Source organism: Triplophysa dalaica, chromosome 11 (assembly GCF_015846415.1).
Source record: "Triplophysa dalaica isolate WHDGS20190420 chromosome 11, ASM1584641v1, whole genome shotgun sequence".
Taxonomy (NCBI): domain Eukaryota; kingdom Metazoa; phylum Chordata; class Actinopteri; order Cypriniformes; family Nemacheilidae; genus Triplophysa; species Triplophysa dalaica.
This window is the reverse complement of record NC_079552.1, coordinates 16,552,446-16,680,968: the sequence shown is the minus strand read 5'-3', so window position 1 is coordinate 16,680,968 and position 128,523 is coordinate 16,552,446. Positions and strand designations below refer to the sequence as shown.

The 128,523-nt window shown below is 38.2% G+C and overlaps 3 protein-coding genes across 8 annotated transcripts; 2 read left to right on the top strand and 1 right to left on the bottom strand.

Moving 5' to 3' along the window:
* The first annotated feature begins 35,805 nt into the window (after window positions 1–35,805).
* On the top strand, window positions 35,806–41,936 carry LOC130432239 (core histone macro-H2A.2). Of its 4 annotated transcripts, XM_056761536.1 has the most exons (11): window positions 35,806–36,110; window positions 36,427–36,548; window positions 37,842–37,876; window positions 37,992–38,173; window positions 38,260–38,366; window positions 38,857–39,045; window positions 39,140–39,247; window positions 39,461–39,560; window positions 39,693–39,782; window positions 40,964–41,138; window positions 41,284–41,936. In XM_056761536.1, the coding sequence occupies exons 4-11, from the start codon at window positions 38,002–38,004 to the stop codon at window positions 41,447–41,449; spliced, it is 1,107 nt and encodes a 368-aa protein (XP_056617514.1). In that variant the 5' UTR covers window positions 35,806–36,110; window positions 36,427–36,548; window positions 37,842–37,876; window positions 37,992–38,001; the 3' UTR covers window positions 41,450–41,936. The 4 variants fall into 4 exon arrangements, with proteins under 4 accessions (XP_056617514.1, XP_056617516.1, XP_056617513.1 ...); XM_056761538.1 differs by lacking the exon at window positions 36,427–36,548; XM_056761535.1 differs by lacking the exon at window positions 35,806–36,110 and having other exon boundaries at window positions 36,326–36,548.
* Window positions 41,937–42,311: 375 nt separating this feature from the next.
* gbf1 (golgi brefeldin A resistant guanine nucleotide exchange factor 1) lies at window positions 42,312–113,730 on the bottom strand. Its single transcript, XM_056760187.1, is given in 41 exon segments — window positions 42,312–44,330; window positions 44,445–44,609; window positions 45,907–46,084; window positions 46,483–46,596; window positions 46,674–46,775; window positions 46,862–46,992; window positions 47,536–47,686; window positions 50,335–50,525; window positions 51,417–51,666; window positions 52,113–52,261; window positions 52,592–52,645; window positions 52,648–52,816; window positions 53,102–53,255; window positions 53,539–53,633; window positions 53,817–53,888; window positions 53,973–54,090; window positions 54,474–54,538; window positions 54,713–54,889; window positions 54,982–55,075; window positions 56,321–56,557; window positions 56,797–56,879; window positions 58,920–59,045; window positions 59,726–59,849; window positions 60,381–60,583; window positions 60,666–60,754; window positions 60,877–61,017; window positions 61,769–61,958; window positions 62,150–62,344; window positions 62,420–62,518; window positions 62,599–62,810; window positions 62,894–63,062; window positions 63,991–64,202; window positions 64,297–64,441; window positions 66,877–66,931; window positions 68,479–68,539; window positions 68,903–69,011; window positions 69,980–70,098; window positions 76,775–76,906; window positions 107,569–107,635; window positions 107,862–107,964; window positions 113,579–113,730. Coding segments are annotated over 40 exon segments (5,523 nt in total). The 5' UTR covers window positions 107,958–107,964; window positions 113,579–113,730; the 3' UTR covers window positions 42,312–44,100.
* A 282-nt stretch (window positions 113,731–114,012) lies between these two features.
* On the top strand, window positions 114,013–126,879 carry pitx3 (paired-like homeodomain 3). 3 transcript variants are annotated; one of them, XM_056761022.1, is made up of 4 exons: window positions 114,013–114,030; window positions 120,871–120,997; window positions 123,306–123,511; window positions 125,620–126,879. In XM_056761022.1, the coding sequence occupies exons 2-4, from the start codon at window positions 120,889–120,891 to the stop codon at window positions 126,184–126,186; spliced, it is 882 nt and encodes a 293-aa protein (XP_056617000.1). In that variant the 5' UTR covers window positions 114,013–114,030; window positions 120,871–120,888; the 3' UTR covers window positions 126,187–126,879. The 3 variants fall into 3 exon arrangements, with proteins under 3 accessions (XP_056617000.1, XP_056616999.1, XP_056617001.1); XM_056761021.1 differs by lacking the exon at window positions 114,013–114,030 and adding an exon at window positions 115,198–115,331; XM_056761023.1 differs by lacking the exons at window positions 114,013–114,030; window positions 120,871–120,997 and adding an exon at window positions 121,552–121,660.
* Window positions 126,880–128,523: the final 1,644 nt, after the last annotated feature.

The window sequence follows — 128,523 nt, the reverse complement described above, 5'->3', positions numbered from 1 at the left end:
TGGTCTGCTAATCAAATAAATATAAAAATATAATGACACTTCTTCATTTATGGGTGCGGACCAACTGAAGAATGATAGTCTTGTTCATCGCATCATTGCACTAGGGTATTAAGCAATCAGGATCACAGTGCTGTGGTTTGGTTAGTACTCTCCACTTAAATTTGCAGCAGTAGCTGGATCATTGAGCTCAGCATGTCCATTCCACAGGGATGGATGCCGTACCCAACCTGGGTCAACAAGAGGGTCAAGTGTTTTCTAGGCAGTAAACAAAGAATTTACACATTTCTGCAGTGCCTCCAGTGCGGTGCACAACGGGCCCCATTTAACATAGTGGGTGGGATGCGTTTAGGGTTTAGAGGCAAGACATAATGAGATTTTAATGGTACACAAAGACTTAATTTCCCCAAAGCTACGCAGCATCAGTGCTACTGTTGAGCTCTGATTACCCCCTCTTTAATTCAGTTTAACCACAAGGACGGCCGAGCAAGCCTACAACAGAGTTGAGGTCAGAGACGAAACTGGGTGTTTAGAAAATATTACAAATCTGCCCCAAAATCTGTGAATTATTGGACCCCAGAGGGCAAGGGAAAGAGAGAGAGGCACAAAACAACACAGAGAGGAAGTGCAGAAGCTGTATCGTAGGTACACCATCGGGGCAAGAGGAAAAGTGTCAAAACATGGACACAGAGCATTTGTGTGTGCGGCAGGTTCACAAGTTCATTTCAGGATATAGCTAGAAATGTTGAAGATTCTCTAAAGGCGCATATACAACGATAGAACACAAGGTAATGCCAATATTTGCTCAGAGGAGCAGTGCAACAGCCAGACCAAACATTCAGTAACACATTTTTGTAATGTGTAAGTTATTGTAAAGAAATAAAATTCAACAGTAATTTCACTTTGCTGATGATGTTGATCCAAAACCTGAACTCAGCCAAAAGTGATCCCATACCAGTGTTTTATTATTTCTGTACAGAGCTGGCTGGAATGGCCAAAAACATCTGCTTACACTGTAAATAAAAACAAGGAAATAAAATGGAAAAAGAAAAACGTAATGGTCATTTTCTATGGAGATTTCCATAAACCGTTAAAGCGAACGCAATGCAAATTCAAATACACATGAAACAGCTGTTAAAATCAATATACAAAATTTCTTCATATTAATAATATAGTAAAATATTAGTCCCATTTTACGCTTAAATAAATAAACAAATAGGAATGACACATACAATAACTTTTTGTAAACAAGGCTTCTCCATAACTTTCAGTAGCCTCATAAATAAACAACACAGTCTCATGGGAATTCATGACATAGCCACGAAATTTACTCTATTGATTCGTGTTTATCGGCACTCATTTCCCTTTTTTTCATGTCACTCAGCACTACTTTAAATACAATGTACTGCATTTTACTAAGATGTATATCTGTCATATGTATGAATATGAATCAACACAATCTGGTAGTTCGAACTTCGTACCAATTTTACGAGGTGTCTCATTTGTGTGAATTCATGTGATCTAATTGTACGTTTTATCATGAATTACTTTGCCCCTGTGATGTCAGGTTAGTTAAATTAGCGCCTTTGATTTTAGGGTTTGGTGAAGGTAAAGGGGTTGCTTATAGACACTTCCTTAAATATGTTCAGGGGCGGAATAGGAAGCAAAATCGGCAAAGTGACACACGCATACGTGTCCGCATTTAAAATATGTCCGTCTGTCTGGCTCAAGCGTCCAATACGGCCCCATACGTTAGCAGCCTACAGGGAAAAGTTCCGGTACTCCAGATCGCCAGTCTGCCCTTGGTCACGGCTGTAGGCCGTCAGTGGGACGGTCATCCTGGACTTTGACAGAATGTCCTAACGGTCAGTCCGCCCCTGAATATGTACGACTTCCTGTGATATCAGTTTATAAATATATGAATATTTATAAATGCAGACTGTATATTGAAAGTCGTGCTGAGTGACACAATAAAAGTTAGGCTGTCGACTGACTCGAGAAAAGTCTCGAATCTATAGATTTAAACGAATCCAATGAACTGCTGTGAGACTGGGTGGTAATAAAACCAAAAACCAATAAGAAGATCTTCAGTCCAATAAAGAGTTTAACCATTAGAAAATCATTTTTTATAACTCATACCTTTACACAATTTGGAGCATAAACATATGTAATTTTAATGTCATCTAATACTTTTATGAAGTTTTTGTTAAGTCTTTTCAGAGCGACCCCCATCCTATAATAAACTATTTGTATTTTGCCTGACCAACACCCATCCATTCAAAGCGGGTCATATGTCTTGGTGCTGATATCAATCCAGGTTTTTACTAGTTTCATATAAACTCAAATTTGTCTCTGATTACAAAAACCACATCAAAAGAGTTGAAATGTTTTGTTGTATTGTGTAGTTGAACTCCTGTTTTGTTTCAAAATAGATCTTCCATAGACCTCTCCAAGTATCTGGTTGTAATTTCCCCACAGTAAACATTTAAACAAAACTAATGAAGTCTTCTCCTGTGTTCTTGTGCAGGTCAATATAATTTTGGCAGCACCTACTGCTGCGGATCATGATGCTGCTATTTCTGAAGGTCTAAAAACATCAAGTGTCCTCTAGGCCTTCAGCATTTCCATTGTGTGACTGAAAGAGACCAAATCCGACCGCTCCTCGAGAAAAACACAAATACTGAAAAAGGGAGTTGACTGTTCCGATAGATGAACGTCAATGGTGAGTAATTGCAGCCATGGAGCACTTGACTTAACAGAACCTCCAGAACTAAACACGCTCATTACGTCCAGTCACACAAGCTGTTGACACAGGTGCTGGAGTTATCATTAATGACCACTGGACCATTCGGTGGGTGGTAATTTTGTTCAGTTTTGTTCTTTTCGTTTTACTCTTAATGGACTTGACAGTCATCAAGTATCTGGTGGTGGTGATGAGTGAAATGTTACACGAACGTTAGGAATTGCATCGCTGCTAGAAACAGATCTATACAAGCTTGATGCTTTCGTCAACTTTTTGTTGTGACTTAAGAGATCTTGAATGTATTCAGTGGGGAGGTTGAGTTTGGGCGGCAGTAATTCCTTTCACGCTTACGCCTCAGGACAAATAACCTATGGTTCATTTCCAAGTGAGTTCAATGTGATCAGTCTTATTGTGCTGTGTAAAATGCAGACAATCCCTAAGAGGAGGGCACTTAAGAGCCGGCCCACTGATGAACCAGTAAATGACATAAGCAGTAGCCAAAACAGATTTAAACTATTTCCTTAACTTCTACCAGACCTTAGTCCCATACACTGAACTACATGACCCTCTCAAAAATCCTGCCCTTCACAGACATGTCAGCAAACCCAAACCTTCATCATTAACCTGTATAATTTTCTTTCTTCTACAGAACACAAAAGAAGAATTAAAAAAAAAAAGTTGATAACCAAACAACATCGGAACCCATTGACTTCCATTGTATAGGCACAAAATTCCCTGAGACATTTCTCAAAATATCTTCTTTTGTATTCCACAGAAGAAAGAGTCAGGTACAGGTTTTGAACAACATGAGGGTGACTAAACGACAACAGAATGTTTATTTTGGGTTGAATTAACCCAACTCATGCTTAATGGGGGTCAGTGTTGTTTGGTTACCAAACGTTCTTCAAAATATCTTCTTTTGTGTTCTGTAGAGGAAATAAAGAGGATAAGCATACTTTACTATAGATTTGAGTGTATAAAAAAGTACTTTTTAATTCAAACAAAAAAGTAAGTAATGTATAACAGCTTCGAAATCTATTTGAATTAAGGTATGTGAAATATACAGTACATATAGTACATTTTTGCAATTGAATATATTCTGTATTCACACAGCATTACTCATTGACTATTAGTAATGCCATGAAATTAGTAGTTAGAAATACACATTTGGTACAGAGGTTGGATAGCGTGAAACAAGGGGTACTTCCTATTCCACATCACTTTACTACTGAACAGTTGAGCATGGGAGGAAATGAGTCCTTTTTATGAAGTGCTCATACAAATAATGGCAATGCTAAAAAAAGCCATGCTATGAACACAGTATGAGTAATGACATATTATATAACTGATGATAACAGAGGGCTGGTCGACTGTAGAGGCAGCTTTCAAGGACAAAAGGTCAAGAACATATATAAGATACTGGACATGACGCAGGTTAACACAATATAATCTTGAGTTTTGCACAAGCAGTGGACAAACAATGGTGTTTCCGTGGCAGTTTTGTTGATATTAGGGATATCCTGCTGATAGAAACATTACTTTGAGTCTTTGAAGGAAATAAACCAGAACATCTTTAGGATCAAAACTGTCAGGAGAGCCTTGAGATTAAAAAAATTATCATTTGTCATATTGTATTATCGTACTACATGAGTGCTTAACACCATTATGAGGTTCCAAAATGCTTGTTTCCCACCTGCAACCCCACCTCCATCAATAAACAGGGGCGGACTGACCGGTAGAACATTCTGTCAAAGTCCAGAACGGCCGTGACCAGGGTGGACTGGCAATCTGGAGTACCGGAATTTTTCCCAGTGGGCCGATAACGTATGAGGCTGGAATGGACGCTTGGGCCGGACAGAAGGACATATTATAAACGCAAATGCAAGCCATGCGAAGGCATTAGTGAGTAGGACACGTATGCACGTATGCCGTCGACAGAAATGGTGGAGGGCCGATGTGGGACAAACAATCCTGATTTTGCTTCCTAGTCCGCCCCTGTCAATGAACACATACACTTTGGGTTTCATATCTGACAATTTACTCACTAAAAATTACAATTTTGAAAAGCTTTTAGGTTTAAGTTGTTTAGCCCCCCTTTAAGATCCCCATATTTTCATTGGCCTAATTCTGCTTCATTTTGGTGTTTTGAATACAAAATGTGACCTGCTGTATGAGTACAAACCTTTGTAGTTGTATAATCATTTCAGCTGTTTTCATGAATTCTGCTGGATTGCTGAAGTTGAGGATATCTAACAGCCTATACGCCCTAATATTGCCATTTCCTCCACACCCAAAATATGAATTTGGGCAAAAACATTGAACATTTGCTTTTTTTTCAGATTGTAGCACATCTTTTCAGAAGCAGTAATGTTTCACCGTAGATATTCAGCAAATGGTTTTACTGTCTTTCAAGTTTCTCGCCAAATGTTTCGTTTGATGTTTTTCCTCATTTCCAAACTGTAACTTTTACTTTTGGGAAAGTTTCTTCCAACGGTCTTGAGCGACCGCAATAAGTAAATTTGAACAGATGTATTATTCATTCTTTTACCAAACCAGGCCGGTTATTAGTTGTTAATCCAATGGAAGTGAACCATTCTTTGCCACAGTTTGAATGAATTGGGGCGTAGAAGCCCAGACAAGCCATCTTGAAAAAAGATATGCGGTTACCCATTCATGTGAGAATAAATCTCAATGTTTGCACGCCGACTCCAGCATATCAGCGGGAGGCAATATACCTGACATTGCGGCCTTAAGAAAGATAGATTTCCTTAGATATACTGTACTGTAGTAAAAAACAACCAATAAAGCGTTGTCTTGAGTGGTTTTGTAGTGGTCCAACTGGCCATAAATCTGTCATGAAAACTTTAATGCAATAAGATACATTTCATATGGATTAAAGATCGAAACACTAATTATTTTCCATTTATTTAAGGGCTAAAATCCAAAGCACATGTTAAGAACATTAGCTCTAATGTAGTCTTTAATGACTGGCCCTCTTGCTTTAGCGATTCTCTCATTTGTGGAGTCCAACTTTTCCCACCCTCTTGAGAAATCATTGACGTATTGGGTAAGACTTCAAAGCCAGAAACAGACATATTTCTGTGCAGACTGTACCATCTGGCTCCGCAGATACCAGCCACAGACTCTTATTTACATTGTATATATAGAGAGAGTACATTTATATAGTTTACATGTACGTAACCGATTAAATAAAAATTAAGCAACATGAATACAAGTGAATAGAGACACAAACAGCCTCTGAGTCTGCATCTTATCTTTCATTTTTCTGCATCTTTCCTATTCAAATGCTGCACCGAATGGCATGTTGTATCAAAGGACACATTCATCTTGAATTTCTGTCTCCAGTGGGAACCGATAACACAAAGGCAAACAAACACAAACATTTTGACTAATCGATCAAGAGTCTCACGATGGCTTTCACACTTAATAAGGATCATAAAAGAATATATGACCATGTTTCGGAGATGATCAAGAGAAAGCGCTGATCAAACCCTTTTATCGCGGTTTCTAGGCATTATGTTATGATAAAGATAAGTGCTGTGATAATCCCAATCACTAACTATTATTATGACAACACACACCCTTTACAGACACTCTAGCACAAGCGTGATGTTTCCTGGTAAGTATGACAGGTAACTTATGGGGTAAATTCACTTGTCTACAAACATACCTGCATTGTTGGTTAACAGCCCTTGTGTGCTGAGGTTCTGACCGGGTTCTGCAAAGGGATAGTCTGCTCAAAAAAGAAAATTCTGTCATCATTTACACCCTAGTTGTTCCAAAACGGTGTCAATTTTCTTGTTCCACTGAACACAAAAAGCAATATTTAGAACAATGTTTGTCTCCAAAAAGTTCTGGGGCACTGTTGACTTTCATAGCATTTTAAGAGGGATTTTAATACACATTTGGCAACTACCTTTAATGGAAATTCACCCACCCTCATGTTGTTTCAAACCTGTATGACTTTATTAATTCTGTGTGATATTCTGACAGAAGATATTTTGAAGAATGTTGGAAACCAACAACATTGGCCTCCATTGACTTCCATTGTATTGGACACAAATCCACTAAGACATTTATCAAAGTATCTCCTTTTGTATTTTTTGTACATCATACATAAAAAATCATACATATATGATTTTTAACAATATGAAGGTTAACCAATGATGACAGAACATTTAATTTGGGTAAACTATGTTTTTAAGGTCAGTAGCCATATATTAAGATAGACAAAAAGCTGTATTTTTCTCAATAGAGAGTTTTACTCTGATTTTGCCATTCAGTATTTACACAACACAGCACAGTAAATCTCATAGTACAGTATTTGATGGAGCATTTAATAGTCTGGATTTAACTGCAGTCGCTGTTGTTTTCCACATACAAAGCAACACTGGATGAGTGTTGAAATCAGTCCAGTGAGGGCAAGACAGCAGGGAAAATGATTCACTCTTTTATCACCTTGCTGACAGCTATATTCTATCCTGTAAAATACAAGGTTTTACTTCTGTTGTCTAATTACAAACAGGGCAATTTCTTCCAACATCATGACCTTCCTGAAACAGTTATTCAGCGCTGTTTTTGTAATAATTCTACGTTTGTCACATCTACACAATGCAAAAGCGATTTATTGGCTACTGTATAACAATTTGTGTGTCTTCCTCCCGCAGAAACAAAGGTTCAGTAGGAATGTAACATTTCAAGTATAGTAGTAGTTCAACTATAGCTTCAGTGGCATCATGACACATTTTGTGATTTCCGGCGCTGCCTATCTCTATAAATGTGTAGTACACGTGTAGATATAGTCTGGATATTTATAGCATCTTTGTTTTCCTCCACCCAAAGGAAGTTCCATTGCACGAAACGTACAAGCTCTTTACCCCGAGAGAGATCTTCTGTCAGGGTGACCTGTAGTCCAGACTTCCCATCCCTAACTAATTGCTTCCTGGTCATGGTTTCAGATGATCACATGCACATGAGGTATAACTGAGTGATTCTGTGAACATCTAAAATCTCAGTATCTTCTGTGCCCTCAATTTGCAAGAACTGTAAATGTATGTTTATTTTTTTCATTGCACTTTTTGCAATAATTACCTTTTTGGATTTTACCCTTTGCGCAAGGGAACTATTACAACAAAAAAAGAAGAGAATTATCTTCAAATGTATCTCGATTAATTTATACAAATACTCATAGTCAAGATCGAAGAAATAAACCATATACTAATAATATTAAATATTTTGTATTTGTACGTTTAATTTGTGTATATAAATTAAAATAATACATAATAAAATAAACAAATGAAAATATTTTACATATATTACAATAAAAATATATATATAATATAATATATATCAATCTGTTCACCGCAGGAGATAGTATTTTTGTGTGAGATTTGGTAAAAGTGGCTGCAGTTATACATTTTTCAAATTTCAGCCTTTATTGCATTAAATTTAAAAATATAAATAAATATCAATTCTAATTAAAAACACATCTTAATTTATATACTGAAGAAATATACTTGAAATCACAGCAATCGTCTGTTATTTCTCATCTCTTGGTGTCATGAACTTGCCTTCTTACAGGCCGACTAGGTTCTGAAAGAGACATTAGCACTAAATAACATTGGAGGGTTGTCACTGATTGCTAAAATTTGCCATCTCACCTCCGCTCTCTGTATGTCTGGGAGGGTGTGCAGGACCTAATTGCCCCGACAGCTGCAGGAGAGCAGAGATCGATGAACATCATGGTGAGTTATGGGCACACTCAGATCCACCTCTATACAGAGTTCTCACAAAAGTTACCAAATCCATGATTCAGAATTAGTGAAACTAGGATCAGTATATAAAATAAACATTTATAAAGATTAAATAGACTTTTAGTGTGCAGAATCAGAAGTCAGCATAATATATTGGACAAGTGAAAAATTGTTTTGTGACCATTGAATCTTACTGAAATATCAATGAGGAAAAAGAGTGCAGAAGTCAGCAAATGGTATTTTTATGCAATTTCTTTTACTTTAACCTTGAATACTGCTTTCCAGGGAATGGAAAACAACACTGTGCTTTTTTAATGATTCAAAATGTATTGACAAGCACTTTTTAATCATTTTTATAGACAAACGAACATAAATGGTGACAAATAATGATGATTTATAGAAAGAAAAAAAAACATATTACTAAGGTATCTGAAGGACAACATTTTGTGATGGATAGTACAATTTGTAATTGTATTAGTCTTGTGCTAATTGAATAACTATAAATACAAATGTTTATCAGAGTAGTATAGTCAGATTTCAAATGTTTGATTGTTTTAAACTGTAAAATAAGTCAATAAGTCTTGGTTTAAGTATGCGTTTGCATTATTAATCAAAATAATTACAGTGATTTCAGATATTTTGTTAGCTTTCCTGTAGCTTAGTGGTAAGAGCATTGCATTAACAATACAAGTTTGTGGGTTATTCACAATTACTGCCACAGCATATTTCAAACAAATCTTTATTCATGTTTTTAAATGGTTGTGTTAATTTTGGTATTATCCTATTCAGATAAACCCCCCTTACCAGCTTGGTATAGCAAAACTAATCATGGTTGGTCATTTAACATCGGTCAAACTCTCTGCTTTTGTTCAAGTGGGCAGTTCTTCAACAAAACCTTTTTTTAATGTTAACTAAACTATGTAAATTTCCCCAAGGTTTGTTCTAAATCTTAAAAATTCATTTTCTCTCAATCATCTTGTATTAAATGTCTCACACTGTTCTCTGACTACACTTCTTCCACTTTGATGGCTCACAACATCAGCATTTCATTGATTCTTCCCTGATTCTTCGGTTCAGCAGATGCAGGTTCACCAACAGACAAGTGACCTAAACATCTTCCATGTCACAGGAGGAGAAAGCAGGACCTCTCATTCCAGGAACAGATCTATGGACTCCCCACTGTCCCTCTTTCCAGACGAGACCCATCCTGTCCCTCACAGCACAGACACAGAGAGGCCCTCGACCTCATCATCTGGCACTTATCAAAGCAAATTTAAAGAACATATGCTCACAGGCACTGCACTCTGTGTGCAGCCCATGTTCTCACAACAGCCGTACAAAGCCAGGCCGTGACAGAAAGCTGTGGAAGCACTTAAAGGGGGCACAAGGACTCGGGCCCGTGAGAATACCTCTTTACCCCCCGGGGGACGATGAGGCTGTGAAGGGTTGAGATGGAGTTTTCATTCAGAGCTGACATTACTTTACACACCGCTTTGTTGTCTTTGACCCAGGAACGAGCAGGAAAAACACATCCGACCCAGCAGGTTAGAATGAAGGCTTTAGATGAGCTCAGTGTGAATTAAAACCGAGAAACAATTCAGTTCTATATTAAATAAACATATGGCTCTAATGAGTTGTTATTGAGAAGAAAGACACTCTAACTGAAATAAGCAACTCGAAGCTGGATGTTAATCCTGATGGAGTCTCATGATAAACATTCCTCTTAATGGTGGCATGACATCATGTGCCAAAGGGCTTTTGGAATGAACACAGGAGCTTAATTATTTTCAAGTGTTCTGTTAACTAAATAGACAGATGTTTTACAATGTTACTTTCATTTGCCGACAACTGATGCAAGTCATAACATCAGACATGAATCTTTTAATTATAGATCAATGAGAAGAAAGAATGTTCAGAAAAAAAACTAATTATTTTGTCTTAGATAAAGCAATCCCGGCGCATATAGTGAAAAAACAAAGCTTTCTTAGCCGGGGGTTTTGTTTGTTTGTTTTACAATACAATTTTCTGACCATCCTTAAATTTTCCAACATCCTTGTACTAACTTAATAATGATAGATCAATCAAAATTGGTTTAAAAAAAGAAATCTTGCCAATGGGGCGAGAAAAGTTATTTATTTATTTTCGGTTAGTTAGTGAGTTAGTTAGTTAACACCATTCCAGCATCTATAACTATATTCATGGTGGAAAAATATAATTACAAAGGAAAAACTATTTTACTTTGTTCCAACCCCATTTTTCTTGTTTTAAGCATTAACTTCACTAAAATCGAGGGCTGGGCTTTTGAAGTGAAGTCTTCTTTTAAGGATGCTCAGAAAATTGTTTTGGAAAACCATATTATAATATAATACAACACAACAATATATATGATTAAAGTAAAAATATTAAATAAAGTACAAATATGAAAGAATGAATATCATTTTGTTTCAGTAAATGCCTGGTCACATAGTCACTAGATTAGGTCCATGTTAAAACACTATAGTTGTTTTATTAGACAGATCATAAAGTTTCTAAGTAAAAGCCATTTTTAGGAGCACTGACCTTTTCGTTTATAGCTTGAAAAAAGTTCTTAGTTCAGCACAATTTTCATTTGGAGTCTTATTTGATATCCAGTGATTCTCATACATGTCAGTGGTGCATATTCATCATCATCAGCTGGTGTTGGACAGTTTTATGTACTGTGGGATTGGCCTTGCCTCCGGTAAGCAGAGAAGCCTATAAATACCCGCCCACTGGTGACCCAACATCCACATCCTCTCTGATCATATAGACTTTAAACTGACACAGAAATGGGCGAGAGAAACGGTGGGTGTGGGGTGTGACCAATGGGAATTGATTGACAGCTGAAAGATGGTGACGAGTTCAATACAAGTTAAAGGAATGGTTACGTTGTTGTCATTCTAAATGTGTATTTTTGTCTACTTAGAATGCAAAAAGGCTAATTTCCATATTCAGTAATGATTGTGATGACTAGGGATGTCATGACCCAAAAGATCAACAAAATTTCTTATGAAGTTTCCAGTTTTTTGATTGCCTGAACTCATTATTGACCTAAAATCTGTCATTTATCTATACACCATAGCATTCAAATACTCCGTCTGACAAACAGAGTCTGGGCCCAAACTGTCAGGTTGGGATGTTTCAACAAATAAAGCAAATCCTTTGATATACCTACACTATAGATACAGAATCAGCCTAAATTGTGTACATGTAGTGATCCTTGCAGATAAAAGGAACAAAGTATTTCAAGAGTTCATAGAGGTCAAGTGATGGTGCAGGACTGAGGCACAGGAAGTGAGAAATCAGAAGGAGAGGGACATTTAGACATGATACATGGAGCGGGTGTGACGTGCAGGAGACATGAGAGATCGGAAGAGAAAGTGAGAAGGATGCATTACAAAAGGAAGATGCTTTCATTACATCCCCTGTCACATGACCTGATCACTTTCCCATGTCTCACTATCTCCCCTAACGCAACAAACATCTCTTTCTCACTCTCCTGAATCCCAAACCTGCAAAGCCCATCAGGGCAGGAGGGGAGGGAGCATCCCGAATTTCCCCCCCAAACTCCCCATGGCGGAAAAAAGGCTCTACCTCAACCAAAGACAGACAGCTGGTTTTTGGGGAGAAGCTACTCTATACTTGAACTTCCTATAAATATTGAGCGGTAATGATATTATGTGGCTCCCTATTGGTTCTGAGAAAAACGTCCTCTTTTGAATGAATCCCTCAAGTTGACAGCCAATTAATGCAGGGCATTTGATACCTTACCCAAGTATTTCACAAGATAGCTGGACCATAGACTTATTGGAGCCTAAATGGAATAAAAGTACTTCTTCAAGAGGCACATGTCACTTTGTCATCATAAACATAGACAATCTGAACTTTTGTAAGGAATGTTTCAGCTGAAAAAATTCTGGCAGCTGGGGCACTTGGTCTTTTTCTGTAAATTTACCCTTTTTGACCGTATTTCAAGAATATGTAAAAAATGTCATAAAATTACATTTTTTTTACATTATAGGTGAAAAATATGTAAAAAATTACGTCAAATTCTATTGAATTACGTTCTTTTGCAGTGTATATGTAATTGAATACAATTAATATATATCAACATTGTTTTAAGTCGAGGTGAAAGTAAATGCTTCAACCTTCAATAAATTATTGATACAAATCATCAAAGCTATACTTGTGGAACAGAATGTGTTAAATCAGGTTTATCATTCAAATTTAAGTCATATGTAAGGCCAGAAAAAAGAATGCTTGACAAAACAAAATTGTAACAAAGTTCCAAGTAAGGAAAGAAGGAGGCGGGAACCGGCGAACGTTAAGAACTTTTAATAAAACAAACAAAAACGAAAGTAAAATGCCGGCAGCTCCCTCATGGTCGACTGCCGGCCACACAAAAATAATACATATAACATAAAATCCAGGCCTGGTCCTCTCTCGTCGTACATTACTGTTGCTCGTCCTTTTATGCTTTTGATCTCCTACATGAGAGATGCGAGACCGCTGCAGCGGTCAGCTGACAGTCATTATCACTCGCGCCACTTGCCTTGCGTCGTTCCCTCACAGCTCTCGTCCCGCCTTGCTAGTTACAAAAACATTTAACAAAAACATTATGACTTCTTGAAACAAAACATATAAGCGTCCGAAGGGCCTTGGGTCAAATCCCAGCCTCAAAAATGCCATTTTCGATAAACCAAGCAAAAGTGAATTTGACAACTTGACAACCAGTGCTTTCAGTTTTGTTTTCCTCATGTAGCCTTGATTTTTGTTCTATAGTGAATGTTTTAAAAAGGAACATTTTAATACCTACCATAAACTTCCAAATCCATTATAAATAAGATTTTAGACATTTAATTTAAAATCTTCTTGCCTCAAAAATCTTGCAGATGTGTGAAATGAGGGGTTTTTCATCCACATATGTGTGTAAGTGGCCTATATAACCTAAATGCTGATGTAAACCATCATAAACACACTGTGCAAAAGTTATTTTTCTTCTCAAATCTGCTTTTCTACTTTGTTTTGAAAACATCAGAAGAATGCTGCTCCGCCCTAAAGAGGGATACGTGAGAAAAGGAGCCCTCCGTGAGCGCCGGTGGGCTTGAATGGGTTATATCCCCCTCAGTGAGAGCCATGACTGCTGATGCATTTTTCAGACCAGAGCTTGAGAAAGAACTTAACAGAATGCAGCAGATTGTTTTATCTGCGGCGTCTGCTCCATTACTACTCTGTACTAACCCAAGTCACAGGACTGGAATCAGCATTGAAAAATTTACGATTGCATCATTATTTAGAGCCTGTTCAGATCACATAAACCACGCATAGGACGCAACATCTTGGGACTCAAACAGCTTAGAGTAATTCTGTTTGATGACTGAGCGTTTTGGGAATCGAGCAATAAAATTATCAATCATTTACAATCACCCTTGTCGGGCTAAAATTAGATGCAGGTCTGCTTTTCGATCACAAGTTTGCATGGGTCCACAAGATGCTAAAAAATGTCCACTGCTATTATGCTCAAGCACGCCGTTCAGTTTGAAGGTTTGACTTTGTCCTTCGCTGCGCCTCAGGAGAACAGATCAATCATGTGTGATGTTTCAGTGATCAGAGTCAAATGCTCACCGGCTACTGCAAGAGCAAGAGAGAAGGTCAAGTAATGTCAACAGCCTCTGACTCTCCTTAACCTCCTCTTATAATATAGAGTTCTGACTCACAAATCTGACTGAATGAGCCGTGTAAGAAAAATGCCTATGAAAAAGAAAAGATGAGGTTTCTTTAATATCTGAAGTACGTCTCCTCGACCTTGTAAGATTAAAATGAGGACAGATGGAAAGTTTTCCGTTGTTTGGTTCTGCTGAGAAAAAGAGACAAATTTCACCAATACAGTTTCAAATGAGATCTCAACAATGTCCTAAACTGCTGAGAAGTCAATATTATTAAAGATTCATAGATCCTTAAGCCAGGACTATGCCTCGGTTAAATGAAGATATTTATGTCGCTTTTATAAAAGTACTTAGATGAATATATTACTGGTGTGGGTCTTGACACAAAACAATGGCACTGATATATTTTTGGGCAAGTTATATTAAGTTACCACAGGTCACACATTAATTTTGGTCTGCGACTAGTCTTAAGCCTTGTCCTGTGAAACTTGGCCGTAAAGTGATGATCAAATTTACCGAAATTTTACTAAAATTAGCTATATCGTTGTTACGTTTTCGCGTTTATTGTGTTGAACCTTCAGATCTAAAGGTTGACGTGTGAGCAACAAACATTATCACTACGTGCTTTTGAGAATTATAATTCCACTGATGTGTAGGCACAGCTTTGCATTAAAATCAGACAAACATCAGTGGAATTATAATCCTCAAAAGAACATAGTTACTAAATGACAGTACAGTACATTGGAAATACTTAATGTTAGCCGAAATAATTTTTAAAGAGGCATCAGCTACCAAGCCGTTCCAAACTGGAATGACTTTCTTACTTCAGAGAAAACTTAAAGCACACATTTAAACATGCTTTAGACTTATTTCATTTTACATTTACATTCACATTTATGCATTTGGCAGACACTTTTATCCAAAGCGACTTACATTGTAATAACCTATACATTTATACTTATCGAACCCACAGCCTTGCGTTGTTAACGCAATGCTCTTACCACTGAGCTATAGGAAAGCTTTTTTTGGGGATGAACTATTCCGTTTAGGGTCAGACGTGAACCGTATCAGGCATCTGTTTTGGAAATACAGTTAATGAGCATTGCCAGTATCTGACTAATTGTGTCTTTTTGCCCAAAGCTGGAAGTCTCGAGCTGGCTTTTGTTTGAAGCCTCTAACTCCACAGCACCTCTCGTAAGATAAATAGCGATTGCTGAGAGTGTGTGTTGTTGTGATTGACCTCAGCTGTGAGACACACTGTAGCTCTGCCCTGTTTCTAACAGCTCAAAGCCACTAAAGGATGACTTGGATTGGATCCATCAGTTATTTAGGAGATCACAGGAGAGAGCAGTATGCTTAAGCATTAAACAGTCTACTTTTGAGGGAAAGTGAAAACAGCTGGCAGGCCGTGGATGTCAACAGAGGTAATATTGATGACAGATAGAGTAACCTTTTGTGAATATAGAGAATACGTTTACTCATAGAAGCGGACATGACTTTACTTTTACCCAGTGGCTACATTTTTTTTTATAAAATCATTTGCTATTTTATTAAAACTGTTAGTATGGCATTATGATTGACATATGCAGGAAGATTTTTAACTAAGAACTTTGTTTTGAGTCCTGTTTTTCAAAACTAAAATTAAAATGTACGTGATTACACATTTAATTTACATACATTTGATTCTAGATCATTCTAGATCATCTCTCATTAATTTTTAAATTTATTGGATATGTTTATATTAAAGTTTAATACGCTACATACGCATTGATGGAATACCTGAAACAGATGTTTTTATTTCCCAATTCACATTTAACACTAAACCTAAACATTAAAAAAATCTGATTGGTTTTTCACTTCAAATTTGTCTCTTTCAATCCGCTACTTTGACTCCGGTGAAAGCACATGTGTGGTCTGTGTTGTTCCTTTGTCTCTCAAAATATGTCAGTCACGCTAAAGCAGAAAGAGTCATGTTATGACAGACTCTGACAGGGCGGCGGCATTCTGGACCGCGATCATGCTCTGACTGTTAATAATAGTACCGGCTTCTTTAAAACCTTGTGCCTGAGTGTTTGGAGAACAATGTGGATGTGTTTTGATACTCAACAGAAAAAAATACCAGTCTCCCAAATTGACTGGCCTACTAGGTCTATGATAACAACACTGGTTTGTATGCATGGGAATGCAAGTTTAGTTTCTATTCATCCTTTAAAAGGCTGAAGTGTTTTTAAGCCTAATTTATTTTCTGTGTGACCTTGTGGGGAGTCTTGTTGGTTTGACCGGTTTCATGTTCAGATTCCTCTCTAAACCACATAATACAGCTCAGTGGTCCTCAATGGCTTTCAGCGGGTCAAAAGAAAGCTTTATTTTGTAAACACTCTCTGTTAGAAATCTTCCAAGTGTGGAGTTATCATTGTTTTGTGATACATATATACACAAATTGATAGCATATTTTGAAAGTCCACGTTTTAGTTGCGGAAGTAACTGACTGTTTCCCAAGGTGCCAAGAAACATCAGAGATTTAAATTTAAAAGAAAATATTACATTTTAAAGGTTTTTATGTGTTAACTCAATATTTAAAACTATGGTAACTTTAATGTTTTGTAAATATGTGTTAGTTTAGCAATGATATCTGGGTCTACACAACAGGGTGTAACATTAGATATTAAAACATGCATATAATTATTGTTGCAGACAACGTCAACTTGCTTTTAGGACTGTTCCAATATGGCAGACGACCAACATATAGCGACAGAAAGACATTGCCTCCTATGCAGAATCGATTTACTCTACACTGTAAAAAATACAGAATTTTGTATTACAATTGATATAATTACCGTAAATGTACAAGAAAATGGAAAATGTTGTTTTACGGTTTATTTCTAGTGCCCCAGTTGCCGGAAAATATTATTTTTTTAATGGATTATTTTACATTTTTGAAAATATGGTCAAAATTTACAAGAAAAACGGGAATTTTGTACAGTGTATAAACAGGTTGTGGGTTCGATCCCAGGGGATTGCAAATACCTATGTAAAATGTATCGGATAAAGCAATGTAAGTCGCTTTGGATAAAAGCATTTGCTAAACGCCTAAATCTAAATGTAAATGTAAGATATTACTAGTCTGGACCAGCTTTAATGTCAGAATGTTTATGGATGAGCACATCTGCTTTCAAGACCTCTTCTCAGCCTTTCACATGTAGGGCAGATGTGTCCTACAGTGTTTAAGGGGAGAATTTTGGATTAATGCTTTGTGTTTATTAGACACTGTGTTAAATAACTTGTTTTTTCTAAGTAAACCTGTTCTTTGGTCTTTTAGGCACCTGTGGCTGCAGAAGCATGTCAGAATTTAACATGTAACTCGACTTGTAATTTTTTAAAGGCTAAAGTTAGAAGAATTACTTGAAATATTAAAAGCATTCGATTTGCTTGCCAAATCATGCCCTCTTAACACTCCAAGTATAACATACAGTACCTTGTAACTCCCGGTGTGTTTTTGTTATTTACCGCTAAAGTTTTTAGGATGAATAGTGAAGTACTTAGCTTTAAATAGCACTCAGTACAGCCTGCAGATTACATGTTGCCGTCTACTGTAGTGGACACTTGGGCGGTCAGTGGGCAGGTGATTTATGGCAGGTAGCTCAGACCTCCTCCTCCAACCTGCTGACGTCTGTTATTACAAAGTGATTCATTCTTCCTTTAAAAAGCTGACCTGATTATTTTAGCAGTCGGGCTTGTGCGGCCGCCTGATCTGAGCCAGAATGAGAAAGAAGGGTGTAGTATGGGAGAAAGCTTCCAGCACTGCTGTTAGGGCGAGACAGAAATAAGTACACTGCACTGTAAACGACTTATTATTACTCTCCGTAGGCTGATAGATGACAGTGATCTGAATAATGGTGCCTTTTAGAGTTTTGTTCTGTCGTTATGTCTTTTTTATTGCATTACAAAAAGCTATTCAGACCAGATATTCAGAGCAAAGTTTGACAGACGTTACTTATTAGTAGCACTTGCTAAGCCAAAAATGACTCTTACCTTGGCTTATACTGTAGTTAAGAGTTTTAACCACCATCCATAACACCCTAGCAACCACTCACAACACCTCAGCAATCACCCAAAAATGCACTAGCAATCCCCAAGAACACCCTAGCAACCACTTTCAACAACCATGTAACCACTTAACAATTATCAAGTTACCCAGAAGACCCTAGCAACCACCTAACAAAGCACTATCAACCACCTAGAAAACCCTAGCAACACCCTATAACAATTACCAAGCAATGCCCTAGCAACTAACCAGATCACCATAACAACCACCTAACAATGCTCTAGCAACCCCTTGCAACCACCCTAAATGCCCTAGCCACAATGTAATAATCTAACAACGCCCAAGCAACCACGCACAACACCCTAGTTACCACATAGCAATTCTCAAGTGCCCATTCAGAACACCCTAGCAAACACCTAAAAAACCCTCACAACAGCTCTCAACACCATCTAACAACGCCCAGGCAATCACCCAGATCAACATAATAATGACCTAACAGTGCCCAAGCAACTACCCTTGCATCACGTAAAAGTTTGCTAGTAACCATCTAACAGTACCACATAGCAATGGACTAAAGACACTATGAACCTTAGCTACCCAATAGTAAAACCCTGGCAACCATTAACCCCCACTTGGTTCAGAGTTTTTTAATGCCAACAGCATTATGTTCACTTTGGAGATATCCGGTGTCTCTTACTCTCACAGACAGAGGAACTGTAAAAGCATTTTGGTGCTCAATTATATAACTCACATTATCTCTAGGGAATGAGTCATTATGCTTTGCATTCAATAGCAGTACACTCACAGAGATTCTAAGGGAATCACACGTTCATATGAAGGTGGACAGACAACCCAAACATCCTTTCCGAAGAGGTTAGCCATGTTAAAGCTGTGTAACTGATAGTTCCCAGGCATCTGGGAGTATTATGCCTTCAGCTGAACCCCACACTAAAGATAGACACGGGTCCACTTTTATGCCATTCATGTTTACACGCATCTACAGAGGAGTGAAAGACTGCGTCACTGCATTACCAGACAGACTTCTCATGCTGATATATTAGCTTCTACTTTACAGGATGTTTCTTTTTAGCCTCTGTCTCTTTGAAGCTGTTTTACTCTGCTCTCATTTCCCTTACCCTACTTATAACATTTATTATAAGTTCTTAGAATCTTCTTCCTCTATGCACTCAAGAAAGTTGCTAAGGAAAACATTTATTTTTGATGTAGCAAATCAAATCAAAGCAAATCTTATTTTAAGAAAAAGCATAAAGACAAATATTTAAAAACCTATTAGAGGTGTTTGTTTTGCTTGAGAAACTAATACCTGAAGAGAGCTGTGCAATCTTTATCCTTGCATCTTTGCTCATGGAAACCACTGAGATTTTTGTGCCAATCATCTGAGTCATAAATGTCTTGTGATCAAACATGTGATGCTGCAGGAAATTTCGTCATGATAATCCTGATTTGCGATTTATATACCGTTAATATTTGGCAACATACTGTAAAATGTAATAATACACAACATCTTCATTGACGTTGCCCCATGAACACATCTAAACTAAGTCAGGGGTCTCCAACCTTTTTGTAAGCGAGGGCTACCTGAAGATATAAAATCATCTAGGGGGCTACTTGCTTATAAAATACTTTCGAACTTGAAACATGTGATGCATTATTTTTAGGCTCACAAGACCAATTTTTTTTTCTTTCACATATTTTTGCACTTGAAATATAAAAGCTTACAACACTTGGCCGATCCCTATAGGCACAGATTTATCAACTGTCCTGAGCATTAATGTTGATCCCTGTGTTTGGCAGGCACCGTTCAGAGTTCATGCGGGCTACACGTTGGAGACCACTGCTCTAAGTGGTAGACCAATCACAAAGACTGGCTCAGTTTGACCAATCAGAGGGAGAGACTTGATAAGACCAGGAACTCAAGAGTCTGTTTTCTGATAATAGATATGATGGGGTAAAACACAGGTGAAATATGTCATGTATGAAGCATTTTTTAAAGCATGAACTTTATTGTTTAGCACATCATAAACATAATAAATACTAGGCAAAATAGGATCCCTTCAAAAGTCAACACAATACATTTTTAATTAATTTACTAGATAAGATTGATGTTTGAAAACATTTTTGGTAGTGTATTTGAGGACATAAAGATTTTTAAGTTAAGTAATATATTTTACAGTGTTGTATAACTTGCATCTTCTTTAGTGGTGAACACATTTGTGTGTCTCTTCGGACTAGAATCCATTTCTGCACATCTGCCACATTACTTATGATACAGATTTTCCTCTGTTGGTCTTCTATCCCTCACGTTCAAATGAATCAGCCAGGGGTGCGTTTCCCGAACAATGATATAACTCGCTGGTTAACCACCATAGTACGATGTAGTTATGACTGTTTCCCGAAACCAAAGTAACTCTGTCGAAAATCAATTGTTTGATCTAAGTTGGTTCAGCAATCTAGTTGATGACGCAAGACAGCTGGTGGAGTAATGACGTCTACGAATAAATACGTTCAGATCAAATGAATGTCAAATTCTTGCTGTAAGTAACAGACACTGCATTTCAGGACTACTTTTCTTATCCTATTTTTGTTATCTGTTGTTTTATCTCACAATATTGAATTAATTTATAACTGTTCTCCAACGTAATTTCGCCCAGGGATTCTCCAGGGTCCTAGTCACACTCATGTGCACTTTTCAAAAAACAGGGTTTCTATTTTCTTGACAAACTAAAAGATGTAAAATTGAATTTGTATAAATTTAGAACAATGGATGTGGAATGCACTGCATGTTGCTTGCTTAAGGCTAAAATAAACAAACTGACTTTTGCTCAGATTTTGCCCAGATTTTAAGTCTGAAAGTCTGTGCCAGTCTGCAGATTTGATCAGTGTGTTTCTATGTGAAACTCTCAAAATGTCTGGAAGTGTTTTAACAGTCTTGAATTGTATTCCAGCAATTACTTTGATCAAATACTTGATGCATGTAAGTCTACATGTCGTAATAATAAGGAACGATACTTCATACCACAGCTGTACCCTGTAGTTCCAACCACGCAACTTTGCGATGCTGCTTTTGATTGATCGTTGGATGATGGTTTTGGGAAACACTTAAGTCGTTGAACTTTGCTGGATCGACGGAACTTTCGACTATAGTTGGCTTACAATGCTTTTGGGAAACGCACCCCAGATCAACTAATGAAATTCCGTCGCTTTTGAAATAAGAACCAAATAAGAACCAAAAAATTTAAAACTAATTCTAAGTTGACTAATCTGACACAATTAACTGAGTATAGGTGCTATAAATGCATGAACAGTTTTAGATCGAGGATGTGGCATTTGATTCCAGGCTCTAATGTTTCCTCTATATTTACTGCATATAAGCTCTCACAATCTCTGTAGTTTACTGCAAATCAAGTGTAAAGAGCATCTTCAAAAATACTGATTCAAAATCAGTATTTATGATTAGATGAAGGTTAACAGAACAATTAAATAGAGAGTAAAAATGATAATATTTTACATTAAAAATGTTAAAAAGCATTAAAAAAAATAGCTAATACTGGTCTAATGTTTTAGTCATATAACATAAAAAGGAATGATTACTAATTATAAATACTGATAGATTAATTTTTATGTATTTTGGTAAATTGATAAACACAATATATTAAACATTTGCATTGAAAACAAAATTAAGCTTATAAGAAGTTAAGTCAACACATTTTCAAATAGTTTGTTGCATGCAGACATGTTGCGTGTGTGAAATAGAGATGCTGTGCTTGAGGATTGAACATCCGTTTCTCATCTCTTCATCGATACAGTTATTCACACCTTCCGCAAGGACTTGTCTTCAATGTGTGGCATGAGAGATATGAGATCCTTCAAAGCACAGAGGCGGAGCTTAATGTTCTACATATTACCAATAGATAGTTTTCAGCCATGAAAGCTCAGCGTCTCATTGGCCGATTCACTGACATATAACCTTACATATCGGATTCCAATACGACTGTGCCAGATCATTAAATACCAGCATAACTATGCAGCTTTTTCAGTACTTAAATGTTTTGCATAACTTTCTGTTACACATTTTTGGCTTGCAGTTTATCTGTGTCATATGGAAGAATTATGGCCTGAGATGTATTTTGCGTGTTACACCTCAGGCTATTTTGCACAAGCTTGTGAATTCTTTCATATTCTGATAATACTTTTCAATAATTTTTTATTACATTAGAAAATAATGTAAAACATGCACTTATTCGATTTTTGGCATGTTTTTGACACAATCATGTGCAAGGTCCATTGCAATATTGTATCAAAGGACCGCTATCCTAGAAAAAGTACTTTTAAATGTTGTTCTACCAGAAATTGAGTCGCCAGCGTGTGTGCAGAAACACCCTGTAATTATACAAATCCATCTATTCTTCTTTTTGTAATCTCCTTTAAACCACAACAGTCACAAAAACAGGCTGTTGGTGTTCCCCTATCAATGTGATGTCACATTGATTTACGCCTGCCTATGACCGGTCACAGACTCCGCCTTATGAGCGCATAAATCCACCTTCCGCCAGAGACACGTTGTCAGCCATTTTCAGGCAAGAGCAGATGTAGCACTAGCCAGCGACAAAAATGTCTAAGAAACAACAAAGGTGTGCTGTTGTTGGATGTAAAGTGGAACCAAAAAGCCGGGAACGATCGAAACTCCCGGGCCAGTCGATGATGACTTAGTATTCGGGAAGAATTAACTTTTTTCGGATCGACAAAGCAACATTCACCGGTCCGTATCTCCAGTCCGGAGAGACTTAGAGAAATGAAGTGTAGCTTTCCTGTAGCTCAGTGGTAAGAGCATTGCGTTAATCATTCAAGGTTGTGGGTTTGATCCCAGAGGATTGCTCATACCTATGTATAAAAATGTAAAGGATAATGCAATGTAAGTCACTTTGGATAAAAGCGTCTGCCAAATGCATAAATGTAAATGTAAACGAGCCAGGACTCGTTGGAAAGGTCTCCGCGCGTGTCAATGAGACCTCTATGTCGGGAGCTAGAGCTCCCAGTAGCCAGAAATGTTGAAAAATCGAAGCTCCGGGACCCGGTTTCCCAGCGGCTCAATGTGCTGCGACCCCAGCTCGTTGGTCAGGAACGCCCGGAAGACCAGGGTCCGGCAAGTCGCCTTACGCCAAATATATCTCCTGATTCGGCTGTTGTTTACATGTTTGTAAATCCTGAGACTATACATTGGTCCAAAGATAGGTGTTGTGTCGTAACGTTAGTGGTAAAAAGCCTCTCATCCATTGGTTCAGAAGACTTGTGACCAACATCATTTCTGTAAAGCTTTTTCATTTCAACAAAAGAAAGTTTTAGCAGTGTCTGTCTCAGTGAGTTCAGTATTTTCTCGTTTGTCCTAAGTGCGACAATACTTAGAACGGATAAAAACAGAGTTTGCCTTTGTAAGACGATGAGGTTACGCAGAAATTGCTACTCACAACGTAATAACAGCTGGTTGCTGATCTTTACATACCTGTCTGTCATATATAAGTACTCTGAATGCATGTTTAAGCCTATATCCGTCTAAGTAATATGCACGCACATGATTAATCATCAATGGCCAGCATATCATACAGCAAATGGCCAGCATATGTCGTTCTATCTATTTTTTGTGTCTTTTCCATTTAATTAGTGTTTATGAACGAGGCATTAAGGTGATTTTTATTGCAGTTAGTGTATGGTTTTGGTTAGACAGAGCATTACAGATGTAATTGCGCTTTCTGCCATATTGTTTGTCTTGATGTCATCCAAAGCACATGTGTAAGCACTCTACCTCCTATTTTGCATACGGGGAGAGGAGTAGAAGTTAATTCGCTTTTAAAGAGACACACAGAAAAACGGCACGTTTTCCATTGCAGCCACAAATGGCCATCTTCAACATTTTGAAATAAAAGATATGTGGTGTATTTTGAGCTGAAACTTTACAGAGACATTCCGGGCATACCACTGACTATTTTTACATTGCAGAAAACACCTGGATTAGCGGCCCTTTAATAGTTAACGCATGCTACAAAAATGCTAAAGGATCTTTAAATATTAAAGGGATAGTTCACACAATAATAAAAAACTGTCATGATTCTTTCTTCTGTGAAGCACAAAATAATATATTTTGAGAAATGTCTTTGGTTTTGTGTCCATGGAAGTCAACGGGGGTCAAGGCTGTTTGGTAACCATCTTTTTTCAAAATATATTTATTTGTGTTATGCATAAGAAAGAAAGTCATACAGGTTTTAAATGACCTGTGGATAAGTGAATCATGAAAGAATTTTAGATTCTCAGGTGAACTATTACTTTAATTCTTAGGTTTTAGGACTCACTTGCACGATTATTTACACCTAAAATGCTCTTTACAGTTGAAATGGTACATTGTAACCACAAAATATCCATACAGCACCTAAGCAAACATCCTTTACACTAAAGTAAACATCTACACACTCTGATATGCAAGTCAGGATAGATCCAACTAACCCAAACTAGTTTATCCAGTAGTGGCTCTTCTGTGGTCAGAGCTTCTTTCTTGACAGAGTCCCATTCTTGACCGGGACCTTTCATCTCCCTCTTACTTCTGAAGGCCACAGGACAGGCAGTATATCATTTCAAAAAGAACAGAAAAGCTTTCAAGTGAGTATGTCCCTTGAAACGTTAGCCAGACTGTAATTATAGTGCGGTGAGCATTTGAGCTTTGAGCTGTGCTGAAGATAACTGTGGTGACTGCGACGGCTGCTGCACTGCATCTCTCTGGAGAGAGGAAGAACAAGATGGAGAACTCCAGGAGAACATGAGGAAGAGCTAGTCTGAGGTTAAAAGTCTGAAGTATTTTTCACACTTCCACCAAGGACGGATTTTCAAGCTTTCGTTGATGCACACATGACCCTTATTTTTCATAAAGCAATTTTTCATTTTACTAATAAAATGAAACAATGATAAATTAATACAAAATCCAAACATTTTCACTTTAGGTCAGGGAATAAACACATAGACGACCAAAGAAGAAAATATTGTCATGGTCACATGATGGTGACCTTTCTTATTTTCAAGAATCGGATAAACTTAGTCATACGCAAACTCTTTTAAAACCATTTTACCATCTGTCTCAGCAGCAAACTGTTTTTCATTTCCAGAATCTGTGTATGTGCCTTAGACATTACAGTGGAGGAGGAACACACAAACGAATCACATGAACCTGATGTAAACCAGATGTTTGCATTTGGTGATCAGGTCATATCTACATCCTAAAACTATTAATCCAGTGTTTTCCTATCTCTCTCTATGTAGCTTTCCTTTTCTTTGTAAATGTTCAAGGAAGCGCTTCAATGATGAAAAGCTGCACAGCATCATAATGCAGGCACGTCATTACACATCTTTAATACACGTCAATGTCAGCTCAGTAATGAGCATCAATTTGTTATAACTGAAGCAATCATTTTAAAATATGTTGGTAGTGCAGTATTTTGACACTGGACCATAAATAACTGTTATTTTTTGCTGCTGACTCACACATGCTCATAGCCAGCAGCTGTTACCGGATTGTAGACTTTAGTTGTCTTACATAATGAGCTGGACGTGTGGGACATTACAGTAAAATTAGATGTAGAGAATTAGAGGTCTTGAAAGAAAGCTTTAATAAAAGTAAAACAGAGAAAGAGAAAGAAGATTTTTTCTTTTAACATTAACAAATTCAGCTAATATCTCTTACAAATAAAAAGTTTATTCAGGTGTGCTATTATAGGCCTTTACTCTATATATGGGGTATATTCTTTTCAACTTAAAATAAGGAAGTACAGCTTCAGGTTACTAGAAGTGGAAGAATACTTAAAAAAACATTTCAGTATACTTACACTCTTAAAAATAAAGGTTTTTGAAAACAATGCCATGCAATTTTTGGTTCACAAAGAACCATTCAGTCTAATTTTCTTCAGAGAACCATAACTTTCTTACCTTTTAATTATCTGAACCAGAACCGTTCTGTTTCAAAAAAGGCGAAAAAAAATTCTTCAGATGTTAAAGGTTCTTTATGGAGCCAAATTCTTCTTTTATGGCACCTTTTTTAAGAGTATATTCTGACAAAAAAGTATATTTGGCTAATACTTGTGTTCAATCGTTTGACTGATATATACTTAAGAAGTTGAAAGAATATTTCAAGTATGAAACTGCATACCTAAATAGAGTCATAGTATTGATTTTAAAATATAGAGCCTGAACAATAAACTATAAATAGGATGTTCACATCGCTTAAAGCAATCGTAAAATAAAAAAAGGTTTTATTGTAAGATCCTTTAAATCGTACTTTTGTATATATTGTATGAATATGTTCACTTGTTGTAGTTGCAGTACAAACCAAAACATTTAGACTGTTGTTGCAAACTAGTTGTGTAAGTTACAGTTACACTTAAACTAAATTCTACTTAAAAGTGTACTTTAATAAAAAAAAATTGGGCACATTTTTTTCAAGTAGTATTGAAATACAATTTTACTGTTATTTTTTTAACATGTTTTTTATGTATAATGTAATAAAGTGTAATTTTACAGATTTTTTTTAATACGGTTAAAAAACGTTGTAACATAGTTTTTTGTGAAAATATGTTACACACCATGTTGCCAGAATTTTTTTTTGTGTATTTAATGAAAGTCTATTTATTATTGTAAAGAATTAAAAGACACAAGACGTGCTGTTATGAAGTTATTTACTGGAAATAATTATATTACATAGTTCTTTAACATGCCTTGATGCCCGATGACTCCTGAGATAGGCGCAGGCTCCCCGTGACCCGAGGTAGTTCGGATAAGCGGTAGAAAATGGAATGGAAAAAAGTTCTTTAACATAGTGTAAGTGTGGCCATACCATATACCATACATGGCGTATCTTATTACAGAAAATATCAAAAAAATCGCATGTATCAAACTATTAAAACATTGTGTCTGTTTGTTAATAAGCCTAAAAGAAGACAGAGAAAGAGAAAAAAGGCTTTAATTGTACACCGTTGCATTGTCAGCAAACAGAGAGTGCCCCTGACTTCAGGTCAGTGCAAGCAGCTGAAGGTGTCACATCTCCTGAACATTGCATTGCAGTGAAGCTGTTGATCTCATCCAGTACATCTTTAGGCATGTGAAAGCTGCAGAGCTACTTTGGGCCTCCTGCAGGGTCGCTGTGCCGTAACCCTTCCCTCAGCATCCACAAATCATTCTCTTTCTGAAGGACCTGTCATTCATACAGAGGCCTCCATCTTCCCCTACTTAGACTTCAGAATGTGTTTGTTTCCTTTGGCAGCTTTGTCGGTTGTACACTGTGGATATAAAACATGCTCTGTTGTCTACATATGAACGTTAATGTGTGAGAAAATATGTGTGATTGTATGCAGTGTGATTGTATGCAGTGTAAAACCACGGGTAAAGATATTTCAATTGTGAATTTTTCATATATAATATTAACTTTTCATTATGATTAATATCATCATAACATTAGTTTTATTGTGTTTGCTTTAATGAGACCATGAAACAGATGTCACAAATGTTACAAATAGTTCACCTAGAAAAAAATCTTTATGGCATTTCTTCATGCCTAAACTGCCTTAAACACCTAAGCGGTGTTTTATTTCCAACCTGAAATAAAAATAAGTCCCAGATTGTCAATGCGGTCCCAAACTTTTCAACCCATCAGTATATTTTGGGGAATGTGTTACTTGGCCTTTTTGATGTCAGAGGTGAAGGTCAGAGTTCATGTCACTCACACTGTGATAAGACACATACTGTAGGTACACGGTCAGAACAGGACTGATGGAAAGCCGCACTGAAGGGGTCTGTCATTGAAATGTCAACTTTGACCTCCGGGTCAAACAAGGTGAAATTCTTGCTCGGGTTAGCATGCTGTGTCAGATTGCAGGAGGTGATGGAGGAGTGGACAGGTGTGTCCGTTTCACAGCTGTATACATAAATCACAACAGGCAGGACTTTACACTAACAGACATCTTTTTTCACATCACATTTGATGTTTTGGTTATAAAAGTGTCTGATTTGAAGTCTTGGCACAATGTGAGCAACCAGAAACTTTATAGAATCAACCCCATTCTATCTGTGACGATCTGTTTTATAAAGTAATGTTTTTACTTTTACAGATATTTTTAAGGACGTGGAGTCAAAAACCATTGCATTTGTATCTGTCAATATCATCATCTGAATACCTTTACAGTATTTGCATGCTTTGCTTTTGAATCAAGAAAGATAATGGATTAGAGATATCGGTAACACTTTAGTATGGGAAACAATTCTCGGTTTTAACAAGTTGCCTATTAGCTTACACATTGGTGGTTACAACGCACGTAATAATGCCTAATTCGACATGACCATATTCTACATCCCCTAATCCTACCCTGTACCTAAACATTAATGTTACAACAACCACCCTACATATAGTAATAATTAGCAGTCAATTAAGAGTTTATTAATAAATAATGTGTAGTCATAGTAATATGTGTACCCCACTAAGATATCAATACTTTTGGTAACCAGTTCGTAAAGTCATTGCTGTCTGCATTTAAATATTTTTTTATCTGGTGGCTGCATTCAAATCCAGAGCAAGCTCACACTCATTTAAAGCCATTGAAGACAATGTCTGAATGCATACCTGAACTGGTCAATGCTCAAGGCCTTATAAAAACGGTTTCTACGGTCAAGGATTTTTCTTTGTTTGCAGTGCAAGCGGGTCACCACCCCACGATCAGTTCGGTAGAGGTCACTGAACAAATGCTGTGTGGTTGGCCACATCTATTAAAAAGTGGAGACACAATGAATGGAGCTCATAGTCTTTGTGTCTGTATTGAGGACACAGTCTCTAGCTCTAGATGTCATAATGCGCTCTGCTGGGACAAGAAAAATAACCCTTGTGTTCATATTATTTACATTTAATATACATCCAGGTTGTCCACAATGGTATGCATGGGTCAAAAACAGTTGTCATAGAAAAAATGCTTTCCGTGAAAAATGTTTGATCCGCTAATGTTTTGTAATATCCAACATTGTAGAAACCCTTTTTTTAATGTGAGGTTGTTGTTAAGGTTGATCCGCTTTTCCTCGTAATAACTCATGGTACTGCTTCTATATTTATCCGTCATTGCTTAGATGATAGTCGTCATAGACTTCAGAGAGATGCACAAATGAGCAGGCTGCATGTCGGCAAGGCTTTGAAATTCAACACTGTTATGTGATGTTGTTGCGGTAACTGACAAGCCAATAAACAAGAGGCCTAAACAGGACATTTCAGAGTTGTCAAGTGATAGTTAGTACACTTTCACTACCTTTGCTTCAATGTGTTAATTGCATTTCATCAAAGCGAGCATGAGAGCAAGAGACATAAAAATGAATGATCTAAAAGCATGTTTTTTGGTACAGGACTTAAGAATGCATGCATTGCTGGAAATGCAAAAGTATTTATATCTGTTCATCACACAGCATTATAGTATCATCACAGAATTTTGCATTTATTGAGTACCCTAAACTGAAAGTTTCTTGATCAATTTGTCCGGTGAGTTATTGTGAATTAGCGCCAGCTGTGAGCACACCGGCCTCGAATCACGTAGGAGATTGGGAGCATATAAAAGGAACGAGCGACCGGACCGTCGAGGAGAGAGGACCGGGCCCGAACTTGTGTTATGTTTGTATTTATAATATGTAATATATATATATAATATGGGCCGCCGGCTGTTATATTACTTTATTAAATGTTTAAATGTTTGCCGGTTCCCGCCTCCTTCCTTCCTCCCGGGTTTCGGCACCAATGTAACAAACTTCATTAAAAGGAAGGAAGGAGGCGGGAACCGGAAAGAATTTTAAACATTTAATAAATTAATATAACAGCCGGCGGCCCCTCACGGACGACCGCCGGCGAACAAAACATGAACATATTATAAATACAAACATAACACAAGTTCGGGCCCGGTCCTCTCTCCTCGACGGTCCGGTCGCTCGTTCCTTTTATATGCTCCCAATCTCCTACGTGATTCGAGGCCGGTGTGCGCACAGCTGGCGCTAATTCACAATAACTCACCGGACTCGAACCACGGTCTCGCCCCGCCTACTCTACTACAGTATTTAAAACATAACATAACAAAACAAAACAAATTGTCCAAAAGTAAAACGATTAAATAATTTAATAAATTAAAATTAAATTAAACGTAGACCTTGATATTGTATATTAAAATATCAATTGAAATATAATGAATTGAACTCATAACTTAAAATGAATATAATTAATTGAAAATAAATATTATTTATTATTTATAATATTAATAAAGGTTAATTGTTATAATCATATGAGTAATAATATGATTGCTTTCATTTATTATTATTGAAAATAGCACATGACAAAATTGTTAAAAAAACATTTCAAACAGCATAAAAGATAAAAGTGTTAAAAACAACAATTCTGAATAATAAATCTAAAATAACTAACAATTCCTCTTGTTCAGAGTAGTAATCTAGGCAAGGTAAAACCTCTGTTGGGTTATTCTCTTCCCAGCGTTGGGTGAAAAGGAGATAATCTCAGCTGTTTGTTTAAATTAACCCAGAAAATGTTTTTATTTGACCCAACAATGGCTTAAAACAACCCAGAATTTGGGGTTAAAACAACCCACAGATTAAATTATAACATTTACAGGGGTGGCTTTCTATTTTTGACACATTGCTGAGTTAAAAAAACTGCATTTGTGTTGAAAGTGTCAGCAAGTGTAGGGTTTATAAATTCTAAAATAGATTTGGTTGTTGGTCATTTTATGCATCACATTTTTTAGTTTGTGTAATTTCACACTTTTGAAAATAAAACATTATCTCTCATTGGATCAGATAGCTTTAAGGTTGTTATAACATTCTACAGTATTAACAGTTTACACAATCAAAATCAGCACGCAGATATAAATGTTCTGCATAACTTCACCTCTATTTTATTTCACACGACATGCCACTGTTTATCTTGGGTAAGCACTTAGTGTCCAGGGGTACACAGATACACCGCAGAGCGATTCAGCAGATGGGAGCAAGGTTGCTGGGAAAGAAGCTCCTGCACTTCCAGATACATCTGCATTTGTGAGGGCAATTCTACATGTGGCTGTCTTAAATTCTGGCTTTTTTCCTGAAAGACCCCCATTTCTGCAGCGGGTTATGCTGCCAGCCCATGACAACGTATCTTACCGGATCCTCTGATTTATGAGCCGGACTCCTTTTCCAGATGGATGCAGAGCTACAGCAGGAAGTCGAAGGCTTCTCCAGGTTCGACATATGCTGAATGACACACGCTTCTCCACGTATCGAACAAATGTTAGAGAAAGCTCTGTTCCTTTTCATGTCAAGCCACTAAGACATTAAATGGACATTAACAAATACTTGCCGTTTGAACTTTGAACTTAGATGAGCAATACAGTATGCACTGTATTTCAAGTCAAAACAAGAGATTGGACAAATTATATTATAAATACACATAATAAAGTTATTATGCTGCGTACAGAGTGGAAATAAGAGACCCTTTCATTTTTCTTTTTACTTTTTCTAAATTTACTATTTATAGAATGTCTTCAGGTAAAATTATCATTTCGTTTCATTGGGTGAACTACTAACAAGATTTCTCCCAAAATAAAAAAAAAAAATTCTATTTGCATTTATTTGCAAAAAAAAATAGGATAACAGGTTAAAATAACAGAGAAGATGCTCTGTATTTTTACTGACTTCAAATCCTGCAAAGAGAAAAAGTTCATATTCACTTTTAAGTAATACAACAGTGATACTTGTATGTATTTAGGAAAAGTTGGTATAAAAAATGTCTTCTGTGATAACCTTGAATTTTGTGAAGGTTTTCATGTGTCTTTGTCATGCTGTCAGTCTTTCACATTGCATTTGGATGACTTTATGTCACTCCCAGGTTTGATTTTTTTGAATTCAACAGATACTGGACTGGAATGACCGCAATACATCTAGAAATGATAATTAAATGGAAAATTTGAATGGTCTCTTATTTCTGTGGCTGTTGATAATATTGTAGTCTATTGTATATGAATATAATAAAAATAGAATATCAACTCTTTAACATTAAATGAAAACTACGGTGATCTTATTATGCATAATTTATCAGTGCAAAGTATTTTAAATTATTTGCCATCATTATTGTTCTGCCTCTGAACCAGGTTTCATTTTGGCGGATGTTTCTCTGATGAGCCCTCAGATCTTTGTTTTCAACCACCTGGTTTCATTCTGGATTAAATCTGGCTCTTGTAGTTAAAATGGTACAGCATGGCGCTAACAACACCAAGGTCAAAGGTTTGATTCCCATATGAACTGATAAAAATGCATTCCCCAAATGACAGTGCATTGCTTAGAATTTGCTTTAAATAAAAGCATCTGTCGATTTCATAAATGTGCCAACTTTTCCAACCTAATCCATTCCTGATGAATAAATTCAAATCCTGCTCCAAACATTCTTCTCATTAAATATTACACTAATTCTGAAAGACATAAGCTTATGAAAATTAAACACACAAAAGTCACAGTCTTGGTAGTGAGGTCATCATTACATCATTATAAAAGATTATTACAAGGCAATAAAATAATTTAACCACGGATTGAAATCATTTTATTATGGAGAGGGAATTCAAATGAACCCAGATCCACACAAGCAAGTTCCATTGCGCTTTTCATCAGCAATTAGAATTTCAACACCGCAATTGTGAATCTCACCTTGTGTAGCGACACAAAAACAGACAGTATTCAGCCATCTGCGACATCAGGGCTGAATTCACTATTACTGATCATGTTAACAGAGAAGCTGTCTGTTTATTTCACACTCTTCTAGCGATCTACATCTCCCCGTGGGCAGAGGTATTCTTTTAATGAAGAGTATAAAGAGCGAGTGACAACCTGCTCTCATAGGCAGTTGATGTGAAGATGGATTGAATCTAAATGTCTCTGAGGGAATATAGTGGAACTCATTCTGGATGCAGATGATCAGAAAAATCCCAGTCAACAGTGTGTTAGTGGCTCAGTGGTTGGTAACCTGTTGTGCTCATGCGGACAGTGCAGGTTTGAATATGGCTCCCAACATATTTTTATTCAATCACAAAATAAAATAAGTCCAAATGTATTTTGCTATATAACAGAACAGAAGTATTTATCATTATCTTTGTCCATTACGATTCATAAAGTTCAGAGGTGAAACTTTAAATTACAGATTTTACTTTGTCAGCACTTGAAATCTCTGACTCATGACCCGCATGGCACTCGCTTAATATAAACTGATATTTCAACTTTCAAACTGGGCTAGTGACAGCGGTCTAATCTGTATCACGCCAAAGAGATGATCACATTCTTGTTTCAAAATCTACGCGTGAATGTATGATCAGCTCGATGTGAATGCTACAGTGGGTTGGACAGATAAAAGGTTGTGTGTGCTCTGTGTTCTGGCAGTGTCCACATAAACACAGATCAAAGCAACTGCTCTGCTTTTTCACAATGATGTGTGTTAATGTAGTTTGGAGCAGGGCCACAATTACTTCCGGGTCAGAACATGGGGTCGGATCATGGTTTGTAGACAAAACTGTACTATGCAGATCGAGAATTAAAAAAAAGAACAAAGTGGTTGACAAAGTCGCTATTTTCAGACGGGTCCTGTCTGGGTGGGCATTTGTGTCCCAGAACTGCCGTTTTAACAGGAACAGGAAACACTGCAGATCGCCTGGGAGTTGATACTCTGCCAGCTTTAAATGCCACCTCTAAAAATATCCAGCGGGAATGTTCGGCTTGGCAAAGGGATAAGGTCTGTGGCCCTCAGTTTGTCGCCACTCTGAATGCCTATTTTGACACGAAAGGTCCTTTTGAGTGCAATCTGAAACTCTTTCTCTCTCTATCTCTCTATCTAAAGCTCTATTTGACTATAGTGACTGACTGTCTAACGGCACAATGGCCATCAGTGGGCGGTTTAAACAGAAGGGGTCTATTCCGAGCATCCCAAGGGTGATCACTTTTTGAGCATTTTGGTGTGGGAGAAGGAGACGCTCCATCGCCTGCTTGTCTGAGGTTTATAAATACCTGGCAGAGGTAGTCATGCCGAAGCCGTGTGTGATATGGTGGGGTTATTTTGTTTTGAGTCATGATTCAGGAAGGACAGCTTGTCCCTGATGTGGACTCCTCCTAAAACACATATGCATTTGTCTTGATGTCAAAACACTTGATGCTTTTATAAAAAAACAGGGGTCTTCTGTCTGTTCTTGTATCAGCATACACACTATTCTGGCATTTTTTTAAATACTAGTGATACTATTGGCATAGCAAGATTACTTTTAGAGTATAGTTTTTAGTTTACAACATTTACCTTGTAAAAACCAAAGATACCCACTTTGCAATGTAAAAGCAGGTAAATATGGTTAAAGACATTTTCAGCAAAGCAAGACCTTGCACAAATCCATTAAGTGATTCATGCTAAATAAAGTGCAGTACCTTTGTTTCTGTTTAAGAAATGATAATAAAGAGCTGCTTGTTACACATTTTAGTAACAGAATTGTGTCAAAGACATAAGAATGTAAAGTAAACTGTTCTTAAACGATGTGTGGTGGATGTCAGTCAACATAATAGTGAGCATCTCATCCCTTTGCTAAATGATCCTGAGGTAGAAAAGACAGGGAGGGAACCAGCATCCTGAGGAAAAGAGGTTAAATGCCCTTAAACTAAAGAAAGGAAAGAGAATAAGCACAAATAAACACGCCCGAGCGAACATGGTGTACAAAGCAAAGGATGTTGATTTAGTATTGTGCACGTTCACATATTAAAACATAAATTATACTAAAAATGTCTTCATATTCACACATAAGCATACAAACAACTTCAGGCAAGAAGCAAATAAACTTACATTCATGCAAAACCATGATCCCAGAATTTTGGACATTCCCAAGAAAAGTAAAATATTCATGCATTTTATTCAAAGCAACAGTGCATAATCTATAATGACATAAAACTTTGCTCCAAACAATGTCTTGGTCAGAATAAAGACAAGTATGTAGGGCTTACAGCTATGTGGAACATTCATTCACAGTGCACTTGCCTGGAGATGCTAAGGATGTAATTTTTAAACAACTGACGAATACATTGGATTACGCAAATTGTTCAGATGAGTTTCTGTACACATTTGTCATTGTCATAGGTCAACATGTGCTTAGTATCATAAAGATGTTGGAAACACCTAGACCAGGTCTAGTCAACACCAGTTTCTATTTAAATATCTTAAAGCAGGTGTATAGAGAATTCCGTCTATGGCTACTGACTATTCTCATACTTTGTCTAACATCTCCCAATGCATGTTGTAAAGATACACAATCCTTCATAAATGTTCCTGAAAGACCGTGCTGTACTAGGGAAATCCTTTTATTTCATTGTACGTCATTGTCTAACAGCGCCCCCTATCAGAAAACGATTGAATAAATAAATAAAGGACAAAACCCGTCCCATTCCTGGTCTTTTGCTGCCCTCTACAGCAGCAGAGTCTTGCACTGAGGAGACACAAAACGCTATTGACAGCTAGGCCACATTATTCGACCCCGTCAGTGAGCGCTTGTGCGATTTTGCACAACCCAGAGATTCACACAGAGGCCTACGCTTGAAAATATTTTTGAATCCTAATTCATGACGAGTTTTTCTGGTCCCCAGATGCGGGTTTACTTTAGTCAGTGTGCATGAGCTAAAGTGCATTTCAAATAATTGCATAATTGGCGCAAGAAGAAGGTCCATCCCGGCGAGAATGAATAGAGATCAACGCTTCCTGATATAGAGATCGACTGAAGTGACATCTGGCAGTGAGTATCTATATTTAGACACAATCAGCTGTAAATGACAGATTGCTTTTTGCATGCATCTCTGATCAGACAATGCAATGCATCTCATCCGCATCCACAATATCTAATATCGGTCACGTGACTATCAATGCATTACAATTCTGTTGTTATTGATGTTCGGTGTCTTTTATTTTGTGCGTTCGATTTAATGTATGTTTGATATAATGGGGCAGCAGCAGCGGGTTTAAAGCCTGCCTCCATCGACTGTACAGCGGTACTGGATGCTGTAGTTTTTTCTTGCCCTTCTATTTTTTTCTTTTTTTTTTCTTTTTTTAAGGAACAGCAGAGGCTCAGCATACAAGGACAGGGAATAGGAATAACACCAGGAACTCCCCAATATTTGCGCCTGTTTGAGGACACATATATGTCGTACATGACGCATTTGTAGAGAACAAACAGGTAAATATTAACGGGCGTCGTTGCCGTAATTTGCGCTCGCGATGCATGCGAATACTTCCTGATGATTAGCGCGAGACCCGTCTACACGCGACGTGCGCGACACAACGAGATCGCGCTAGTTACAAAAGCGAAGCAAAACAGCTTTATTGATTATAACGGGAACGTTGTTTTTGTGTCGCGTCGCGTCTCATTCCACACTTGCGATGTAGATCGACTGTTAACACTGTATGTACATGCAGCGGGCTGAAAACAAAATGGGGGTGAGTTGATGTGGGAGGAGCGCTGTAAAAATGATTTAATAATATGACATTTGTGCTCAACCGCATGTTTTTAAACGATCCCATCCGGGTTCAATATGCATATGAAAGTAAAAGCATTCAAACTGAGGCGAGTGCTTTGATCTGTGCGCGTGCATGCCGGATTATTGGGTGATGGCCTCTCGCGCACGAAGCGCATCTTGAGTGCATTGACACTGTTAACGGGCAGCTGTTGGACAGACATTGGAAATGATTATTTAATATTTTTGACGAAAACTTTTTTTGTATAGAATGGCGCTGTGCTGTGCAGCTGTTTGTATTAAAACCATGTCATGCGCCTTTAATATTAGACGGGTTTGCGGGGTCGCTGCAGGCTGTGTCGACGGCAGAAAACGGACCGTGGCATTTAGTATTAAGCTGAACGTGCCCTTTTATTGCTTTGGTTTAGCTATAGTGGAAAACATCCGCGATTTGTTCGGTAAGAATAAAAAACGTGAATACGAGACTAGGACAAGCTATGCTTATTAACAATTGAAATGCGTAAATCTTTGAAAACCTCACAGGAACACACTCAGGTGTGATGAAAGTAAAGCAGAAAATTATGTTTTGCCTATAAACGCATATTTTTGTTATATTAAGATTAATTATATGCATGAATACTAATAACGGTGTTCGGTCTGATGACATAATTCCATTAAGAAAAAAGAAAAAATGCATGATATGTTATGCATGTGGCAGATGCACATTTCCATACATTTCTATACAAAAAATCTATACATTCATCAAACCAACAACGTTGCATTTTTAATTGTAACACACATTGTCTTAATTGTCTTATTTTTCTTCCTTATTTAATGATTTATTCTTTAATTGTGTACTTGACATATTCTCCCATATTTTGTTAATAAATCTAGTGTACATGAATATGTGTTGTGTGTGTTCATTAACAAACAAAAAGTTTCAAGCAGACTAATCCGTTCTATCACATTCAGGGATCTTAATGCATGAATCACTTCTTTCTTTCTATTCCCCGCAGGTACTCCATCCAGTGGCACTGTGAGTTTAGAGGAGGTGGGTCCACTGTCATTCACTCCTTCTGTAGATGCGTCTTTTCATGATGTGTGTTGTTGAACGGATAGCTGCTCTGATCAAAAGATGATTGCGATGTTGTGTTTATTTTCCAAAGCAACGGCAGGATGTCAGCCAGAGGAGGAAAGAAGAAGACCACCAAGCTGTCTCGCTCTTCGCGGGCAGGAGTTATTTTTCCTGTCGGGAGAATGATGCGTTACTTGCGCACAGGAACCCACAAGTATCGCATTGGCATGGGTGCCCCTGTGTACATGGCAGCGGTCATTGAGTATCTAGCAGGTAAGGCTTCAAAACCCATTGCTCTGTAACGAGTGGTCAAGTGTTGTTGTATGTACGGTTACTCTGTTACATCTTTGAATTTGTAGCTGAGATTTTGGAGTTGGCTGGAAATGCAGCGAGAGACAACAAAAAGGGGAGAATCACTCCCAGACACATCAAGCTAGCAGTGGCCAATGATGAAGAACTCAACCAGGTAAGACATGACATGACAAAGTCTGTAAAAGTTGATGTTTTGCACATATACGGGAGCAGCATTTGTTTGTTATTAATGGTAGTAAAAAATATTTTTGTTAGCTACGACAAATATAAAACAGGTGTAGGAGGTGATGTTTAAAATGTGGTTAAATCTGAAATGGATGACACCACACATCGGCAAATGAAGCAAACGGCGGTGAAACCGTCTTCACAAGATAATGTGAAAGTCACAAAAATCAATGTCTTCTTTAGTTGCAAACAGCCTTTGACAAAACTTTGAATTTGTTTCAAGATTATGTGCCATGAGCCTCTGTAATCCTTGGCAAACCAACGACTTGTAGTTTGCTGTTGAAAATCTAGGAGTGACACTGAATCTGCGAGGATCGCGTTCATGCTGTTACATCCCTCATGTTCTGGAAAGATGCTACTTACATTCTCAGTGTTTTTACTACTATTATACCTTTGTGATTGACCCTGTTGTTACACAGCTTCTCAGAGGGGTGACCATATCAAACGGTGGTGTTCTGCCTCGCATCCATCCTGAGCTGCTCTCTAAGAAGAGAGGAGGCCGGGTGAAGGTGGAGACTCAGGTGGCAGTTCCAGAGAAAAGGGAGAGTCGGATGAAAGGCAAGAAACCCAGTAAAAAGAGCAAAGGAAAACCAGGACGCAAGCCCAAAGTAAGCGCTGAACAGCGTCAGTTGATCACAACAATATACAAGATCTATTAAACCAAAAGTGATGTAATTTACATGTTTTTTCTCTTTTTTGCAGAAAAGCACAGAGAATGACAAAGAAGCAGATGCCAACACAACAATGGAAGACGGACCAGGAGAGGGATTCACTATTCTGTCCGCAAAGAGCTTGTTCCTCGGACAGAAGGTGCGGAAGTAGTGAAATTCGCTTTTTGGAGTTTTCCATGAGCTCTTATAATTTACTATATAAACTTTTAAATCATTGCGATTATACATCAATACATTGGTCTGTCCTATTGGAATTGTACTTGTTTATTTTATCCATTAGTTTTGATGTATATCAGCTGATACACCGGTGATTTAAGTTGACTGAATTAACCGCGTGTGCTCTCTTCATCAGCTTTCTCTGACAGAGAGTGAAATCAGCAAAATTGGAACAATCAAAGTGGAGGGAATCATCAATCCTACAAATGCAGAGATTGATCTAAAAGAGGGAATCGGTCAGTAGTTTATTCAGTATTGTACTATTCAGTAGTCAGTATTTTATCATTAATAACAATAAATATTTATATGTTGAGACGTGTGTATTGATGACAGCACTAAATTTATACTGTATATATTGTGTGAAACAGGTAACGCTCTTGAGAAGGCAGGAGGAAAAGATTTCCTTGAGACCGTTAAAGAGCTGAGAAAATCCCAGGGACCCTTGGACGTCTCATCAGGTGGATTTTTTATATCTCATTAACTCCACCTTTGACACTTGCAGACAAAAAACTGACTGAAATTAGTTTGTATGTGTGAGCAACATTGTCAGGAAATGGCTTTAAAGGGATAGTTCACCCAAATATGAGAAGTCTGTCACCATTTGACTTTCTTTCTTCTGCAGAACACAAAAGACGATATTTAGAAAAATGCAACAGAACAACATCGGTACCCACTTGCATTGGTTTTGTGTGCATACAAAAGAAGTGAACGGCGACCGCCATTGTTCAGTTGCTAACTTTCTTCGAAATATCTTCTTTTATGTTCTGCAGAAGAAAGACTCATACAGGTTTGAGATGACATGAGGGTGAGTAAATGATGACAGAATTTTTTGGATGAGTTATCACTTAAAGGGGTTATATGACACGGCTAAAATTAATATTATGGTTTTTTTTAGATGTAATGTAATGTGTATACACGATTTAAGGTCCAAAAAACGCTGTATTTTCCACATACTGTGCATGTTTGTATCTCCTCTTTGCCCAGCGTTCTGAAACGCGCTGATTTTTTACAAAGCTCATCACTCTGAAAAGCGAGGTGTGCTGAGATTGGGCAGTTAATCAGTGCGTAGTGATTGGTCGAATACTGCAAGAGTGTAAGGGAAATGTAACGTCTCTTACCATATTCGGAACATCATGTTCCCAAGCATTAGTAATGACAGACAGGTGATAAAATGTCATTGTGACTTCCTTACATCAATTCGAGCCCGAATCTGATACGGAAAAAGATGAAAAGTTGTCCAACCTTGAAAAGGTCATGAAAAATCCCTATAAACAAATGCAATCAATATACATTTATATTTCATTTGTGTTTAAGTAAGTAATCTGTAAGTGCTTGTGTAAAGTAAAAATTGTTTGAAAGTCAGTGTGATACATGAAGGTGTCAGGTCAACATCACATTGGACACGTTTGTACACTAATATTTGTATCATGTCATTTTATTAGTCTCAAATACTGCGCACAAATGGGATCAGCCTTAGCAATCTCTAGATAACAATGTCAAAAAAAATCACAATTGACTGTAAAGGTCATAGAAATTGAAAAGTGTGAGAACCAAGCAAGAGGGAAGAAGAAACTCATTGTAGCGTCTGTCAGTGGATTGAGTTGTGATGCCAGTGTTTGGTATTCCCTGTGCTCTGCAGTGGCAGTCAGCCAAGCCAATGGGATGGCAGCACGTTTCATCATCCACTGTCACGTTCCTCAGTGGGGCTCAGAGAAGTGCGAGGACCAGCTCGAGAAAACAGTAAAGAACTGTCTCTCTGCTGCCGAGGAGAAAAAGCTCAAGTCGGTGGCCTTCCCCTCGCTACCCGCCGGACGGTGAGCTGCCAAAAACACAACAATTACCTAAACAAAGATTCAGCATGCAAATATTGTGATCATTACTGTCGATTAATCAAACATGACTTCACAAAATGCATACGCTTATTTTATAATGATGTTATTGTTGTGTTTCTTCCCTCAGAAATGGTTTCCCAAAGCAAACAGCAGCCCAGCTAATACTTAAGGCCATTTCGAACCATTTTGTGTCAGCAACCAGCTCCTCTCTGAAGAACATTTACTTTGTGCTGTTTGACAGTGAGAGTATTGGAATATACCTGCAGGAGATGGCCAAGATGGACGGCAAGTGATATCCGGTCACGGGGTTTGATTTATTTGAAAGTGTAACGGCCTCGATGCCTCTCTGTTAGAGCTTCTGTTTGACCGTCTCGGCATTGTTTGACAGCGACACGAGTTGAAAAGACATAAGCTTGAGTAGATCATGCATCCAGGCTAGTAGTGGATTGTTGTGCAGCTCGGTGAAAGGTGTTGTAGGTGTATGTTTTTGAAAACAGATCATTTGAAGGTGTTATACAAGGATATTTGTGAGTGACGTACTGTACCCCATATATGTTTCACCATATTCTCCTTTTAAGGAAAGACATTCATTTAGAGTAGATCGACTTAATCATCGTTTGCCATTTTTAACCTTAGATTGATCTTGTTTATACATTCCATTCGGAGTTGAACTTTTGACCGTTGTTTTTTGCCTAGATATATATGTGATTTATCAAGTTTTGGGTTATCGAGGAAAAAATGTGTTTCTTGTTCTGCTTTGAAATAAAAAAATGTTTTACACCACAGTCCAAGTTTCTTTCTTTTCCTCAACAAACTGAAGTAAATGAACGCCCAAACATTTCCTTTACTTTTGCTCTCTTTCTTCTAAAGCATTATTTTGTTCTGTACAACGTTAATTGAGGTTTATATAATGGGTCTTTCCCATTTCTTTGTAAGACTTAAATAAACAAGTAATACTAACTTTTGTGATGGTTGTGGCCCTTTTTCTCCTTCGGAACTGGGCAATATAAACAGGAGTGTTCATGTAAAAGGAAAACAGTACATCAAACATACAGAAGAGTAAAAAATCATTCTTGGGTAAACTAACACTTCCACATCTGCTTCAATCACAAACGTGATACTGCATAATGTACTGTATGAGACAGGAAGACACGATTCTGATATTTTACCATATATTTATTACATTGTAAAAAGTACATTAACTTTTATTCATATATAGATATATACAGTGAGATTATTTTCATTGTATTACCTGTTAGACTACAGAATTAGCTCCTGCTGTATCTAAGAAAAACTGCACTTGGACGTACAAAGAAAAGACAAAGTCCGTCCTCCTCCACCTGTCAGGTTTGTATGGGTACCGGTATACCTCTGCTTTCTCTAATGTAAGGCAGTGATGATCTACATTAAATTACGGTAATATTTCTTAAAAATCTAGTCAGACTCTCGTTACTGATGCTTTCAAACACACATTTACTTCCTGAAAGAAACCACCACAGGGGGTTTAGGTCACACACTGTTCACTTTCAGATGCACTTGATTTTTCATGTGAAGCTGGTCTTGGCCTGAAAACTATAATATTTCATATCAGGATTTTACGTTTAATTTAGAGTTAAAGAGATCATCACAGTCATACGGCAAACAACATGAGAAGCACAATGATCTCTCTTTAAGACAACCTGCGAATAAAAAAAGCGAAACGAAGATAAAACCTGACATTCAGAAATCTGCTGGATCTTTTAATAGTTGAAAACATCACTATTGCAAGTGGAATGTTGTAGTGGTGCACAATTGCCCGGTACATCAAAACAAACTGAGTGCATCTCAAGTGATGTCGGGCACTGGCTACAATTATAGTGTTTTCAACCAAAAGGACTGTTTGTAGACTTAATGAGACAGTTCACCCAAAAATAAACATTATGTCATCATTTACTCACCCTGGAGTTGTTCCAAATCTGTATAAATGTCTTTGTTCAGACGAACACAGAGAAAGATATTGGGGAAAATGCTTGTAACTAAACAGTTCTTGGACCCCATTTACTACCATAGTAGGAAAAATGACAAATTGTAGGCAAAAGTGCCCATGAAATTTGCTTTCCTACATTCTTCAAAATATCTTCTTTTGTGTTTAACTTAAGAAATTGAAAAAGCATTTTTTCCTACTATGGTAGTCAATAGTTGCTATGAGCTGTTAGGCTCATTCTTCCAAATATCTTTCTCTCTGTTCATCAGAATATTTATACAAATTCAAGGGCGAGTTAATAAAGACATATTGTTTATTTTTGGGTGAACTGTTCCTTTAACGCACAAATGTTAGTCATACACGGTTCATTATTGGGGAAATCAAGTGGCTGCTACGGTTTTCTTTGGCCCGATGTACTGCGAAAAGACAAAACAATTTTGAAAGCCAAAGCAACATGAATTGTTCAAAATAAATTAGGTTTCTTTTCGTACTGTACAGTTTAATTTAGTCTGAACTGTGATAAAAGCAGTGAAGATGAAGCATTCTTTACAGACTCTGGTTTAGCATCCAGTACCCATTAGACATTCTCTGGGAGTAAATCTCAGGAGAAAGAAATTAAAATCTGCGCAGACAGGTACTGTTAGCCTTCCAAAAGCCTGCCTGAAATAAATCAAGTCCCATCAATAATAAAACCGCCCTTCATATTTCAGTGGCACCTTCTTGCTTTGAATAAATATTGTTATTTATGTTGCGCGGCTAAGTGAAGGACGTCCAACTCCAAACGCTCTAGCTGTTGCTTTGATGTTTGAGACGAGAAGGGACAACCATGCAAGTCAATGTGCTCCGTCTCACAGTTTCTTATCCTGCTCTTACATAATGTAATTGTGTGAGGGAGAATGTGTGCAGGCAGGAGAACAGTGGCGTAAGATGGTGTCTCTCCACTGTATTAATTCAGCAAACGTCGCTCCGATCCCAGCGAGCTCAGTCGGTCGTGGACCTGGGCAGCAGGGGCACAGGTGAGGTGGCCTCTATGAGAGCAGGGTTCAGAATGATGGGCAGGGACATGGGGGGCACGCCCACTTGCAGTGAAGAGGCGAAGGGCTGCAGGATGAGAGGAGACTGAGAGAGAGGGTGCGGGGCTTCTGCATGACTCCTCTTTGGAGAAGTGGCTATAGGTGTCGAGGGAGGAGCCGGAGATGATCGGTCTGTTCCTGAAAACAGAAAATAACAGAAGGCGTCTTGTCATTTCAATGCATGAACACTGAGCCCAAAAATAAAATGAGGCCCAAATATTTATCAGATTTCTAATTAAAGCTTCTGATCACCGTTGGCACTAGGTGTGGGGACATCCTGAGGTGATGCAGATCTGCAGGGGATGTTTGGCTCTGCAGGGGCCGCTGGCACTGGTGAGGGCACTGGCACGGAAGGAGAGCCTGGGGTAACAGCCACTTGGGGTGGGACCGGCTCCATAGGAATATTGCAGACAGGTTCTGTGAAAAGATAAGAAAATTTGCGTTACATCTTTAAGAAAGTGAATGTAAGGATTTAGAGTGGCATCCAAAAATATTCATATCCCTTCATTTTTTCACATTTTGTTATATTGCTCCTCTGTGTAAAGCTACTTGATTTTTTTTACATGAATCTACACTCCATACGCCATGATGACAAAACAAAAAGCACTTGGGAAATTTACCAACCCTTATGTCAGTTTTTGCTTAAAGCAGCTTTACAGACTCAACTTCACTGGTTATGGTGTGACAATCTTTACACATCTGCATTTGGCAATTTTTTTACCATTCTTCTCCTCAGATCCACTCAAACTCTGCCAGGTATAAGGACCATAAGTAGACAGACATTTTCAGGTTTATAGATAGTTGTTTAATTGGGTTCCAGCCCAGGACTGGCTGGACCACTCAAGACATTGGCAGAGTTGTCCTTAAGCCAAGTGTTTTAGGTTAAAGGGGACATACTACACCACTAAAACGATTTAAGGTTCAAGATGTTTTTTACAAAGCTTGTCGCTCTGAAAAGCGAGGTGTGCTATGATTGGCCAGTTAACCAGCGTGTAGTGATTGGTCAAATACTGCAAGCGTGTTACGGAAATGTGACATCTCTTACCATATTAGGAACATCAGGTTCCAAAGCAATTGTGCTAACAGGTACACCCACCTTACTTATGTATACATTTGGGCGGTCTTAGTCAAATCATAACACGAAAGGACATAGATTTTTGGAGCTGTGGTTACACAAGGCGTTTCAGGCAGGTCTGAGTGAGCATTCGCTATTAGATAAAATGCATCTTTTGTTTCGACACTTTTATTTATGCAATCTTATGTGTCTAATATATGCATGGGCAAGTTATAACACACGAAGACACAGAAAAACATGTATTCGCACCATATGACCCCTTTAAGATCATTGTCCTGTTGGAGAACAAACCATCCGTCTATTCTCAGGCTCTAAGTGATTTATTGAGAGGTTTGTTCCTTTCCTAATCATAATCATTCAATTGAATTTCCTACAAGTGTCCTAAGTGTCCCGGAAAGGGGTATAAATAATCATGCTATGTAATTATTTCAGTATTTTTATTCTTAGTCAATTTTCCAAGTTGTCTCAAATCTCTTTTTGTCATTAAGGCGTATGGAATTTAGCTTTATGTTAAAAAAGATCAATTTAAAGTAGTATAACACAGAGGAGCAACATAAAATGTGAAAAAAACGATGTGTACAAAAACTCTTGCAAGCCACTGTACAGTATATACTGCATGTATCTGTGTGGATGTAGCACCTGGAATGACGGCCTGTTTGAAGAGCTCCTCCTTGAGACGGGGCAAGAAACAGTCAATTCTCTCCCAGGTGATTTCCCAAAGGTCCGAGTAGCCCGTACGAGAGTCTGCACAGTGAAAGATCCCTGCTGTGTCCATCACCAAAAGCATGTTCTTGAGAGACTCCGGGATCGCTTCGAGCTGAACATTAAACAACAAAATGACAGTTTCAGGAGATCAAAACAGAATCTATTTTGATATTTGAAGTCAACAAAATTGGAATTAATAAAGCTACTATTTAAGTTTGATTCCATTAAAGCTTCCATGTCAAATAAAAAAAGAGAAAATCTGCAGACTGTCCACATCTTATACTACATAAATAGTGCGAGTATGTTATTCAGAACATAGCTGTGGATTCAGTGAACAGCACGGCAGGAAACTGCAGCTGTCACAGTATTTCAGTATGTGCTCTGTCTGCATCAGCAGAAAAATGCAGACATGCAGGCCCGTAATGAAAACCATTTGGATCCAGTATTTTGACTGATTCTCGATCCCAGTCAGCACATTTGAAAACTCATGGACAACGGAGCAATTCTCACCAGCAGGTCACTGGAACCAGCGTGCATGTACTTGTCCATGAAGTCCAAAATGGTGAGCCAGAGAGCAGCGAATGTGGGCAGAGAGAGCAGAGGAGAAAGGTGCTGTAGGAAAACCTGAGGACACGGATATTTTGGGATTTAATCAGATGTTTCTAAGACAATAGAGATCAGATGAAATGAATGAGGCAGACCTTAGAAAGCAGCGTGCACGCCCTCATCCTTGTCTCCTCCATACCTCCCACATCGGCTGGACTGATGTTGTCAAGTAGTTTGGTGAGCAGAGGAAACAGGACCTGTGAACACAAAGAAACTTCGATCAGTTCTATGTATTATTTACAATGCGTTATTCTGAAGTCTTCGCTAAGCAGTGCTTATTCACCTTGTTGAAACAGGATTCCCACTCCACAGCATCCAAAGTTTGCAGGTCGTGAACCAGCAGCGCCCTCTGCAGGTAGGTGAGAGCTTGCATGCGCACTTGTCTCCTAGCGTCACAGCACAACCAAGCCATACCTACACGGCCAAACACAGAAACAGCATTATTGATTGATAAAAGTGCACCCAAAGAATTTGTTCAACAGCAGAATGTCTAATGTGCTTCTTAACAATAGAAGTGAATGGTGACTACAGCTGTCAATCAGGATTATTAAGGAGTAAGGAATAAATTCATTATTTTTCAATCTGCTCATCACAGCTATTGCATGGATTGGACAGTTTTTGCAACACGCAACATAATTTGGGATTTAATATATATAATAGTCTTTTGTGGATTGTGATCCAGTCCCAATCCGCTTTCATTTGGTTTCAATTTGACCTTTGCACTTCCAAAACTAAATAAAAAAAGACTACTATTATATAAATCATTATTATTACTAAATTAAGATCAAATGTGTAATGAGCCCAATGATCCCATATCTGTGTAAAATTGAAATTATCCTGTTACATGATATTCTGAGCAGATATAAAAAAAGTCAATGGTATTAAATATTGCAAGCACGTGCATTATTATTAAATTGCCAGTGGGATTTGCTAATAAGCTTTGTACTAATCTCTGACCTTGCAGCAGAGGACACCAGCAGCTGGACCATAATGTCTGAGAGTCGGCCTCGATCTTTCTGCCACCTCCCTCTAGATGGCGCTGTTCCTCTGCCCAAGAGCTGTAGATGCCGGCGGCTCGCGTGTGCAGAGTATGCATCAGGTCTAACAACTACAGGGACAAACAGGCTTTTTTATGAAATCACTAGACATCCAGGACATATCTGGTTAATGGTAAATGAAATAAATATTTACTTTACTGACAGGCTCTTTCACTTTATTAATGGCCACAATAGAAACAATTGTTACGCACCCACTATTGAGTCGTAACAGCTAAACAGGTGGAGTGAATGGACGAAAAAAAAAAAAATCTCATCCAATGTTTGATATGATCACAATATTGTTTTTATGAACAGCTCCCCAGTGGTGTATTCCAGAAAGCTGATTATGTGACATACCCAGGTAAGTTTAAGGGATAGTTAGCTGGTAACCCCAACTTTTGGTTCCAAAAATGGCGACAATATTCAGGGTATGTAAGTAACCATAGCAACTCACTCTCTGAAGATAGCCTGCTCCGGAGCAGTTTATGTTCCAGGGTTAGTTCATTTTAAGGAAATGCTTCTAAGCTTTAGGTGTTGTCTGTGCATGTGTGCGCTTTTGATGAGCGTCAAGTGGGCGTGGAAGCATAGACTACGTATTATATGATATACGTTTTCAGCAATATTACAATTACATTAAAAAATGTTGTTATTAAATTATTATTTTTCTTTTAAAATGAAATAATCTTTAAATAAAATAACGTAAACTGTTATTGTTAAACTTTAAGTATTTATATTAAATACTGTATATACTTTGAATTAGGATAAATATACACACCTTACAATTTCCAACACTTGAAGTATATTAATAGTGAAGTATTTTAACTCCACAGCAATTACATATCATTATTATTGCCCACTTATTAGGCAATATTTGATATATTGGGTCAAAGATATTTGTGGCCTAATGGTTAGAGAGCCAGATTTAAAACTCAAAGGTTGCATCTTCGATTCCCAGGCTGCTAGGTTTCCAAGGCTTTATTAGGGGACCTTCAATGGGATCACAATGGAATACTGTTCACATATTTAGGTTTCCAAGGCTTTATTAGGGGACCTTCAATGGGATCACAATGGAATACTGTTCACATATTTAAATTATGATTTAATAACCATTTACATAAAAAAATACAAACAAAAACTAAGACTTAAGGTTTTTCATACTTGACTGTATTCCTTAAAAATGACTTTCTGATCTCCAGCCTCCTCCTACAGTTTAGTATTGAAAGGAATTTCTCTAAATAACAATTAGCCTTTCAGGATAGGCCGTTTCCACCTCTTTTAACGTTTGGATAGTCATGGCATTTTAGCAAATAAAGTCAAAAATAAATAAATAAAAAGTACATGTATTTGAAAGGGATGTATAAAGGCTAAATTATTATCATATATGACTGGGCCTAACTCTACCTCAGTCACAGCAGACCTTTATCCTCTGCTGCAAATTCATTATCATACATTGTGATTATGTAGTAGTTTCTAGAGTTAAAAGAGTCTCCATTAATATGACTACATCAGCAACTATAGCAAATAAAGTTGATACAATGCAAAGTCTGTTTTCAAAAACTCTAAGTATATTTTTTAAGGAACATACAGAGAAGGAACAAAAAGGTGGTTTAATACTGCCTTCCAAATTACCAATGTGATCAAATAAACATACATGACACAATTTTGGTAAAATACCTTGGTAAACATGTTAAAATTACAGTTACAAACATCTCAAGGAAACTTCACTTTATGTAGCAAAGATAGCCATGATGAGTAAATATTATAGTATAAAAATGGAGCATATTCTTAAAATATCTATATATTTAATTAAATAATTAATTAATAGCGTTTACAGTTTTATAAACACATAACCAATAAGTAATTCAATTTTATGACTTTTATCCCGCACTTTATACACTGATGCAGATTTAAATCTTTAAAAAAAACCTCTCATTTATTGTTATTTTACAGTCAAAAACTTGACGTTAAGCTTCCCGAACGTTTCCATGGTGACTCGTGAAATCTGTGATCCATTGAAACTGTCATTATGTTGTTTCTATGAGCGAGCGTTGACTTTGGGTATCTTTCGGGAGATTAAACAAACTCCTCTCGGGTGTTTTGGAACAGACATACCACGACTAAGCAAGGTTTGGGTAAATCAACTAAGATTTCAGGGTTTAGCTGACAGTAAGTTAACCCTGCTTTCTGGAATACACCCCCGATGATCACATCTCAAATGTCAAGCTCATATTTCATTCTTAAATCAAAATAAACTTTGTTTTATTGTTTTTATTTTATTTTTATTTATTCCTAAATGTTTACGTTGTTAATGATATTGCTGTTAAACACCTTAAAATCTTTCATTATTTATTATTTCATTATTAACCTGAAATGTTTTTTTCAGGAATGCTTACTTAGAAAGCGCTACATGCTTTTTCTTTTATAACAATATTTATATTTAAATACAAAATAACCAAAAATATGAATAATTAAAAAAACAAAATATATATAATAATAAATCATGCGATCATTAAATAACATTTTTATAATTAAAATTCCTACTGAGCTCACAGACGTCAGAACTGTCTCAACAAACTACGTATGTTTTGCTACTACGTCTTTTCAAGCGTAAAACAATTATTGGAAAACAAAGCCCATCCCCCACCGCAGATCAGTAAACACGATGATGGACAGATAAAGGTATTAGGGAAAGGGCTGTTGTACTTACGTCCAGACTAACCTGAAAAGACACCGTGTGGTAACTGGCCGGCACGCCCTCGTCTTCCTCATCGTCGCTATGGGAACGGGCGGGCCGCTGACTGGACGCTTTGGCTCGCCGCGACGCGCTTTCCTTCTCCCTCGGCTTCTTTCGGAGCCGGCTGGATTTGGAGTCATATTTGTGAAACTTTTTCTTCTCGTGGGTGCGGTATCCTACGGAGGGTGTGGAAACCATCAGCGGACTGAACTCAAATTAGGCTTTCAAGCGCACGTCGACCCATTCTCTCATCTGTCATGCGCGCAAAACCCAAAGCTATGACAAACAAAGCTACGACAATGATTCAGAGGTGCCGAAGCTTGTTCTTGGGTGACTGTCCGTCTTCACACCCTTTCATTTACTCTGCTTCTGACATATCTAGGTCCATTTTAGAACGGCATTAAAAAATTGCATATATCATAATTTTGTTTCTCTTTTGAATGGAAGCAAATAACTATAGTCTCTATCAAAGTGCTGCTTTCGCAAGACGTCCATTAAACTTGGCACTTTGATCAGCCGATCTCAAAGTGAGCGTGTAAGCCCCTGTTGACAGCAGGTGTCTATCCAGGTAAACAGACGCCTTCAAGTCGTGAAAAGGCCGTACTGAATGGCACAGCCAAGCTATAAAGTGTTGAATGAGTCTCGGCTAAGCCCGCTAATGATCGCCGACCACCTCGGATAGCATGAGAGTAAATGGAAAGGGTGCGCAGAGAACCCAGTCGAGTTGCCCTGGAGTGAAATGACTCACTGTTGGAGCGCACCTCAACACTAAAGAGCTTGCAGGCACCGACACATCCAATTGCAAAGCTTTTGAACTGAAACAGACGCTCACAGACAAACTAATCCCCCAAGGAGTCAACCATAAAATGCCCCTTAAAATTCCTAAAGGTTTGTTTGGGACGAAACCCATCAGAGGAAATCATTGCAATGTATCATGGTAACTTAAACCAGCTGGACTGGTTCAGTCCTATAAGTCAACAGGGTCTTGAATCATTTATAGCACGCAACAGTTTCTCACGAAATATTGAGCAATTAAAACATACCGTTGTTTAATAAGAGACACGTACCTCCATTAAGGCTCGCCTCTACGAAAACTCGTATGGCTCTAACGCAAAGCTCAAAGTTTTCCGGAGTGACGTGGGCGGCATCGCGCACAATGAAGGAAAGCGAATCCACGCACTTGATGAGGGACTTTGTGTCATGCAGACCCATGTCCTGTCCTAGGGTTAAACTGTATTGGTTTACGAGAGGATTGGGCAGGGGCTTCGGGGCAGGGGCTACTGGAGCTTTACTGCCTTCTAGGTCATCTTTGCCCACCTGGAAACGAAAACACAAAACTGTTATTTTGTGATGTAACCGCAGTCGATTACCAACATAATGACAATAGAAGAAACAATAAAAATGGTAAAACAAACCGTTTGCTTTAATGCACTTATAATGTATATCTAATGGCAATTAATTCCAGATAGATGAAGGTATCTTTTTGTTAAAGCACTGATTTCAATAAAAACTGTGTGTTACTTGAGCTGTGTAAACTCTAAATTGTCCTTTCGGTGATGACACCTGTTGCAGGCAAATGAACGTCTGGTTATGGTCATTCTGCGGGTGAATTTTTCTCTATGTAAACCGTCGCTTTCTGGTATCATTGCGCATATCGTGCAAAGCTTTACACAAAGCTGATTTCATGCGGTTACGACGGGAGCTCTAAACTGGATATGACAGGTTCAAATAAATAAAAGAAAGTACATTTTGTGAACACTCACCACAAGCCAGCCTATGTCGACATCAGTGGATGAACGGGGCATTCTGGACTTTCCTTGCTCGGTGTAAACCTCCGAGTCAGACGTGTAGCCTCGGTCAAGCATTACTTCTGTATGATGATATGAACTTAGTTCACTGTCGGACTGAGCACCTGGAAAAATAGTTATGCAACATTGCGTTTATGTTTAACAGCATGCCAGATTTTCCATTTTTTTTTCAATGGCAAAAAAAGACATTTGTTAGAAATGTAAAATTTGACTTCTAAAGGTATAACAGGCTATTTTGGATTGATGCATAATGTCTCTTCAGCAGCAATGTCTGCTTGCTTATGTCCTGAAGTGCCGCAGTGGACCGGAGGATTACACAAGATAAGCCACTATGTAAATAACCATCTGGAAATGGACTACACGTCACGGTCCACTGTTTCTGGAGTTGCATTACACCTTCTATGGCTGGAAACATGTGGGAATGAACAAATCACCTGTGTCGTTGTCTGGGCTGGTGTTAGCGACCTGCAGGGCAGCCGGGGGTTTGATCCGGCCCCGATGCATTCCAGAAGGGAAAACAGCGTGTACCAGTCATCGGTGCAATGGATGTTGGCTGCGTTGGTTTTGAGAAGCTCGTGCAAGCCGAAGGCCACATCTCTAAAGACTCTGGACAGAACGTGAGGCTTCATCATCAACAGCAGTTGAAGGGAGAGGAGAACCTGTGTACAGACACGGCAGTCAAACAAAAGAAGTCTTATGTGGCTGCTTATTTTCATGATACTGGTCCTGTGTGTGCGCACATGTGTCATGTATGTTTGTGGTTGCGGGGTTCATTTAGTTAAGTGGGAAATAGGGCACGCACATGTCACAGTGCATGAAATCCATCTCCTCTCTTTCTGGACATTTTGGGATTTAGCGTATATCACTCACTGACATATACAAACATTTTAGGCGTGATTTGTAGCGTAACAACAGGAAGTGTGAGTTTGCATCTGTGGTCATACCTGTGAGCCGATGTCCTCTCTGCGCAGTAAACGTATGGCGAGTCTGAGCAAGCCAACCACGGCTCTCTCCACCAGGAAACAGCTCTCATTAGCGTGAACACACAGTTGATATAAGTGATCTCGTACCGTCTGCCATACACACGATACTCTGTCCCTGAAAACACAAAATCAACCAATTATATCCCTCTCAAGGCCAGACAGATTCCATCCACTGCGATTCTAAAAATGTTATGATGATATTGATAAATAGGATAGATGATAACTTGCTGAATAAATATGTTTAACAGCTTAAATCCTATATTCCAAGATTACAAACAAACAGATTTCAATTGTTGATGTTTGACTATACTGTACTTTATATGTACACCTGCAATATTTCAATAATGCTGACAAATTGTGTAGTCCTATATTAAGGCTATGTACTGTACATGTAGTACCTGTTTTCAAGAACAATACGCAGCAGCATCTCCAGACAGAAAGCAGCATCTTCTTCATCGTATGTTTCCTCATCGGGGGTCACAGAGATAAGAGCCTGGAGGAAAGAAACATTTGTATCTATGATAAAACCAAAGCTTCTCCAACTTTGTATTTAGGCTTTATATTCTATTAATATGACAACAGTTGAGCAATAGAGAGGATTAAATCTTAAAAGACCCCAAAAATACAATGGTTAGTTTACGGTATACACCCGCTCTTTGTCAAAAACAGAGCTTACCTTCATGAGTTCCTGTAAAGATTCCAGCTGCAGGAACTTGCTTTCTGTGATCAGCTTCTCCGGGTCACATTGCTGGAGGTGGAAAAAGAAATGTGAAAACGGCCTTTTGTTCATATTGTTTTAGAATGAGCCATAAATCAAATGTGTGAGACGTACCTTTATGCAGAGCAGTGCGGCTTGTTTGGCCTCCTGGTTCTCAGTGGATGGTCCTCTTGGTCCGGACTGCTCGCTCAATGTTAACCAGCTCACAAAACTCAATACAGCCGATTCACCCCTAAGGGAAACCGATACAAAAAGAGACGTTGCAAGTGAATTGTGTGCATTTCAAATGAGCATTCTCAAATTATTTGAGCTGCTTTATACTTCCTGTACAGGTAGATCAGCTGCTACAGTAGGTGTATTTACTTTTATACTCCACATTGCTTATGCTTAAGAACATTCACGTAATAGGATATGTATTCAAAAAGCTACAAAACTGGAATGTATCAATAGAAGGTATGACATCACTATACCGTCAATAAAATTTACAAACTTCACAAAATATAACAGATAATTACAACTGAGGTGCTGTTCAATGTCATAACATATTGTAACAGCACAATACTTTCTCCAACAAAAACAGCTCAACAGCTTGTTTTCGTAACCCTGTCAAGTCACCTGTTTGATGGCGTCTCTTCACGCTGTAAAGAAATCTTCTCATTTGGGTCCACGAAGTCCTCAACCTTTAAATGAGACAAAACACCAATGCAAAATCTTCATTTGACAGTAGGTGGCAATATAGCATGATCTAAACAGGAAAGCTTGATCATATAAACCCATTAGCAAGAAAGTGTCTTCTACCAAAAACGCATTTACTTTCCTCTATGCACGCAAGAATTACAGGTGTTCCGACTCACCTCAACCATGGACTTTGGTAAGAGCTCAGCCCTGAAAAGCTGCAACATAGAATCCATGATGTTCTTCCATCCCTCTCGTAAGATGTCACCGTGACGATGGGCCAGGCTGAACACAGTCTTGGCAGCGATTTGAGCCTTCCTGTTACTGCCAAACACGGTGGGCAGGTTCTCTGCAGACTGAACGCAAACACAAAGACTCAATGAGTTAAGGCTTCACTAAATGACTGTAGTGTGCTGAACACATCTGTATGCGCTAGCTCAGGATTTACCTCAGAGCTGAGAGTAGTAAACTTGCAGAGAGAAATGATTAAGTTGTCGAAAACGTCGCTGAAACCGTAGTGTGCAGAGATCATGGCACATTTCCTGTAAAACAGCAGAGGAAGAGATGTTTTTTATATAACATGTTTGGGTATCAATTAATGAAGAAATTCTGGGGCAATGAGAATTTGAATGATTTTAAATATAAAACTACATAATAAATATATTAAAAATTAATAATTCATATTTTTGCTTTAAGAAATTGTTTTTAAAGAGTCAACAATTGTGTTTTAAACTGCAGTGTTGGGAGTAACTACTTAGTGAGTTAGTAACTGTAATTCAATTACTTTTCCCTTCAATTACTTTTCCCTTGAAATAATAAAGTAAGGGATTACTCTTATTTTTCCTGTAATTTAATTACAGTTAACTGGTGTAATTAAACTAAATACTGTGTGTAATATATGTGTGTGCAATAGTGTAATTGACATAAAAATTCCTAGTCTTAAGCCAATTGCATATTGAGTCCGAAATTTGCGTCTGAAATATCTTCGAGGTAAAAAATAAACACGACTGTATTTTTCGCATCCGTCAAGCATTTTGAGTGGCCTTTTTTAACATTTCAGAGAGACTGTACAAAAGAGAGCCAAATACGAAAAAAAGTATACGAAAATTTCGGACTGTATGTGCAAAGACCTTTACTTAAAAGTCCATGCTTTAATGTACAATTCTCACATTTGTAAAACTTGGTCAGTTAATAATACTAAATGTAGTTTTATATTATTTATTTGAATGAATAAAAAGAGCCGCTTCATGTCTATTCTTAAATCAATTCTAATCAAGGTTGATGCCGGATATAGTTATAAGTAATTAAATACTTTTGGAGAGAGTCATTTGAACAGTAAGCAATTAAACTATTGAATATGTAATTAGTAACTAGTAATAAAAAACTTTCAAAGTAACTTGCGCAAAACTAATCGAAATAATGATATTCTCTTACAAATGTAGTATATTTTGGTTATTAGCTTTTAGTTATTGTACCATATATACAAAAAAACTCTCAGTTTCAGACATATGATATCTCTTCTGTCCTTCTGAAACATTGTATCTCTCTATTTTGTGATTTTTTGTTGTTGCCATAAATCATTATTATTAGTCACCATGTTTTTCACAAGGTTTCACAAATATCTAACCAATAAAAAGTATTGAACAGTGTTTGTCAACTTTGACATCACAATGTTTAATCAATAAAAAAAGTGAATCAATTTAAAATCTGAATTTGGACATCCAAGGTTTCGGAATGACAGCATTGATATAATGCATCATCATAATATTCTGATCTCTATATCTTACCTGAACCCAGCAATGGCTTTCTGAATAATGGCATCATCCAGACTCTTATCAAAAACGTAGGAGAGGGCGGCAATAGTGGGTCCCCAGGTCATGCTGAAGAGGTCGCGATCGTAACTGCTGTCAGGCACGTGAAGGAACAGCCCTTCCGGCGTAGCTCCTCTATGCAGCAAAACGCTCCACACGTAGTTCTCCTTCACCAGCCCTGACTGCTCATCCGGCATCACGATCTCCTCATTCCTGCAGGACGACACACATTTGTTAGCTTATCCCAAATTAAATTAAAAAAAATGAATACTAACATTAATACTGTTAGCGAGCATCATTATTGTGGAGCGTTCATGTCTAATTTTATCATAGCTAGAGTTACCAATAAAAACATCTATCATGTCTTGATTTTAAAGAATGAAACATCCTGAACCTAAACGTTGACATAATTATCATATTGGTTCAGCTTTTCCCTCAAAGCATGAACTAACTTGATAGCGTTGTAGATGTCTTCCAGCATGTCTTGATCAAAGTCAATCCCTCCGTTCACACCTTTCAGATTCTTCTTGAATTGCTGTACAGACGAAAAAAACAAACAGCACAAGGAAACTGATTAAAATGCCTTCATTCCATCCAATTACTGCAACATCCTCAAACTATCGCCTTTCAAATCCAATAATTGGTCTCGGTTTATTACCGCCGGTGTCACTTAATAGGTGTTAGTGTTAATCAGGCTGGTCTAAGGCCAAGCTCAGCTCAAATAAACACACAGACGTCTGCTGCTGAGTGATGGCGTTAGGCCACTGTTTTACTGCATACTTTCTTAATGGCAGGTAAAGCAAAGGAAACCCGAGCCCCCCTCGAGACCCAGATGAACAGAAGGAGAAATAAACAGGAGTAAACACGGGGAGGGTCCCAGAGCAGACACGCACAAGCGCGCTATCGGACCCTGAGACGGGACAGCTGGAGCGGGCGGCTGCCAAAGGGCCGGTCTGCTCCTGCTGCTCGCCTTTCACCCCTCTGTGCTCCGGCTGAATACCTGCTGATTGCCGTTTCCACTGCTCTCTGTATTCATTTACAACAGCACATCTTCAGCCGGAAGGTTTGCATGATGATGTGTTTAAAAGGGGCTGATGCAAGCGCATGGAAAAGTTAGGGCGCCCGTGGCGTGCCAACTGGAAGTTATTTGTAAGAAGATGCCGCCTGTGGCTCCTGTTTATATATCTAAGGGTAAACCTCACCAAAACATGCCCAGATCACATTTCAACCCAAAGTCAAGACAAAAAAAAAATATATTATTTACATTTTTGTATACTTACCTATAGTATACTTTTTCTTTATTATTTACACATACAATACATTTCAAATTATTTATACAATTCACTATTTAACTAAATTATTATTTTGCTAGCAATGTGCAAAATGTTTTAGTGTTTTTCATTTCAAGTGCACTAAGAATGAGTGATATAGTTTAAAAGTTAATATTCATCTTTGTTAATGTTTTTAATAGGATTAAAACAAAGGCATTATAACAATTACCATGTATTAATAGATTAAATTAAAAATATATATATATTTCTTCATTCACTTAAAAGTAATACAAATAAGATTGTTTTTCCATTACCCATTTTTACTCTGGTGGGAAATTTTTATCAGTCATGAAAATAAATGACCAGCATGTTAAAAAAATGTATGGTCTTAAGAATCAGCTTTATTTTTATAAATGTCATTTTTCCATATATCATTATTGGCCAATATTCACCAACGAGAAGAGCTGGTGACTAAACCTCGTAACTTCTCAAAATGTCAGTTTAAAACAATTGAAGCATGATAGACAATGATAATGATAGACAAAATGTGAAATAACTCCATTAGCTTGATTTTGGTAACAATAAAATGCCACATGTGAGTGCTTGACCATATATGAAAACAACAAAATCAATATTGATTATATTAATTATCATATGATTAAATATTAGTAGTTTTATTAAATGTGTGATTATTCAAGAAATACAATGTTTCTTACTTTCCTAGCCGTTCTGGACATGGTTAGGTTGTTTCTGTCTGACAATGACAAAATATCTTATTTCCTTCTTTTGAGGTTGAAATATGACCCAGACTTTTTTACACACCAGCAAAAGATTACAATTACTAATACTATTACAAAAATATGCCGTTCGCAGTCAGCAATGATTCAATTATTCTGACACTGAGGTTATCCAATGAGGGGTTGCCAAAAAGGTCATTTCAAGAAGTTCGTGACTCGCGCATCATAAAAAAATTGATTGCAAATGCAACTGATTTTATTATGAGTATTATTAATTTTTAATGTGCCAGTCAGCAATAGTCATTTGTTCATATGAGACTTCCCAGGGTGACGTTTTTGTTTTTCTTCTATGTTTTAAGCTTGACTCAATTAAGGCCAGTTGTTTGAGACACACGAAAGCGAGACCTGCATGGCTGTGTGACGACAACCTGCATGTGTGCCGACATCTGGCTTCATAACACGCTTACACCTAAAACATGTAACTTATCTCACACTGTTAAGTCACAGAGGTGAAACTGATCTCTTATGGATCGCATGTGAGACCCTTTACATGTGACCTGGACTCACCTCCACCGTCATGGGGATGTTCTGCTTTCGTACGTTATGGTTGTGCTGGTCGGTGTTCAGCATGATGACGGCGTAAGACAGAGCGAAGCCGGCGTCGTTGATCTTGAAGGGATTACCGTTCACTTTCTGCACACAAGAGAGAGAGAACACGTTCAACCGAGACGGCAGGAATATCATCATCACGTCACCTAATATACACGTTTATCTTTACATTCTCGCTTTGAACGGGGTTTACCCCGAGAAAAATATGAAAGGGCACTGTAATTCCTCTGGGATGTCTTCCCAGTGTAAATGTCAGAAACTGAATCCATTCTAGTTTCGATACATCACGGCAGGGCGCAACCCCCGTGCCCATGTGGCAAAATCACATGAGCTCATCGGTTGCGATTGAGAGCGCAGACTAAGAAAAGAAATTACTATGCATACTTTCCAGGTCAGTCCGCCTTTAGTGTGCACGTGGCAAGCGTGTCCTAAATATCCCCTGATTGCCTGAGCCGCTTTCCGCAGCGGACGGATATGTCTCACTTCCCACCCAAGCATTTTCCTCTACCCTGATTACCTGCGTGACTAATGACCCTGTCCTTGATGTCCGGCGAAACGCTGTTCTCTTGTCCCTAATTACCTGATGATGGGGCCAGCTGCTGACCGGGATTGACTTGGCGTGCGGCAATGGAAGAACTGGAGGACGGCAGCCAGCCTACAAACTATTTAAAGGGTATATATGTGCGCCGCAGTCCCACCATCCCATGCGTCCCTAACGCTACGAGAGCACGTTGCAGTGTTTACGTGGCCGCCAGTTGACTTACTTGCCAGTTGTCGGTGAAGGTTTCCAAGAGGCGATGAATGACAGGCGCTTCGCCAGGAAGACGGAATGCCTCCAGATACAAGCGGAGAGCTTCATCTATACGCAGGCCTTGGAAGGTGAACGTACTGTGGAATGGAAAGAGGGAGTTTGAGAAAAATGTATTAAGCCATCGAGAAGAAATTCGAAACCCAAACGACTTTTACGTCATGCCAACAGTCAAAGTCGGGCAGAGGGAGACGAGCCGCCCACTAACAACTTATTATGGTGTTAATAGATCTAATCTAGGTGTTTTTTAGATGTTAGCGTTACATGATGAGTGAACATTAACCAACTACTCAAAAAAAATCTTTGCTTCACCCCTTTTATTTAGAGGCACAGTGGCGTGCTAAAAGGTTACCAATGAAAGAATGATGGATGTGAGTGCTTTGGCTTTGGAAATTTTGTGAACCAGTTTGGAGCTCGTGTCACCTACGACTGCCATGGCTCAATGTGTTGGAAATCTTCTTCTATTTCTAACGGGTGAGTGTGACAGATGCTCAAGATTTCACAACATCTGAGAGCGACATGCCCTACCATTATTGAGATCTTTCCAGATGGTAAGTGAGCTACTGACCTAACCCTCACACTCAGAAAGATGCAATAAAGAGAAGGTTTACTTGACAAAGCTGTCCAGCAGGTCTGTGTTTCGGCGGTCGCTTATGAACTCTCCGATCATCTTCTTGTCAAGGCGGGGATTCTCTCTCAGCCACTGGGCCACTTCATTATTGTCCATCGGGCTGCTGAGCAAACCTTTCTCCTGCAGGAACTGAATGCCTTTCTTTGGCGACAGGTTGAACTGCTCTGTACCCGTGATGAGAAGCTTTAAAGTACAAAAACACCACAATTATTATTTATAATATGTATTTAATACGTTATATTGATATATCATAATGGCAAAGCACCTTCTTCTTGTTCTTGATCTCTAAAAGTTCCTGAGAAACCGGCAGACAGTTGGAGAAACGCTGAGGCTTTTTAGGGACTTTCTTCTCTGCTGGATTAAAACAATGAAGCATGAGTTTATTGTAATTCCTTAAAGAATACCGAATCACAGTAAATGTTATTTGTTGTGTTATTTGTCTGTTGGATTTCACAGGCAAAACGGCAATGAAGTACCTGAATCGGTTTCTTCCTGATCTTGTCTACCTAATCTCATCTTCTCTGCCATCAGATGACCACTGGTTGGAGGACAGATAGACTTCCCTTCCGACACCACATCATTCTGACCATTAGAAGTTGGACGAGACTTGCCAGCCTCTGTAAGCAGCCAAATAAAGAGATTATAACTATGAGACTATGAGAATCTATGGACATCACAGAAAATCTTTTAAAGAATAGTTCAACTAAATATAAAAAAAATTCTCAAATAACTCACCCCCTTATAATCAACCTAGATTTATATGACTTCCTTTCTTCAGTTGAACACAAACAAATCATTGTACAGTATATTAAAATGCTTTCATGTTATTTTATATGGGTCACAACATGGTGAAGCAACATAAACCACAACCATCCATCCCTAAATTAATGCACAAGACATTAATGCAAACGTAGGTTAATAAATGTCTTCTGAAGCCAGACAACACGTTTGTATTTTTTCGTGTTTGTATCAATTGCTAAATTCAAATACTTTGCAAACTTTAGTTCTCACACGCCTCTCGACTAGATGCCTTTAAGACGACTAGACAAATTCCTAAAGATTAAAACCAACAAGATTTCAAGTCATTGATTAATAAGTTAAAAATCTTGTTTACACTCACAAACTTAATTAGTTTCAGAAGGTATTCGAAAGTCAATAGGGTTACTTTAATGACGGATGTGCTTTTTGGAGCATCATACTTTTGAGACCCATCAAAAAGGTTGACACCATTTTAATATTCATTTGTTTTTAACTGAACAAATGACGTCATACTGTATATCTGAAATGTCATTAAGAGTAAATGATGAGAGATAATGGTCATATTTGGGTGAACTATTCCTTTAATGTTATTCCTGAGAGTCTGTGCACCTGTGGTTGAATCTGTGAGTCTGTTGACCAAACCGTCTGCCTCTGTAGTGGCCTCCGATTGGTCCTGCTGTGCAGCGCTGTTGAGCACTTTGGCCTGACAGTGAGCTTCTGTGCTGTCAATCACAGTCAACAGGGCTTCGAGTGACAGGAGATGGGTTGTATAGAGCTGCCCAGACACTGGGAAGGCATTCTGTAAACAGGAGACAAAGAATTTAGTCATTTTGTGGCTTAAGCCAAACAATGATATGAACTGCAACTACAGTGCACATCAAACAAATGCTTTAATGTTGCCGGGTACGATGTGTTAAGTTGATCAAATCAATTGCATTTTAGATTTATTTCATCTCTATTAACAGAACCTGAGAGGGTGGAGTGGCTCACCTTAGAGAGAAGTTTGGTAAGGTCTTCAAACAGGTTGGAGCAGTAGAAATCACTGTCATAATTTATATACAGCTCGGTGACAAAGCTGGGGATTCTCCAGAGCTGTACGACAGCCTCCAGGGCCATCTCCTTCAATTCATAGGGCATTTTAGGGTTTTCTGAGGTAATAATATCCATCAGCCTCTTCAGGTACATCTATGGGAGACACAAAGAATGATTATTGTATTCAAGATGCTTGCGTCTCAGCACATGAGCGATTCAATCGCATACCTCAAGCTGAAACTTCAGATGTTCCCGCATGCTTTCAAAGAGAAGAAAGCAAACACGTATGGAGGCGGCGTAGAGATTTATTCTGTCCATGCTTAATAACTGTAAAGAAAGACACCAAGAATGTTTAAAACAGCAATGCAAGACTAGATCCAAAAAACAACAGAACCATAAGCGTTCACCTGTGTAAGGTGCCTACACAGCTCATCTTTGACCAGACAGAGGAGTGACTGGTAAGGGGCGATGTGAGCAGCTTCTAACGCCACGTTCAACAGCTGCAGACCCATGTGCATCATCACATCCGAGTTATGTCGGTCGTGCGGGTTAGTAAGAGATATGAGGAACCGGAAGAGCTCTCTCAGACATGGGAGTCCATAGGGGATTAGAGCGGCACCTACGGGGTTACAAATGGAACAATTACAAAAACTGTGATAATGAAGATCAACATTTCTTGTCGATTTGCAGCAGTTCTCCTACCCTCTCTTTGGGTAGACGGCATGAAGCGCACTCCTCTGGGGTTTACATAATCCATATCATGAACGGATGCCGAATCTGACTGATCTGCCAGCAGGTCTCTGTCTTCCAGGACCTCAGGGATGGACTCTACTGATGCTGACTGGGCACGTTCCACTCCCCTGCCGTCAGACTGATGACACAACCAATCATCATCATCATCACAGTCAGTCATGAGGTACACAGAGTCTTGGGCTATTTGTTAAGAGTTTTACAGGTAGGTAACAGTTTTAGACAGCATTACATGCACACAAGAATGGCTTTGGCACAAGAATTACGGTTTCTAAAATACAGGGATTACAAGCATCCAAGAAATTGTCTTAACTTCTGTTAATTAAAAGCAAATACGGACCTAAATTGAATTTAATCACTGGTGACCTGAAAGCTTATTTTTTATTAGTTAAACATTTCTTAAACAAACTGGAAATATAAAAACAAATAAATGTAATAAAATGTAATATTGCTATTAAGGTTTAAATAAATTGACATGAGAATAGATCAAAAATTCTAAAAATTAAAATGAAAACAAACAAATATCTAAATAAAAGTAAATTCAAAATTAGTAATTTTCAACAATTAATTGCAATTAATCACATTCAGAATAAAAGTTTGTGTTTACATAATATGTCTGTGTAGCATGCATTTTCATTTTTCAATCATATATATTTAATCGAAAATAATTAATAAAAATAAAAAAATGTAAAGAATACATTTTTATAAAGTCTACAATTTAAATGTATAATTCCTATATACATGTACATGTATGCGTTCATAAAAAAAATATGCACACTACACAGACATATATTATGTAAAGACCAACTTTTATACTGGTTGCGATTAATCGTTGAACAGCCCTACTCATAAATATTAACAAACTCAATGAAACTAAAATGACTAGTAAGCAGGTCACTACAGTCAGCTCATTTTAAGAAACAGTATATATATATATATATATTTGCTGAGAGTTGGACAAAGTCCAAAAAAATTTGCCCCCAAAAATCTTTATTTCTTAAATATCATAAAACCACTGTTCATGTCTAAATAAAAAAACTCTGGGTCACCTGTGCTTCCAGTCGGCCCAGTTCTGAGGGTGTCACGGGTGTGCTGGCTGTTGAGCTGCTCAGTTCCAGGTCTGTAAGATCCTCCTTAGAGGTGGTTTTTGATCCAGCGTCCAGACCGCTATCAGTGGTTGGGCTAGAGATAGAGGAAGCACTATCTGAACCAGGAAGAGAAGAGGATCCTCCAGTTTGCTGTTCTATGAATGGGACTCCACCTAGATAAGCACATTAAGATGGTATGCGATGCTTTGGAAACATAGACAACTTGTGACCGATTTATGTCAAGTGCTCTACTCTATGTCAAAATACCGGAGATGTTGTTGGTGAGTGTACTGGACTGGGCTGGATCCATCTGGCCCGAGGGGCTGCGCACCATGTGACGAGGAGGTCGGGGTGATCGCTTCTGTTTCTTCCACTTGGATGACTCGCTCAAACCCCCGGCTCTCATCTTTAACTTCAAAACAAACGCAGAATCTTGTTAAATCAAACCCAACGCTGCAGTTCACTGCACAAGGAACAATGCAGGAGGCAGAGACGTGAAGAAAATCTCACAACACCTCAGATGCCAACACAAGAACAGTTGCATAAACATTTGTTTAAAGACTCTTGGGTCTGTATGTATGCTGAGGACACTGTACAAGACAAAAGATGTATAGATCAACCTTATCTCCAGGCATCTGATGTACATGATTCTTACCGTTTCAGGCAGGAATGACATTCTTGAGAAATGTAATTCTTTCGGTTCAAAATCAGATTTTACAAGTGCTGTAAAACGATTAATCGTGATTAATCGCATCCAGTAAAAAAGTTTGTGTTTACATATTATTTGATTGTGCATATTCATTTAGTGTTTATTAACACTTACACATACATCATTAGGAAATATCTGCGTGTAAATTTATATATAATTTAAATTATATAAAAACATTTATTGATTTTAATATATTTTTTAAATGTATACACATGTATGTGTATGTGCTTATAAATACACAATTAATTTGCACAATACACAGACATAAATATCGTAAACACTAACCTTTATTCTGGACATACAGAACAAGTCAAACACTGTTATTTATGTCTAAAATGAATATGACTTTGCAGATTAAGCAAAGTACCTGGCAATAATGTCAAAGCACTGACAGGTTAAAAACACTGGGGTTGGAAAAGGTTACAGGAAGTCTACGATCTCTTCTTTCTTACCTGTACTCGTTTGTTTTTCCATAAGATATTGTAAGCCTCGGGAGAGAAGGGGCAGGCCCCGGGATTAGTGATCGTGTCACAAACTCGGACGGAGACGCATGATGTGTGGGCAACACATACAAGACCACCATGCATGGGGTACACACGGGAACAAGTTTCACTCATACCACCACTACATCCATGCAGTTCCCATGGGGAAACATCACCACACACCCTCACCATCAATAACTCATTGATACGTCCATCCATACACATTCTACAGCATAACAGGGAATGGGGGGTGCACCTCAGCATATATTACGCACAAATACATGGACTTGGTAGAAGATCCAGAAACAGGGAACGGATGGAATGAACAGACCAGAAATAAGCGCACAAAGAGCATGCAAATTGGCATTCAAATAGGATTTCTGGTCTTTGAGAAATGAAAAAAGTGCCCATTCGAATGAATACCCACTAAAATAGAAAAAGTGACATTCAAATGACAAGAAAAAAGTATATTTAACAAAACTGTACTCGTATTAAAAAGTGCTCATGTGGTTTAACCTCATACTGAAAGGCGGTTCGACTCCTTTGCATAAAGAATAAAGCTGGATTCAAAATATATAACATCGTTCATCCATCACGGTCCATGTAGGACATTTTCTTTAAAATGTCATTTGACTAAATTGACTTTCCACTCACTTGAAATAAAACAGCAAACATTTATGTTCTTCCATAAGTAACATATACAAGCGATTCATTGTTAATACCTCGTAAAGCTGCAATCCATAACATTTTAGGATAAAAACCTCAAAAATATATATTTTATTTACTTTAACGCAGGCAAATTTAAATATATAAAGTTACCTGCAATTTCAAACAGAAGGGGCTACAAATCAGCTTTACATTTCTGCTTTTAAAACTTCTGACAAAACTTGCCCGCAAGACTTCCATTATAAGTGCATTACTATTGTATAGACGCATACTTTGTTGAGTGACGAGTTCATATGATTGTCTGTTGCAATCAACGTCACCGATTCAATTTAAGTGAGCTCGACTTCCTAATCTGAATCATTCTTTTGAAAACACAAGATCATGTTTTGTTCCAACGGTGTTGCAAAGCGGTCCTTCCCGGCTCTCCCAACATGCGTTCAAACATAAAGCCATGCGGTCCCGGCATATTTAAATGCACTAGCTGCAACACAATAAAAACGTCTACTTTAATGCATGTAAATGCTCGATACCCTCTCTAAGCCCGTCTGATTGATGTTTCTAGGCTGATCTGCATAAATAAAATCCTGTGTGTCCAGAATACAGCCTGGGATCTGCGAGTTAGAACAGGCAAAACGGGCAAAGGATGAACTCCACGACAACAATCAGCGACGAGAAGACAGGAGAGGATCCTTAATCCCTGAGAATAATTGCCATGAAAAGGAGCATGGGTCCCAATACAGAACCCGTACTTATCCAGTTATTATTACTGTGGCTGAAAATCACTGCTAACTCTAGATACTATTTCCATCTGGCTTGATGTATGACACACAAAAACACACACACACGTATTATAATTATGCAACAGCAAGCGACCTCAGTTATGGTAAAGGGGACCTCTACATAACAAAGCACATACTAAATAAAAAAGAAGGAATGCAGGTGGGGAAACGGTTGTGGAAGACTGGAGATCTGGGGTGATTTCATATTTACCTTCTTCATGTTAGTGCCCAGATAACTCTTGGACTCTTCTTTGAATTGTGGCAATCTGTAGAAAAACAAAAACCGTCAACTTTCTTTGCATGCAAACGTTTTTACAGCATATATTATAACGTGTCATTTTCGCACGACTGGCGACACAAAACAAAGATTTGTTTGAGCAGTGCAACTAGGCATGTCAAAAAATTTGCTCAATAGCAACTAAAAACGAGCAAGGCAATACGCCTCTAAAGCCTCCATCTTTGTTGCCCAGGCCGTGACTTTTGACCCGCCCTGCCTGTTCATTAGCCGAATTAGATGGGTGACGCTCTCGTCCTCGAGCGCATTGTGCCCTTGTGTGCGTTTATATGTGGACGCTGCGGCTTTTCCTCGAGTGAGATGTTAGCGGCGGCTCGGGCGGGCTGGGAGAAAGCCGGCTCCTGATGTTAACTCCGCTCTGCGTTAATGGAGTGTTGTCTTGCCGGCTTGATTATGGGATGATCTGTGAGTCCAGCAGATTAACATCCCTAATGCTTTCAGCAGGCTGCTTAAGCCTCTTTCTGAGTACTCAATAAGATCCGCTGTTCATTACTCCGGCTCTCTCGACCACACACACACACACACACAGAGAGAGAGAGCACGTCCACAGCTTATTACCCTTAGGCACACACAGAAATACACACACTCATTATTAAGGCCTTTCACACCCTCATTGCAAGGCGACGTGGACAAGAGGGTCTGAGCAATAAGAACGTGCACAATGGGAGCAGCAAACTCAGGTTGTGTGAGAGTTTGTACGTGTGTGTGTGCGTCGCAGATTAAAAGATGCCATCAGCTGTAATTAAAAATGATCAACCCAAGCGGGACGTTTGCTTCGTGCGAAATTACAAAAACAAACAGGGGATGTTTATGTGCTTTAGAAACACTTTACTGTTGCTCGGATGCTTATTCTGCATGCAAAAATTATGCAACTACATTATCCTCATGTATTTGTTCCACATATGTGTGTGCGTTATACGTCGTCTAATCTATATGCAAATGGTAGAGTGAGATGTGCTCGGCGGTCTCATCTCCTCGTCTGTGCACGATGTGACTGGAAGTTTAATGCGAGTGCATACGCACCTCTGATAAATGCCACCCTATAATCATGTTATTGCATTAGAGCAGCAGTACACTATGACCTGCACATCAAGACGAAAGTTTTCTGCTCACTTTCGCTCTATTATAGCCTGAGTTATATATAAACCAAAAGAATATACAGATCTAGATATTCGATGATTAACGCTACATATCAAGAAAAATTAATCTCATGTGCACAAATAGCCGTTGGACATTATGCCCGGCTCCAAACATTCAGGCCTGATCTGGAAAGCCCTTGTAATTAGCCATGCCTTGCATTGTAGCTTTCACCTGTCCCTGTGTGTGTGGCAAGTTAAAAACCACCGGAGGTAATGGAATAGAGGACTGAGAGTGAAATCGGAGCCTGTTACGGAGACAGACCCGGTTCCTGTTGTGTTTGGTCTCAGGTCGGGTTTGATTATGTGAACGACAAGAACACGACTCTGTCTCTAATCCCCCCATTCCTCCGTCCCCTCGTCCATCCCTCTCTCTGGTTACCTGGAGAACAGCAGCTGCACCATGTCCACCAGCGTGTGTTCGGCTGATTTTCTCAGCAGCTCTGCGATGAGAAAACGAGCAAAAACAAAGAAAAACAATGGAGAGAAAGAAGAAAATGTTAAAGCAGGCCACAAGAGCAGCTCTGGGGCTCAGGGTCTGGTCTCTGTTTGGTCAGGATTAGAAAGGGGCTTTATTGTCGTCCTAGAAGCTCAGGACTATAAACTGATGAAGGCTTCTTCACGTATTGAAGAGTTTTACACTCTTAAGCATTCCTGAAAATGCACACATTTCTCAAATGCCTTGAATACAGTGCATTCATCATTTGTCAACATGCAGAATCTCTAGGTACCAAACCTATGACCAAGTAAGGGTACAGGAAGTAAAATATGCATTCTTTACTCGGTTTTCACATAATATTACTTACCGCTTAATCTCATTTCAAAGCAGATACGGAAACAGGACTGCATGATTTCACAAACCGATTCATTAGTCAGATGGGCTCCTACTGGAGTGAGCAGCAAAGTCCTCAAAACCTGGAAATGTATGGAAAGTTACTTGTACTGACGCCACTTATCTGGTAGCAAGTGTGAATAACATACAATTTATTTTCTTTATATATCATTTTTGGTAACACTTCAGTTTAAGAGGGAATTTTCACTATTAACTAGTTGTTCTTAGTATGCCTATTATTGGCTGTTTATTAGTACTTATAAAGCACATATTCTACATGACTATACTCCACATCCCTAATCCTACCCAATGCCTAAATCTAATAACTACCTTACTAACTTTTAAATAAGCCACAAATAAAGAGTAAATTGGGGAAAAGTCATAGTTAATGGTTTGGTAATAGCGAGAATGGCCCCCTATAAATGTGATAAATTTTTCTGTGTGTGATTTATTATATTTTAAATACATTCATTTGTGATTTTAAAAACACTTGCCAGAGGGTAGTACCATATACATCAATTTCAACCTTTGACCTGGACTTACTCAATCTCATTTATTTAAAATATTACTTTTCTTTGAACTTCAGGGGCTTTATGTATTAAACTTGCATGGTGCATCACTGATTTCTGAATTTTATTCCCGGACACGTGAATTTTTTCCATTATTTGTTTTGTAGTGCACAACAGTTTTTGTATAACTGGGTAAGCATGGTTACTGAATAGTTTATTATGTTTACGAATGTGTATATTTAGATGTATACAGTATGTTTTTGTATGTATGTATGTTTGTGTCTATATATATTAATATGTATGTATGTATATATATATATATATGCATATATATATGCATGTATATATAGTTCAATTATGGGTGTATCTATTCACTTATTTACTTCTTTCTATTTTTTGCTGGAATAGGGGGATTTGTTTTGAAATTGTGGAAAACATAAAATAAGAAATAAAAAAATATGTTGCATAGTGAAATGAAATATGCGCCTTAGTATGCACATCAGGCCCCAGACATCTTAAGTGCAGACTTGGATTTCCTTTACCTGGAGGATTTTCATCAGCACCACCTCATCGCTGGCGGGGTCGGTGCCCACAAACCTCGCGTGCGTGACGGCGTCAGCCATGTTCTCGATGCCCTCTGCTGCCCCTTCATGATTAGCATCTGTGGACGACAGAGACGACAAAATTTCAAACAAACTAAAAATATCCTAAAATGTGTCTTTCATTAATGCATCTGATTCGCAGCCGAGTAAGGTTTGCGCCTCATAATGACACGACCACGGTTACATGACTAATCTTACACAATTAACCTGGTCACTGGTTCATCCCCCACACCGGTATCAACTGACCGCGCTGCGTGTGAAGAGCGCCAAACAGCCATCTGACATCTAATCACCAGATGTGTGCTCTCGTGGTAGGCCTGCTAAATTGGCTGTCTAGGCAACGATGTTTTGAAACCCAAGCGGGGCCAGATAGCAGGCTGGAGCCGGGCTGTTTTTCTTTCCCATCGCCTTTAAAGAGCATTTCATTAACTAATAAGCGCAGGCTGCCTGGGGAGGAGGCCGGTGCGGTGACTGCAGGTAAAGCCTTGACACAAGAGTGCATTTCACTTATTAGCAGGCAAATAACAGACAGAGAGAGATTGAGACACACGCCGGCCTTTGGTCTGAACCCTGTGAGCACCTGCATAGTTATTAAGGTCTGTGTGTCAAACACAATGAACTCACTAATATTCGCCTGGTCATTGAATTTTAGAGCTTTAAATGATGAACCAATAGAATCAGAGTATCACTTATATAGAACTACATTAAGCCACGCCCCCTTTTTACTGGCGCTACCACTGTACGACTTTCTTATGAGTCTCAAAGAAGCATTTGGACAGGAATTTAGTCTGGATTTATCTGGATTAACCATGTATTTTGTATCGAGTAATTAATATTACGTATGAGCAAGCAGATTTCTTTCACTGCAACATCCAAATTCAAATGCGCCTTTCACATACGTGTCATTTTGAAAATACAAAAACCCTGCATGTTGTGATGTGCATCATTACATCAACCAAAGAAGCTCTCTAGCGGAAAATTCGCAGCCAGTCAATTGAACGGCCACGAAGAGGCGGGCCCACGATAAACACAGGACCCCCTTCCAAACAGCCGATCTCCACGGAAACAAGAGCCGCAGTCTATTCAGCACAACATCAGAAGTCATCTAAAATACTAATCCTCACTTGGCACGGGCTGCGCAGCCGAGCGGGAGATTCATTGTTGAAATAACTGACGTCTGGGTGGGGCTGGAGGGTCTTTGTGCATGTGTACGAGTGCGTGCATCAAAGAGGCTCAAACAGCTGTCATGTACTAAAAGGTTAAGCAAAAGTACATTCAGACAGCAGGGTGTCCCTCGAGCGAAAGAACTGCTCATCTCGGAAAAAGACGAGTGGTTTTAACCCTGAAAGGAGGTGTGCGTGGGTGCCGATCTGGCTCTGCGAGCCAAAGAAAATACAATATGTCTTTCTTACAGTGCAAGCTCAATTGCGGCTTTCATTAAATTTTTGTTTACACAAAAAACATCCTGCCATGGGATGTCAAACTAGGATCTGAAAGAACGATGTATATCTGAGCGTCTGTGTGTTGGCTGTTGTAGTTTTCAGCAGGATAAGTGGCTATGTAAGTGAGCCTTTGGTTTGAGGGCCGGTCTGGGAAAGAGAAAGCAGGAAAAGTGGGATCTGAATATCTGTCAATACGGCCGTCCCCCCGAGCCCACCGACCTCAGGCCTGAGATTGAGGGGAATTAGCCCATCACCAAACCAATTCTCTGAGAGTGTGTGTGTGTATTGGGCGACAGAGAGAGAGAGACCTCCCAGACGCTAAAGAGGCTCGGGTCTCACTGTACACAGTTAAGAGAAAAACACAAGCCCTGGGCAGGACTGCTATGGTTAGAAAACTGCTACTTGTGTTACACTTACCAGATGAATGTTTGGTTTAAAAGGTTGGCCTATGCAAAAATGTTGACGTGCAAAAAAAAGCGGGTCCTAAAGTGGCCATGTAGAAGAGGTAATTACTACCAGTTTTTCCTAATCCCTAGGAACCAATTGGAAATGAAGCCAGGATCAGTGCATTTCTTTGTCTGGTCAATAGATGGCAGCATTCTGTCTCTGTACCATACAAGGCAGTGAGCTGAACAGTCAATCTCCAAAGCCACTTGAATAAATCCTCCTGGGAGCCAACAATTCACTTTCGTCCTCTGTAGAGGTGATTTGCTTGTTACTCTATAATTTATCTAAAAATGTTTGACAACACAAATGATAAATTTATGGAGAGAGAAGCAGCAGTTAGTTTGTTATTAACTTGTAAGTGGCATTTGTTTTAAACTGAAATAAACATCACAAGAACAGTTCAGTGGAGAGTAAAGACACCCAATTCTTACCAGGGACATTTTCGTATGTTTCAAAGACAATTGGGATAGTTCACCCAAAAATAAAAACGGTCATTATTTACTCACCTTCTTGTCATTTCAAACCTGTTTGACTTTCTTCTGCAGAACACAAAATAACATATTTTGAACAATGTACAGAACAGCGGCGGCACTCTTCACTTCTCTATGCAAGTGAATGGGTGCCAGATAACAACATTCTTTAGAATATTTTCTTTTGTGTACAGCAGAAGAAAGAAAGTGGTACGGGTCCAAAATGACAAGAGAATGAGTGAATGTAGAAGGAACTTTCATTTTTGGGTGAAATATCACTTTAATAAGATGAAAACAACTTTTAAAGATTCAAAACTTGGCAAGTTATAACCTTTATTACCACAAATTTATATTGTATAATAAGTTGCCATTACAAGTGTTTAATGTAAACTTTCAATACTTTTAAGTATAAACGCTACAGTAAGATTTTTTTTGGTCAAGATTAATGCACATTTTTTAATAGACTGGGGGAAAAATAACAAATAAAAATTGTGTATAGTCATCATTTTAGTCATTTTAGTCTTGATGTGTTTTATAGAAGACGTACAATATGATTCAGCCAATAATTGTAAATAAACAAATGTTCCGAAGAACTTGATCAAACAACATTTCAAAACATTCAGGTCCCAGGAGGCTAAAGCAGGTGCATTGCATCTCACCCGCTCAACATACTACAAAACTTTTGGACCCCAGCAGCGTGACGCTGAGCTGTGACAGAGCTTTTAACGGGAGAACTATAGCGTCTGCTTGTATGTCGATGGAATGATAATTGGGAGTAATGATAATGTCACTCTTCATGGCAGATTAGTGGAGTCTGAATGAGCATTACCCGTCAGTCAGCACACAGCCTCTCACATACCTAAAGGTCATTTAATCACACACTCATACGAGTGCATTAATATGTCACGCTCGGCAGGAGTGCTCACCTGGGATTAGCACAGCTCTGACAGTGTGTCTCTGCGTACGTGTGTATGTGAGGGAGACCGAAAGATGAACCGAATGTACAAGCTATAGCTCTACATGGGACAAAAAAATATTTTGTATGTCCCAAAAATGACACTGGGTTATTTACGTTAATACACTATTATAGGCTGACCTGAACCAATAAGACAAAGCACATAACTTCTCTAACATGAGAGCATGACAGATCTTATCCTAAAAACAAGGAGGGCCAAGATTTGGGGAACTACAGAGAAGGTTGCCATAGTAACCCTCTCTCAGCATCCTGATGAGACGCTGGCATCGAGGGGGATTAGGAACCGTGGGGGATCTGGAGTGACAGAAGCTGTCAGGGTGTCCATGAGGACTCATTTATTTGATTCGGGGAATGCGTTTTATTTACTTTAAGTGTGATTTTGATGGAAACCTAACATCAAACTACATCTTCAGATATGATCACCTATACTTGTTGATTGATTTATATACTGTTTGATTGATATTATATTGTATACATAGAAGTCTAATATACAAAAAGTTGAATTTCTGGAATATCTCTGAACTACATGGTAGTGGACCATCTTTAACTCTTTGGTTTATAAAACCTGTCTGAGATTGTGCAAAGCACACAGCTGCTTGACAAGTGTTGTGATTGTATTTATTCAACAACTCTGACTATTTATGGGAGGGGGAAGAAAAATTTGCGTCGGCTAGCATCTGGAGTGTGATGCTTGTTTTACATCTTGGACGGTCACCGGCAGCATCTGGCCTTATGTCTCTAATGAGGACGAGGACAATTTGTGCTTATCAGCGGAATGCAAGATCCTGGAAACATGGTTCACCCATCAGGAACACAACCTTTCACACCAGATAGATCAAAAGTGCTTCCAGAATTTAAAAATCTCCTAACAACTAGGGATGTGCGCTACGACTAATTTGACAGTTGTTTAAACAAAAGTTTTGTAACCTTGTAGTCGACTAGCCTAAAACTATGAATGGCCAAGAAGGAGTCCAAAAACTTTGAGCAGGGGCCAATGTAAGACATTTTAAAGACTAAAGAATGTAGGCTATTAATCAAATGTTCATATACAATATTTAATGTAACTAAAACAGGCATATGTGATCCACTTTCCTAAGTTATGATCATTAATATTTCTGCATATGCTGATGCGCCAACCCTGCCTGGATTGTTTAGCAGATGCAAGAAGGGACTCGATGAGCATTTGTTTGCTTTGCCTGGTCTGTGTCTGGGCTTAAAATATGTAGCCTATAAAAAAAATCTAGTTTATTCATTTCATTCAAGTCCATTTTTATGACTCTAAAAGTTAAAAAAAACAATAATAATCAAATTAAATTAAATTTGAGTAAAAGCGTGTCTACTACACTGAAATCATGCAACTTTAAATATTTAATATCAATTAATTAAAAGCTTAAAAATAATGTTTCATTATTTGTTTATTTAAAAGATGTTGAATAAAAAAAAAACTTTTTTAATTATGTCGCAATTGAAGTTGCCTACAAGATATAATTAGTGTAGCCTATAGCCTATCAGCAAACACTGCAGTCTACATTATATCTCGTTTTTATCATTCATAAAGCAAAGCAATGCGTTTAAGAAAAAAGCGAACCGAAAACAAATGGACAAAAAGTACAGAACAAGAACGCATCTGATCTCGCGCAGAGGAAATGAAATCGCTGCCAATAAAGCATACTGCCCATATTAGTTTATTTATAGAACCATGCATAGACTAAACACTCGAGTCCGCATGCGATAATGATGTTAATATTATTTTACATGTTCTTGTTGAGGAAATGCAAGCATTATGCTCGGATGAAAGTCGGCTCAATGTTTTTGAACAATAACTCTGTGTGCGGAATCTGCGCAAACACTGCAAGGGCACACAGATAACAGTGCTAAGCGATCATATTTATTCAAGCACTTTTTTCTGATAAACATATACAAAGAAATTTCTAAGTTCTGTGAATCTAGAGGCTAAGACATTCTCATCTCAGTTTTATTGAGTGGGCTCAAGATGCATTCAATGCATTTACAGCTCATTCAAAAAAGCCATTAAATAACATCAGTCCGTCTTTCATGCATTTGAAATATTTAAATATTGATATTCATTATTAAGTAATTGGTTAACATAACTGTATAGAGCTTTAGATCATTATCTACTTTTTCGTTTTATGCCTGCATTCTGTGTTTCTGACAAATTTTCCGCATCGCGGCAATAAGAACCCAATACAGTATGGTTACTCTTGGTAATTTAAAAGGTTTTTAAACAAAACATTAAAATGAAAGTCATTTAAAGTATAGTATTTTGTGTAATGTTTTTGTGTAATCGACTGTTGTTTTCACTGTTGACTAGTCGGAGCTTACAGTTTAAACGACTAGTTGATTAGTCTCGCACATCCCTACTAAAAACTTTACATTGAAGAATGGCCTGAGGTGTAGTATTACAAACTTCTGGCAACTAAAGTGATGATAATAAGTATTTTACAAGGTAAAATGACTTTTTCTTGTGATACTTGACTGATGTGTCTTTATATTCGTCACCGTTCTTAAAATCTGTTTTTCTCAAATTTCCGTTCCTGAAAATCATACAGATCAGCCAACATCCCATAACCATAACTCTTGATACATACTAGGTATGAAATGAATAAAAACAGATTTGGAAAGGGCTTGAAATATGGTATAAAAGCTTAAAAATGTGATTGGTTTTCCCAGATCCCATCTCAGATGGGATTGTACAATATCATTGATATCAGCGTTATTATTAATTTACCTGGCATTTGAGATTTTCCGAAAAGACAACACAATGACATATTAACCTATTGATCACGTGTTCACAAATTTGCAGGTCAGAGTTCACCAAATTTGAACATAAGGATGCAGCAGATACATTTGAAATTTGAAACAAATCACACAAGACTGAATAAATTAAAATGAAATTGTCATTCTAAAACTGCTGGGTGGTTTAAACCCATGGTTGGATGAAACATGGATAAATCCAACTATTTATGCTGAGTTGTTTCAAGCCATGGCTGGGTCCAATGTGAATATTTTCGGATCAATTTAACTCTGATGTTCAGTTTGTTCACATTTAACCCAACCTTGGGTCTAAACAACCCATAGGTTGGGTAAATTATTTGATGTTTTAATGACAGTAATTGGAATTAACTTTTTGTCAAAATACTGACAGTTGACAGTATTTTTTATCTAGATTACTGTATCTACATCCCCATGTTACTTTGGTCCCTAGAACCTGGTTGGGAGCCTCCTCTAATGTACATCTAGTCTATTTTTGATCCAATTAAAATATCTTATTTTTGATCCAATTAAAAGATCTTATTTGCTAATAAAAATAGGCAGCACATCTCTAGCAGGCACCTAGTAAAGGCGAAATCTTGAACAAGCAGGCATAATAAAAGCTTACCTATGAGGCCATATGACAAGAACTTGTTGACCGAAGTGAGAGCAAGGCCTGTGATTGGTCCAGTTGTGTCCTCCGAGCGGACCACCTCCAGAAAGGGTCTAAGGAACACATTGGGCTCCACATCAGAAAGATCTGGAAAGACAAGTCACAAGGTCAAGAGAAAAGCCACGGCTGGTATAAACACATGACAGATGAGACATCAGCTGTTCATCTTGTAGCACTAATTATTCAATAGTTTAGAACACCTTATTAATCAGAATTGTATGTACATGAACAATGATTTCTTAGAGGCGAGTCAGATGATATTATAAAGTTGTGTGCGTATGTGCACAACAAGATGTAATTGAGAGAAAGCGAGAGCGGGTTTAGCACGGGCTGTTTCTTATTCACCTTGGTCGAGTTGGGTATCTTATTACAACTCTGTTTCCAAAAGCTCTTTTTTAAAGCAGCTGTGTAGGATGTAGGATTTAGCATTAATGAAAATGACTGAACTGGCTGGGGTGGGTGGACACTGAAGGAACAGCTGCTGGGAAAATGAAAGCCTCTCTCTCATCATTCGGGATGCACCCATACCACACCGACAGCATAAGAGTAGCCATACTTTCTTTTTTGTTTAAATCGCAGTAACCGATACTAGTATTTTTTGAAATGCTGTAATTTTAAAGATGGTAGTACAGCGGAAAGATTGCTAGAATACATGCATTACTTAAAAAGCATATTTATTTTTTCTTACAGACACAGTTTGCCATATAATGGTGTCAATGGTGTCATTATAAACTTGCGTGTTTTCCTTGGACGTTGTTAAAAGATTTGATTTTGAACTCTTTGGCTCTAAACAGAACAAAAAAAGTACAAAAGTAACGCGGCATAAACGTCACCAAAATTCCAAGTCACATGATAGCTTAATGTGAGGAGGTTTGCGGTTCACTAAAAAAATCTTCATGTCATAATTCTTAAATCAAATATGGCATAAGAGTTTCGACTTAAATTTCAGTTGGTTTGTTACGTAAGGCTAACGTTTGACTTCAGAACACTCGATTGGAGATAAACATGTACTGTATACACTTAAATTAAAAAAGTATCTTTTAATCTACACATTACGTCCCATATAGTAATTCCTAATAAAAAATAGCAGACTCAAAGAAACAAATGCCCAGATGCACAATTTGAACACAGGCCTCAAGCTTTGAGTTTATTGATAAGCTCTTATAAGAAATAAGCCCAAATCCGCGACACATAAAGCCGTAATCTAACAGAGCCAACCAAACACAGCTGCGGCCGAGGATGCAACCCACTTCATTATCTACGCCATGCTCTTTATTTGTGGATGGGAAAGCACCCCGGGCCAATCCACCCGGCTTGGGGAACAGCTCCTCTGAGAGAAGCGGCGAAAGGGGGGCAAGGGCCACAAAATACAAACCAGGTAAAATAACAATGGAAAAATTAGTGGAGTCACGAAAACCTGCCGCAAGTGTCGATCTGAGGCGCTGCTCCCCATAGCAATACTGAGCGGATTAGGGCTTCCCCGAACAGCTACTTTGACGCAAAAAACAACTTGTGACTTCAAAGCTTGCGACGAGCCTCAGCCAATTTTACAGAGCGCACACATGACTGCTGAGTATTAGCTTGTGATATCTAATATGCCTTCGGCTTGTTTGGAGATAAAATATAAAATGATTTGAAAATTTCCACACTTTGTCTTATCCCCAGCCAGGTTGCTTCTAGACTCCCTTCCAAAAGCAAATCTTACTTTGGGGGGACTTGATGTTTTCTTTGTATTCTCGGGGGAAAAAGCCTCGGTCCTACGGTGAAAACGTTTTGACACTGTTGCGGTATCTGATAACAGGGGTCCCAGGCTTAGCCAGAGTTTATGAAAGAAAAATCAAGGACGGAAAAAGAATAACAAAAGTAACTTCTAAGATCAAGTCGGCGAAATGTTTGCGAAGCTTCGAAAACACAGGACAAAATAACAAACCGTTTCATCAACCTCTGAAACTTTTAAAGATGGGCTTAGACTATATTACTTTACAGTGGAAAGGGGAGCGTGAATTGTGGGGGGTGATGAAGGGAAAGGGATCTCAAATGAATCTGTCAATAGAGGCTAATAAAGTCTTCATCAGAGGCGATCACCCCATAAGTGCCACCTTCACTGCAGCTAGTCTCTCAGATTGGAGAACTCAATTGTGTTGTATTGATCCGGCCGGCCATCGGCAAGCAGAGGCATTCCATCAGCGGCCCGCCTGTCTCCCTCCCCCCACGTGCGACAATCTTCCTAAATAAAGGCTAAATATGACTCGGTACTTCAGAGCAATCTCCAGGACCCCGCAAGGAAATAAAGAAATCGAGGTGTTGGATCATGATGGTGAGACAATCACGGCGTAACCAGGGTGACCTCTGTGTGACATTGCCAAAAATGAAAACGGGATTAAAGTCGGCCACCCATCCATGTTTGCTTCGGCTAAGGGTTTTGAGTCTAGAAGTATGCGAGTGTCCTTGGAGAACAACCTCAGAGAGCAACGACATGGCACGGCTACTAACAATCTCCCAGAAGGTTCAACGCCTCTGTATAACTAGCAGAAGAACTGTTAGTATAAATGAATGCCACATTGAGATATTTAACGCTACATGTTAACAGATTTCACAAACACCCCACTGATGTACTACAGAATGTGTCTCTACTTTGTTTTTGGATATGCATGGTGTACACACTCAAACATTGATGAATGGATTGGGTCTGGTTTAAAAGCAGACCTGTGCAGCCGAGTGTGTCTGGTACTACAGCAAATAGCCCCAGACCCATGGCCCCTGGGAGGGCCCAGAGCAAAAGACGCTGCTTCCACACATTACACATGCACATGTATTGGCACTGGTGCAGAAAGGGCTAAAAACAGAGGACAGTTTAAGCGGTTGAGGGTCTAAACTGTCAATGAACAAAGCGTTAGGGCCCGGTTGAGGATAGCATTGAGAAAGCACATTAAAATTTAAAACGGTCTTCAAGAACATATCCGGAGAAGATGAAATGGGTCTTAGAAGGCACAGAGCTGGTAGATCACGGGTAAACAATTGGCTGAATATAATGCAAATGTTGTTTAACATGGTTATGATATAAAGTAACAGTTCACACAAAATTTTTAAATCTGTCATCATTTACTCACGCTCAAGTTGTAATAAACCTGTGTGAATTTATTTCTTACGAACACAGAGAAAGATATTTGGAAGAATGCATGTAAGCAAACAGTTATTGGCCACCACTGACCGCTATAGTAGGAAAAATTCCTTTATAACTTTTAACATTGTTCTGCTGAACACAAAAGAAGATATTTTAAAGATTTTTGGAAAAGTAAACAGTTCTGGGGCACTTTTGACTACCATTATCATTTTTCCTACTATAAAAAAAACATTCGTCCAAATATCCTTCTCTGTGTTCATCAGAACAAAGAAATGTATATAGATTTGGAACAACTTGAGGGGGAGTAAATGATGACAGAATTTTCACTTTGGGTTGAACTGTCCCTTTAAGGTGGTGATGTTAATTGAATATACACTAAGGATGGGCAGTATATGATTTAATAAACTGTGCAACAATAAAAAGTAGTCAACCAGTAGTTTATGTTAGTCCATTTATACAGCGGTAGACATATTTGCACAATTATTACTATTATTGAGTCACATTGAGAAATTAATGGTGTCAATTTTGAAGCTTACCAAACATTTTATGATACTCCTTTTTAATTTTTTTATTTAAGTCTTATATATTGTAACATAGGCAGTTATTTTAACACTCATGTCAGAATTTTAGACGTGTTATAGCATCCACCCCAGAGAGTACACTGTATTGGTGGGTCATTATACAAAGACTTTGAATAGTCTATCGTCTGCATTACCAAGGTAAAAATGCTCACAAACGATCCTGTATCCAGTTTCCCAAACTGTCAGAGATTTCCCCCTGTAGTAAATGTAACTGAGCCACCACAGACACATTAGAATTCCAGAAGTGCCACATGTTACACCATGCAAACTAGAAAAGGCAATTTTGTGTGTGTGCGTGTGCGTGCGTGTCATTGCTATTCAGAGCAGCAATGATTAGACTACACCAGCAGTAATACAAACAGTGGCTGACTCTCAGTACTAGACTTGCTGGGCCTTTGTATTTGCTTAATTTAATCACAAAGGAGTGAATAACTTAATTTGTCAGGCAGCGATGTCACATATTTTAGTCAATTACATGGGCCGAGTGCCTTGTGTCAGGCTATAAACAGCTACACTGCCCTTTACTGTTAAGACTTCAATATTACAAAAATAAATGAATGAAATTACTCAAAGAATAGCACACGACTGCTGTTACTGTAGAATTCAGTACATTTAAATACATGCACTTATGGCTTCATTCCAAAACCTAGAAAGCTTTGCTGTGTATATAAAAAAGAAATTCTTAAAATATATTTCTACTAAGCTCATTGCAGTGATACAAGAGATAAATGTAGAAAAGGCTTTGAATTGGCTTTGCTAGAATCATAAATTGAATTAATGAACAGTCTATTTAGTCGATGCATTAAAAAGAACAAGAGTCACTCGTTTATTTCTGCACTTTCTGAATGAATCCCACCACCCCGTACACTCTGTAGTCTGTAACCTGCCCAATACAGACAAGCACCAAATGAGACTCAATTGAGATACAGTTCACGGGCTCACAGTTAAAATTACCTCCAAACAAAATGACCCCCAGACCACGAGGGTTGCAAACAGGGGCGAGCGAGGGGGGTTGGGGAGGTGCAGTAAGGGATCATCCCGTGACCAACCCAGCAGCCCAAAACCAAATACTGATGGTTATTGATCTGCTAGAGGAATTAGAGTCGGGCCTTTCCAGCAGCCTGCTTTAATGCTGTAGGAGAGGGACGAACTAACAAGGCCAGCACGGCTAAAACAAACCCAGGGAGACTTCTCATCTCAGGCCCCGACCACAGGCTGATCCATCTTTGGGGAGGAGTTTGACGCATGTCAACGCGCTTCTCGTCCGCCCGCGCTCCTCACTCCTGTCTCTTGAAGAAAATTGGCACTTGTCGAAGGGGGCAATTAGGTTGTAACAATGTTATGGAACTCCATATGGTCGCTCGGTACGACCCGCGCTGGTCTTTTATAAATGCGCAGAACAATGCTCACCACAACCTAAACAGGCAATTTGAAAGCCCCAGAGAAATTAAAACTTTTCCAAGAGCTTTAACTCGTTGAAGTTTTTTTTCCCCTTACAGCGTGATATCAGAGCAGTATTTTAGCATGAGGGGGATGAAATATTGCTCACATTTATATTGTTGAGCTGCATCTGAATTTTCCTCTAATCAAACACAAAAAGGTAGCATTGAAAAGTATATATTGAAAACATTTAATCCATAAAAATGTTATACACTGGCAGATTCAAAGGTGCACGTTTGTATCAGTTGGACACTGCTAGCACAGCGCTCAAAAAACTAACATGACAGTTTAGACATGACTAACATGAAAATTTACAAAACAATGCATTAAAAATAAAGTTAATGTTGTGATGCATCAAGCATCTGGTTCTTCAAGTTCAAAGCTTTTTAACATTATCTAAACTAATAAACAATGGTCTGCCAAAGTGCTCCTACGTTGAACTTCTCTTCACCGGGCAAAAAGCACGACGAGCAGCGTGTTTTTTATGTGAGGCATGAGAAAGTGACAGCACAGCACTACCTTCACTTCACAAAGATAAACAACTGGCCTGTTTAGCTAGCCCTCAACCCTAATCCTAGCCTCTACTGCACCTCATCACTCTCTCCCGCTCTCTACGAGCGGCCCAGGCTTTGTTTGCTGCACCTTGAGGCTGATAATAAAAAAAGTGCCGAAGAGATTTTGAGTGACAAAAGCAAACAAATAAACAGCAGGGCTGAGGCCGACCTTTGACCTAAGGGGCTTTGTTCAAATCGCCCTGCAGTCATTTCGAGCAGATTCAAACGCTGCTGGGTTTGACAGGGGTGAAATGCTGCGAGTGTGAGAATGAGTATAAGAAGTAAAGGTGCTAATTTTTCTTTTTTAATTTAAGTGCACAATATCTACATTTTACCTGTCTGTGCTGATAAACCAACTATCAGAAGCTGATTCTTTTTCTTTTATATTAGGCTTCGCTACATCTTGTTTTGATCAGCTTGTTTATTGCTTTTGCAACCAGCTAAACATCAGTTCAGTTTCTAAATTGGTTGACTGAAAACATATGAGATTAAGATTCTGGTTTGAATGAACGTCAAGTAGAATTGTTGGATAATTTGAGAATCATTACATGCCAATTACAGAGCAGTTAAAAGAATGTTTATAACCATTATAACGGTTGACTTCTTTTTAAATGTCAAAATCATTTGATATCTTTAAAATCATCGAATACAAAAGCACTGGTATACAGCTAAGAGCAACTTTAGCAAAGACAAAATCTGACGTAAACATTTAAATGTGGAAACGTGAATTTTCTATAAAGCTGCTTTAAATATCTACTGTGAAAAGTTGCTACACAATTAAATGTGAACTTGTTCAGGGCTCCACACTAACTTTTTTTACTCTGATCACTGTAGCAGAAAATTCATGGGCACACCTTCATCAGCCTTGCAATGCATTTATTGAAATTGACTTTGATAATAAATAGACTTAACTCACAGAAATTACGATGAGCAGTTTTATTTTAATTTCAGAGGGATATGACATAACTCAATACGAGGGTCATACGCAGACGTTTTGATAATTCTGTGCCAAAATATTGAAAAAATGCGTTTACATTTGTACAGAAATGTTAGCATGTGTGAATGAGTTAAAATAGTTTTAAAATACTACCCGTCTATACATTTAACTGCAAGTGGCAGTGGTTTGGTTCTGCTCGTTGCTTACAAAGCGTACAGAGAAGCTTTAAGTGCTACACTACTGTTTGAACTCTAAGTACACCAGACCAAACTCAGAATTCAAATGAACCAACAGAAAATGTCCACGTCATTTTGTATGAAAAAGCATATGTTTTATTGTGTATAGTGTTAAAGCAAAACGAAAGGTCCCGTATTAGGTTCTCATTTTGAATTAATTATATATTAAGGACAATTTTCGTCATATTCACAACACAATGTAAAGATAACTTCACATAAAACTTAAAAATTCTTGATCTGAACGGATTGGAAATGATTCAGCGCTGTCTCAAGTAATCAACAGATAAACGGCGTGTTCTGAACTCTTCAGAGTCCTTGGTTAGATTCGAATTAAACGTCTCAAATATCAAATTGTTCGTCCCCAGGCTCAAAAAATCTGTCACAGCAAACAGCGAATCGTAGTAATGCGCTCACTAGTAAAAATACTAGAAGAGTAGTTGTAAAAATTGTTTGCACCATTTGGTCGCAGTCTGGAGCCCTGTTGTGTTTAATTTATATTTTAATATTTTTTTTTATCTTACCTCAATACTAGATCCTAGTGTGTGCTGATCAAGTACTTTAGGGGAAATACATAAAACCAACAAGAGGGACCCGATCCAAAAAACATGCATTCACAAACCATGACTTCATTAGTGGCCCTTCCCTGCCTGGCTTGCACCTGTTATCCTGCAAATAAAATGTATTTTGTATGCTGCATACTTTGAACAGAAGCCACATTATTCCGGCTGACCACAGAGCAGAGCGGAGCTGGCCGCTGAAGAGCGGGTCTGGCTGTACAGTAATGCGTTTCACAGCTTGCTGTCTGCTCATGATGGATGGACTCCTGCTCCAAAATACGTTACGCTCAATCACCTTATAAATAACGGATGTTTTATCATGCTGAATTAAAACATTTGAGAGATGGCAAGCGTAAGGATTCCAGTTCCGCTGTGCGTGAGCGCGTCTCCGCCGAACGCTTCCTGAGGAATGTGCTGCTGAAGGTTTCTTCCTGTGCACTGCGATGGGAAGTCTTCGGGATGCATGTGACTGCATCCTAGCAGAAGTTGATTTAGTGACGTGCTGGCAGCATGATGTGGCGTAACGTTTCAATTGCAATAAATTAACAATGGTGCACATTTACAATGTCACTTAAAGGGATAATTCGATCAAAAATGAAAATTCTGTTGTCGTTTACTCACCCTCTTGTCAATTCAAACCTGTTTAAATTTCTTTGTTCTGCTAAACACAAGGAAGATGTTTGGAAGAATATCAGTAACCAGACATATCTCCTCCCCCCATTGACTCCAATAGTATTTTTTCCCCTACTATGGCAGTATATGGGGAATGAGATCTGTTTGGTTATCGACATTCTTCCAAATATCTTCTTTAGTGTTCAGAAGAACAACGACAATTATACAGGTTTGGAACAACTTGAGGGTGAGTAGTATCCCTTTAATTTACTCACGTTGAACCAACCCAACATTACACTTTTCTTTGGTGGAACACAAAATGTAAGGCCTATTGTTAGTGACCACAAAATCAAAAAATGTGAAAACTTCCTGGTGTCGTGAGAAAGAGCAAAATTATGTTTGTTGAAACAAACTCATTAACTAATAGCGCTGACAGCTCGTTGATGAGACCATCATTTAAAATGGCTACATAATCGCTGGAGTCATCCACAGACAAGACGTTCTCTTCCCGATAAGTATTACACACCAAACACACTCTCCTATCCAGTCAGATCCAACCCTATCGTTTTCATGCCGATATAGGGGAGCGCTTCAGATTCACCACTCAGTGGACACGGTGTGTCCTTCAGCTTGAACGGCCCCAAATTAGCACCTCTATTTAGAGGAAAAACAAACAGTCAACGCAAGACCCTTTTTCCGCTCCTTTCCTTTGAGCGAGTACCCTTGTGAGTCTCGAGCGAGGGCACGGGGGCCTGCGGGGGGCTTGGCTGGCGTACACTGAGAGGTTAAGCCTGGGAGAGCGGTCAGCTCGGCAGGATAAATCGGCACACATGCTCTGGCGCGTAGCACATTTCACAGCACTCCTGGTGAGTACCATCGTCCGCAACTGCACAGAAAAGAATGAAAGAGAGAGAGTGAGAAAAGAAGCGAGCAAGAAAAGAAAAAAGCGAGGTGACGAGAGGGAGAAAAGAAAAAATCTGGGCCTTATTTGTTTCACCTGCTGTATTCCTTCAGCTCCACACTAATGGCATTCCCATGGGGTGCGAGGGCATATCCCACAACCACGCACTGTAGATTTAAACAACAGGCCTGAGCTACTGTGTTAGCAAGATACGATAGCCACAGACACCGAGGCGCATACTAAAACAAGCCCGGCCTACAATTATTTTAGACTGCTGTTTGAGTCAGCGCTGGGAAAAAAGGGAAGAGAACGCAACATGCTTGAAAGGTGCATTACTGGATTCAGGCAGTTGACTGTCCTGGGATATGACAAGCTTGTACTGGCATACAAAGCTAAAAAAAGTGTTCAATTTATAAGCCCTCATGTCTTCTAAAATATGTATGTGAATCTTTCTTCTGTTGAACTCAAAATAAACATATTGTGAGAAATGTCTTTGTGGTTTGTGTCGTTGCAATGGAAGGCAATGGGGTCCAATGTCGTTTGGTTAGCAACATTCTTCAAAATATCTTCTTTTGGGTTCTGCAGAAGAATTTAAGTGCAGGTTTGGAATGACATGGGGATGAGTAAACGATGAAAGAATTTTCATTTTCTATGAACTATCCCGAGCTAGCACTGCACGAAAACTCAAACAACACTGCTATGCCTAACACACGTTAGAAGTAGATGTTGGCTTGTGGCTACTATGGGATAGAGTGTGTATCTAAAGGAGCCTGACATTGGCTTGTGTCCAGTTGTGAACTTTCAGAAGTAGAATACAACATCCGATTAATCTCCCGGGTGCTGAGTTTTCTCTTGGGTCCTTCAGTTTAAGAGAAACCAGCTGTGTTGCTGCTACTACAAGCTGTCTGGATACTACCACCACAAGCGAGAGAGCAAAGAATTTATCATCTTACCACCAATCAGCATACAGATGCAACCTAAAATTTCAATACGATTTTTCAAAATCTGCTATATACTCCATTATCAAAGTTAAAACCTACATGTGCACCATAGGTCACTATCTGTAGTCTGTAAATATAAAATCAACTGATGTAATGTGAATGCTTCCTCCCCAGAGATGGCCTCCATCTCCATCCACACTCCAGCTTAACACCAAACTCTTCATTTACATTTACCATTCAGCGAAGTCTTAATCAGTATTAAGTATCAGCCAGGGCTGTATTTATAAGTGATGCTGTGTTTCCAGCCTCCAAGCATTGACGGCAAATCCTGCGTGTGTTTTATAAAGCGCGGCGGTTAGATGGGCTGGATTAGGCTCAAGTCACCTAATGACTATATTATGAGCTGGTGCATTAAGAGGATTAATCTTAATCTGAGCTGTTTCGGTTTGCTGCGAGGGAGAGAGTGAATGAGAGGGCAGAGGGCCTAGTGAGGAAAAGCCTAAACAGTGCAGAAGAGCATCAATGAAGAGATCTATGTGGATTCTGACGTGTGCGAGTCAATGAGCGTGTTTACATGTTAGAGGATGCTGAACTGTGTCGTTGTTGTGGATCACATGACTTCAGTTGCCCTTGTTGTTTGCATGGTGTGAGCCGCTGATGCGGTAAGAATTGTTTAGTTATTTACGTAAAGTAAACACCGACTGACTTGCCCACAGTGGTTCTCAAACTGGAAGCCCCTGGGGGGCCACAGATATTGTTGTATTTAGTCAATTATAGAAATGTATCATACATTTTATGCAATCAAACATCAGAAAAATAAGGCGACCAATCAAAGGAATTGATGTTCCAGAATTGAATAACTGAATGTGTATTTGGTTTATTAAAAGTATTTATTTAATTGGGCCGCAAAGATACATGAAATGCACACTACACAAATGCGGCCTTGAGAAACACTGCACTAGACAACGAACATGGATACTCCTTTTCTGGATGATTGGTCATTTAGTAAAAATAAGTAGTCGGGAAGAGGTTCTTTTATAAAAGTATTGAAAAGAAATGGGAACCATTAAAGGAACAGTTCACCCAAGAATGAAAATTCGGTCTTCATTTACACACCCCCAAGTTGTTCCAAATCTGTATACATTTTGGAAAAATCCAAAATCCTGTGGGGACTGTTGTGTGTCAAATATAAATGTAAACGTAGTTGTCTATATTCCAAGTCCCAACAAAGGTTTCCCAAATCTAACAATATATTCAACTACAAAGCAGAGTAAATTTAACACGTGATGAGTGTACAGGGGTCCACGGACATCAGAAGAACTCATGTCAGTGCCAAAAACTCTCTCCATGGTAACAGCTGGTAACTTTGGACAACACAGGCTCGGGGACAACATTTCTGTGCAGTGATAGCATAAGGTCCCCACAGTGGGCAAACATTAAAGCCTATCGGGTGTACTCCCGGCGGGATGTTGAAATGCTACGCCGAGAGTGGCGGGCAATGCCCTGCACAGCTTAGCAGACCAAGGCGACAACTGTCATAAATTACTCCCTTGTGGGTCTGCATGTCTGCGATACTGTAACCAGCCCTGCATGGAAAGAGGGTGAGAGAGCACGACATGATGATCAACTACGCCCAGTTCAACTCCTGCGACGATCAAAAGCAGACAGGTACGAAGGCGCACACACAAAACACTCGGACGGTGGTTTCGGGTGCGCGTGACTTCAAGAACGTGTGCGGCCTCTTAGTTTCCATTTGTGGGCTTGAGAGTTTGAAGAGCAAAAGCACTCCAGCCAAATTCCCATCCCATCTCAACGTTTTCTAGTGATGTCTAAAGTGCACTTCCCTGGGGTTTGCTGTTTGTCATAAAACATCTCTCAGCACATAATTTACCCCAAACCGGAGAGGCAAAAAAGAAATACAAACACAATTTCAGAAGTGCTGGAAGACCAGAATACTGCAGCCGTTTGCCAGGAGAGCGGTAATTTTAAACCGGCCGGCGTTAAGTGGTTCTTCCACCATACTGTGTGGTAATGTGGGACAGCTGAGCGCATGGGCCCAAGGCCAGGGAGTGCATTATCTTTATGAATTCATGACAAAATTCTTCTTAGATAGCAACAGATAGATAGGTGTTTGTAAACATTCTAGCTCTGTTTTCACATGAGAACAAATGGAGATCTCGCCGCAACGTCTGCATATATTTTGCTAGCAATCGCGCATGTTTTTTGTAGGTTTTTCTATGTGTAAAACACTCAATAAATGAAAATGATATGGCACAACTACCAGCAAAAAGAAACTGTCAGAAAAAGTTTAAATTTCTATAAATGAATTACAATTTCATAAGTTAAAGCGCAAGAAATAAAGTCTGCTACATGCTAATTTAATAGACAAGTATGTTGTAAAAGTATGCGCTGTGAATCCACATGCCAGCAATGCTCTGAAGATTTCCGACTAAATTTGACACAATGTTGCTTACATTACAGGCTTTGCTAGGCTTAGTTTGTAAGTGAATAATTGAGACCCTCATACCCTTTCGCACTTGTCAACCACCCTGGTTTGTAGCCGGTCCAGAGATAAAAGGATGACATTGATATGGCTTTGTTAATTGCACAATGACATTTTGTTGTAGAGTATCGTAATCTGTCATCCACTTATTTCCTCTGTGGATTAAATATTCAAAAGATATGGGAATTTGTATATTTATCCTCTTTTTAAGACCGAAAACTTTCCCATAAATCAGGTTTTGCAGTCTGTTGCGTCTACATCTCGGCCCGTTCGTTCTGCACACGCAAGGCTGCCCCTATCCAATCTGACTGGCATCACTGCCGTGGAATGCTGAAGTCCACATTTTTCCCATTCAGCAAGGAAAAACGGCCTTTCAAAACCAATCAGCTAGAAATGTTGCTTTGTTTTTATTTTCAACTGAACTTCCTGGAACCTATTATGAAGCTGTCAGGGATGTATATTTAGCTATGGCAACAGTGGGCCTCCTCGTCCACTTGCGCCAATGGTCATGTCACCTCTGATAAACAGAAAAACAATTGGCTATTCCCTTTGTCACCTTAAAAGAAAATGGCGTAAAGCGAGCTGAGGTAGAGATGGCCAATCATAAGTAGATCTTCCCATATCAACATAAAGGAAAGTTCTTAATTTTTCATCATCTAACGATTTGAAAAAACTGGTCTAGCCAACCATTATCAAATAAAATCTCTAATAGCCCTTTTGAGATCTGTTGCAAATAGATTGAGTTATTCTGAAACCAGAGTGAAAATTTTAAACAATAAGATTAACTGGCAACTAGAAGTTTTGCCTACAAAACAATCTACAGCAACTGAGAAAGGTGGGCTCAATTCTACATTTTACAGCACATCGATGACCTTAAAGGGATAGTTCACCCAAAAAAAAAAAATAGATCATCATTTACTCACCCTCAGGTTGTTTCGAACTTGTATAAATTTCATTGTTCTGCTTTACACAAATGAAAATATTTGGAAGAATGTCTGTAGCTAAACAGATCTCATCCTCCATTTACATTACCATAGTAGGGAAAATAAATACTATGGGAGTCAATGGGGGATGAGATATGTTTGGTAACTGCAGTGCTCCCATTCATTGACAAGATTTTTGCTCCACCACAGTCTTAAAACGAGCCAAAATTTGTTTCATCTTCCGCTCCGTTGTTTTGTTGTTGTGCCAACAAACACAATGTGCTGGAGCAAAGATTTGAATGAATGATCTGAATGAAACTGCTGCAAACATTAAAATTGTTTAGTTTGGTTATTCATTGCATATTATTCATATTTTTGTTTCATTTCGTTATTACATTAATTTAGAAAAATTAGGAATTTAGGAAAAGTATTTTTTTTTTTGTGGCTCGGGTCCAGAATAAAAAAGGCTGATTGCCAACTGTGCTGGAGCACGAATTTGAATTAATATTGTGAACGACACTGTTTAAACTTTTAAAATAGTATAGAATAAATAAATAGTTAAAATAGTATTAAAACAGTTTAGTTGTTAATAGTAAATTATATTTTGTTTCGTTTCTTTATTATGTTTGTTTACAAAAATGTTCAGAGTAGCAGATTTTTGTTTGTTGCTCAGGCACAGAACGCAGTTTGATTGCCAACCGCGGCAATTTTAATAATTTGAATGCTTGAAGGGCATAAATCTGCTCAAATTCCTCCTCAAGCTTCGGCTATTGTCGTAAGAAAAATAACTATATGGGTGCGCTACACTATTACATGCTGCTCTGTGTCACCGAGTCCCAAACTTGTCAACATACTGGGTTTGTCGGACATCAAGCAGTGCTGCTCAGACCGATCGGCATGTACCGCAGTAGAAAGCGTCTGTCATTAATTGCGTTCTTGTTACATTGAAATAACCTGATAGGTCTACGCAACGCGCCCCTTAAGTTGAAAACATAGTAATGTTAAATTTGTGATTTACAATGTTGTGCTAAGAGACTGTGCACTTCTCTTACGGTTTAACTCTAAACAGCCGCTGCATCAAAATAATGTATGCATAGTAAAGTGATAATGGGACAATGGCACTGAAAAAAAGGCCAGATGCCAGGCCCGCGTTTTAACTATGACTTGAAAACTGGTCCGAACCCCGGCCTAAGGAACTTAAATTTGTCGGGTCCCTTCAGGCTCGGGCTGAAATGCATGACTCTACTTTAAGCATCAAAATATTGTTGTCATGACATAAAATTACTCATATCAAATAGATTTTGGTAATATATTTGGGATTTCAAGAAAAAAACATTTTTTTTATTGTTTTATCTAGCAAACGTTGAAAAAGGTTAACCATCTTATTACCAATGGTTCTTTATGCAATGGTGATACAAAAAATAGTTAAAGTGTTAAAACACTTTTTTTGATGGCTCATGCACTTCATGTTTTGACTGTTTGTGAATTCCCGTTTCACCCTGTGTATTGCCCTATTATCACCATTCTATGGAGCCAATTATTAAGTTACGACTTTAGCTATTGTATTCTTTATTGATTGAGTCACTTATTCTTTATTGATTGAGCTTTCCTGTACCTCAGTGGTAAGAGCATTGCATTAACAACGCAAGGTTGTGGGTTCAATCTCAGGGGACTGCAGATACTTAAGTATAATCGTATAGGATAATGCAATGTAAGTTGTCTTGGATAAAAGCGTCTGCCAAATGCGTAAATGTTAATTCTGCTCTTAAAATGCACCAGACTGCACCCTTTAACTTTAAAAGCTTGCCCCTGGACCCCCCTAGAGAAAAATACATTTAGCACCCAGTTCCACAAAATTATGTGGAAAACACTGTACTGACATTTTTCCAAATATCTGTATTTAGTAGAACAAATTCATTTATACAGGTTTGGATGGAAAAATATGAGGTTGAGTACATGACAGAATTTTCTTTTTTGGGTGAACTATCCCTTTAATCCTCCCAAAAGATAAGTGTAGTTTGTTGGCTTGCTATATTGAGGCCAGACCTATATATCTCTGCTGTTGAGTTTGATGGAATCTGTGCCTTGAGCCAAGGATTAGCCCTACCTAAACTTGACTAAATGGTAACAGAGTTACCAACTGGTTCAGAAGTTCAGCTCACTGTGACCTCACCCTCCACAACCCTCAGGCAAAATAAAAAAACTCACACACAGTGACATAAACAGTGTCACATGTCCCCAGGTTGGTCATAAATTCAGGGTCAAGATTTCATCGCTCATAACCGCTGCCAGTTTAACAGGATTTTTTTATTGTTTAAAACCAACACTGGCTTCAGTGCATAACTGAAATAGCTAAAGTCTGCCTTGTACATTCTAGAGTAGATCAATGAGGGGGTGCGAAGTGATAGTCACGCGTCAGTCAAATCATGACGGCTTACAGATTGGAGATAAACACTTTGAAGTACACATAGAAACTGCAAGATGATTTTTGCAATTTTAACTCCGAAGGAAAATCTATGTTCATATTGGTTAAAATATAAAAAAGATACGCGCGACTAGACCTGGCCAATATAATGAATATGCACTAGATATTTTAAATACTAGATTATGTTGTTAAATATCAAGATTACTTCAAGTCACTTTTGTTTCGCATTCATAGGCCACTAATATGAGAAAAAATATCTAACATGAAGATTAAATGAAGAGGATTGTTAGTTAAAATTGTAAAAAATGTTAACGCATTTGAAAAAATGTAATATTCACATTTTTAAGAATTTTCATGTCAAGGGAATAACATGTTTGACAACTTTTTCCTCATATTGCTATGCTAATATTATTTTGCATTACATATTGGTATTACCAATATAAACTGCATATATTCCAAAAGCTAATAAAAGAAAAGCATAATCGTAGCAATATTGCCCATCAGAACTTGCAATGCCAGGTCAAGATCCTTAAATGCTGTTAAGTCTTCTCTGTAAGTGGAAGCTGAATTGCAAAGCCAGGATATCACCATGCAAGGCAGTAAAATAAGCACAAGGGCGTGGGGAGGGCTGTTGGCACGGCGGCACACCGGCAGGTCTATTTTGCTTTCAGAGCACTCATCACCTCCTTGTTGTCCTGGGTTGTTAGCATGTCCCCCGGTCAGCTGTGGGGGTCTGTGCCCGAGCCTCAGTCTCCTGTCCCTGTCAGCATGACGGCTTTTGTTAAAATTTGGAATCGGCGGCGCTGATCTGATTCTATTTAAGAAAGCCTTGTCAACAGGTTTAGAAGACCGGCCGCACATGTCACCTCTTTCGATCTAATATTTATGCAGCCACCCCCCTCACCGCGCACGGCTGACAGTTGTTTAATCATCTGAGACCGTCTGTTTCTCCCCCGCGCCCCCGATGCCGACAAGAAAGTTCTGACCCGTGTCACCTTTACGATGCGCTCTGCTCCAAACTCAGCTGCCGCCCTAAAATAGGAGCTGGTTTTTTTTAATGCCAGCCCGCTTGAATGTTATTGACATTGCCAGCGTTCTGTTCTTTGCCGACAGCGGGCAGCGGGTTTAAGGACTTTAATCGTACGGTTGAGCTTTGTCACAGCGGTTCAATGAAGAGTAATTGAGAGTGATGGGCGTCATTGGACGGGGTCAACGGCGGGCGGCGAACACTGAAATATTTTTAAAACATCTTGTACATTTTACTACAAGTCTTTTTTAAGAAACTAAAGCCTAAACATGAGGAGACATCCAACCACTGCCCTTCAGATTAAGACCGCAGTCATTTTCATTAGGTGAGGAAAATAAGAGGAGGCTTCTGAAATGATTGACAGCCACAGCTTGTCAGAAGAGAAACCAGAGGCTGAGAATCTCAGCATGAGCTGCGGACCTGGGCTATCGGTCTAGAAAAAAGTGTTTTATAAAACACATTTATGAATGGAGTACCGCAGAGATAACATATTTTTGTAATCGACCAAGGCCTATACATTTTTCCCATTGACTTTTGGAAGATTGCAAAAAATAAGATCTGGGATTAACAAAGGTTTATGATGTTTACACATTTTGTCAATCAAGATAATCTTTACAAATGCACACAACATTTGTTACTTTCAAAGTCTAAATACAATCGCCAGAAGTAAAAAGAGGCTAAACTACGGTCAATCGATAGTAACATCACCACCACCAAACCTCTCCGACAAAAGTTTTTAGAGATTTGTGCCCATGTTGCATTATTTGGGAGATTTCTATGCGCGATGACATCTAATGTCCCCACCAAAGGATGTAGTCGCTTTTCAAAACTTGTGAGCAACTGCTTTTAAGACACAATAACGCCTTAAAAATCAAGAGCGGGTTAAAACTGCAGTGTTTCATGTCATAGATTAAAAATTGAAAATATTTAGTGGTTTTTTTACCACAGATTTTATTTCACTTCACTTTTTTCTTTTCCTCTGGGGTATGCATTCAAAAATACTTCATCTCTGCGGTACTCTATTTCTATGAGTGCAGAGAAGAGCAACTTCCTGTTTTAAATGATACTTTAATTAATGATAAAAATCACAATATTAAGCTTTAGTCCGATTATATAATATCATTTTACAACATAATTGTTTATAATGATTCTAATTCTTTAAATAAGCAAATTGCAATTCCGTCTGGTACCACTTGTCATGCATAAACTTAAGTCACAGAGACTGTATACACATGGCTAACTTTTTCTTTAAGTGAATAAAGAGTAAATAAGCCACATTTTTATCCATGTGTATTAAATACAAAAGTCATTCCTAACCTCAACATCCCAACAGTTTAACCCGTTTAGAAATTTTGCCTCAAATAACCATTTTAGGTGAATTAGTATTACATTCAAGCTATGCGGTGTTCCGGTTTTGTTTAGGAGTATCTAATTTGAGCAGGACTGACTCAATTTTTTTTAAGTCAATACAATGCAGTACATGCTGTCAGTGACCAAAAGAGTGACCTGACCGTCTTGTTTGGTTCTGTACACACTATGCAGATACAATGTACACACAGTTGTCACTACCAGAAATTTGGAATATGGTTACAGACTGCGGTCGTCTGTAGCATAAATAACCAAACTCTGTGTGTACAGAATGGGCTAAAATCCTCAAAAGTAGATTGACAGATGCATTTAGCTGCCGTGTGCATGTGGGCAAAGAGTGTTTGAGCAGTTTTGAATAACATACATCAACCTGTTCCCTTAGACCACAGTTTACGCTTTATCCAAATACAATTTTCACTTTACATTTACAATTACATTTACGCATTTGGCAGACGGTTTTATCAAATGCGACTAACATTCCATTGTTTAATACATTTTGTTTCTGAATACAGTATGTGCAATCCCCTGGGATCAACCCTTGACCTTGGCATTGCTAGTGCCATGTTCTCACCACTGAGCCACATCAAAACTTTACAATTCAACACTTCCATGAAATTCTGCAAAATAAATGATGCTAAAACAACATTGTCAACATTCTCTACGAAATCCCATCCACCCATAAAATATGGCTTTTGTGTGTGTGCTATATGGGTGACTTGGAGGTAAAATGTTTGTCCTTTGGCAAGGCAAAATTTGATTCGCCCAATAAGCCTGTCAATCTTTGTGTGTGTGTGTAGAGCAAGGAGCAAGACAAGACAGTCGGACTTGAATGCACACAAACCGATGCCTATTTAATTAGATATGTGTATTAGAATGTTCGTGGTCACAGGGTCCTTATGGGGCATGAAATAACAAGCAGCTGTGTATGGGGGGGGGGGTGTACGGGGGGGTGTACGGGGGGGTCTAAACGGGGGGGTGTATGTGCGTGTGTGTGAGCGCGCGTGTGTGGAAAGGTTTATTAGCTCAGTCCATAAAGGCAGTCTGGGATTCACACAGGGACGCCCTAGGCTTAGGATCTGAACGCCACACAAGCAAGGCGCTGCCTGTGAAATACTAATATTGGCCCTTATTTCTGCAAACCCCCCATCCCAGACCATTCCCCCTCTACCAGGGCTTAGTGTACTGCTGGTCTGCTGTGTGCTTTGATTTCTCCAGCCTGACAGCCCTGCAAAAAGAGAAGCCTCTTAACATCACAAGTCTCTCCATTGTCAATAAAATTAGAGAAATATCCACTCTCGCTCTCACGTTACGTTCAACCTTTGTCCTCCAAGAAATCGGACACCATTATCTTACGCTATCCCTCTTTCAGCACAGAACGCAGTCAGTGAACGTCTACTCTCTACACCTAGCAAAGCGTAATAGTTTATTTCAGAAGGAGATTTTGAGACATCGGGTGTAATAAGCATCAGAAGAACAGAACACCTATAGATTCGCATGCAACATGGAACACAACCAAATTTCTTGCCCTTTGCCATGCAAGAGCTTATTGACAACAAACAGACAATGACGAAGTTTACATGCCCTTCAATAACGCGATTTTTTCCAATAATCAGAGTAAGGACTTAATGGAAGTTACATGTTTACTAGGGGTGTGACGTTAGACACTTATCCTGAGTTCATGAGAACGAGATTTTTATACTTTTTAAAGAAATCCTCAATCATGACATATATAGGGGGAAGAGTCTTTAATTTAGCTTAAAACACATATTCAAAAAATGTAGGCATAATAAAATCCTCTTCTACTTTATGAAACAAATAAACTTATATTTTACATTTACATTTTTGTATTTGGCAGACACTTTTATCAAAGAGTCTTTTGTTTCTGACAATTTGCCATCCCCTGGGATCGAACCCATGACCTTAGCATTGCCAACGCCATGCTCTAACCACTGAGCTACAGGAAAGCTTCAATTTAGTGAATTATATTATGCAGTATAAACAATATGTAAACACTGCAAAATGTTTTGTCACAAACTCAAATGACAGGCAGTATTTGCACAAACTTGATGCTTTGTTTTCTTAACAGGCGTAGCTTTTCGTAAAGAGCTGTGGTTGTTTTCTCTATATGCTTTTGCATAGTGCTCGTGTTAGCAGAGGTGGTGATTAAATCACAATGTCAATCCTCCTTGCTCCACTGACTGAACCCTCATAACCTTCAGAGAAACAGTTAAACAGTGTTTATAAACACATGTTTTATGCTAACATTGCACATAAATAGTTGACCAATGAGACGTTTTTTGAAGAGATTTGCCTGTGAGTGTACTTAAAATAATGTAATGTGAACTGTTCAGCAGCGCTCTCCCAAAGTGCTGCTAGCAGTGCAACCGCCGATATTTGGAAGAATGCTTATAACCAGACAGATAATGCCCCCCACTACCATAGTAGGGGGCAGAAATGGTATTCAAAAGTGAACCAGAACTGTTTGCTGTCCTACATTCTTCAAAATATCTTCTTTGTGTTCAACTAAACAAAGAGTATGATAAACAAATTTCTCCTATTATGGGAGTCAATGGGGGCGAAATCTGTCTGGTTATAAGCATTATTCCAAATATCTTTCTCTGTGTTCATCAGAACAAAGAAATGTATACAGATTAGGAACAACTCTAAGGCGAGTAAAGATGACAGAATTTTTGGGTGAATTATCCCTTTAAGATTCATGATAGAAGCACATGACCTTGCTCTGATCTTGGTCCAAATAAGGTGTTTAAAATGCCTTCTTATTGCAATTAAAACCTGCAATATGCTACTTCGATTTTGAGCTTAATTTAAGGATTTTGGCAAAATTGCAATTACAGTTGTACATGCAATACTTTTATTTAAATAATATTAGAATCGCATTATGAGGGTGCATTTAAACCTAAACACTGTGATGAAAGATTATGCATGATGAAACTAAAAATATTGTGAAAATATGAACTCAATATACTTTCCTGAAACCCTTGTTTCAACGATAAATCGCAAACAGCATCGCAAAGTTGCATGGTTGGAACTACAGCTCTAGAGCTGTGGCTTGAAGCATAGTTCCTTATTATTATGACATGTAGACTTCTATACATCATGGTTTTGAGCAAGGTAAGCAAGTGCAGTGCATTCTATATCCATCATTCTAAATTTACAAATTTAATTTTACATACAACGTTGAAAAAAACAACAGATGTGCGACAAAGTTACTATGTTTTCAGGAAAAAGTTAACCAGCGAGTTATGTGGTTGTTCGGGAAACGCACCCCTGGCAAGTGGCTAATAATATAACTATTTAATTTACACTTCATTCACATTAGTACTCATTTATATAAATATTTTATTTTATATAAATTGTATTTAATTAAAACTACTCAACACTTATTGATTGGTTGGGAAGGTCTTCCAAAAGTGAATGAACCTTGAAATCTATCTAAAAGAAATTAATGAAAAGAGACTTGATATTTAACTGATTTAGAACACTGTCTGACTTCATACTTGACTTAAAGATCAATAAACACTACCAACATATGGTTTAATTCTTAGTCTTAACTTACTGGCACCTTACTGGCTTAAAGGGATTCAAGAGGACACAAAACCATGTCTACTGAACCTTGAATGTTATGACAGGAATGCAAACTGCCTTTCTTCAAAATGACTGATCAGATACGATGCCGTGGTGGTTCGAGACAGCACCAAAACATCAGATAAAAACAACTCAGAAAAATGGCAACTGAGTCATTCACCCATTGCTAAATTTACCCCAGCCTTGTGCTGGTTAAAGATAGCACCAGCCTGAACTGCACAATGAACGCCGGCACTTGGCGCCTCCAAAAACTACACATACCTGGTCATTTTGTCAATCCTGGAAAGACAGACTCTCCCATCAACATGTCAGCATGCTATGCCGTGGGTTGTTTTTAGAGTGGACCCTCATCAGAGTTGAGGGATGAAGGCAGAGGTGTTGAAACTGCCCAAACCCACCTTAATACACCCCTTGCTTTATGAATGTCCTCAGCAGTTATATGATGCCAATGCCCTCTCCTTCTGTGGTAACAGAGTGTGCAGGCATCTGCCACAAGTCTTCTGACCCTGAACCAATTACCACCTCATATGAATATGCTTAACAGAACATTAAAGAGCAATCCAACAGATCTGCACAGAAATTCTAAATCCTTCTGGTTAGGGGTGTAACAATATTTTGAAGTATCCTATATCGCAGTACAAAAACATTAAGATATGTATCGTAGAGCTATTAAGATATGTAGCGTAGACTATGGCAATACAGGGCTCCAGACAAAAAAAATCAGTTAAGGACCCATTGGCTTCTATGGGGGCAAAAAGCAGGTGCCAAATCTTTTGTTTATGAGCCACATAACATGAACTTACATTTTTTAATCACATACTTGTTGGGTGTAAATCTTCCTCTCATAGGTTTTGCTCACATAAAGCTTTTATTTTAAGTTGTTTTCCCTCATAAGCAGGGTTAAACAGAATCTGCAGACTTTTTTGTTAATTCAACCTAAAATTTGGAAACAATCTGCAGAATTCCACTGAATTGTTTTAAATTGGTTTACATTTGTACACAAATATAATTATGTGTAAATGAGTTCATATAGTCTTCAAATGCTGCCCTTCTATGCACTTAAAGGCAGATGACAGCAGATTTGGTTCTGCTTACTTAAAAGGAGGCAGAGCACTGTTATTGATTATTGCTAAAACGAATTAAACTCTGAATACACCAAACCAAATTACCCTGAATTCATTTGAACCAACAGAAAAGGTGCATGTCAAACCATATTTATATAGTATACTGTAAGAAAAAGTATGCTATATATTTTATTTTATTATCACGAAAAGGCTTGCCATGTTATTACGTTGATTTTAGTTTGTAATAATTACACTTGTCCGCATGTTCACAACACAACGTAAAGATAACTTCAAATAAAACTTAGGGAGGAATTGCCTGTCGTTCATTCTTGCTGTGAACGAATTTGAAATGATACAGCGGTGCCTTATAACAAATACGTTTCCTGAACTTCTCCTCGATTAGTTTGGTTTTAAAAGTCTCAGATATCACATAGTTCGTCCTCAGGCTGATTAAAATCCGTCACAGAATTCAACAAATCAACAGAATTCCACAGAGTTTTCTGCAGAGATCTGAGAGCGCTTATTTCGTGCTGCCTCATCAAGCATTGGTAGCTAAGTGTAGAATTAACGGAGAGCAGAGGGCTGTCGTTGAGACCATGGGAAACTGCTCGTGTAACCAGTCACTCGCACAGCTCCTGCCACTAGGTGACCGCGAACCGGGCAGCATGGGAGTCGGTCGACAGATCCATTCATTTTTTTAGTTACATAAAAATGCTTAAATTTTTTTAATTCCTTAGTAAAAAGAAATAGTAAAGTTTGTTAGTTAAAAATCTTTTCATTTATTTTTAGTAATATCGTGATGAAATCGTAATCATAGACCCAGTATTGTGTAAAGCTTTTAATCGTGAGCTAAGCTTATCGCTACACCCCTACTTCTGCTGCTTATGTCTGACATCTCACATTACGACTACAGAACTGCTGAAAAACCTGTAAGATTTCAAACACAACCAAATTTGTATATTACGTGCCTAGTTAGTAACAGATTTGAACTCATGGTCCGCACATGACATAACATTAATTGTGGATTTTACTGTGGTCATATTACATTACCAAGTGGAAAATGCCTGCTTAAATCATAGTGTCATTTTATGAATAAAATGCTAATGTGCTGTATGGCGGCCAAACAGAAAAAATATCACCCATTTGTAAAAATATATTGGTCTTTATATCAAACACAGCAATATATCGTTCTTTTAAGAAGGACTTTTATTTCAAAATAAATACTTTAAATAAACATTGGATAATAAACTGTCGAGAAGGATGTGTAAAATACTAGCTCCATTTCCCATCATTACAAAACAAATCAAATTTACTTTCAATTTAAATTGTCAAATTCGTTAAATAAGGGCCCCCCTGAAGATTGAAAGGCTGCCTGGAAATCTACAGGGGAAAAATGAAGCACAAATTATCAAGGCTACTAAACATAATTATCGTTTAATTTCCAAGCGTTTATATGCTTTTTGCTACATGCATATGATAGTTTCCAAAATTTAGTTTATGTTTGTATCTTTCTAGTATGGTGGGGCGATGTCTACCTAATAAGTCGGACGATGCCAACAGTGAAACATCGCCATGGGATGTGCGGACGACCGCAGACCTTCCCGATTATGAAAATTGCATCATGCAGGGGAATCATGATGCCGGCTCAACATTGTGATGGCTGTCAAATCATCCAACCCTACCTTCTAGTAAGTTTTTCTCACTAAGGTTCCTTTTTTGGACTCGTGTTGCCAACTATTTAATTTGGAAACAATTTGTTGTCTTTAAAATATTCTAACTATTTATCCAACTAATTTTGAACGTTTCTTTACACACACAAAATTTGGCTTCTGTTCTACTAAAACCTCTTATCTCCATATTTTGTGATTTTATTCGTCCCAAATCATTATTGTTAATCACCCTTGATGTATGTCACTGGGTTTTGCAAATATCTAACCAATAAAAAGCATGAAAAAGTGATTGTCAACTTTGACAACACAGGATTTAATTATTGAAAAGGTACATTGTTTTTTTTCCATTTTCTGAAAAACTGAATTTGGACATCCAAGGTTTCAGAAGGACAGCGACAATATGCATTTTATACAGGGGGTCCCTCACAAAAGGTTCATCCTGTTTGGGGGTCCTTGGCATCATAAAGTTTGAAAATCTGCGATAAATGAACAAATGTATACATGTTGGGGAAACAAAATAATAAAACTAAACTATTCAGAGACAATACAAGAATGAGAATGTGGTAAATTTGAATGATTTCACAATGCAATCATACACATATATTCTCATCTCTCAAAGCTGGTTCGAAGGACATTTCATGACGCATTTAAAAAACTGCGCTCAGATCAGCAGAATCTGTGTTTACATGAGAGCAATATTAATTCAGATGGCAGAAAGTAATTAAGCGGTGTTGTTTGCTCATCATCATCTGCTGTGCTGATGAGGGATTACTGCAGACCTCACAACAAAAGCTGCCAGTGTAACTTGAGTCAATTAGCATGTCTTCACCACTCTCCTCAGAAGAAGCCCGTCTGTTCAAAGAGCATCAAGTGCAAATCAATTTTTCCTAAGCATCACATCATAAGCAACACAGTACGTCTATGGGGGTGCCCTATCAATGAAATAGGAAATTAGACAGATGTACCGGTCAAAACGGTTCTGTTTGAGATGCTCCCCTAATATCTGGTCCTCTGTTCCCATCAGTATATGCAAGCCCTTCCCCCCAACCTCCACCATCTACACTTACCCTACAAACTAGACTTTCACAGCCGTGGAATGATTAATAGTTGTGTGCCCCTGCATGCACTCAGCACATTGTTGAGAGGCTCTGAAACAGGACAACAGTTGCATCCCCACCTAACACCGGGCCTAAGCCTCTACTGTCAGTCCCCGGTTAGAGCACTGTTAACTGGCCAGATTTACAGCTACTAACTAGCACTGGGTGGCTGCTTGGCAGAGAAGAGACAAGCATCCATCATCACGACTTATGGTGCATTTTATTGCAGCGGGACAGAGGCCATGATGAGCACGCTGCCACCCCGAGTGACACCGGCACAATGCTGCGGGATGTTAAACTTACCACAGGGACGGATAACTTACATATGAAGCATGTACCCTGGATTTACAGTGCTAAAACAACACTTCAACACACAACAAGCTAGGCACGGCCACAACTTCAAGAACAACAATCTAAATATCATGTCGATTCATTACTGTACTATAAACTAAACAAATCATAAAAAGGCCTCTTTTTATTACGCTACTATTTACGTTCGAATAGACGGAAATTTGCACTACAACTCAATCAACCACACAATGTACTAACTTTTCTATAAACAACTATTCAGGCTCGCCAACAATTCACAGAAATGAGCTACACGCTAGATCGGTTGCAAGGTCAGAACATTAACAAGTGGTGAATCCCGTGCACTTTCATCTCTCTTTAAGATGGACAGATGAATGCGGCAAGGACGACTTGGGGACGGTTGATGATTGTTTTGTGATGGAAACCAGGGATGCCAGATTTGGTGTAATAGAAGGAGACCTTTCTCCTCAGGGGACAGCAGTTGTAAATTCCTTCCAGCAAACCTCGTGCTATTCAGGTTAGGCTCCTTTCTCATCTTTTTGACTTTCACATTGTGAGAGATACCCAACCTTGAAACCCTGAGCTTTGGTGGTTAATGATATTGTATATAAACGTTTACACATTGAACGCTTAAGCGATGTTATGTATGAATCAAAATATGGCCATAAGAGCTTGACCGATAAATGAGATAATACTTCACTGCATTCAAATAAAATGCCTGTGTCACACAAAAAACCATGTGGTTACATTTTTACCCAAACTTCCTTTATGCACAGTACACATAAACAATCATATGGGTCATCGTATAGGATCAGATAGTCAAGCAGAACCACACATTCTTTCCATGTTATTCTGTAATTTAAAACGTTAAGTGATGTCCTTGCTCGAGCAATCATCACATTCAATATTGAGAACACTCTACTTACTATTTGTTTGCTATCTCAGATGATGTTACCAAGGACACGATTGGCCAACCCCATGTGTGTGTTTTGCTTGCTTGCTTGACTGTAGAAACAAAGCTAGGAACCATTTTTGCTTAACAGCACAAAAACTGCCCTGCAAAGGCAAAAGGCAGTAACTTTGTTCTTGATTGAAAATGAGTTATTTTTTGGGGACATTCAAGTCCCCTTTTGTTATGTGGATTAGTATCTTGAGTCAATTTTGTTGCTTTTTCAAGAGAATAATGGGTTGTTACTTCAAAAAAGCCCATGAGAAAATGACAAAATTAAAATATTTAAAGTAATTTTACTAAGTTCTACACTCTAGCAAGTCAAGTTGCCTTTGTACAGTACTTTCTCTACATATGCAGTATTTATTTATGCACATAGGGACATTTCTTCATTGTACATGTCATCATAAGTAAACATGTATGCATATGTGACGTTCCCCTCAGACTTATGACTCTTCTCTTTTCTCAGTGTTGACCGGACAACATTCTTGCAGTTCATTTAGGGTATGATATACATGCAGATATCAAATGGCAGAAGAGTCCACAGGGCCTCAAGAGAGCAGGATATTCCCACATGCCCACGGAGAAACCCTTGCTGGGACAGCGGCATAGCTGCAAGCATGCTTGCACTTGACCTTCAGCTCGAGTACACAGTCTGTGTATGTTAAAAGGGAGGACCAAGAGCAAACTACAAGAATGAAACTCACAACAACGTTTCCAAGTCATGTTCAACCCCAAAATCAATTGTGTTTTTTGCATTTTGTTATGGATTGTGAACTGCTGAATTTCACTTGTGCCTAAAGCAAAATAAACGTTTTAGAATTATTTCTCTTGATCTTGGGAGAAACATATCACAGACATTTGTGAGGATCACTCTCAAATATACAAAATAATTCAGCTACCTACTTCAATGTAATGATAAAACTAAAAATGATTGCACAAGAAATCATATTATATTTACTTATTTAATTACAAATGTGAAATCTTTAATTGACTCAAAATGCAGACACATATTGGTAAAGAAAAAGTTGATGGGCAGTGTAGCCGTACCACATCAGAGGAAAGGCTATGAGCTCATGGGTAAGTAAGAGAGATGTCAATCAAACAAAGCTCTGGTATTGGATCTATTGGGTGTCGTCTTTACACCTGCATTTGTATGAATAAAAATGAGAGGATTTAGTCTGTCGGCTGCCTCTGCAGACTTGTCAAAAACCTGACCTCTGATGCTTAGGGTGGGGGAAGCTGCGAGAAAGATCCAAAGCTTTAAAGGACTAAGGCTGGAGCTCACTATCGTATAAAGTGTGAATACTGTGAGCAGGTAAGACATCTTCATTCAATGCAATGTTTCCATCCCTCTACCTACTGCTTCTATGGCACGACAAAGTAGAAATCAAAAATATCCATGGGAATTACTTGACCTCATACTGAATCCTGGATCTCAATTTGATGTTAAACCGACCGTGGTTTATAGCTGGAATATCTCTCATACACAACCGAGAGCTCTATACTGTATAGCAGTCATACAACAAGCTGTACACAAGATCTAAGGCTCATTTTTTTCAATACCACCAGAACCCAAAGTGTTTGTGGATTTAAAAAAACGAAGACTCTTAAAGCTAATGCCAGAAAAAAGCAACCCAAGAACTCACTGACATCCATTTGTCAGCCCAAGTTGCTTGTTTGTATTTCCATAGGGGATTAACAAGAGCATCTCTGAGTGCCTTCTGCTGGCAACACAAGAGAGCAGAGCAGTTTACTTTACATTCATTCTGTAAACATTTTATATAAATATAACATTTATAGACAGTTATAGAGTATTCCTTTTCTTTTTAAACTTTGAGGAGTAAAAGTTTATCTGCATTCCAAATTATTCAAAAAGCCCACTAAATTTCCAAGTTTAATAGGCTTGGAAGATAGTTTCCAAGATAATACACAAAGGACTGAAACTGTCTGAGAAAACCAAAAATACAGGAGAAGAACATTTTGGTGGAAGGGGAGACAACACTTCCTTTCCCAGAACAATCCATCTCTCGGGTTGACAAGACTCCCTGCTATATTTACTCAACCAAAACTGCAGATGATATACTTGCAGCTGCATTCTGCCGCCATAGGACACATGTTCCTGTCAGTCAAACGCCTGGTGCAGAGGAAGGAGAATGAAACCTTTATCAAGCCAGAGAAAGTTACCAGTAAACTTTTGGGGCTAATCCACATTTCCTTTGGCGGTAGCTTTTGTTGTTGGCTATGATAAAACAGCTACAATGAGAATGGAATTACATGGCTTTCATTTGGATGACAGCTGGCCAACTAAAGCCCACCCAACACCATTTAAGAGATATACAACAAAATTAATTCCGGATGCACGGAGCCAATCCAGTGCCAAAATAACACAATCAAACTCTTGCTACCCATCAATATTCACACGTCACCCACCAGACACTTAGGCAAACGGGTGTAGCGAAGAAAATTATATTAAAACTAGACAATCTGTGACGTTTGGGCTCTTTGGTATTTATAAGCACAGTTGAAGATCAAGAGCATCAAAGAATATAGCTATTGTAAAACTGTACAATATAAAATATGTACATGTACAATACGAATGACTTGTTCCACATTTTCAGGAATATCCTAACTGATGATTTTTGCGTCCTACCCAGGCTTAAAAAGCAAGCTAACATCCTTAATGAGAGACTATAAAGTAGGTGAATGAAACCCAACACTTGTTCCACAGTGCAGGAGAACTAACAAGGCCTCTGCAGTGGTTCAGAAGGGGGAGTTTGGCAGATTTCTCTCTGGGTCCAGACACAGGTGCTCCTGTCCATCTCAGAGCAGCAGTATCCTCCAGAGAGAGGACTCCCCGTCCAGGGCTTCCATTACAGAGGCATGACGACATGCAGACAGAGCAGAAGGCTGCTGCACGTCTCATCAACTCGCACCCCTACATTAATACCCACACAAAAATTCACAATGATGAATGGGCCCAGGAACGCCGAGCAGGACGTTCAGTTACTAAATGGAAGTCATGGAAGCAGAGATGGTGAGAGGTGGCTCTTTCACCCGAGCCTGAAGGACTGGTTTTAATCAATCCAACACACTGAAAGATATACAGAAGTTTGTTGTACCCTACTCACGGGTCATTGAGATTTGAGTAATTCTGTAAACAAGATTTACGTCTGTGTGGTGGATGTATTTTAAGCGATGAATATGAATCACTGAAAAAAAATTAGGCGGTCATAAGGAGAAAGAGGATCAAAATTATCGGATAAATTTTACATTTTTAAATCAAGAACAGTTTAGGATTGTTATAACATGATTCAAAACCAGGAAAGAGAGAATCTTCATTACTTTTTGAACAGAGGAACAATTGCACAACACAGCATAACATTTACCTTTGCCGTCCAATTCATTAAGAGGCATTTGGATAACTAAATGAACAAACACTGACATAGTTTCCATGGGACCCCAAAAATTATGAGGCGGCATACAAGCCCAATAGTAAGACATTGAGAAAGATAATATTGACTGATTTGAAAAGGCCATCCCTTTCCTCCGAGGAAATTTAGCACACACCTGGTTAAATACGCTTTCGTTCTGTAGCAGGAAAGAAGCACTTTTGCGAATGCTAAATTAGTCTGTTTAGTTTGGTCCCACCTGACATGCTTTGTTCAAATAAGGTCTCAAATGGTGGAAAAGATGAAATGTGCCTTGAGCGAAAGCAAAAATCATTTGTTTGACATTTTATATTTTGTTTGTCTGAAAGACATCTATCAAACAAATCTGTATTACTGGGATAAACATAGGTAAACAATACCGCATCTTTGACAGGTGTGATTACAGAAAGTGAAAGTGACCAGGTCAAGATATTTTGTACAATAACTGCATTTTAAATGCATTTTACTTAATCTTAAATAAAATGATGTCTAACCTTTTATGTTATTGAGGACCTCTTTCAGGTTGCTGAAGCTATTGAGTAGTGGGTCCTGTTCTTCATCCTGTAAAGGTAAATAATTGTATATTTTTAAGCAACAATTGGGGCATGTTATGTTTTCAGTTTATTTAAAAATGATTCAAGACACCGGTGTAATTTAATGGCACTGATTGTGGCCTCACAAAAAAACATGGTATTTCAAAAACTACAGATCATCATGCAAAAATCTGTGACCATAGGCCTGTAAGGATCCGTTAAATCTTTAAACAAGGCTAAACTGAGAAACTTACCAAAGGAGTATGGGAACTCCATCTAGAGTTCCTCTTGATAGCAGCAACAACAATAGAAATCTCCCCTTGAACGATGTATATATTCTTGTCCACCATAGTGTATCTAGAGAGAAAGTAGAAATGTGCATTTACACTTAAATGTTACAACAACAACTAAAACAGCAGTCCTGCTATATGAGGAAAAAAAAAATCAAGACACTTTAATCCTGTTCCTGCCTGGAGGGACTTTTTTCATTTCATATCCTGTAATTGACACACCAATTCAGGAAGTCAGGTGAAGTCATTAATGAAAACACAATAATGATCAACCCACTAAGAAAGCTTGAGGTGGTCTTGTAACAAGAGGTCAACCGATATTTGATTTTGCCGATAACGATAACTAAGGTGGTCAGTATCTACATATAACGATTAATTACTGATAGTTTTTTTTTATGGTTTATTTCAAATGAAAAAAAAAACTAAGTAAATTAGCAGTGAAGTGGATTACCTCAATGAACACGTTGCTTGAAACACTAAGCTGTATTGTACTTTTAAATAAAACACAAATATTAACTACATTAATAAATATTAAACTCCAGTGTATGATTTAAACAAAAAGTAGGTAATTTCAAAAATTTGTATTTATATTCAAAACATTCTTGGCACCAAACCAGCAGAATGACGTTTCCATTGTAATATTTTACAATATATACTGTCGTGGTCTCATGCATGTTTGTTAACATTAAAACGAATGTCATTAACAGTATCCGTTCGTGCAGTCTATGTCATCTGTTTTCTATTTCGGAGGCGGATCTCGTGCGGTCATGCACACACAAACACACACAATACTGATAAATGCCATATAGTAACAATAATAAAATGTTAACGTTTCAGCATGTATTTTTGTCCATGTTATAACTTCTTAAGCTAACGTTAATAGGCTACTAATGTTAGCGCTTAGGCTGTCTGTTTTATTTACACCTCTAGAGGTCACGACTTTACACTATACTCTGAACTCTCCACCTGCGTATCCCAGTAGAGCTTTCCCTGCTGCGTCTGGGTGAAACGCAACCAGGAAAAACTATCCGTGGGGATTATTGCAGATAACCGATAGTTCAAATTATCGTTATCCGTGCCAATTAATCGGCAAAAACTATGAATCCGTCGACCTGAAAGACTGCAAAAGATAATAAATTATTTATGTTAGTTAGTTTCAAATTAACACAATTTCTAGATGTTTGCTTCATCTAAAATAGGCCTTTTGAAAAGGTGAAACTGATACTTATCCAAACCACAATAATGTCATTAGAGGTCGAGGTTGGTTTAGGATCCACAATGACAGAAACATTCAACATTTACCCTCACAGTAACCATCACAGTGGTTTTGGTCTTAAAGGTGACATAATATGAAAACCCCACTTTTTCTGTGTTTAACTGCTATAATCAGGTCCCCGGTGCATCTACATTTTCAGCTTTTTCAACCCGGGACAGCACAAGCAGGATTAGCTTCAAAGTTGTTCCTCAAAAGTGATCGAGACCGACTGAACGAGACAAAACTGCCAAAGTAAGTTATATTTATCAACAGTCTGAATTGACGTACATCTACCATATATATAGGAGGATAACGTTAGCATATGATAGCGAAGGGACCTAAGTCAATCACAGGTTAAATAGAACACTCAAAGCCAGTGTTAAACTTGCTGTACATACGTGCAGATGGACACTTGGAGTTTAACTGTATGAATGTTAATACATTATGTGCATTAATATGTTTAATTGCGGCAAGCTGTTTGTTTTGCTAATGAACAGGGGCGACCACCTCAGGTTAGTTTAGTTTTGAACTTCTCAAATCATTCGTGCTTAGGCTAAAAAATAATTCACAGCTTACTAGTTATGCCTTCAAGTCTTGTGTGTACCGTTATCACTCGTCAACGACAAGCACTTAAATCCACGTTATTCCGCTGAGATCTGCAGGTGCGCAATCCGTGGATTTTAGGCAAACATAAACCCACAACGTGGGTGCTGTTTGCTGGGACGGAATTTTTGGTCCACAGAGGCGTTTAAGAGGAAACTAATCGCAGAGGAATTCAGGAAATATAATTTAGCTAAACCATTGCCATGCCAGTACTACGTGTGTGTGTTGAAAAGCCGGACGGAAGGGGGTGGGGTTCGCTGTAACTCATTATCATTTAAAAAGATATGTACCAAACAGGTTGTTGTGAGCAGAGATGACTTTGATGAGGCAAGAAGGGTTTTGTTTACAAAGCTATTGAGTGTTTTTTAAGCAAAAAATGTTCCAGACAATTTATGAAGACCCTAATGAATCATACCAACTTGTTGAAAGTGCTCATCTGAGGAAACTTTTAATATTGATATTTTAACTAGGGGTGTGACGAGATCTTGTGGCACAATGTGCGAGGATATTGTGTTCTCGCGAGACCAATCTCCGGATCTCAAGAGATCACAATTTCCTCACGCAATTGGCATGATGGAGTGCTGTGCTCCAAATTGAGACCATTGTAGTCGCATATGCTCCCTATATTTAACCTGTGCGACCTCAAAATATATTTGGGAGCATTTGTGTGAGTGTACATTTTGTTGTGGTGCACAACCTGTTTCCATTACTGTACACAGAACAGGCTAATAACTATACAAAGAATGTGCCCTGCTGTGAGATACAGTTACCGGCCCCGCCATTCATAAAAACAACATGAATTTCTCTATGTAAAAGACACGCAAGATGGGCGGTTTCTTCATTTGCACGCGTCGGTAGCGACTCACTCACTAGTGTTTACGATGGTTTTCACTGCCAGCAGTGCTTTGAGAGCGCTGTTGAATAACAGCAGACTGTACAACAAGTTGAATATAGCAATCGCAAGTTCACATTACGGTATTTTAAATACCTTTACAGGCAAACCTCCTCAAAAACGGATCATTGGTGTCTTACATATGTGCAATGTAAGCATAAAACTTGATGTGTTTATGGAGTTTTAACTGTTTCTCTGAAGGCTATGAGGGTTCAGTCAGTGGAGGAAGGAGGATTGACACTGTGATATGACACCACCTCTGCTAACATGAGCATTATGCAAAAGCATAAAGAGCAATCAACCGCAGCTCTTTACTAGCAACTGCACCTGTTAAGAAAATAAAGCATACATTTTGGTGAAAAACTGCCTGTTAGTTGAGTTTGTGAAAAAAAATGTTCAGTGTTTACATTTTGTTTATTACTGAATAATATAATTAATTAATATAGAAGTTTAATTAGATTTTATAATGCCTGTATTTTTTGCATTTTGTGGTTCTAAGGTATATTTCATCATTGAGGATTTTCTGTCTCGTTTTGTGAACTCAGTCTCGTGTGTCGTCTCATGGGATAAGTGTCTCGTCACAGTCACGCCCCTATATTTAACATAAAACAACAGATTAGAAGAACGATAGAAAAATATCAGCATTTGACCACAATAGTGCGCTTCAAATAGAGACTACTTCAGTGCAATGTACAGGAATTTCCCGCTAGCAAATACAGACGATTTTGTGGTATGTGAACACTACACAAACAATAAAACAAAATTCAACTAACAGAACATTTTGAACTGAATTAAAAATTAAACTGAACATGTTAAAAACTTAATAATATATTAAATTAAAATAAAAAATAATAATTTCGGTAATTTAATTACAGTTATTTCTGACGTAATTAAACTAAATTGTGTAATATATGTGTTTGTGCAATAGTAGAATTGATATTAAATTCAAAGTCTAATGTTTCATTCTCACATTTGTAATACTTTGGTTCAATTAATAATAATACTTTAAGTAGTGTTTAATTATTTATTTGAATGAATTAAAAGAGCCATCCTTGAATCATTTAACTAATCAAGGTGGATATAGGATATAGAAACAAATTAGTAATAAGTAATAAAATACTTTTTGAAGAGAGTAATTTGTACAGTGATCTAATTACAAAATTAAATATGTAATAAGTAACTAGTAATTAATTACTTTTCCAAGTAACTTGCCGAACACTGTTGGTCTTTATATAAAAAATAGGGATGCACGATAAATTATCAGCCATATCGGTGTTTGCTGATATATTTTTTTATGTAATAGGTATCAGCTGAAGAAAAAATGTATGTCGATATGTTATAGCCAATAAAAATATTTTTTTTCTGGTAAAACTTGTTCAGCTGCACCCTGCTCACTGTTAAAATCCAATACGGTACTGTCATGATCAACAATGTTAAGGAGTTGGTTATCAGCTAAAATGTACATATCGGTGCATGCCTAATAAAAAATATTTGATTACAAATTTCACTTTGGAATTTCATCCACTGTGGCAGTGGTTCTCAAACCCCCAGGGGTACTTGGGGTACTGCAGGGGGGAAGTGAGAGAAACTGACATTTAGGAATAAATAATGAAAATCAATAAATTATGATAAAAGTATTTATATATTAAATTAGGACTACACAAAGATGCATAAAAAATAAATTTAGATATAATAAAGGTTTGACTCTCATTTCACTGTATTTTAAAGTAGATTATTGTTGTCTGGTCAAGCGGTTCTTGGCTTGAAAAAATCATAAAAAGGGTACTTAATTCAAAAAAGTTTGAGAACCACTGCACTATGGCAATGTGTATTGCTAGAGCTTTGAATGTTTCACCATCTCGCACCAACATACACGTATATAGATGATGTATATAATGTGTGCTTTTGGATAGAATGCTATTGAGAGGGATAATTTCATTACGATTTCAATTTTGGCATGCCTTACTCGGTGAATATTAAAGATATAGTTATATATTATGTATATTTATTTTATGCAAATAAACAGTTCATCACAAAAAAATACTATAGCTGGGTTTTTCACAGACTGGGTACATTCTTTATTGTCTGGTACCCTTGCATCAATAGCATCCCCAATATAGATGTACACATAATATAAACTCTACAGTCAAACATCCGAGGTACATCTACAAGTAGTTTTCTAACTAAAGTCTTCAAGGGCCCAGCGGACCAACCATGAATGTTTAAAGCCACGTACTAACATCATCAAACATCATGATGCTAATGAGAACACCTTACAGAACAGCCATCCAGCACAATGCAATAGATTCGTCATCTTCAACAACATAAACATACCGACAAACCTTGTGGTTTGTTACAGTCTTTCTCACTGAGCAAAGGATGTACAAAGGTTGATGATGAGTATGAATTGATTGGAGCTATATTGATCAGTAGGCCAAGAAAGATAGCGAGCCTGATAGCTTTGACAGCTAACAAGTTACATTGCTTGTCAAAGGCACAACAGGACACCTAAATCGACTTTTACAGCTTAAAATAAGCATTGCCGAATGTGACTTTAAATAATGAAACTAAACCATTTATGAATAAACAGAACTGATAATGCAACCAACCAACCTGTCAACAAGCTAGCAAATTGTTTGACACACTGACTTTCGCGGTGAAACTACAATGATATAGATTGGAAAAGAACCCTCGTGTCCCTCTCATTAAGTTGTATATGAGCCCTTGCCTCTTTTTAAGTGCAAGCTGTTGTCATAAGAGATAATTAAAGAAAATACTGCTGTTTCTGAGACAGCGAATCCAAAATGGCGTATAGGTCTATTGCCACTGGTTTGGCTAACTAGCTTAGCAGGCTGCAACAGTGACAAGTGAACGGATACAGCGTTCAGGAAAATTATACATTCGCGATAAACGCGTTGAATAAAGGCTTACATTTAAACAGGTCCACGTAGAGTTGTCATGCCCTGATGTTTGACTGTTAAAGAAGGCAACTAGATTGATGTTCTGTCACCGGTGGGTAATCTCCTCCACAGGCAAACTTACTGACGTGGAATTGGTGTAGCTCACACAACCTTGATATTTCCTGTCAAATGACGACATTTTCAGCCAATGATCTTATCACTCGGCTCCGTGTGCCTTGTCTATTCTTCCGAGGTTCCTTCGTTATTATGAAATAACATTTAGCATAAGTTTAATTAGAAACAAATATTTTACGTATTCGGGTATAGTTGATTGACTAAACATTTTCTTTTCACGAAAGTAACAAAAGAAGTCACCAATCAGATCAAAGTAAGGCGGGGCTTCGGCTGCTATCAAGGCTGGTTGAACTTTAATGATGACAAAACAGGGGGCGGTCCTCAGTGAAACATAGCGCATACTCGTGGGTTTGTTGTTTGTCTGCTGTTATGGTCTAAAAGAGTATCTATACTACGATGCAGTTTCATAAATAAAATTAATACAGTTGGATAAAATTGTCAGATTTACTAAGTTGACATAACGGTTTTGCTTTCCTCCGGAGATTCTGACAGAAACATCATAACAGGTTTAGGCTATTACAGAACCTTGCGTCAATGATGCAAACCGATTGAGAAGAGTATTTGCATGTTCTTTCAAACAATTACAACATCCTTTAATCCTCGGGAATTACCAATGTGTCCGGTAACTAGAGGAACATAAAACCACTGATCAACTATTTTGTCTGAAATGTAAAAGGTTACAAAAATAATCTGGCGCGTTTCATTAAGCTGTCCTCGTTTACCAAGAGACGTCAGAAGACGCATTGTCCAAAAGATTTGCATATCACATTTACTGAATCTATGTGCATTATATAAACCGTTTATTTCTAAATGCACATGCTTTGTATTTGATATTGTGTGCAAACGTTCTTTTGCATGTGTGGTTATGCTTGGTTGTAGAGTTTGCACAGTTTTTTTCTTTGAATGCAGAGACAGGGATGTTTGGTCAAACATATATGTATTTACTTGATAACTAAACTGACTTTAACCAGTGACGGAAGACTGATGGAGTAACCAAGCGCACAAATATCAATGACATTAGTTTGTTTATTTAAAACGTACAATGTGTGTGTGTCAATTAGTTAGGCTACGAGTTCTTTATGAGTGAAATCCAAAACTACTCTGACCTTTTTAAAAGAAAATCACAAACATTCCATGAGACACAACTGGCCGATGATATTAATCGAGATTGTATAAGTTATTTTTAAATAACTAAATATATTAAGAATACGATAATTATGTTAACTTTACAGGCACAAACGCGAGGTCTGTTTCATTTACAAGGTTTGAAGATGCTGTTCAGGTTAATAACATATAATATTCCTTAGCCTTGATTATGCGTGTGTGCATGTCCATGTGAGAGCGAGAGAGAGAGAGAGAGAGAGAGAGAGAGAAGGGGTGGGCATTCCTTTCTGCGGCGGACCTGTCGCACAAGGTATTTAGCATAAAGTCAGTCCCCCTCTGCATGGGGTTGAAGCCTTCACTCTCTGCGATAACTCATGACAGACAACACCGAGAGAGAGAAATAAAGAGACAGGGAAAGCTGTGTTTTCGCTTGCTTATCCTAAGGAACTTTTTACATGACGACTGCGTCGTTTCAGAAAAGCAGCTAACCCACGATACAAGTTGTATATTTTTCGAGGATTACCTCTACTAGACCGGGATTTCATGTAAGTAGAATATGCATGATAAATATCACTGTAGTGATGGTGCGTGATGCGCTGGATAAGTTGGACATGAATTTACCATGAATTCGTAAATATAGACGTGTCGTGTTATAGAATGAAATTATTCATGCGCTCTGAACACATTAAGATCCGTTTTGATTGTCAACTGGTGCGCAGTTTTCGTAAGGAGAGACCACCAGGCAATTGACACAGATAAACAGCGTCACTTATCGTCGTGCTGAAGTTGACGTGATGATGTCCAACTGTGCTGAAATGTACAAACTTCAGTGCCAGTGTGTAGGCTATAGGCTATTACTATATTACGACTATGCTACTTAAAGTTTACCACATGCAATATTATGTCTATACGGCTAGCTGCTATTGTACGCAAATTAGGCTTTGACGTTTGTGATCATTTATTGGACTTTATTTTTTATAGATCATTAGGAGTTATTTTAAGCCTTATCCCGTTGCGTATTTATTTAGTTTTTGATCCCGATTCGATGTGCAGTTTAGTACATTAAATTTACAGCAAAGCTGTATACTACATTTTATAATTTTATAACAAAACCCTAAAACACTTTATTTGTAAAACGTTTTACACGGTAATAATGTTGTTAAAATGTTCACATGTGAAAAGGTTAAACAGTATAGTTTAATCAGTTGTTTTGTATAAATATTAAAGTTGTTGAAGTTCAATTCGAGCTAACTTGTAACTTTCAGATATGTACATGTGAATTAGTTATTTGTGAAATTACCGTCGTTTTCTTGAACATTTATTTGTTTGTGAGCAGTGTAAAGCAATAGGCCATTACAATTGTATTCAATTTATGCTACACATGGCATAAAACGTCATTTTATTTGTTACATCTGTTTTAAAACACGTCGCAGAGCCAATTTTCTAGAATAGTTCGTTTTATTAATCAAAATATGCATGTGATATTCACAAATTGATAGGTGGCAGGTGCTCTAAAGCCGCGAGAGACCGATAAGAAAAAGACTCATCGACTATTTCAAGTACAATATACATTTGTAAAGATAAAATGAAGTTCAAACATTTTTGTTATTATAATTGAAAGAACAATCTAATGCAAAATTTTAACATTCATTATGTATTTTTTTTCTTACTAATGATTATGCTCATTTATTTTGTTAATATAGCTACGCTGACAAAAATACCTTGCCAAACGCTCTTTTAAATAGCCTAAGTATTTTACATGCAAAATTAAATTAATCGATTTTTTAAAAAGAAAATATTTTGGTATTTAAAATGACGGACTATTCACCAACAGAGCTGGCTCGTTTGAATCCACGTTTCCCGTTTGTAAAAATATAGCCTATTCTCTTTCTATATTTAAATGATACTTTTCTTTATGATAAATGATTGTTTTACGCAAAACAATTTAAAAAATTGAAACAACGCTATACATCGTTGAAATAACATAGGTAATAAAATGTGTGGTTATACCACATTGGCAGAACAGTGCATGACGCTATTGTGTTTGGTCATGCCTCATCTACAACGTAGGCTATAGCCTTCAAACACAAAACAAACATGCACTTCGGCTCGAGCCTCAGTCATACTTTGAAATTGTTCAGATTTCCCTCAGATTTTGCTTACAACCAGCTCTCTTGAAAATTTTGGGATGTCGTCAACGACATTTCAATATCGAAAGCATTTGTATCTCGATAAATAGTGCGTGCGTACTGTGTAATCGAAAAACATGACCGATCTTTTTTCTGAAGAGATGCGCCTCTCCCGGTACACGGTATCTGGAGCTGTGCGTGTAGGGAGCCGCGCTTTGACATACACACGCAAATGCAAATGGGTGTTAGGAGGGGAAAAATTAACATCTACAAACATTGGGTAGAAATTCCATCTGCCGCCGGCTCGAGTGGCTCCTTAATAAGTTCTCAGACAGCAAAGTGACACACATCTTAATCAACTCTTAATCCAAGGAATTAATTCTCAACGCGTTTATGAATAATTCCCGAGATAATGCAGCAGCCCGTGGAAATAGCCTATATGCTGTCTGCCTCTGTCGAACCAACAGATGGACCAGCAATCTTCTGAAAAGGAGAGGATTTTTTCTCTATTATCTCTTCTTTTATTGGATATTTTTTTTAATGAGATCGATATCGAGTAGCCTATACACTGTCCCAACACAGGACCTGCATTACCTGAGCCACAGTTAGGAGTCTTTCAAAGACTGCGTCAACATTATCCAAATGGAATAAACACATAATTTGTGCGACTGAGATATAAAGAAAAACCCAAACAAGCCTTAGGCCAAATCCTTACGCAGAAATATTTCAATAATTCAAATAAACACACAAACAAGCCCTACTAAATGCCTACCACACATGCTCACTAGAAATAACATTTCGCTATGTCTTCTCTTAACCTGGTCTAACCACCCATTAAAACAAACAGTTTAAACATTATTGATATTATTGTTATTTAATTTTGTTACTCAGAATTAGTTGAAAATGAAACAAAACCACAAAATTATTACTTTTTACATAATCACAAGATGAACCAGGTCAGACTCACCTGGTGGCTTTTCCTTTTTGGAATTGTTGTTATATTTAAGCATCTATCTTTAATCTTCGAATGCATCTGTGACATTTGCATGAAGTCTTTGATCACTTGTTGGCTCTCAATCTTTAACAGACCCTTGGAGTTTGAAATGTTATAATGTCAGACTTCATGGGGGGGAGGGGGGGGGTCACTGACACTTTCACCATTTAGGATGAAATAACCAGATTACCTCACCTGTAGCTCTGGCCCAAAAAGAACTTAAGCAGCCTGTCTGAAATATAAATTCAAAGTCACTCTATGCGTTTTTAATATCTTATTGGGTTGGCATTTATGAGGGAGGTTATTTTATTTGTTTATAATAGGCTAATAACAAGAGATGTGATTTAAGAGTATTGTAGCCTATATTGAGTCTTAAAATGTATGTGAGGAGTAATAACAAGCAACATATCACACAAATCTGTAACATTCTTTGCACACTGGAACAAATCACTATAATTTAACAGAACAATCTGCTTTGGCAACGCACATATTTGTTATCCAAAGGTTTTCTTAAGGAGTCGTTGTATTCAGGCCCGTGTATTTTTGTATTCAGTACTGTGTACAACAGCATAGAGCGATATCATTTTTAGCAGTGTGTTACTGAATTTAGATGTTATTTAAATTTCTTATTGATACAGATTTTGATAACATGTGCTGTTGCAAGTCTCTAAATGGTTGTTTATCATATAGGGAAACTTGATGGGATATGCGATATAGAGGCCCAGAAATAAAATTGTATTTTGACTGTTTTGGGTGAAAGCATTGTAAATCAGTCAGTCATTTTAAGATGTATCTGATATTTATCATCACTGGTAATCTCTACATCCTGAGGGTCTATCACCTCATGAATACAGATTTTTCACTATATAATTCACTGTTATATGTTCTTGAACTCCATACCTTTTCACTTTTTATTTTACATATGAGAGACAAAAAAGAAAGAAAGAAACATTCCAGCATGCTGGTATTTGAATGCAGGACATTTTATGACCAACAAGACATTTTTATCATTATTTAGTATGATTAAACGATTATCATAAATAGTGGTAACCATATAAAATCATATTCCCAAATCATCCCTTAGATATGGTATTATTAGTATAAAGTTAAAGGCATTTTTAGGGACCTTTCAGGTCCCAAAGGGCTGAACAACTACCTAAATATTTGTCAATATCTCCTTGAGTTTGATAGTGGCGGTAGAGAGAGCGCTCACGCAAACAAGCCTTGTTAATCAATATCTATTTATTCATTTAAGTGTAAATCTATTGCAGGGTCACAATAATGTATGTAAAATCAATATAAGTAGACTCGGCCTAACAGTGCAGTGATTATAATATCCAGTATGTTGTTCCCTGCAAACTCATCACGTCAATTGGACACATTGAGCAATATTTCACCTACTTTAATTCACAAAAACAGCGAATTGGGTTGCAATAATTAGAATTCATTACTATAGTTTATTTTGAGTCAATTTGTCTTTGATAAACTGTAAAAGCAGGCGTGGCTAGAGTCTCTAGTTATTTTACGTTTTCGAAAATATAATTTACGTACTGATGTTAGAGGCGACCAAACAAAGGTGTTTCCTCTGGATGGAGGAACTGTTTTCCAATGTATGACATAAATTACACACCTAGCCGATCATAATTTTGTTAAGGCCTCAACTGACAGACCTTATAAGAAAATGTCCTCCATTTGAGATACATTTTGATGCTGATAGACATTCGTATGTCAAACGGTTTCTTAAAGGTGTTATTTATATATTGTTAATTATTTATATTATTTATAACTATTTGATAGGCAAATAATATATTGTTTAAAAAATATTTTTTTTGAATAAGAGAAAAATATAAGTTATTTAGGCTGCAGAATAATTAATAAACCTCTAGGAAATCAATCTTGTTTGATCTACAAGGTTACAGCAGTCAAATGTTCACACCTTTAACAATTTATGAATCCGTCAAGGGAGCTAAAATCTAAAATCGTATAAACAATGGAAGCAAAGGACACGTGGAGTAGCTTTTTGGTCTTACAGTCGGTAAAGTGCAGGACGCGGTAAGAGAGTGATTGTGTCCCCATATCTAGGGTGACAAGAGCCGTTGTATAAATAAGCGACATGTTAATATAGGATCCATTACAAGGCTGTTATTTAAGGCTGATTGGTTCACGTAATTGTGAACTTTGTGTGCCGCATGATTTAAATAAAGAAACGTCCAAATCGTCAAGCAGAGAGGTGGACTACAGCAGTAATTGAATGAATGAACTTCCTTACATTCTTAAGATTTCAAACACGAAAGAAATGCGTATGCATTCATTACAATATCTGATGTGATATGATGAAACGATGCAAATAAAGTCAATGTTTTATCGTGCATGTTTTTCTTTAGATTTCCATACAGCCATATTGTTTATTCTAGGTTACACTTACTTTTAATTCATTTGTGCTTTTTTTATCTCTGTTCCCCTCTTTCGTTTTTGCAGAAAAAAATAAAGATGATAAATAAATGATTAGACATAGGGCCTATATTTAAAGAAAATACTATTTATACTCATCTGTTTGTTTAAAACTGCTTTATATAAAATAGTGTATGAACAATATGTTATTATGGGTTTGTACATTTTGGTCTCATTTTACGCATTTCAAAAACATGGGTAAACCGCGATATTATAACATCATGAACTAATTTGTCTTTTAATATTCTATGCAACAATGCTCTCTACTAAAGTGTTATAATTGATTATTAAAAACGATCATATTAAAGCCATCATTTAATAAATTGGGAACGTTTAAAATGGAAAAGATTCCGTTTCCTCGCCCGCATCAGCACGGGAATAAAACGAGTGAACCAATGTAAACAATGAAGTGTATGGGTTTTTTCCTCTGGGTTCAGCTTGTGTGTAAGATGTAGACTATCGTTGAAATGAATTGTCATTCATGTCAATATGATGTTGTGCTGTTCACAGAGCCTGGCGGTCGAGGTTATGGATTTTAACCTTCTAACGGACAGTGAGGCCCGTAGCCCGGCACTGTCTCTCTCTGACTCCGGGACTCCTCAGCATGATCCTGGATGCAAAGGCCAAGACAACAGTGGTCAGTTCATATACATGTACATATCACACAACTTACAAAAGATTGTGCGTAGCCTTCTGAAAAGCAGAGTTTTGAATATTGTCTTAACCACCATGTTACGCAGCAGAGGAAGATAAGCAATGAAAATAAATGTAGGCCTATTGAATTAAAAACAACAAAAAATTAATTCAAATTTGCTGGCTTTTTTATTTGTAGCTTTTCATCCGTTTCGCCCATATCATGGTCGATAGTGTCAGTGATCCAGCCCAGTGCATGACTGAATGGCACATGTGATTCGTTTTTTCAGGTTAATTCTTGTTCAAGTTGAAATGGACGTGTAATAACAACTCCACATCTTTGGGTGTAGTTTTGAATAAGCTGGGTTCATTTGAATCCAGGCCTGCGATTTACAGAAGTTTGATAGTCCACATGGTGCTCTGTGCATGGACAGTCGCCATGAGAAGAAGAACCCGGCCACCCAATCATGTGCTACACGGTGCATAAATTATTCATTCCTGTGCAGCCTCAAATTTGTTATCCAAATCACTTAGTCAATAGGCCCGTGCGAATAAACCCAAACACCTGTGGAAGAGCAAATCTAAGACGGCGATATGCAATATGCATTGATGCGCGCTTTACCGAGACACTGCACGACAGAAGATTATGAGGTCCTTATTAGAAAAAGTAAGTTCACTTAAATTACTGTAAATATATCTGTTAAATTGTACAGGCTAATGTCACACTTCGAAATGATAGCAGCGTTTCACAAACGCGCAAATCTGTAAACGTCGAAACGATTTTCGCTCTGTTGTCGTCTAGGTGTGGTGCTAAAACTACAATCAAACTGGACATTTTAAAAGTGCGTGTTTCAATATCGGAAGCGTATTTTAGCTTTAAATAATTTGCAAAATATATATATTTTTAATTAGTCGTAAATTTCATCAGCAGATGATTTGGGATGAGATTATAAAAAAGTCGTCATATCCAGACGAATCTCTGAGTGGTAATTAATAGAAAATATCATTTCATAAACTGTTTATTTAGGCACTGGGGGTGTTAACAATAAGTATATAACTGCGTGACCAACCCCTCCACTAGTGTATTGACACTTAAAGACAGTCAAAGCATCATGTGTAGGCTATGTGGGAATTAAATGGACAATAAAACTTCGAATAATTATGTCATTAAATAATTAAAACAGATTCACACATATTACGTGCGTATCTACATCTTTTGACTTGGACGTTGCATGTCTACATTTTAACAATTTATTCTTTCCGCCGCTTTTAAAAGGAAAAATACATTTTAATTAATGGGAAAATAATGTATATTTTTTCAAAATGATTAATATTATTTTACACTGGACTTTTAACCAGAGAGGGAATTCAGTTTGAACTGGATAAAATAATATAAAAAATCTCAAATATATTTTAAAGAATCAAACAGCGTTTATGGGTCAACATGTGTTTGTATCTTAAAGTGTTGAACGAATGATGAAGATAAACTCGTTTCATTTTAGTCATCTGCTCTGTAGTACATAACCTTCCTTTAGACAGCATATCACTATCCTATTTCACGGAAATGTTTTTTCGCACTGTTATATGCACTATTATAAATAACTCAACAATAAATCAGTAGGCACAAGATGTGACAGTAATTGAATATAGTGACTGGAGAAATACTGTTAAACAAGGCACTACCTTTAGAATATGGCCTGCCAGTATGCCAACGTTTAGTAGATTTTCTTGATTTCTATGCAATTTCTACGTGTTGTCCAGGTAAAATACACCCTAATGTTGCTCTTCATTATCAATGAGATGAGAATTCGTTTTATTTAGGAGTTATGCTGAGCAGATGAGTTTGTAAGAGTTAAAGGGTCCACTGACAGATGGCAGCATGATGTCTTATTGGTTTTCCTGGAGGCCCTGTGGAGTCCTGGAAAGCTTTGCTGATTAGTTAGAACTGCTCCTAGAGAGTTAAGCTCTTGCCAAACAGCCCCAAACCTGCCCTGTCACTAATGGCTGATCCCAGGATTATGTGGCCATCTAATTTAGTCCTTCTGTGGGGTCTTCGATTTGCAACGTGCAGAACTCTAAACCACAGAGGAAGGATTTTCGTCCGACGAAGAAAAAACACTTTGGTTCCGCAGTTAAACAAATTAAACAAAACTAAACAAAAACTTGAAAATAATATATGATTATCCACAGCTTTGCATAGTTGGCGTTGTTCGTTTTACAGTGTGTTGTATGACAGGTAATTTTACTAATGCATAGTATGTAAAGTGTTGCAAATAAAGTAATCATATTTTGGATCTGTTGTTTATGAACAGACACAGAGAAGTCCCATCAGAACCACACAGATGAGTCAAACCCAGAGGACGGTTCTCTGAAGAAAAAACAGCGCCGGCAGAGAACCCACTTTACCAGCCAGCAGCTCCAAGAACTAGAAGCCACCTTTCAGAGAAACCGCTATCCTGATATGAGCACACGAGAGGAGATCGCCGTGTGGACCAACCTCACGGAAGCGAGAGTCCGGGTACGTGTCCACGCCAGACTTGAACACAGCACATATGTATCAAACATGTTTGTGGCTGTTCTGATGTGAACTTTAGCGAAGACATGCTGGCTCAAAGGGTCGAGAAAGATAAGGAGTTATGCTCGCTATGCCATAACAGAGGTGAATTTGGATATTGCGTGTGCCCTTTTGAACCATGGGACATAAATTATATGTCTGTGCTATTTCAGGATTTTCACTTAAACACACAACATCAGATTGCGACATTTTCTCTGTGGCCAGTTAAATAGAGGTTTAATTGAAATCCTTCATAAAAGTTTTTGACCCCCTGTAAATTTGGTCAGTGAAGCACAACGGAGAGCAGGTGGGCTCCCATTCTGATGGATGACAATACAATTGCTATCTCTTTGGCTGGCTCACATTTAATAGATCAGATTCATGTTGGACAGAGGAAAGGTCACATAGCACGCAGTCTTGGTTGTTATTTTGAAAGAACAACACAGTTAGAGATACCCCTGTCCTAATGTCTTTTGGTGGCCTGCTGAACTGTGTATGTATGTCACTAATCCTGGCTGGAACCTTATGCCACATATTCCACATGCTTCTGCTGTCATTTTGATTTACGCAATTGATAGTGTATGTGCTCCTAATAAACACACAAACCCTAAATCACGGCCCTGACCTAATGCCAGCTTGACCCGGGCTGCTTTAAAAACTCTCCGTAGTGGACCACACAGGACTCAGAAGGTTACGTCTTCACATGCGAAAGCCATTGCTTTGTTTTCACATTTCACATCAGTTTTGTATGGAAATGCAAACATTTCTGTTATTAGCAAACCTTTACTGGTGATTGTCCTTGAACTTTAAAGGAGGCAAAACTTTATGAATGCACATGTCAATGGATTTAATCCAAAATCACAAAATACGTAATCTTCCAAAACTAAAGGTAGGGAACACACTGATCATCAAGCTATATTTGACATGCAGTTATTTTGGTAAGGCTTTAAACACCATTGCCAGAGTGTCAGTGGAACATTTACGAAGGAGGGTATTCCCTCTCTCCCAATATAAAGTGCTATCATTTACAGAATGCGGGATGAATGATGTCATGAAATATTCCCAGAAAAAAGACTGAATATTGTACAGAAAAAATATATGCTCTTTCAAAAATTACAACTTTGCACCTGAGGAGTGCATATCAGTACCTCATATTGGTACAAAATGTATATATCTGTATGTAAATAGTACCTTTTTAAAGAGTACCATCCTGTGACATCTTTTGAATTTTGACAGTGTAAATACTGTATATGGGATTATTTTTAAAAACGTGATGACAATTCTTCTTAGAATATTCATAATACCCATAATCTTAAACCATCATATTTATCTAGAATAATATGTCATGAGCGTTTCATAAAAACGAGGAAATGCTGATGATCCATATTTCATTGATCACGTAACGGATAAGGCAAAACTATTTTTATGTACCTCTGTATTTCTTGAGGAAGAAATTCATATTAAGTGAATAAATTAGTTTAATAAATGAAGCACTTAAATTCTGCCTGGCAGAAATTTTCTTGTATAAATTTCATAAAAAAGAATTAAAAACTGAATAATAAAGTCAAACTCTATATTATGATCACAAACTATACTACAGAAATACTGTTTTTTTATTTGCATGTGTTTTACCAAAAAAAATCTGTTTTGGAGTAATTTTGTGCATCAAAATAATTAAGGTGATAATTCCACCAAAACTGAAAATTCATTTTTTACTCACAAGTTATTCCAAACCTGTATAAATTTCTGTGTTTGGTTGAACACAAAGAAAGATATTAGAAAGGCATTTCTGGGGCACCATTGACTGCCATAGTAGAATATTTTTAAAGATTTTTGGAAAACAAACCGCTCTGGGTCACCTTTGACAATCATTTTAATGCTAATCAATGGTGTCCCAGAAATCTCAGCTGCTAACGTTCTTTATCTTTCTTCGAAATGTAAACAGGTTTGGAACAACTTGAGGTTGAATAATTCATGAAAGAATTTTCATTTTTGGGTGAACTATCTCTTAAATACTGATGTTTTATGAAACCTCATTGAATTGCACTGAATATACGTTGTCTCTCGAACAGGTGTGGTTTAAAAACCGCCGCGCCAAATGGAGAAAGCGTGAGCGAAACCAGCAAGCCGAGCTTTGCAAGAACGGTTTCGGGGCCCAGTTCAACGGACTCATGCAGCCATATGATGACATGTACTCGGGCTACTCCTACAACAACTGGGCCACCAAGAGCCTGGCCAGCAGCCCGCTATCAGCCAAAAGCTTTCCTTTCTTTAACTCCATGAATGTAAGTCCCCTGTCCTCGCAGCCGATGTTCTCCCCACCCAGCTCCATCTCCTCCATGAACATGGCCTCCTCCATGGTGCCCTCGGCCGTGGCTGGGGTTCCGGCCTCAGGCCTCAATAACCTCGGAAACCTGAACAACCTGAACAGCCCCACCCTCAACTCTGCAGCGGTTTCAGCAGCTGCGTGCCCTTATGCCACCACGGCCAGCCCGTACATGTACAGAGACACCTGTAACTCCAGTCTAGCCAGCCTCCGGCTCAAGGCCAAACAGCACGCCAACTTCGCTTATCCTGGCATGCAGAACCCGGTGTCCAACCTAAGTCCCTGCCAGTACGCTGTGGACCGGCCGGTATGAAGCACCAGCGTCCTTTCCCGACCCGACCCGAAACTAACGCCCGGCGCTCCCCTCCCAACCCTCTGCTCCACCCCACCCCCATTTCACTCCGAGGCATCGCGAACTTGTTATGAATATGTGGTTTTCTGAAAGGACCGGCGCCACAGGAAAAGCTCAGCGAGGACGACGCGAGAGCGTTAACCTCACAATGGACCATGCCTCAAAGAACTCATGCAAAAACATGTTGAGACTTTGTTGCTGAACCGACCAACTGTTTAAAAGCTTTTGTCCACTGCATGATTAGAGTGAACTACAAAGAGGACCCTAAAAACTTTCACTGCACTAATGGAAAGACCTCGACTCTCTCGCCATCAGTGATACCACTACAAGAGGGTGTACATAATGGATTGTGTATTGTATGTGATCAAAAAAATCTGAAACGTAGTATTTTATTGATAAGAGACGCATGTTCCTCAAGAGCAAAGCCTGGGTTGATGTGCCATGATGTACCTCCTCGAAGAATTTTAATCTTTGTTGTGAATTCCAGTCACCTAAGGTCAGAAGTCAGGGGTCAGAGGTTGTTGTAAGACGACATAAAGACAAAACCTAGCAGTGAGTAGTTTGAGAAGAAAAGAAAAAACATCAAACTCTGTAAGAAACAGAAAATTAGGACTTAAAAAAAAGAAATAACTAAAAAGCCATTGAGTAAATAGATTTGTGTGGTGTTTTAAAAAAGGGAGTCTATGATTGTAATATAATGTATGTAAGAGTGCAGTTGTTATAAAACAAACTTTTTCTGGTGTAGCCTGCTTTGTCTCATTAAAAAGAAAAAAAAAAACATTGTTTTTATGAGTAGCACAAAAGATACCAATGACAACGAGTCCTGTCACTCCTGTCAAAAGGGGCATCACAATATTCAGGTTTTGGCAATAATGGTGATATTAATCAGCAATATTGCGTTACTGCTACAAATATGATATTACAGTGCTAATATCTGGTTTACACTTAGGACAAAATAGGTGTCGGTTTTGCACTTATTTATCATTTTGCATTTAGAGTTACAATGGTTACAAAGGTTCTTTACCTATAGCTGATTATTTAGAGGGACAAACCGATTCTGAAGATGAAATCTGTATTTCTTAACTTTGTGAATGTTTTTAATTCACAAAATGACTATTAATATTGAACATGAAACTGGTGATGTTTCTTGGCATACACTGCATTTTCCAGTCCTCTTTTGATTGACAGGATATACTGACCCTGATTTGCTGTTGGTGATACTGATAACTGATGTGGAAATTTCTTTTTCAGACCGATTATTGGCCGATATATCGGAGCATCTTTAGTTAAAAAAAACAGCACACTCCTATTTTGTGTCATTAATTGGCTAAAACAAGAGAACACACGACAAACTAAATTAAAGATGTTTTTATTAAAGATGTTTGTTCGTTTTCTAAGGTTCAATACAGATATCACAGTTATTTTGATCGTGTAGTGAACATCTGATATTGTGACAGCCCTACATACGAGATGGGCTCTTGACATTGGCCTGAACTATCCAGGTCAAAAGCGAACACAAAGTCCTTGTGACGCCATAGCAACCCAACCTCAGATCCATGGCAACATTATTTTACAGAACTGTCAGTGTGAGAGAACAAGAGACAGAGAGATATAGATGTTCTCGTTGGCCTGTCACTGATCTGTTTGACCTACAGTCTTGGAGGGACTTCCACAAAGCGCCGCTCGCTATCCCGTAACGTGGGAATTCTTGGTGCCGAGCCTCGAACTTCCGAGGGAGTGATGCCAAGATTACATTAGTGTGCAGGAGACATCCCTCCAGAGAGTGACAACATGAGGCCTGCTCAGGTTAACAGCCAAAGTGAAATGAATACTGAATCGATCTCCCCTTACATCTTTAGAACAACATTCAGTCATGTCACCCCAACAAGATTTGTCTGCCATGTTCGTTGTGAAAAAGAAATTTTCACAGTTGCCTTTCTACCAAGAGGGAACAAATAGATTATAAAAGTCGAAACTAAAAGATTGTATTATTAAATGATACAGTTAATATGTATCAAATGCACAATTTCACCTTTGTGAATTCTGTAAAATGTTTGTGTGGCAGAAAAACTTGAGCTGAACATTTTATACAGTGTACCATGCAAGGACATCTTGATTTGAGGTTAAGCGTAAACCATAATATATAACATAAAAACAGCTGGAAGTTAAAGTATTTGAAATAGGATTTAGACAGCTTAAAAATATATAATGGTCACACAATAAAGACATGGAGTCTATCTATTTGAGGGAATGATGTGTGACTGGAGGTGAGGAAAGGTCACAAGGATGATCCACACG

Bases quoted from the DNA above. Each gene is read 5' to 3' on its own strand.
- pitx3 (XM_056761022.1), top strand. From the start codon at position 120,889: ATGGATTTTAACCTTCTAACGGACAGTGAGGCCCGTAGCCCGGCACTG. The intron at 120,998-123,305 runs GTCAGTTCATAT...GTTTATGAACAG, and splicing joins CAAAGGCCAAGACAACAGTG to ACACAGAGAAGTCCCATCAG. The intron at 123,512-125,619 runs GTACGTGTCCAC...TCTCTCGAACAG, and splicing joins TCACGGAAGCGAGAGTCCGG to GTGTGGTTTAAAAACCGCCG.
- LOC130432239 (XM_056761538.1), top strand. From the start codon at position 38,002: ATGTCAGCCAGAGGAGGAAAGAAGAAGACCACCAAGCTGTCTCGCTCT. The intron at 38,367-38,856 runs GTAAGACATGAC...GTTGTTACACAG, and splicing joins ATGATGAAGAACTCAACCAG to CTTCTCAGAGGGGTGACCAT. The intron at 39,561-39,692 runs GTCAGTAGTTTA...TGTGTGAAACAG, and splicing joins TGATCTAAAAGAGGGAATCG to GTAACGCTCTTGAGAAGGCA.